Raw genomic sequence first — 135,141 nt, forward strand, 5'->3', positions numbered from 1 at the left:
TTGTCTCCTTCATTCCTTGCGAAAATGAAAAATTTTGAGCCAGAACTGCATTTTTGTGTAAAAAATTACATTTTTTTACACAAAAATGCAGTTCTGGCTCAAAATTTTTCATTTTCGCAAGGAATGAAGGAGACAAAGCACCCCAAAATCTGTGCCCCAATTTCTTCCGAGTATGGCAATGCCTCACATGTGACCAAAAAATACCAGTTGGGTGCATGGCAGGACTCAGAAGGGAAGGAGTGATATTTGGATTTTGCAGCACAGATTCTGGTTGAATGACCCCTGAAGCACCCATACAGTGGAACCCCCCCACAAGTGACCCCATTTTGCAAACTACACCCTTTAGGGAATTCATCTAGGGGTATAGTGTACATTTCAAACCCCCAGGGGTTTCACCAATTTTGATACAACTGAGCTGTGAAAATGAAAAATTAAATTTTTTACACAAAAATGCAGTTCTGGCTCCAAATTTTTCATTTTCACAAGGAATGAAGGAGACAAAGCACCCCAAAATCTGTGCCCCAATTTCTCCCGAGTACGGCAATGCCTCACATGTGACCAAAAAATACCATTTGGGTGCATGGCAGGACTCAGAAGGGAAGGAGTGATTTTTGTATTTTGCAGCTCAGATTCTGGTGGAATTTTGGTGGGTGCTATGTCGCATTAGCAAGACCCCCAAAGCACCAATACAGTGGAAGCCCCCCACAAGTGACCCCATTTTGCAAACTACACCCCTCAGGGAATTCATCTAGGGGTATAGTGTACATTTCAAACCCCCAGGGGTTTCACCAATTTTGATACAACTGAGCTGTGAAAATGAAAAATTAAATTTTTTACACAAAAATGCAGTTCTGGCTCCAAATTTTTCATTTTCACAAGGAATGAAGGAGACAAAGCACCCCAAAATCTGTGCCCCAATTTCTCCCGAGTACGGCAATGCCTCACATGTGACCAAAAAATACCATTTGGGTGCATGGCAGGACTCAGAAGGGAAGGAGTGATTTTTGGATTTTGCAGCACAGATTCTGGTTGAATGACCCCTGAAGCACCCATACAGTGGAACCCCCCCACAAGTGACCCCATTTTGCAAACTACACCCTTTAGGGAATTCATCTAGGGGTATAGTGTACATTTCAAACCCCAGGGGTTTCACCAATTTTGATACAACTGAGCTGTGAAAATGAAAAATTAAATTTTTTACACAAAAATGCAGTTCTGGCTCCAAATTTTTCATTTTCACAAGGAATGAAGGAGACAAAGCACCCCAAAATCTGTGCCCCAATTTCTCCCGAGTACGGCAATGCCTCACATGTGACCAAAAAATACCATTTGGGTGCATGGCAGGACTCAGAAGGGAAGGAGTGATTTTTGTATTTTGCAGCTCAGATTCTGGTGGAATTTTGGTGGGTGCTATGTCGCATTAGCAAGACCCCCAAAGCACCAATACAGTGGAAGCCCCCCACAAGTGACCCCATTTTGCAAACTACACCCCTCAGGGAATTCATCTAGGGGTATAGTGTACATTTCAAACCCCCAGGGGTTTCACCAATTTTGATACAACTGAGCTGTGAAAATGAAAAATTAAATTTTTTACACAAAAATGCAGTTCTGGCTCCAAATTTTTCATTTTCACAAGGAATGAAGGAGACAAAGCACCCCAAAATCTGTGCCCCAATTTCTCCCGAGTACGGCAATGCCTCACATGTGACCAAAAAATACCATTTGGGTGCATGGCAGGACTCAGAAGGGAAGGAGTGATTTTTGGATTTTGCAGCACAGATTCTGGTTGAATGACCCCTGAAGCACCCATACAGTGGAACCCCCCCACAAGTGACCCCATTTTGCAAACTACACCCTTTAGGGAATTCATCTAGGGGTATAGTGTACATTTCAAACCCCCAGGGGTTTCACCAATTTTGATACAACTGAGCTGTGAAAATGAAAAATTAATTTTTTTCATTTTCACAGCCCAGTTGTATCAAAATTGGTGAAACCCCTGGGGGTTTGAAATGTACACTATACCCCTAGATGAATTCCCTGAAGGGTGTAGTTTGCAAAATGGGGTCACTTGTGGGGGAGGTTCCTAACTTTTAGCATCTTATGGTGCCTAGAAACCTACATGGTGCCTAAAAAATAATCTCATAAAAAGGAGGCTCCAAAATCAAGTAGGTGCTCCTTCTATTATGAAGCCTGTGGTTTGGTCAACGTGCACACTAGGGCCACATATAGGATATTTATGAAAACAAAAGAATTGGGGGAATCAATTTTTAGTCACATTACTCTAGTAAAATGTACTGTGTTCCTTAGAAAAATGTATTAAAATTGCAAATCTGCAAAAAAAATGAAATTTTGAAATTTCACCTACACTTTGTTTTAATTCCTGTGAAACACCTAAAGGGTTAACAAACTTCCAAAATGCTGTTTTGAATACTGTGAGGGGTGCAGTTTTTGAAATGGCATCATTTATGGGGGTGTCTCACATACAAGTCCCTCAAAGTCACATCAGAACTGAACTGGTCCCTAAAAAAATCAGTGTTTGAAATTTTCTTGAAAATTTGCTATTCATATTGTAAGCCTCCTAGTGTCCAAAAAAATTAAAAGGAAGTTGAAATAATGATGGAAACATAAAGTAGACATATGGTCTATGTTAGTTATTAACTATTTTGAGTGGTATGATTATTTGTCTCACAAGCAGAAAATTTAACATTTTGCAAATTGCTAAATTTTCCATTTTTTTCCGACATTTTGGTATTTTTCACAAAAAAACACAGACTGTATCGACGAAAATTTACCACTAACTTGAAGTACAATGTGTCACGAAAAAACAATCTCAAAATCACTGGGATAAGTAAAAGCAAAAAAAAGTTATCCCCACTTAAGTGATACATGTCAGATTTGAAAAAAAGGGCTCTGTCAGGAAGGCAAAAACATGCTGTGTCAGGAAGGGGTTAAGTATCAACTAGGAATTAATTGATTACATTTAAAAATAAACAATTTATTATGAGGTTGGCTAATTGCATAAGTGTGTCATGTTGCAGAAGCATGAGTTCCGAATAGAGTAGTGAGGTTTGCGGAAATACACCAACTCGGTGCGTGCGGCCAGCTTCCCATTCGTTCGGACGCTGTAAGACCGTGCAGAATCTTTGTGTTCCCACCGCACACGCACGTTTGGATGTAGTCCGAAGACACTCCCTCTTCTTAGAGAGTCCGTCCGAACGGATGCGGACGACCTGTGGGCGTGTGTTCTTAGAATGTCCGCACAGCGTGGCGTTCAGTCATTTACGAAAGAATTCGGAACGGACCACACCAAGCAGAATAAGGCCCTTAATATGGTCCTGCTGAGATGGGAAGACTGGAACATTTCCTCTTGCACAGGAGTCAGGCGTACCCTGTACTTGTTGTCTAACAATGTGCAGTTTGCTAGCCTCACAACAGGAATGCACATTACATAAATGACTGCATTTGTGATAATAGGATTAAATAGATGTGTCAGCAGTCAGTTATTTCATCTAAATCTGTTTTAACACTTTGCTTCAAGGATCTTTGACAGAAAAACATCACTCTGACAATAATGGCATTAATTGCCAACCATCAGTAAATGTATTGTCAGTAAGGTGACCAACCGTTCTCCATTAGGGAGGACAGTCCGTCTTTTGTAAGTTCTGTCCTCCCCCGGAAAGTGTAATTTATGTCCTCCTTTATTGACCTTAATAACATTGCTGGGGCGGTGACTTCTCTGAACGCGCAGTGCTGCTCCTTTCTCGGGCTCAAACAGTAGCTTCTGCACTGTACGCGGTCATAATATAATAGCCATGTAGGGGCTGCTGTGCACACCCGCCCACCCGCAGTAGCACCCTGCAGTTCTGAGTCCAGACTCCAGCTAGCTGCGCAGCAAGCCCAGGCTCTGTCTCAGAGGAGGAGGGTAAGAGACAGCTCAGGTACACAGTGTAAACATATTGGAGATGGGGGCAGCAGAGAATGGGGAAGGTGGGGGGGGGGGGGGGGGGAGATGTCAGTGGTCATATGTGTAAAAATGTTTTAAATGGTGATGTACAAAATGGGGTTGGCTTTTACTTTTCACTGACTGGGTTTGTAGGCCACGACCGCTTACTGCCAGGCCATGCCCCCAAATTGAAGTCCCTCCAACCATGGATTAGAAGTTGGGAGGTATGGGTTGCTAAGGGCACAAAGCATATGACGCATGTCATAGCCGTTGCAATATCCTTCTGTGTGCTGTTAATTCTTATTTTTCTATTTTTATTTGGTTCTGTTTTTTAACTTGACAAAACTCAATAAAAAAATACTCAATTAAAAAACTAAAAAAAAAAAAACAGAGCATCAGGAAGTCTGTAATATGTGCTACTCTGCACACAGCAGCCATTGTGTTCCCATGTCTATCCCATTGTGTTCCCATGTCTATTTAGTAACATGCAGGGAGTATGATCTAGTACCAGGGTGTAGGCGCATAACCTTATATGGTTATCGCAGGGATGCCTACCCTCCCGGATTGGCCGGGAGGGTCCCGGAAATCGGGTCCCCCTCCCTACTCCCTGGAAGGTGGGCAAACCTCCCAAATTCCACCAGGCTCACCTACTGGCCCTCGTCCTGATGTTTAAATACTGTGATGCGGTGTTTTAAATACCACGGTTTGCAGCTTTTCGGGAGGGGCGGGGCTAAAATGTCAACAACGAGACCTGCAAATCCCGGTATTTGCCGGACAGGGGGCGGGGCTTGATGACACCGATATCAGGCCCCACCCCCGCAGTTCTGCTGACAGTCTGCTATCCGGAGACTGTAAAAGGAGGCAACTCAGAGTTATCTGTTCGGCAATATACTGTAAACAACTTATAACTTAATTTCTCATGCTGCTTTCCCACTGCCAAGCCGTTTAAAGAACCGGTATTTTGAAACGGTATTTAAAACGGTATTAGCTTTCACATTGCAGTAGATTACAATTTTTAATACCATTTAAGTACCATTCACATCACAGTGAAACCGTTTAATCCCCTCCTGGTACCTGTCCTGCCCCCCCCTCCCCCCGTACCTGCCAGCTGGTACCCTCGCTCCCCCCCCCCTGGTACCCCCCTCCCTCCCCTGCCACCTTCCTCCCCCCCCCCCCCCCCTGCCTCCCCTGGTACCTGGCAGCAATCCATCTGGGCAGCGGAGCAGTGCAGTAGGCAGTGGCATGCCAGGGCTCCTAGTCAGCAGGTCCCCCACTGATGCAGGAGCATGATTCAGGCGGAGGCTGCAGCTGGTGCACAGACAGCGGGTGCACTGGGGATCCTGGCAGGTCCGTGCTCAGGAGGACGAAGCAGAGGAAGGTCCATTAGGAGATTGTAATTTCATCGGCGGGGGTCCCTGCCGCGAATGGGAAATAGCGGGCCCGAAAAATACATATGCGCATATCTAATGAGCCGCTAATTAAATATGCACATTTTTAATGAACGGCTCCGCTATACCCCCGCCGATGAAATGACAATCTCCTAATGGACCGTCCCTCGCTTCCTCCTCCTGAGCACGGACTGCGCTGCCCGGATCCCCAGTGCCCCCGCTGTCTGTGCACCAGCTGCAGCCTCCTCCTGCATGATGCTTTCATGCATCAGTCTGGGACCTGCCGACTAGGAGCCCTGGAATGCCCGCTGCCTACCCTGCCTACCATGCTGCCCGGATGCAAGGTACCAGCTGCAAGGTACCAGGGGGGGGGGGGGCAGGACAGGTACCAGGGGAGGGGGAAAACTAGTGTGGCATCTTAAATACCGTTTCAGAGCCATTCTCACTGCATAGAAAACGGCTCTGAAACGAGTAGGACTCTGCTTTGGAAACGTGTTGAAATACCGGTTAACTTTAACCGGTAAATCAACTCTGGCGCTTTCCCACTGCAGCCTTAAACGTTTAGAAAGGGGAAAAAAAAACGGCAATATACCGTTTAAGACCTGCAGTGGGAAAGGGGCATCAGTCACCTGATCTGCCTATGGATTGGATCTGCAGCCAGCAAACTACAGGAAATGGCAGGAGAGATAAACAATGTATGTGCTCTGCATGATTACAGGAAGCCATGAGCAAAGTCTGTAGAACTGTTGACGGAATATTTACCTCATGCCTCTCATTTCACTGTGCAGAAGACTAGCTCAGATAAGACAAACATTGTGCCAATATGGGGGTGGGGGATCTTGAAATGCACACCCTATTAATACACATTTATCATGAGGTGCTATCTCGCTGGGACTTGTTGTTCTACAAAGAAAGACATACAGTGCCGATGCACAATCCACAATATTAAGCTCTGTTATCTAATGTTGAGCAATAATCAAAGTTCTTGGTATATTTATTGGCCGAGAAACATTAACCCACCAACCGCGTCTAGGTGACCTCGTATATCTGGCAGCTGATATCCTCCATATGTTAATAAGATATTTCCATCAGTGCTGCATAACTTTTGGCCTTGAATTCGTAGCGCCCATCTCCATTGAAATCCCGCCTTTCAAATGCATGTGATCGCAGTGCGAATGGATTTGTACGGGTGCAAATATGTCCAAAATCCTTCATCACAGGCTCAGCATCAAATTGTTACACCGGCCACAAGTCATTGCAGGGACAGAGTAGCCGGAGACGCTCAGCGGTGCAATGAATACAAGCATATCTGGCCTGGAGAGGATTATTATGATTATCCTTTATTTATATGGCGCCACAAGGGTTCCGCAGCGCCCAGTTACAGAGCACACATAATCAAACTGGAAAACAGTAACTTACAGTTGAAGTCAATACAGGACAAATACACAGTAAATAATTATAGGAACATCAGCCGATTGCTGCAACATAAGTATAAAGGTGGCAGCAAACAGCGTGGTTTGGTGCAGTCGAAGACTACTGAAGTAACAAAGGATAAGCACATGAGGTAAGAGGTCACACACCCTCCCCTAAAATGCACAGACAGGCCTGACACTCCTAGCTTCTTTTTCCCCTGACACTCCTAGTGTCTTTTACTTATCATTTATTAACAGTTTCTTATATAGCGCACACATATTCCGCAGCGCTGTACAGAGTATAGTTGGACATTCACATCAGTCCCTGCCCCAGTGGATATTACAATCTATATTCCCTACCACATGTACACGCACACATTGTAGGGTTAATTTTTTTGTTGGAAGCCAATTGACCTACCAGTATATTTTTGGATTGTGGGAGGAAATGTACCTTTAGTACAGTAGCTCACGCATAGGGAGGCCAATCCCGGGCCATTTTTTTCAGAATTCCTGGGATTGCACCCCCCGATGCGTCGCAGCACTGGGAACGGCTTAGAAGCAGTCTTTCAGCGGGTGGGTGGAGATGGGCAGAGAGGGCAGGCTCGGTGGATGCGGCGGCGAGTGTAAGAGGAGGCCGGTGGAAGCGGCAGATAGGGTGGGGGACAGCGGATACAATGGAGGCGGAGGGTGGGGAACAGCAGGGGCGGTGGTGGGGAGCTGCTCGCTGCGCAGTATGACCTCTAAAATCACATTATGCAGCCGCACAACTTGTTTTCCAGGCAGTGCCCGATCTGAGCGTTGCTGGTGCTCAGTGCTGCCTGGCAGAAAGCGATGAAAAGTTAATGCAAATTTAAATCTCGAAATCCCGTCAAAAATTGGCCTAAATCCTGGGATTCCACTGATCCCAATCCTGATTGGTATCTCTACTCACGCACAGGATAATGACATAACAGAGCTCTGCACTGCCACCTGGTGGTCCAAGCTAGACATCAGCATTCATTCTCATTCCCTAGCACCAGCATCAGTGTCCTGTGAACGTCAAATAAAATATATACTGTAATGTGCACTTTTCTAGAAGCCCAACGGCTGCAGAACTAACGTAGGGTCACCCTCCCTACTGCAATGAATACTACTAAAGAAAAATATAGGAGACCAAACAGTGCTGTGCCTAACTTAACGGTTTATTTAGTCCAGAGAATGAATCCAATATGCAGCCTTGTGAGTCCACCAAACGCTGCCTGCCGCCGGCACGTTCCACCCTCGCACACCGCAATCCCCCGCAGGCATGCAAATGGGTGTTTTGCATAAACATCCATTTACAGCTTGCTTGGGGGGGGGAAATCATTCACTGAGTGCTTGCGGCTGGCAAATAATCAATTCGCCGTGGCCACTCACACCAAGCGGCTGCAAATGCGCATAACGATTTACAGCAGGGGAGCGAATGGACCAGAATAAGGTCCTATGTACAAGGTAAATGTGTCTGCAAAAGGTATCTTATCATAAGGCAGAACTGGAATTTGGTGAAAGGTCTCCTGGACGCTGGGTGATCCGGCCCCCTGTACGCCCCTGCCCACCCCCTCTGAAGCAAACGGCTGGGCAATTCAGGAATTTGCTCCCAAAATCTGGAAATGGACAAAATCTGTCAGTCAGACAAGGCACTGTACTATAATCTGTTTGTTTTATACAATTTGACTGAAAGTTTTTGTCCATTTTTCTGGGTTTGTGAGCAAATTGCTGATTGTCATTTGCTCCCAACCAGTACTAGATTTCCAGTCCAATCAACCAACTAATTGGATGAAAGTTGGTCTAGTGCAAAGTTGGTCTCTCCTCTTGTGCCTTTCTTAGAATATATAAACCTCTGCCACCCTGATAATTGCTTCAGTGTCCTGTCCCCTGGTGCAACTATCCGTATTAACCATGTACTTGTCCTAAACTGTCTTGTGCTGTAATTCGTTATGTGTTTTTGCTAATAACTATGCTCTGTAAAGCGCTGCAGAATATGTATGCGCTATATAAGAAACTGTTAATAAATAAATAATGGTCAACATAAGCAATATTTTAAATGCTATGGCTCATTTTGGCCCTTGTGAGCGATATTTTCTGTAATATCGCTAATTGTGTACACTCAATATCAGCTGCTAGGGTGGCCAATCCCGGGATCTGCGGGATCCCGGGATTTGGCCCCTAAAACCCTGGGATTTCAATCCAGGGATTGGAGTTTCCAATCCCGGGATTTCGGGATTAGACTGCGCATGCGCAGTCTAATGCCGGGCAGCGTCTGAGCTAGTGCTCAGACGCTGCCCGGCTTCTCCCGTCCCGGGCAGCGCGGCTCTGCACAGCGTGACGGCGTCAGAGGTCACGCTGCGCAGGCCACACAAACAGCCGCCTCATCCGTGCGCACCACGCTGACCTCCAGCCGCCTTGATGATACCGCCTACCCACCCACCCAGGCTGCCTGCACTGGCCTCTTACTGGACCCCGAATCATCGCCCGACGAACCAGCCAGTCACCCACCCAGGCTGCATCCTCCTCCATGCCCAGCTCCATCGCCCACCGGCCCGGCCGCACCGCAATTGTAAGTAAATATGCTGGCGGCCGGGGCGGGATTTTGTATAGGAAGCCGATTCCGGGAATCCCGGGATTGGGCATTTTTCAATCCCGAATCCCGGGATTGAAAAAATGCCCCGGGATTGGCTTCCCTATCAGCTGCGCACCTACCTGTGAGTAGGAGGTGGCTGCCAGGTCTGCGCCAGTCTCTGGTGCTCCATGCAATGTCTCTGCTGGTCTCCGGTCAGTTGTCAGGCACCAGGTACAGCGCATGCGCAACACCAGTGGCGATAATCTGTTGGCTGCAGCCTATAGAAGCCATCTAGGGCTGCACTGTGGGACAGAGAAACCTAACTCTCTGCCTATTGCAGCCTGGACTATCAGTCCCGGAGGGAACACCTACCAATGGGACTGCCTGTTGCTTGGATGACCGGAAGGTAGGACTGCCAGTCACAGTGAAGCCACTGGCTTCACGAACGCTGAGGAGATAGCGAATTCTACTGGGGCCCACAGGTAAAAATGACCACTGCTCAATACTGTTAATAATATGAACTCTTTCGGTTGTTAACAATGTCCTCCATCGTCTGCACATGCAGATATTTTGTCAAGACTGTATGCGAGGAGGGGGGACCCGATGACGACACTGAACGATATCATTAACTATATAGTTCAGTGTTTATGCATAGTATAATTTGCGGGGAGTATATGGGACAAAGTTTACATATTGCTTAAGGAGCGAATCGTTTAGTGCTTACCCTGCTTAATACCCTGTTTTCACTGCTAGGCAAATTCCCGGGTCTAGCATGTCGACCCGGTAATTTGCCTTTTAACACAGGTTTTTTTCAGTGTGAACAGGTCAACCCATGTCAAAATTTCCGGGTCTCCAACCCTGCTTTTTACCTGTGTTTGAGATCCGGGTATGCAGACACGGGTCGACCCGTTCACACTGCAAAATAAAAAAGTGTTAAAACGCAAATTACCAGGTAGAACTGCTTCACCCGGGAATTTGCCTTACCAGTGAGAACGGGAGTCCATCGCTGCAGTCCCCGGCATTAAAATGGCGGGTAAAAGCAGTGTTGTTCACACTCGCAGTGTGAACACGGCATTAGTTGTTACTTTATCTCCGTTCTCTACTTTACCTCTCTCCAACGCGTAAAGTGCAAAGATCCCTTTGTTCCTTACTTTTTCACGCAAACATGATATGGGATACGTCGCATTAAGCAACTAGCCCTGCTTTACGCTGATTGCACCATAGGAGGCTGCAAGCAGAATCCCACGATAAATACTGCCATGGTGGTGCTCCCAGTTACCTCAGATGGGAGTTGAAATCCCACAAATCCCCCCCCCCCCCCATAAAGTTGATGGGTAACAGCATCAATACAATAAAAAATTATCAACAGCGCAACGTTAGCATTAGCAGTTAAGTAATCACTATAACATAACAATATTCCCTCTAAGAAATTAAGTCAATTTCACAGGTGGAAAACAAAAAAGATTTGTGCAGTTCCAACTCCATCCTCCTCCCTAACCTACATAGATATTTAAAGCAAAAATATATACGCACTCAGCTTCCCTAGTTGCCTATAAGGCACATTGATGTGTTAGGAATAAGGGCTGAATAATGGCAGTATTACACAGTTATATAAATGACAGAAGAGTTACCAAGTAGTTCCCTCTGTGCTCCGCAGCAACGTGTGTGCTCTCCCAGCCACTGAGTGCTGTGTGCATAGTCAGTGCAGCAGAAACACTGACCTATGGACTCATAAACACTGTCATCACCAGGAACTACCACTGCCTATGATGCTCTATGATCAGGAGCATCGATTCCCGAGGTGGAGGAACTGGTTAACCCTGTAATACACTATCACACAGACACAGATAACAATCAGCCACGCCCCTCCCCAATGCTACTACGTTGAAAACACGCCTACTCCGCATAGGACACGCCCATTTCATTCAACTCGTCCAACACGCCCCTTCTTTTTCGCGTTGTCGGCGTCGCGCAGCCCGGCTGTTTCCGTGTGACGTCATCCCGCATAGCGTCGCGGCTGTGCAGTTCACCAATCAGCGGGCGGGTCGTGCTGTCTAGCGTTTGTTGTGACGTGTAGGAGCCAGTCACTGATTCACTGTCATTCAGTCATCATGGCCGGGGTTCTGTGTGTGTGCTCCCTGCTGAGGTGAGCATGTCTCTGCTATCGTTATAACTATTACTATTCCGGCCCCGGGGTGCGCTGCGTATCCAGCCTGCGCCCGCTGGTGGTGTGGATTACAGGCTGGTTGGTAAGGCATGCTGCGACTTGTAATGTCACACTAGTTAGCGATTCACATATACCAGTGGTTCCCAAACTGTGTGCCGTGGCTCCCTGGGGTGCCTCGGGACACTTGCAGGGGTGCCACGAGTTGGTGGTTCAGGACCAATTCAAATTATTTATGGACAAAACCAGTTCTGGTGGCTGCCAATCATAAAATGTGTACAAACAGAAGCAATTCCTGTCCTTTAACACATAACTGAACATAATAGGCACATATAAACACAATCTACTTAATATTACATATATTTTTGGGGGCCTAGGGGTGCCGTGGTAAAATTATGATACTCAAGGGTGCTGTGACTTGAAAAAGATTGGGAACCCCTGACATATACTATGATGATGAGGATAGGGGAAATACGCTGTACGGTGATTTGGGGGATATTTATTTTATTTAGAAATACAGAAGTAATTCCTGTAGCAACATTTTTCACACTATACCTTTCATCCCCTGCGCAATGTGCCCCCATTATTCCATCGCTGATAGCGTGTGCTCCGGTTTCCTCATACTTGCCTACCTGACCCTCTCCATGCGGGAGAAAATGCTCTGTTCCTGGGCTTCCCTGGTAATGTATGATTGCCATCACCTGTGGGGAGCTGGGTAAAGGTGTCTCACCACAGGTGATGGCAATCATACATTACCAGCGAAGCCCAGGAACAGAGCATTTTCTCCCGCATGGAGAGGGTCAGGTAGGCAAGTATGGGTTTCCTTCCACAATCCAAAAATATACTGGTAGGTTATTTGGCTTCTAACAAAATTAACCCTAGAATGAATGTCTGTGTGCATGTACATGTGGTAGGAAATATAGATTGTGAGCTCCACTGTGACTTTAGGTGGTTGTGAAGAACCCAGGCACCAAACAGTTAAAGCTTTATGGTTTCAGAAGAAGTCCCCTCACCTATAACCCATCCCCAGGCCACCAAGTTTTGTTGTGGTGCTGTCAGCACCTTGTTTACAGGTGACTGCTGTTGCTTGCAGCCACAAGCTTTTTTTTTTTTTTCTATATCAGAGCTGACAACACTGGTAGCAAAGTCAACCGTGCTGCAGCTTCATCACTCCCGCAGGTGCTGCAACACTGGTGACTAGGTCCAGTGTCTCATCCGGGGCTGGTAAAGCATATGCTAGATATAGCTTTTCTGGGTAAGGTTACATTTATCTCCAATAGGGTCTCTCACTGTCATCCAAATACAATACAGCTACTGTGGCGTCACCCACAATGTCCAAAAAGGGAGATCCAATTATAGAAAGTCACCAGAAGTGGCACTCCCCAGATAGCCTGAAGGAGCCCATACACGCTCCGATCCCGGCGGTGCGATGTGTGCTTTGAGGTGTGCGCTCCTGCGGCACCTCATCGCACAGTACAAAAAGTATGTGCTGCACGTACTTTTTGTACTTTCTTTGCATCGAATCTCATTGCATGCACAAGGCATGCAATGCGATGTGATGGATGCTATTTTAGCCCAGAATGCACGCCGGGATCGGAGCGTGTATGGGCTCCTTAACATTTAAAAACACATACCTCCCAACATGACCCTCTCCAGGAGGGACAGAATGCTCTGCTCCTGAACTTCCCTCCTTATCTATGATTGCCATCACTTGTTTTGAACAGGTTCATTGAAAAGAAAGGTGGTTTAACACACAGGTGATTGTAATCACAGATTAAGAAAGAAGTCCAGGAATAGAGTATTTTGTCCCTCCTGGAGAGGGTCATGTTGGGAGGTATGAAAACAGCTTGTTTATTATGTTTTCAGAACATCACCACATAACAACGTTTTGGTCCTAGTCAGGACCATGTTTAAGTAAATCAGCCAAACATCAAAGCGATGAACCACAAAGATCAGCTGCCTGGTTCCAACAGCATTGAATTGTCAAAAACGGCCACTAATTGACGACAATTTAGCATCCGATAGTCTGATAGTCAAATCTGATAAGCTACGAAAGGTGCGAGTTGCTGTTGCCACCATTTTAAAATGCCAGCAATTGCACCGCATCTCGCACCCCTTGTGGCCTGCTCATAGTCTGAATTAGCTCACTGTTACCTTGCTAACCTCGTTACCTTGATAATTCGCAGCTGCAATGTATTTGTGGCTAACTGGCTTGGCTCCTAACACTACATTTTAGGCACGTTGTATTCGCAACAGTGTATCTGTTCATATAGTTATTGTTACCACAATTAATCAAACTAGTTTAATGTATAATAATACATTTAGGTGTTTTATTGAAACGTACTTAACTAGATTGTAAGCTCCTCAGAGCAGGGCCCTGTTCCCTCCTGTTGTCAAAACCCTCCAATCTTCACATTTCACTCACAGCTCTCCTATACTCAAACACTCAGCGACCATCTTCTTCCACATACTCATCTCCATCTTTGGCTACCAGCCCCTAGTAGTATGTTGATCAAGTCCTCACTATTTATATTTAAGCTGTAATGTGTATTGAACTGTGGCGCTCTTTTTACCTGTACTCAGTTTTACCGGTGCTAAGTTTTGTCTCCCTGTACTGTTCCTTTGTGCATTGCTGCAAAACACTTGCGGTGCCTTTATAAATAAAATTATAATAATAAAATAATTATAAAAAAAATACTGCATATAGATGGACTTTTTATTTCTTATTAAACATTGTTACACTTCAAAACTTCTTATAAAAGAAAATATAAAACACAGGTTCTCAAACTCTGTCCTCAGGACCCCACACAGTTCATGTTTCCTAGGTCATGTGTTGATTTTCAAAATGATTTATTAACCGTTTCTTTATATAGTGCAGTATGTGCAGTTGGTGCTACACAGTGCACCTGCCGAGGGACCTGAGGGCCGAGTATGATCACTGTATCATGCTATATAATTGATTAATCTTATTATAGCCCCCTAGTACACAAATACCTTGGTCTGTGTTGCAGGTGCGTTCTAAGTAGAGCTGCATTTAACACTGGTCGTCTTGCTGTAGGTATTACCAGTGTGTCTTCACTACATTGTGCTGTTGGTAGACACCACACCTTCTACTCTCTGGCTTCCCACCTGACTCTCCCCACATAGTGACTCCGCCCTCTTTCCACTTACACAGTCACAAGAGGACAGTTCACTGCCCCTCCCTAGATCAATACACTTACCCCATGAAATACCATGTGTTGCTGCGAGCGTTCTTATTGGCTACAATTTACTTCGGTCTTCCTACTTCAGAACTGGTTACACACGTGTGACTGGGAGATGAAGAATGATAATGATAACAACAAAGTCTAATGCATTTTTTTAAGAATGTTAGGTAACAAGACATCCCTGCCATTCTAAATCTCTGGTAGTTTTTGTTCTCGTACAGAGATTTCCTCATTATGCTGTATGCCCCATAATCCAAAGTTTGTAACTTATGTTAGAATGTAAATTAATATGTATTTTTTTTTTTCTGCTTAGGTTGCTGATGTCACTCTTTATTCCTGCGCTTGTCACCAGTGTCACCCTAACCCTACTTTTGGGTGTACTTCTCTGCTGCCTCCGATTGTGGATTTTGCAGAAAAAGAAGTCGTCCGTGCAATTAAGCAAAGATGGCAAGGCACAAAAAGTCGTGGCGTTTTTCCACCCGTACTGCAACGCAGGTGGCGGTGGGGAGAGAGTGCTGTGGTGTGCACTGCGAGCTCTGCAGAACAGGTATGTCATTTGTTTGTGTGTGTGTGTGTATGTGTGTATATATATATATATATATATATACCAAAAAAGACACACTCTCCAGACTGTTTGATGCAAAATAAAAAGCTGTGTATTTGTATTCACATAGACATCAATGTAAAAAGAAGGGTACTCAACGTTAGCGTTTCAGTCCATAAAGGACCTTCCTCAGGAGTTAGGCAACAAGGGCATCCATTTGGGGTGAAGCACAGCGTGGACCACACAGCAGGTTCCTACAGCCAAGGAACCTGCTGTGTGGTCCACGCTGTGCTTCACCCCAAATGGATGCCCTTGTTGCCTAACTCCTGAGGAAGGTCCTTTATGGACTGAAACGCTAACGTTGAGTACCCTTCTTTTTACATTGATGTCTATGTGAATACAAATACACAGCTTTTTATTTTGCATCAAACAGTCTGGAGAGTGTGTCTTTTTGGTCTTTATATACATGGACTTTGTTTCTTGTAAGGAAAGTTCTGGACGTCACCCCAGCGGTTGCATATTTTTTGTATGGAGTGCGATCTTATTGCATATATATATATATATATATGTCCTATTGTGTCTGGCGAATCAGCTTCAATAAGCAGGCGGCACTCCAACGGCAGAAGGTTACAAAAGTGCAATTTTTTATTTTCAAATAGCCATTGCCTACATTTCAAGACCTAAGTCTTTTCATCAGGGCGTGTAGCTGGAAAAAAGTGCAAAAAAAGTGCACTGCATATTAGTGCACAGTTCCATTGAACCCTATATTATTAAAGTTTTGGAGTCTTTAAGGATTATTTTATATTTACTGTGTATTTGCTTTTTGGTTTATTATAGTAGTTCCCAAACACAGTGCTCAGGGCACCCCAACAGTCAATTCTTTTAGGGACATCCATACTACACTAGTACCTAGAACACATTGTTTTGCCCTAATTCAGCATGGAGGAACAATCCTTTAGTCACTACCTGCTTGCTTTGCAGTGTGTGGAACATATAGGCCAACAAACAGACAATGGGCCTGATTCAGACCTGTTCGCTAGGCTGCATATATTCGGAGCCTAGCGAGCCGGTTAAAGCCACCCTGGCGAATGCACGCCCCCACTTCCAGCCGCTCGAATCCCCTCAATACGCCGCAAGTGGTTGTTTACGCTTACACATCCGCTCGCACGTGCCATCAAATGATTTTTCCTCTATTGGCTTCTGACAGTAAGCCAGTACTTTTCAGATGGATGTTCTTCGGCAAATTGAGGCCGGCCACTGACGTCATGTGACGTCATCCACCCGCCATGGGCATTCCTATGGGCACACCCACCATGTTTGTGGGCACGTCCATGAAACTCCAGGTGCCCACCCCGGAAAGTCAATCAGGCAGTGAGTGCTGCCCCGGCGAACTAAATCTCGTCTAAGGTGTTCGCTGCAGGGGGTCAGCACATGTGCATTGGTGCCTATGTACATGCGCAGTCCCCCACCATCGGGGAGGGGGCCAAATTCGGACCTGTGCGAACAGATCTGAATCGTCCCCGATGTTGGTGTCCCAGGGCAGAGTCTGTATGGTAGTTCTATTTTGTCCCCGATGTTGGTGTCCCAGGGCAGAGTCTGTATGGTAGTTCTATTACTAGTTAACAAGTTTTGATTTTGAATTATAGGAGGAAAACCTTAGGTCAGGCATGTTCAAACTATGGCCCTCAGGCTGTTGTGAAACTACGCATCCCAGCATGCCTTGCCACAGTTTTAGGGAATGCTAAAAGTTTGGCAAGGCATGCTGGGATGTGTAGTTTCATAACAGCTGGAGGACCACAGTTTGGACAGGTCTGCCTTAGGCTATATTCACACCTCCACTAGCTGTGAGCAGAACTAAGTTGTTCTACTCGGCTAACCAGCATTGTACTAGAGCCAGAACCTGGCAGCCACAGTAACTGATCGCCTGTCCCCTCCCCTTCCAGTATCTGTGCATATGATTGCTGAGCTACAGTCCAGGCTTATTCCAATAAATATAATGTGATTTTTATTTTTTTCCTAGGTACAAAGATGCTGCCTATGTAGTGTACACCGGGGACACAGATGTATCTGGAGAAGAGATTCTGAATGGGGCAGTTAGCAGATTTAACATCAAGTTATTGTACCCTGTTAAGTTTGTTTTCCTGGACAAGCGTAACCTAGTAGAAGATAGATTCTACCCTCATTTCACCCTGCTGGGACAGAGTTTGGGCTCCATCGTTCTCGGGTGGGAAGCGCTGACAAAATGTGTGCCTGATGTTTATATCGATTCCATGGGCTATGCCTTTACATTACCGCTGTTTAAGTATTTGGGGGGCTGCCGTGTGGGATGCTACGTGCACTACCCAACTATCAGTACAGACATGCTGTCCGTGGTTCGGGACCATCGGCCTAGGTTCAACAACTCAGCATTTATCTCCAACAACCCAGTCCTGAGCAGGCTAAAGCTGATTTACTACTATTTATTTGCACTGATTTATGGATGGGTTGGGTCTTGTAGCGATCTGGTCATGGTCAACTCCACGTGGACTTTCAACCACATCATGGACTTGTGGAAATGTAGCGGTTACATCAGCATTGTTTATCCACCTTGCGATGTGCAGACATTCTTAGATATCAGTCTGAACCAGGAGCATGAGACGAAGGGACACTCTGTTGTGTCTGTCGGTCAGTTCCGTCCGGAGAAGGACCACTGGCTGCAGATCCGCGCTTTTGGTACCCTGCTTGCAAAAAAGACTGCAGAAGAAAAAGAAAATCTGAAACTCATCCTCATTGGTGGATGCCGAAACAGACAAGACGAACTCCGCGTGTCGGATCTGAAGAAGTTCAGTGCAGAATTAGGAGTTCCTGTCGAGTTTAAAGTAAATATTCCCTTTGGAGAGCTGAAGAAACTTCTCAGCGAAGCCACCATTGGGTTACATACTATGTGGAATGAGCACTTTGGAATTGGTAAGAACCTCTTGGAGTTCCCTTTGGTATATGTGTGAAATGGATGAGCAGCTGAGCGATTTCCAGGGGTCGTAGGCTAAATGCTCATTTATACAAGCCACCATCGGCAGCAGATCTGAGTGAAGCTTTGATTCGCTTACAGACTGTACTGCTGATTGTCAGGCGGAAGATAAATCTAGGTGTGGAGCATAAGAAAGACCGGGCCCGATTCGGACCTGATCGCTAAGCAGCATAGCTGAGCGAAGAATCCTCCCACTAGCATGTGAGCGGATGTGTACGCTTTCACATCCGCTCGCATGCGGTCTATACATTTCAGATGGCCGCTTTCCCGCTAAATTGGGGGCAGGCGCTGACATGGGGCCTGGCATGCTTTTCTATGGGCGGACCACAGCGACCGCCCCCTTCCTACCCACCATTGAGTGAATGCTGAAGGCGTTCACTCCGGAGGTTTGCACATGCGCAGGTCTGAATCACCCCCACAGTGTCTAGGTCAACAGTTAATAGGTCCACACCAAAAGGTCAACATACACTAAGTCGACATTTCACAGCAGGTTAAAACAAGCAAACAATCAACCTGAAGGGTCATAATGCGTTCTGGTTTCCATGACGACACTTGAGCACGTGGACCCCTAATGAGTGTAGTGCGTACCGTCACATGGGTCACCATACTCCGGCTCAGGTGCTTCGCTCCCCTGCTGCTGTGCTCGGCTGCCCACATGGATGTTAAAGTATAACAACGTCCCCCAAAAATTAGTAAATTAGGAAAAGCTCATGTTGACATTTTGTGTTGACCTATCATACGGATCTAAGGAAATAACCATTTAACGGGACTACCACTGAATAGCCAGTTATAGTGAAATATATTTTAACTAAATATATCATCTGTATATATGTCTAGTGTCCGTGAGTCTCCGAAACACTGCCATCTGCTGGCAGAGAGTGAAACAACATCTCTGTCTCACACATGTGCAAACACAGAAGGTAGCAACTACCTTTCGAAGCTTTTGCTTCGCACAAACTTACTAGTAAATAAATAGCTGTAAATGAAAGGTTCCTCAGGTCTCAGAATTAGACCAGGTACACATCAGAATGATGCCAAAACAACCAGACTGTCATTCCACATCTCCCTTCATCCCAGAACAAGCGCTTCTGAGCATAAAACTGTGCAATCCTTCACGCGACAGAGTGGTTTAATGTGGTGTTCTAAGCTTTATTGTGGCTCCTGTACTCCTTATTACAACCATCTTTAAGAGATGACATGTTCAGAGGTCATACCAGAACAACATATTGCCTGATCTGCTGTGCCGCTACACCAGGCCTGGCAATCCTTTGGCTCTCCACCTGTTAAGGAGATGTGCTACCACAGTTTTAGCATTTCCTAATAGCAAAACTTAGCAGGGCATGCTGGGACTTGTAGCTTCATGAAAGCTGGAGAGACATAGGTTGGCCAGGTCTGCACTACACAAAAAGCAGTGCATCGTTCACTATACTGTATCTTCTGATTGACCTGCGTGTTGCAGGCCAACCAGAAGACTTTTTTGTTGTTGTTTGTTTACAGCACATGTAGTGAATTATAAGCTAGCTGTGTAACCGCATGAAACAGATTGGAAATCCCTTTATAAAACCTCCTTTTTACTTGCATGTCCCAGCAGAGAGCGCACACAATACCAGTGAGGTGGCATCAAGGGGGTGATTCAGTTTGGTTTGCTAATGGACAAAACCTTGTGCACTGCATGTGTGGCAAATGTAACGCACAGAGAGAGTTAGATTTGGGTGTTAGTTTGTTTCTGTGCAGGGTAAATACTGGCTGCTTTATTTTTATACTGCAATATAAATACCAGTTTGCTGTACACACCCCACCCAGTGCACATGGTTTTGTCCATTAGCAAACCAAATTTGTTTTGCAAACTAACCTGAATCACCCCCAAGTGTTTCAGTTTATTATAAGTGGCTCTTCATAAATACCTCATTCTGCAGCCAATTGTAATCGATTTTGCAATGTGGCTTTGTAAGGGCTGTTTACACATGTACAGAACTGCAGGCTTGCAGTGCAAATGCTATATAGCGATCACGGTTCCTTTTTGGCAGATGTGAATGATTATATGCATCAGAGTTTGCACACGGAAGGGCTTCGCTTGTGGCCTTATGGAATGTATGCTGCTCGGGTTTAAGGAGCTGCGCTTATCAGGGGTTCTTCCAACTAAATGTAGGCTCCTTTCTACCCACATGTAAAAATAATATGACGGGGGCTATTTAATTAGATGCAGTCAATTATTCTAATTGATTAGCCGGGTGTTGTTCAGTTAGCCCCCATACCCAGAATTTATCGAGGATTATGCTTTGGATGCCTCATGCAGGCAAAACTTAATTCCAAATAAGCAGCCCTCAGAGCTGCAACAACGCATGGGATTCGGATAATGATCCCGTGTGTTAACCTAAAGTAAAACCGGCTTTAATTGGCTAGACCGATAATGACCATCGGTCATAAAGATAAGCAGAGCGATTTTAGCAGGCAGTTTCATAATCTGGAATAAAGGTCTGATGTCGCTGTACTCTCCAACACATCTGTTTTTGTTTTTCTGCACAGGTGTGGTTGAATGTATGGCAGCTGGGACAATAATTCTGGCGCACAACTCTGGAGGCCCCAAACTGGACATTGTAGTCCCCTATGAGGGACATGAAACGGGCTTCCTGGCTGACAGTGAGGACGGCTATGCTGCTGCTATGGACCGTATACTCTCCATGTCAGAAAAGAACAGGCTGCAAATCAGGCAGAACGCACGAAGTTCCGTCTCTAGGTTCTCGGACCAGGAGTTTGAAGCAAATTTTCTCTCGGCTACAGAGATACTGTTTAAATAATGAGCTCTCTTGGAGTTTTTTCATGGGACCAGCGTGGAAAAAATTATTTTATTTAATGTATATATTGATCTGCTGTAAATTAAATGTCATTCCTCCAAAAGTGAGGTGTGGTTTTTATTAATTCCATCTAGTGTAAAGGTTACAGGTTTTACGTTGCTTATGATACTTTATTTCCTTCAGGGAATCTATTAGGTTCAAACTGATTTTCAATCTTGTTTCAACTTCTGCTATTTTCTTTATAATCCTAGTTACATAGTTGATGAGGTTGAAAAATAGACACCAGTCCATCAAGTTCAACCTATACTGGATCTCCTGCAGTTCTTATCTTATATTTGTAAATGATCCAGATGAAGAAACCACCATTCTGTTTCAATCCATAAATCCCTCATGACCCAAAGCTGGCAGTCCTCTCTCTGGGTCCACTACTAAACATTTTAATTAACGGATGTCACCCTTGATACCCTTTTCTGCTACAGGTCACCAAGGCCATTAATATATTAAAAAGAGGTGGCCCCAGCACAGAACCTTGAGGTACACCATGTAAAACGTTTGACCAATTTGAAAACTGTTCCATTCTCCACAACTCTGGTTCCTATACCCAAGTACAAATATTGTTTTCTAGACCAGCCTCATGTGTGGCACGTTATCAGAGGCCTTTGCAAAATCTAAGTAGATGGCATCTACTGTGCTGCCATGGTCTAAGTTTTCACTAACTTCCTTATAGAATCGATTTAGATTAGTTTGACAAACTATCCCTTACAAATCCATGCTGATCTCCAATAATCTTATTGCATACCAAGTACTCCTGAATGCTATCCCTTAATATTACACTCACTCACTCGCATACATACATACATACATACATACATACATACATACATACATACACTATTGATATCAGGCTTACATGCCTATAATTCCCTAGTTGTGATTTACTTCCCTTTTTAAACCGTGGCACCACATCTGCTATTTGACAGATTCATTAACTAGAACGGTCCAGCTATTTCAGCATTTTTAGCTCTATAAAAACTCTGGTGTATGTCATGTCATCTGAAACTGGAGCTTTATTTATCTTAATTTTGTTTCGTCACTTTTGGACTTCTTCTGTCAACCAAGTTCTAAATAACGGTATGTTGGCATTTTGTTGTCTCTCTCTATCCATCTCACTCCCCAGCTTTTTTTTCCACCACCTCCTGTGATCTCTTACTCGGTTATGGTATAAATGGTTTTCAAACAAAAGGCTGACCCTAAATGGTTGACCTGGACCAAACGTTGACATGAGGGTTTCTTGGTGTCAGTTTGTAGATTTAAACTCATGGACCCTTAATTAGTGTACAGCATCCCATCGTATGGCTCGCTTCACTTTTCATGCCTTGGGCAAGGTGCTTCACTCTGCACACTTTGCCATTCCCAAGCAGAGTCTACGTGGATGGATGGTAAAGTATGAAAAAGTGTGTGTGTGTAGGGGAACGTAGGTTGATATTTTCATGTGTTGACCATTGCCATATATGGTGTCACACTATTGTTCCTTTTTTTTTTTTTTTTAACGCTCAGCTATTGCTGGTTTTTCTTTAATTCTCCTGTTCCTCTCTCTCTCTCTAGCCAGCCCTATTTTTCACTATTCTGCCCTCTCTTTTTGTGTCTTATTTTCTTCTTTAAACTGTTATTTCTATTATATATAGCCATCTCAAACCAAGGCTGCACTGTCAGCAAACTGCAGTCAGGTGGGTGCATGCTGCCTTTACTCATTCACAATGCATGCTGGGAGATGCAATCTATCCAGAGGGAAGGTCAACAAGCATTCATATTGTCTTCTCAATAATTAAGTGCACTTTTAGGCTGTTTGCTAATGTTTGAGAGGTATAACCAGAAGAGGGGGCATTCGTATTTTATTTTTTATTTTTTATAGCTCTACTGCTCATCTACATTAATTCAATTACCTTATTTAAATCGTCAGCCAATTTTATATTATCCTCCACCATACTTTGTTTGGCAAACAGGTTCTCGACCCAGCTACATAAAGTTGGATTATGAAGTATATGTGGCTTTATCTTTTTATTTATAGTTTTTGCTATGTTATTGTCCGGGTATGATACATGTGAATAGTAGACTTTCTACTTAAGTAGATTAACTCTATTTTATCTAAAATGAACCTTTCATTGCAGTTACCCGATCTGCATGTGAAAGGTGTATGTAATTCTCTGCATAAGCAAGTTTCAAACACAGTGGGGCAGATTCGAGAAGATGGCCATTATGCCTAATAAATTATGAAAACGGACTGAAATCTTTAATATTAAAATATTCATCTGGGTCACCTTAGTGTGGGCTTCGGATCACGTACTCCATTGTGTGGAGACATTTCTATCGCACGCTGAAGAGAAATAGATGCTAGAGTGCAGTACAGCAGAGCAGTACAGGTATTTTCAAGATGGCCCCTTCTTTCCCAGTGTCCCATGCAGGGTACCTGAAGGAAAATTCTACCACCAAGCACTGCTAGATCTGCTTCACCTGCTTCTTCCCAGGACATAAGAGCTATTCAAGAAAAACAAACTCTCATGCTCCAGGATTAGGTTAGAGGGTCACCCTTCCCAGCTCACCCAGCTTGGGCAGGGTGAGGCCTGTAGTCAATTGATCAAAGAGGGTCGTAAATTCCCTCTTCTCTGCCCAGCTAGACAAGGTCTTTTTGAGGGGCATTCCTTCAAAGATTTCAATTTGCCTGAAGATGCTAGCCATGACCTCCGTGAAGCCGTGTAGGCTAGTTGATGGGTTTTGTGACTGTTCTTTTTACATTTACATCCACTACTATTATATGGCTGGAAATATTTAACCCTTTGCAGTCTAAATTATTATTTTTTGGCAATTCAAACTGTCTGGTTTAAATTAATGTAATTTTTTTAAATGAAAAAAAAACGGTCTACATTTAATGTTAAACGATGTTAATATTCTTATTTTAAAGTGGCTCACCACTGGATCTGCTACTAGTGCTAGAGCTGTTGAGCCTGACTAGATGTTGGACCTGTAAGGTGTGTACACACTTATACAATTTAGACTATATTACAATTTAGACTATATAGTGCAGATCTGCACTATATAGTCTATGCAGCCAAGACTTTCGGGCTGCGATACGGGAGCGCGCATCGGGATCGCAAGGGTTAAAACCTGTGCGATCTGCATGCGATCCAGATGAGATCCAGATGAGATTTTGAAGGGTTAAACATGTTCAATATGGGAACATTGTTTGCTTTTAATATTGATGTTGCGGTTTTGCTTGTTGAATGCTTAAACCTGTCTTGTGTTCTACTTGGGGGCCTCACATCCGTTTCATGCTCATGTTAGATGACCAACACTAGACCTTTTATCTAGGGACTGTTTGCCCGATACTCTGGGCACCTCATAAATTGTTGTGTGCATTTCATTGTTTTACTTCTAAAACAGAAGTTACTAGTGTTAGCCTATTCATGCTGTGAATCTCTTTTTCCAATGTTTGTTCCTTTTTTGCTTGTATACTGTAGGTTCCTCTTCCTTCTTTTTTTTTATTCACTATTATGATTTTTATGCATCATTGTGGGGAGGAGATGTAGGTCTCAGTGCAGTAACTGTACCATACTCGTTATAAGTATGTTTCCTTGGCTAAAGGTGTTGTTTTGGAATGTGGGTGGGGTTAAATCCCCCATTAAATGCACAAAGCTTCTTTTATATTTAAATAAATAGCATGGGCATATGGCATTGTTGCAGGGAACTCCTCTTACTGACCTTCATAATGCTAAACTTGGCATCCTGAGTCAGGGCCGGTGCTAGGGTGTCCGGCGCCCTCCTGCAAACCATACATTTTGCGCCCTTTCACATTGCCATTGCAGCAAGCTGCACTCCCGATTGTGGGAGTGTATGCAACATGCAATCCTATGGAGGATCTCATGTGCATGTGCATGTACATGTACTGTACATTTTGCATACACCATCTCCGTGCTGTGTCCGCAAAATGTTGCAGGTACTAAAGGTGCCCATACACGCTGCAAGAATTGCATACGTTATGGGCTAGATCGCATCGCACGGCATGCATGCAATGTGTGTGCGATGCGATCCGAAAGCATCACTCGTGACTGAGGGGGAAAGGAGGGAAGAGAAGGAGGAGATGGAAGAAGAGGGGGCGGAGTGTTGAGGACTGCAAGTGGCACAGCACAGAGAAGAGGAAAGGAAGGGGAGGCGGCGCTGCTGCCTGTTCGTCATTTAATTGACAGCTGACAGGCGCATGGAGCAATGGGTAGGGGGCGGATCCGGACATGCCATGTCATCCAGGCATTCACAGACAGCGCTACATGCCTCAGCGCAAGTGTTCGTGAGGAAGAGGGGGCAGGTCGCGGGAGGAGGACAGTGTGTGCGCGGTGCAGGGAGCTGCTCAGCCTCTCCATACTGCCACCCGCTGTCAGACAGGCGCTGTGGGCGGCGTGCAGGAGGCAGTGACAGTGAGGGCTGAGGCAGCTTTAGCAGAGCAGGGAGGGAGACAGCACCTTTTCAGCATGGCGCCTCCCTGCTTTGCAGGAGCTGCTGAGTGGGTAGCGCCGGCCCTGTCCTGAGTTATACTATAGCTGCCTCTGCCTCAAATTCTTCTAACGCTAGCGTGGTTGTGATTTTGGTAAGGAAATCTTTAATGCCATAGATATTACCTATTGATTTAGACCTTGAGGGGTGCTTTTGGGTGTATTCAATGCTTTCTGCGAGCTGTAACAGCGAACAGTGCTGCCTGTTTGCTGTCCCAGCTTGCAGAGTCAGTATTCAACTGACCTCTGCACACGCTGTTTCCTCCTGGCTAGGTTTTTAGAGCGAGGGGGAACGGCGCGTGCGGCCACTAAAACAGCGAGACTCTCGGCTAAATGCAGCAGGCTCCCTGCATTAGCCACAAGCCTTGCTGTTTGGGGGAATCCTCGCCATCCTCTGACAATGAGGATTCCTCCGGAACGTTGAATATGGTGAGCAGCCAGCGCGGGGGTTAAACAGCTATCCCCACGTTTAACACCCCTTTGTTATAGTGGAAATTGCTGTTGGACATACAGCTTATGATGCATTTCAATTTTACAGACATAGTAATAATACTAGACAATGGATATCTAATTTTTTTTTTTAAGTGATACGAGGTCTCCCGCTACGGTAGCTTACCTTAAAACTGGCACTGGGAGGGGGGTGCATAGATCAGATATACAGTGCACAAAAACTAAAACTGTGACCACCTTGCAATTGCAGTTTAAGTTCTGATGGGGTGAAGTGGTATTTTTGCAGGGGCGTGGCATAGCGGTATCTGAGAATGGCCTGGAAACCGTAGGAATGTCTGGCAAGCTCTGGGGGCAGGCCACGGTGGCTGTGGGATGTCGCTCCGAGCTGCTGTGAGCCTAAACATGGCCGGCCTAAACCTGGCTTTGCTGTGTAGCGAAACGCTCGCACTTTAGTGATGTCTTTTTGGAGAGGGATCTGGATCTATGAAATTATTTTAATTAAATTACCATATATACTCGAGTATAAGCCTACTTTTTTAGAACTTCTTTTTATGCTGAAAAAGCCCCCTCGGCTTATACTCGAGTGAGGGTCCCACTTGAGTCAATAAGTTTTCCCAGTTTTTTGTTGTAAAATTAGGTGCCTCGGCTTATATTCGGGTCAACTTATACTCGAGTATATACGGTATTTAATAAAGTTGATTTTCCTTCCCTTGTTTGTGGAGGGATGAGTGCATCCTGATAAACTGGTTTTCTTTATTATCTAGATTTTAAACTTTGATCATTCTCTACCAGCCTGCAGCCAAATAGTTCATGGCTGTAAGTATGCTAATTGCTGGATGGCTGATAGTAGATGGAGAGACACCATGTGAAGTAGGGTTTAATTAACCTAAAGGCCCCAGTGCATTGCTTTGCCTAGTGCCCACAGTGCCATTAAGTCGGCCCTGCCACCATGTCTGAGGTTGTGCAGGGAGTATAATGAAACCTGACCCTTCCCTCTTACAGGGTACATTTTCTACTGAACCTGGTGGGAAATGGCTGGTGTGGGCGGTCGAGAGTTGTTTTGGCCCAATGTGGGGAGAGAGAAAGAGCGAAGGGGGAGATGAGGGGAGGCAGGAACATGTGAAGTGAAAGGTGTGAAGTGCACAAGACTGGAGTGATTAGCAGAGTGAGGGAGGGCTGTGCAGATGGAGAAGGTGCAGCTGGAAAGGGTGTAACCGACACTGCCAGTGGTAACCCTAGATCAGGGCTGGGCAACACCGGCCCTCCAGATGTTGATGAACTACACATCCCAGGATGCTTTGCATTAACTTTGCTATGTGGCCATGCTGAAACTGATGCAAGGCATGCTGGGATGTGTAGTTCATCAACATCTGGAGGGCCGCTGTTGCCTAGCCCTGCCCTGCCCTAGATGGTGCCTCGTGACTTACTACATTGAGTTGTGCCTCTTAAATGAATGGGGAGGAGGGGCGCCTCCTTCTTTCCAACACCTATTGGTGAGCTAATACTAGAACGCTGCAACAATACAAACACAACAAAAACATTTGTTGATAATCACATAATGTTATTTGAACATATTACAAAAATAATTGTACAGCATTACATCAAATAAACCAACCTCACATTATAATTTGATATTGGTATTCAGCAAAATGACAGTTTTATTCAAGCAATCTTATTAAGGTAATTGTCACTTCCAGTAGTGTATACACAGACCATGTATCATATCTACTCCGACCTGATCCAGCAAGTCTCCTACAGTGTTCATCTATTCTGATACCTGGCCTGGGCATTTCAGTGGAACAGAGGCAACTCAGATTGTGCAATGACAACATGTAATACATACAACCCACATCAGGAACATTACCTGGAGCTTTCCCTAATTCTATTGCACATTCAATGTATATGTTCCACAGAATGTGGACGGCAGGTTCCTTGTCACCTACACAGAGAGAAGGCAGCCATTTTGTAGACTGAATGCAGTCATGAATTCAGCCTATCAATAGCTTTATTGGTAAAATTGCAAATGGTATTGAAGGAAAGGTATGCAGCAGGATAGACACATCGGGAGGGGCAAAACAAATGGTGGATGATCTCGGTAGGCTAGAGGAATGGCCAATAGCATGGCAAATACAGTTTAATGCCAAAAAATGCAAAATCATGCACTTGGGTCTCAAATATCCAAAGACTAAATATAGTATAAATGGCACTATAATGGAAACTACTGAGGAAGAGAGGGATCTTGGTGTCACTATTTGAGGTGACATAAAGGCAGGTAGGCAATGTAACAAAACAATGAATAAGGCAAGTCAGATGCTTGGTTGCATAGGGAGAGGAATAAGCAGTAGAAAGAAAAGTAATAATGCCACTGTATAGGTCATTGGTACGACCTCATCTAGAGTACTGAGGCCAGATCTCTAGAAGGATATAAATACATTAGAGCCTGTACACAGGAGGGCAACTAAAATTGCACATTGCGGGGGGCATTCCGGGTTGGACCCCCAGTGTTTCATGGGTGTGCCCACAAAAACAGACGCAACAACAGAAACGCTGTGTAGACCCATCGGACCACAACCATTCCCCTGCTTGCTTGGGGTGGGCGCATGACATTGGTGCTTACCCCAATTTTGCATATTTACATGCAGCTGCCACAAGATTCCTGGATCATGGCGGCTGTGAGCACCGGAGAGAGGAGGAGAATCCTTCGATAATAAGTAACCATTGAAGGATTTCTCTTCTGTAGGGGCGCTAGCGAACATCCATTCAAAGCCCTGCACACACGGTCTGAATTGGCCCTTTAGACATGAAAATGTATTACACCTTCTAGGTACAATTTATCAAGAGCACTCTATAAAATGAGAGCTAGAAGTGGATTGGTTGCTTTGGGCAACTTAACCACTCTTGAAGGGTTGTTTTGACTCTTGCATAAAGTTTAACCCTGAAGACCGAAGGTAGTGCAAAATAGCTATTATACTGATTCAAATACTGAGTGATACTGCACGGAACAACCCTACAAATGCACCGCCATATATATAGTTGCAATATTCATGATCCACAAAAGGAAATGTAGTTTTTGCACTGCCCTTCAAAAATGTTGTACCTACTCTGTAGGTTAGGACCCCCTCATTTCTCCCTCAGCCTACAGATACGTCCTCCTACATCTATCCTTAATATGCCATGCAGCGGGAAGTGCCTGGCGTGACTAAGCCGCCAGGTCTCATGCAACTCTGCTAAAGTCAGGCGCCTGTGCCAAAAATGTGTATATTGTGTATGACTGAGTCTGAACAGACTGAGGAAAACAGAACTTGTAATGGAAAAAAAAAAAGCTGTGGCTGCTACATTGTAACCCTACGTCTAAAGATTCAAAGACTAAGTCGCACACAGATATACAAGTTTCATATACAGTATCAAATGAATCAGCAAGCGACCTGTCATGCCAAGAGGGGCTCATTGGCACAACTGCATCAAAGATGAATGAGGACACATTTCTATATATGTAACGGAGAGCATTATCAGCCCTAATGTATGAGCCATACATATTAGGTCATCCAGCTACATGGCTGCCTCCTCTCTGTGTAGGCCACTGGTATACCTTGCTATAGGACTTATCTAGTCATGTCTTTTTTGTTAAAACAAAATTAAACCCAAATACGTCAAGTTTCTCTTTCACTATTGTTTCCTTGGATTCTATTGGAGAAAGAATGCTATATAAATAAAATAATAATACTTATTGTCTACAGCTATGAAGCACATCTCTCATTGGACAGAACTAACCACTTAATATCTGCCCATTGCTGTATTTACTCTAGAGAACAAATGGGAGACTGGGCATTGTTTTTAGACTCAGGATGTGAAGCGGTAGAGACGCTGCCAGCAGAGCGTTGAGATGCCACCTCATCCGTTTCCCTCTCCTCCGCACATTGGTCTGAGGCAGCTGGGGCCTTCTGGGCTGTTGGCTGGCCCTGCAGATTCTCTTTACATATTGCTTCCTCCACAGTAGAGTTGTCTGCACTGGCTGCATCTATTTCATTTGGATAGTGCACATTTACATTGGTGCTTTCCACAGGAGAATCCTCATTAATGACCTGTTTTTCTGTTTTATCTTCATTAACATCCGACTCATCATCTCTGGGGGTTAAAACCTTCTCCATCATCTCCATGACTTCTAGTTCATCCTCTGATTCTTCAAAAGTGCTATTAAAAAAATAAAAATAAAACATAACAATTGCACATACATCAAACCATACCGAATGAGATCCTTCCAATCTCAATTACCTGGAGTGACTAACCACATCATAGCCGAGTTCGCTAGAACTTGCAGAACTTCCATTCATTGTATAAACAAAGTACTTATATTTATAATGTGCATATCCCAAATCTGACCAAGCAGCAGTGCCGGATTAACCACGAGGTGACAGGGGAGCTTGCCACAGGGCCCCCACACCAGCACTGCTGCGGTGGCAGGCAGCGGGGTCAGGCAGGGGGTTCCTGCGGCAGATGGGAAGTCAGCGGCAGGGTCCATGCGGTGGATGGGAACTAGTAGCGCTACTAGTTCCCATCCGCCGCAGGGACCCCGCTGCCTCCCCAACGCTGCATGGACCCCGCTGCGGCACTGCCCATCCCAGGTACCACCTACCTCCATCCGGGGGGGCTACCACATCTTTGTTGTCCAGGGCCCCCACAGACCTTAACCCAGCCCTGCCCAGCAGTCTCCAACTCTAGCCACATATTTGATGTTGGTTGCAGCAAATGGCATGGAATCAACAAGTGTATGGATTACAATGATTTTATTAATCCAATCTATATTAGATAATGAATCCCATCATTAACTATAAGTGAGGTTATGAACCTCATTCATAACAGAAGAGTCATTGGGGGGAAATTTACTAAGATGGGAGTTGTATTTCACATAAGATGTTGCTATGGGCAACCAATCAGATACTATCTATTATCTTCTAGAACAGTGGTTCCCAACCCTGGTCCTCAAGTACCTCCAACAGTGCATGTTTTGCAGGTCTCCACACAGAATCACAAGTGCTATAATTAGCTCCACCTTAGGATCTTTTCAAATGTGCCTATGCCTGAATAATGAGTGCACCTGCTGGGTGACCTGGAAAACATGCACTGTTGGGGGTACTTGAGGACCAGGGTTGGGAACCACTGTTCTAGAAGGTGCTGAATAAATAAGTAGTTTCTGATTGGTTGCCCATAGCAACATCCCATGGGAAATACAACTCCCATCTTAGTAAATTTCCCCCATTGTATGCTTATGTATTCGTGCTGAAGCCTTCCCTTTTTCGACTTCCCTATGTTTATTATTCGACAATTACAGATAACAGCACTTCTTGGAGAGTGCATTATTATATATTTTAGAATAAAGTCAGATCACAGACTTTTTAACTATTGGTTCTTACGTGTCCTCATCATCAGATCTTGGCTCAAACCGCTCTTCATCCAAATCTTCATCCGTCTCCTCCAGTACCTTCTGCTCTACAGGCCATTCTTGGAGTTTTCCATCTAAACAAGAAATAACATACAAATGACATGCATTAATATGACAACACTGCACCACCCATGGTATCCTCCGATCTGATGTAATGTACAGCTTAAGGGTTGACTCTCCTGTTGAAAGTTGCAGGAGAAATTCTGAACCTATGTTCCACTGACGTGTCCAGGGCACGGATTGGTCAGTGATCTCCACGTACAACAAGCCAAACTTGTCAAGGAGTAAACAATAAATAACACACTGGGATGGTGATTATCTCCCATATTAAAGTGGTCCCAGGCAGTGTTCCCTCTAAACTGTGCGCGCGCACACAACTCGACGAGCGTGCGCACAGACATTACAACAGAGCGCACAAAGCAGCAGTGGTCCCTTTTTGCAGTTGTGGACTCAATTAATGTGTGTTTCACCCATTAACTACATTGTGTGCTGTGTTTTGAATGTTTAAAATCATTTTGAAGTAAAGGTAACACAAATGCTGAACGTCATTTTCCAGTTATATATAAGTGGCGCACAAAAATTAAATTTTTTTTCCAAAGTTGCACAGCCAAAATCTTTTGCCATACACAGCCTTCGTAAAATTAGAGGGAACATTGGTCCCAGGCATAAACCCCAGCCAGTGGTGTAACTTGAAATTGGGCCCCCTCTCCCTCACCTCCTCTGGCGCCGCCCGGTCCATTGCTGCCCGCTGGAACCAGCAGATCCTCCTGTCTGCGGTCCCGGCGCTCCTCCTGAATGTCACTTCCAAAATGGCCACCGCCTTAAAGCAGACCGTTATTTAGGATGCAAGAGGAGGTCGTCGCCTCCTCTAGCATCCTTAATAAACGTCTGCTGTGTGGGGGTGGCCATTTTAAAAGTGACATTTTGATAGGAGGAAGATCTGCTGTTCCCGGCAGGCAGCAGTCACAGTGGACTGGGCGTCAGCGGTGAGGACTCGGAGGGGAGGAGAAGGAGCGGGGGGGGGGGGGAGGTCGCCCGGCCAGCAGCAAAATATTCGTCAGCGGCTGCGGGGGGGCATTAACCCCCAGCAATAGCCCCGCAGAACCCGCGGCGCCTGATCTTACCTAGCGCCTCCAAGCCACTGCGGGTTCTGCGGAGCCATTGTTGCGCCACTGACCCCAGCGCTGTTCAGAACATCTGAGGGTAATTTACTTTAATGGTACACCTCAGAGACCAGATTTAACAATTAAATTTGTATTATTTATCATAAAGATTAACAGAGTAATCTCCACCCTTAAGAACTATCAATGTAGTATCTTGTATGGCTGTTTTTATTTGGTTGAATATCCGATTTAATATTGCGAGTTCTACGAAATTGATACAATATAATCAAAACATAAATAAAAATGAATGCAGTCATTGCTTTGCAATATCTGTATGTATATTGCTTTGCAATGTGTAAGGTTGAAGGACATATGTTACCAAGTGAATCTCCTGCTGGGATAATGGAATCATCCATGTCTGCCTCCCCCAAGGCCCTCATCAGCGTTCCAGGTGTATTACGTCCCCACTGCTTCCTGTTTCCTGCTGTCTCATTTTCATCATCACCATCTTCTTAATGGAAATAAAGAAGTTCATAAGAGTTAGATAGACTGATGTACAGGGCGTTGGTAAGCCCTTCTAATAAAAAGATACAAATAAGATGCATACAAGCTTATACATATTAACAACGGTCTTAATTTTGGGGGTCTGCAAGGGGTACAGCTTAGCTACTTTGGGTCCTAGCATTTACAGATATGGGTTTATCCGGTCTTGACTCGGGGCATATCTGCCAGGGTGATTTGGTTTTGCTCTAAGTCAGAGGTTGGAATAGGTACGCTTGCTGTGTTCAACACAAATCAATAAAACTGACACACAGGAAACAAGATGTCAACTGACAACCCACACTGACATTTATACCTTTTTTAAATCAAAATACTGGTTCCCATCCTGAATTTTAAACATGGTTCCAACCCAGATGTGACCAAGCTAAGACAACTTGGTACTTGTGTAGTTTCACGGCGCCGCCGGGCGCACAGTCTGTTACAGAAACTTGGCAGCCTGCCAGAGGCTCTGTTTAACTGTGCGCGTGCCGCTCTAGCTCTGTCTGACTGTGCTCGTGCCGCTGTAGCTGTAAGCTACGTATTGACAGCTACGTTAACAGCGTAGCGGCCGGGCAGCAGCAGCGCGCTGCCCAGGCGCTGACAGGTCACTGTGGTACTTGTAGTTCCACAGTGAAACAGGCAGCGCCTAGGCACCCCTGACAACGGGGGCAAGTGGAGACACCACGGGCACAACGCTGACATGCCGGGGCTTCTAAACTACACACCCGGCACACCGCTGTGTCCCCCATGTACATGCTAAATTCAGACACAAAAGCGTCTGAATCCAGCCTTACCTGCAAGCCGCTAAGAAGGCTTGCAGTCTGGATCTAGGCGATAAAGCGCCTGGATTCACACTCCCTGCAAGCCCGTAAGAAGGAGGGGGGCGTCTGGATTCAGACGCAAAAGCGTCTGAATCCAGGCGGCCCCCTGCTGGCCGCTAAGAAGCCGGGGAGTCTGGATTTAGACACTTAAGCGTCTGAATCTAGGCTCCCTGCAAGCCGTTAAGGTGTCTGGATTTAGTTGGGTGTAGGGGTACATCTAAATTTAGACGCAAAAGCATCTAAATTTAGCTGGGTCTAGGGGTACACTATTAAAAGCCGCCCACAGTGCCACTAGTCGACGCAGCAGCTGTCGACCTTGTAAATCCCACTATCCACGCCAACCCGAAGCGCGGCGGTACGCGTCCTACGACCTTTTCATTCCCCCACTATCCATGTTGGCGTGGAGTTGAGAATAGAGCGCAGCGAGCCACCGAGCCCGAAGCGTGGCGAGCGCAGCGAGCCCCGCAAGGGGACGCGGATACCTTCACAGGTATCCACGTCCCCTTGCGGGCTTCACAGGTGTCCGCGTGCGCTCGCCACGCTTCGGACTCGGTGGCATGCTGCGCTCGCCACGCTTTCTATTCTCAACTCCACGCCGACGTGGATAGTGGGGGTATGAAAAGGTCGTAGGACGCGTACCGCCGCCGCTCGACACACTTCGGGTTGACGTGGATAGTGGGATTTACAAGGTCGACAGCTGCTGCGTCGACTAGTGGCACTGTGGGCGGCTTTTAATAGTGTACTGGATTCAGCTGCTGCCCGGCCGCTACGCTGTTAACGTAGCTGTCAATACGTAGCTTACAGCTAGAGTGGCACGAGCACAGTCAGGCAGAGGTAGAGCGGCACGTGCACAGTTAAACAGAGCCTCTGGCAGGCTGCCAAGTTTCTGTAACAGACTGTGCGCGGGGCGGCGCCGTGAAACTACAAAAGGACCGACAACTTTCACGCAAGGGACCACCTGGAATATCCTGGGTCCAGCTGTTCACACTATACCCTCAACTACCATGACCTGGGTCTATCCAGCTTTACAGTGGCTGCTTGGAGAGGATATCAGCTCCAAATGAGCCGAGTCATCGCGACCCGGGTGAACTGTTCACCCTGGCCACTACCCAAGTTGGATTGCCAGGTCACTAGACCCAAGTTATTTTTTCTGGTCCCTTTCAGAATGAGGTGCAACCATGTTCGAACCGGCAACAACCCCAGTTGTTGCAGCAACCTCAAAGGAGTATTACGGAAACTCAGGACACCTTACAGTTACTAAAACACAGTGATTTACTGACAGACAGGACACCTGTCAGTTATTGGCACATAGAACACCTGTCAGTTATTGACACACAGGTCGCCCCATCACATCACTACCCACGTTAGGGCATTCCCAATTACCAAAGCAACACTAATTTCACCCCACATCCCCACCACAAAGTATTGCTCATTGCCTCCCTCCCTGCCTGACATTCAGGGGTAGATTTATTAGGCTCGGTGAAGTGATAAAGTGTCTGGTTTTTATCACCGGCCAATCAGCTCCTACCTGTTATTTTTCAAACCAAGCCTGTAACTTCACATGCAGGAGCTGATTGGCTGGTGATAAAAAACAGACACTTTATCACTTCACCGAGCTTAATAAATCTGTCCCCCAGTGTTGAGACAGGAGGAGGGAGCCAGGCTTTGTTAAAAATAACACCCTCCCCCCCCCCCCCAAACACACACACAAAAAAAAACTTATGCTGACTCTATTAACCATGCCGACCACTTGCATGTCAACCATATAGGGTCAACTTATGACTGTCAAACTAATACTGGTGAACCCAATGACCCAAACCAGTCTATCAATCCTCACCGTGGACTGTGTCTGCAAACGTATTATACACTGAATTGATGTCAGCAGCCATCAGATTACCAAGAAGGGTCTGAGGCTCTCTTGGTGTCCATTGCTTTCTGCTTCTCAATGGCCTCTGGGCCGGACTCCCATCATCTACAAGACAACAACATTAGTGATATATTAGAATGCAAAAGGGAGTTTGAGTCCTGCTGGAGAAAAGCTCTATATAAATAAAATTATTATTATTATTATTACAGTAGATAAGGACTTATAATGGGCACATTTTGGTTTGTTTCATATATTTGAAACAATTTTGAGACCTCAGAAGCAAACATTCCTATGACTCCCCTCCATGCATTGGAATTGGATAGCAGAACATCTGTCTGTATGATCCTGACAGAGAGGGTGAGATTTAATAGGATGAGAGATTCAGAAAGTAAGAGATTTGGTGAGAAATCACACTGGTTTTGCAGTGTAAATGATTGCAGCTTTAAAAAAAAATGGAAATCTCTCACTTTCTGATTCTCTCATCCTATTAAATCTCACCCAGTGCATCTATTGTGTGTTTTATGCTGTCAGAGGTTTTATATACACAGCACATAATGTTTACATAGTATTTTATGTATTTTTCCCATCAATATACTTTTGAGGCATAGGGGGGGGGGGGGGGGGGGGCCTAGTCACGGTGGCAGCACAAGAAATACTATCTGACAGGTGAGAGAAAATTCTTATTGTTTAGGTCAGTGGTCCCCAAACCGTGTGCTGTGGCACCCTGGGGTGCCTTGGGGGACTTGCAGGGGTGCCCTGGATTGGTGCTCCATGACCAATTTAAATAATTTATTACCAATGTCATAGGCAAATAGTGGACAAACAGAAGTGATTCCTGTCCATTATCACGTAACCGACACTGAGGGTGAGATATAAACACAATTGACTTTTTTCCTGATTTTATCATTGAGAAACTTTTGCCCTAGGGATGCCGTAAAAAAAAAGTTCTGATACTCAGGGGTGCACTGGGAGCCACTGGTTCAGGAGACAGAGTTTGGGTTAGATGTAATTACCACAGCACTTATGGGGGGAGATTTGTCATTAGAGATAGGGGACTGAATGGGACCTGCTAAAATGTAATGGCACCTGAGGAAGGCCTGGATAAAAGTGCCACTGCCGCTACAATGAGTGACTGCCAGACACGCTGCACCCAATGGCTAATTTGGAGATATTTGGAGAAGTCTGAGGCAGAAGTCAAACACAAACGGAAGCATGAAAGGAAAATAAATCTATTAGGCAATGTGTTCATCTAAGGCAGCTATCAGCAATATTCAAGGAACAAGTCTAGACAAAGCATTGGGTTATTTGTACTAGATAAATAGCCCAAACCATATAAACATTCCCCCACAGGTAAAAGCTAACATTTTCATAGATCTAATGACATAATACTGATTATTGACAGCTATCCTTGTCTTGTACCTGGCTGTCCATGATCCTCAGGTATCCTGTGCCACTTGTTACCCTCTAGTTTGCTTCCATGATCAAAAGTTAAGGTGTCATTGAGCGGATCTGTCCCCTGTAAGAAACCATTGTTAATAATGGTGGTGTACAGTTACTGAGAAGTATGGAATTCATAACATATTGCTGCTCAGTTGTGGCTGGTTTATATGCATGTGATGGTGTGACCTGAGACTCCAACCATAGCCCCAAGCTACATTGCTGGTATGTTATTACAGGCATCTGTCCTTTTTTTATTTGCACTGCTTTGTCTTATTATACAGTTTAAGGGTAATGTGGCCCCTTTGGAACCATGTGGCTCAGCCATCAGGTTGCATATATTGCTGCTACATCTCGCAGCAGTGTTCGGACACACGATACCCTGCAAGCCGCCGGGACCTTCCCGGCAGCAGGGACGCACGCGATTACTTGTGATGGATCGCATGCGTCCCTGCTTCTCGCCCGCCTCGCCGCCTGGAGGGAGGTCCCAGAATGGATGGGCGGCCAGCCGGTCCGACCACCTGGTCAGGTCCGATGCGCACGGGACCGCGCAAAGGACCCGACTGCATGTCAGGGAGAGGCGATTAGGTCCGATTTAACGGCCCGATTGGTCGCAATCGGTCGAAATAGGACCAAATCGCCCAGTGGCGTAGCTTTGTTTGGGGCACCCCCCCCCCCCCGCCGTTAATGGGGGGGCGCCCCCCCCCCTCCCCGTCCGTCCGCCCCCCCCCCCCATTGCCGCATGCTTACCTGTCCGTGCGTCCCGGCTCCCCTCCTGGCTTCAATAAATTCTATGCAGACGGACCACGGTAAAATGGCCGCCCCCATACCGCAGACAGTTTCAGAGAACAGTCTGCTTTATGGGGCGGCCATTTTATCGTGGTCCGTCTCCATAGCATTGATTAAAGCCAGGAGGGGAGCCGGGACGCGCGGACAGGTAAGCATGCAGGGGATGGGGGGCGGGGGGATTACTATAGCACCGCAGCCCACCCGGCGCCCCCATAGGCACAGCGCCCCCCGCGACTGCGGGGGCTGCGGTGCTATAGTTACGCCACTGAAATCGCCTCTGTGTATGGGCACCTTAAATCTCCAGTGCCATGGCTGAGGATCATTTCCTATATACTGCAACCTTTATCCAAAGGCCACAGTAACTGAAGATGTCACAGGGGAAGTCGGGGAGAGGTGTAAGTGTCTCTATTATGTAAAGAAGTACTTTACTTATGTACAAACTATTGGGAAGATAGAACATTTAGACTATATGTAAACTTTACTATTTAACAAAGCTTTAGTGGAAATTTACCTTGAAAATATCAATTTATGATGGCTGTACCTTTAAACTAAACATCAGAATCAGCTTTATTGGCCAGGTATACTTGCCTATACTAGGAATTTGTTTTCGGTTTGCAGCAGCCAGGTGGGTAACAAGTAAACAGCATACAGTATAAACATCATATATTATTTGTAGAAGGTGATTTTTGGTGATGATCCCTTTTTCTCCCTTCCAAAACCAAAATCGATAAATGAGGTACCATTTTAAAAGATTAAGTTCTCCACTTGATGAATGTTATTGATTTACAATTGCACATTGTATTGTTTGTTTAATAATCGAGGTTAAAAATTTACTTTTGGTGATAGAGTTATTTTCCTGGATGCGTCGATACGGTGCGGCTAATGGGGCCTACACACAGGGGGATCTCACTAAATCGCTTCGAAAATGCCCCTACATCCCTACGTGTGTAGAGGCCATAGCGGTGCGCGGCCCTGCGCGTCACTATCACCCGGCGATGAATATCCAGCATGCTGGATATTAATCGGTCAGGGCCAGTGTTCTCAGCTGAGAAACAGGCAGATAGTTGGGATTCCGATGGTCAGTATACTGACATCGGAATCCCAACTGTCTGCCTGCTATATCACACTCATACCTACCTACTAGCTCCTTCTTGTACAAAATAAATTGGTTGGGTTCCGTGGAATAGAGGCTGGAAAAGGTTTGTAACAATATCTAAATCAGTGGTTGGAAATAAATGAACTTTTCAAATTTTTAGGGAACTCCATATACTTTATACTTGCTCGCCTGCCGTGACCCAGTCCCGTTCTCGGTCAGCTCGACCGAGAACATGCAGGCGGGATTCAATGTCCCGCCTGCAGCGGGACGAGAAGGGGGCGTGGCCGCGAGTTGCGGCTGGGAAGTGACGAGATGCAGCCGGCAGCTCGTCACTTCCCGGCTGTTCTCGGCAGAATGAGCCCGACAGCTAGAGATGTCGGGCTCGTTCTGCCAGGAAACCCTGTTCAATGCTGTCGGGGAAGACAGCATTGAATAGGGCCCGTCGAGCATCTCCCCCACGGGAGATGCTCGACGGCGATTGAATATCCCCCTATATTGGAGAACAAGAGCAGTTTAGTGGTGATAATAGGGTGACCATAACTTTCATCTCCAAGCCCTGGAGGCCCTAACTTCAGGTCCATCAGGTACTTAGCTAAAACCAGTAATGCCAGTGGTACTCTTGCGGGCTCGCTCCACTCGCCACAGGTTCTATTCTCCTGCTATGGTGTTCATGGACCCCCACAAGGGAGGATAGCCCCTGTAAGTCGGGATCCCGACTATCGAGCATTTAACAGTTGGGGATCGGATGTCAGAATCCCGACTGCCAGGAGGTCATCCGGCACCCAGTGGGCATAGTTTAGGGCAGAAAGTACAGCTGTCTCATTAATCCAACCCTGTAAATGGAACACATTTAAATATAAATCATAACATTTGAGGTTTTACGAATCAGGCTGCTCCCACCTCATCATCTTCTCTGTTATAGTCCTCTACAACAAATCCATCCTCTTCTGTGATAGCGTCATTTATTTCAAATTTAATTCCACCCTTCAAAACAAAAAGTATAAGTGTTGTACAAAAGAATTCATTTTCATGTACAAACTGTTGGTGAAGTTGTTGGGAGGAACTCAGTGACTTACACACTTATAATCTACTGATAGTGAGATGTGATATTGTTCAGTCTCATGATATGGATTACCTATAACCTATACAGGTTGAGTATCCCTTATCCAAAATGCTGGGGACCAGGAAAATTTTGGATAATGGATTATTCCGTATTTCAGAATATTTGTATTTCAATGAGGTATCTTGAGGTATCCTTGCATTTATGTTGTATAAACACATCAAACACATGAAATACACACAAATATATTTTATTTGTGCATGAAACAAGGTTTCAAAACATGAAACAAAGTTTGTGTCCTATCTCAGGCACTGAGGGCCAGATTCTCTAAGCTTCAACAGTGATTAAATGGAGAGTGTTAAACAGCCAGCCAATCAGCTCCTTCCTGACATTTTTCAAACACAGTCTGTGACATGGGCATGGCAGGTAGGAGCTGATTGGCTGGCTCTTTATCACTCTCCATTTTATCACTTTTGAAGCTTAGAGAATCTGTCCCTATATTTGAATGCCAAGCAATCACTTTCTTGCACATATTTAGTGCCAGTTACATATCATGTCCTCATTAGTGCTGTCACAAATGTCCCCAGTAGGTTTTTAGCAGAAAACATTTTTTTATTTCACTTTCTGGAATGTATGGTTTTCGGAATAAATTGGATAACGAATAATTTGGATAAGTGATACACAACCTGTATTTTAAATTGCAAATAGAGAATTTGGGGATGATATATCAAGCAGTAAAAAAAAGTGGAGCAGTGGACCAATGGAGAAATTGCTATTAGCCACCAATCAGCCAATTTATATTTTTAAAACCTAACCTTAAATCTGATTGGTAGCTATAAGCGACTTCTTCTTCGATCCACGTCTTCCGTTTTTCACTGCTTGTGCTACTTTGAGTTTGAGTGGGGCGGTACATCTGTCAAACCGTAACGTAGGTGTCCTAACGCGAGCTCAGGGAGGACAGAAACGTGGAGCAGAAGGGCAAAAGCGGGTTTCTGTCCTCCCTGAGCTCATCTTAGGACACCTGCGGTACAATTTGATAGGTGTACCGCCCCAGTCAAATTCCCCACCTGCCACTGTCCCCAGAGCGGGTCCCATAAAGTAACCAAATCTTGATGAGTCCAAACATCCCACAGACCTCAGCATGCAGTAGTCATGTTGAGTTATCATCAGGTCACATCTTAAAATACTTTCATTTGATTGAGTACTCAATATATCAGGCTATAAAGACCTAGGGCCAGCTGAACTGACGTCCGAGTTTGGTTGCTATCTGGGATGCCGGGAAAATCGGCCATTTTATTAAATAGGCAATCATTTACAAGGCAAAACCATACCTTGTAAACAATTGAAGAAAAAAAAAACCAATTAGATTAGGCACTGATCCCTTCTAATGTTAATGAAGTGGAATAAAAAGTATTTTTATGAAGAGAATTTGCCCAGAATGCTGCTTTCAAAGAGAAGTGATTGCACCTTCCCATTAATAGAACTAAAACACAAAAAGCCTCATACCTTCAACATTTCACAACTATGGGAATACTACACTAAAATCGATCCAGTGGCATGAATTCTTGTGCAGATCATTACATTTTCCTAGTACATTTTACAGTGTATGTGCATTGTATGTGATTTATAGTTGTCATTTTTATTTTCTATTCATTTATTTTATTTTAATAATTTTTCTGCATTTGTGTATTTTAGATTGTATATGATCAAGATTAATTATAAAATAAACATTGTACTGTATGTTTAATTATTAAATCCACTTGATTTAAATTATTTGGCTGGACAGCGCTTTCTAAAGGGATTTCTTATTTAGTCCGTAAGGTCCGTTTAAGAATAATTCTCTTTATGTTTTTTAGTTCTTGTAAATAATTGCCCCTTAAAAGAAAACATCGGAGTTCGGCCGGCATTCCACACGGACCTCATTATATCCAGCCCATAAAATTTACTCTGGATCCATCAAGCATATATCTTTTATAAGAAATGTAATAGTTGTCAATAGTTGTACAACATACCTTCACTTTATACTTTTCTTCCAATGCTTTTCTTTCTTGTCGGTTCTGCTTTATGATGTTATTTATTTGTTGTTGTTGCATTTCCTTAAGAGTTGATGGGACGTAAGACCAGAATAAGTGTTATTTGCATTTCATCTTTATATAATGATTGTGTAAAAAAAAGTAATTGCTGGTGGGCCAAGAATACAACAAGCAACCTAAGTAGTCCTAAGGCATGGGGCCGTTACTAGCAAGTGGCTGTGACAAGACACCGTCTGCATGAAGCAGGTACACCCCATCTAATGTGGTCAGCTTCCTGTGTATGACACAAGTGACAGTTAGGGGGGTATTCAATGTCAGGGGCACGGCTGTTGAGCTAGCGCGACAGCCGTGCCCCTGTCCCATTCTCGGTCAGCTCGCCTGGAGCTCGGCAGTCGGGATTCAATGTCCCGGCCGCCGAGCGGCGAGAAGGGGGCGTGGCCGCGAGTTGATGACGGAAATAGACGAGCTCCACCCGGGAGCTCGCCTATTTCCGGCTTTACTCGGCAGAACGAGCCCGACAGCTTGTGATGTCGGGCTCGTTCTGCACAAAACCCCTGTTCAATGCTGTCGGGGAAGACAGCATTGAATAGGGCCCCGCAGCCATCTCCCCCGTCGGGAGATGGCTGCGGGACGTCGAATGACAATAGTCTCCAAGGTCTCCATATACAGCCGTTTTCTTATGATCTTTTGGGACTCGTCAGTAGAAGGTGCTGAGGCCCACCCAAGTCCCACACATGATTGTTCTTACTTAATCATCCATGTCGGCTCAAAGGGAGAATATAATAGTGTTGTGAGCGTGGCGAGGCACCGAGCCTGAAGCATGGTGAGCGTCGCGAGCCATGCGTCACACTAACTGAGGGTCCAAGTCAACATAGGCACAAAAATATGTGAAAAGCTCATGTCGACCTATTTTGACCCTAATAACCTTTGATCCTTTCGACCTTTTGGGGTAGACCTACTGATTGTCTATCTAGACACTGTCTACCTAATAATGCACACCCACTCAAGTACTACTAAAAAACTGCTCAATCGGATCATCCACGAAGTAAGGTAGATTCCCGCCTGTACCCTGTGGAGTATGAGGAGCTCGCATTGGTGTCCAATATGGTCTTCAATTGTGGTTTTTCTCTTATTCTTACAAATGGTGGGGGTGGAAGGGGGCACAAAGCAGCATCTTGATTAGAGCATTATAAGAACATAGCAGACTCTCAAAACACATAACTAGATCAATCTGACCACCCCCCACAAAAAAGAGAGATCTAGCCCATTTTGATATGCAGATCTAATCATGTGTATGATAAGTACATGTTGTGCAGAAAGTATTCTGTATATTTGTCATATTTCACCTTGTTCAGAGGTGGGCGGAGTTGCTGCACATAGCGCACAGTACTGGTGTTTAGTACTTTGTGCATGCCCCAGACCTGTAATGTACATGTGCAGTAAGGGTCTGCAGCATAGGACACAATACAACAGACTGTCAGTTATTGATAGCCTGCTGCCATTTGGGGGTCATGCAGACGGCTGATGGTGTTGCAGATGATCTGATGTTGCATCCTAAGACACAGCTCAGGTCACTAATGCATGCAGGAGGTATTTCCATATGCTGTATTATCATATTACTTCTGTCGCTGCTGCTTCCACATCTGAATCAGGCCCCTGGTGCATATACCACCCCCAAATCACCAACTCAGAGCCACTGGGACAGTTGTGTCTATGTTCCTACCTCAGTGGGTTCTTTACCATCAGTCTGTTCTTTGGGAGATGGGCCTCCATTATTTCCTGGTCTTACAAGATATGTTCCATCGGTTCCCTTAGGAGTCCCCTGTGCAAGAACCATATAATCCATTGTAATCTTTGCTATAGCTTTATGGTGCTTTGTAAACAATGGTGATAATAAATGCATTTCCTAAACCTACAAGCATAACACATAGTCTTATGGGGCCTAAACACTAGATTACTTAGAAAATGCCCCTACATCGATACCTGCGTAGGAGCATAGCGATAGCGATGCAGGGCCCTGTGCTTCACTATCGCCTGGTGATTAATATCCAGCATGCTGGATATTAATCTCTTAATCGGCGGCCAGGGCCAGTGTTCTCACCTGACAGATCCCTTAGCACACAGCGCAGACACATCTTAGTGTGCTGAGCGATCCTGCTGAGCATACTGAGCCACCTAGCATCACTCAGAATGCTCAGCAACTCGCTATGTGTGTAGGCCCTTTTAGGGTTATATGTCTGTGATGTTTAATCTATTTTATCGGCCCTGTCAGACCAATGTCTATTACTATGCTCCCATCATCACAGGGTGTAAAACTATTATTATCCATGTGAGCTAAGAAAGAACGGTTATGTATGAAAGTAAAATAAATGATTGTGACAAGAACTAGTACTAGGAAAAGTTGATAAACCATTCTGCTATTTATATGATTTCACCTATTCACCCATACACAATGGCATTCATCGTATGAGCTTTATCTTTAATGCAATTAAGTATGTAGGGTAGATGTTCTACACAACCGGGCGCATGAAGCATTCATTATTTTTCTTCCTTAAGTCCTCTCTCTAGACCAGTGGTTCCCAAACTGGGTGTGTCCGGCACCCAGGACCAACAAAATTATTTATGGTCACTGTAATAGACAAAACCAGGGCTTGTGGCTTCCAAATGTACAATATGTGGACAAACAGAACAAAACCTGTCGAACATCACATTACTGAACCTATGGCATATTTTTACAATTTACTTATTCTCTTTCTGAATTTCTCAATAAGACACATTTGGCCCAAGGGTGGCGTGAAAACAATTCTGGCACTCTAGGCTCCAAATAAAGTTTGGGAACCACTGCTCTAAACTATAATTATAGATAGCCGACATAAGGTCAGAACTGCCATTGGTTTGTTTGCGTTCCACTAGGAGAGGTCTGGTTATGTAAAAGCTATATATATGAGGGTATGGCCATAGCCATATAAACATCCAGTGGCGTAAGTTCATCTCAGTTGCCTTATATCAATATATGTATGTATATATTTATGTTATGTATATTATGTTTAAAATAAAGAGAGTGTGACATCTATGGTCCTGCTAGGAGGAGGAGTCAGCCATAGAAGCGATATTGACAGTTTTCAATTAACTGATTCAACCTTACAGGGTAGGAGAGGTGCCCTCCTGGAAGCAGGAGCCCGGTGGCAGATGACTCCGTTGCCTCCTAGAGTTACGCCTCTGTAAGCATCTAAACCAGGTGGAATATGGGGTATGCCATCCAATGGTTGTAAAAACAAATATAGAGATTACATCTGAACCTAAATATGTTCCATAATTTATTGCTACGTGCCATCCAAAAGAGTCTTGTTCTAAAGGTCCCTAGTAGGAACATGTTTGCCCTATAAGGAAGACATTAATGTATAACGGTACAATAGAATGATCTCCAAACTGGAAAGTACATTTTTTTGCATGGGAGTAGGGATAATAATGGAGGGCCATTGTCATTAATTTCTAACCATAAAATCATGATGCATACATTGTGTTGGGACACCCAGCAAGTGGTTACTAGAAATAAGAGACTATCCTCTACTTAGATGAATTAGTCACTTACCAGGTTTGCTCCAACTTTAACTCTTATTTCCCTGACGTCATTGTGATATTGCTGGCGGATTAGTTCAAGTTGCTTAAGATGATCCTGTCAAGCAAATATTAAACATTATTTTGCATAATCTAATCATTATTTTACATACTGAGTAGTTACTACCAGATATATGTAATACTGCACATTATCTAATGTTACATGCTAGACATTATAATGGAAGCAAGAACCATGGCATAGTATATGTTGTAGCACAATATTGGAAACAAGCAGTCTAAACCTACAGATGGTGGCTCATACGATTGCTTGTCCGTTTTACTAAATGTTATAGAATTGCCACATATGCTCATCTGGTTTATTTCTTTCTACTTGTATTTTACCATTGCGTTACCCCACTGGCTTCTACTACTGCACGGTGCACCCCAATGCTACATGGAATAAAAGAACGGAGGATTGTACTGTATGCTGGCAAAGTAATGCTGGGTACACACCAAAACGATTTTGGCACAATCCCATCAATCTGGATCCAATTCAGACTGATTGGATGCAGATTGGATGCAGATTTGGTCAAAATCGTTTGGTTGGATCTGAATTGGATCTGAATCCGATCCTACCTGCTGCAGGTAGGATCTGTAAAAGATCCATTCATCTGAATACAGAGGGCATCGGATTGTATGCAAATCGTATGCAAATCGTATGTAAATTGTATGCAAATCGTACGATCCGATTTACATACGATTTGCATACGATTTGCATCCAATCCAAATCGTTTTGGTGTGTACCCAGCATAAGATTAGAATTGTTTTAGACTAACCAACCTTTTTTGCAGTCCAAGGGGCAAATGGGGTGGGCACAATCCACATGAATCATATCATCAAGCCCTTGCCTCCCTTACTGGGGAAGAGGGCATTTATGGAAAGATGGTCTACTCTCCCAGAATCCGTAGAACTCAATGATATTTAGGAGTTTCCGGACATGTTGGGAAAGTCCCACTAAACCATGAGACTGACGTTCCGCACATATTCCATATTATTTGACATTCATCCAGTCACTGAAGCACAGTCACATCATTGTAAGAGTTCTACTGGGATCTAGTAATGGTTGAGTTTATAACCAAACTTACTGTAAAGCACTTATCAGTAACTGCATGCCTGTCTCTAATATGGCAGCCTGCTCCAGCGGCGTGGCACGGAGTGTATAGGACACAGGCAAGTGCCCCATTTAGTTTCACTTCTTCTTTAAATAACGGATTTATATCATAGCTGCCTACTCTCCTGCAATCTGCAGGAGACTCCCTGAAAGAGCAGCAATCTCCCTCTCTCCGTCATTAGTCTAGCAATCTCCCTCATGTCACCTAGCCCACATTACACTGTTACATTTTTGGGGAAAAAAGGAATGAGAGACGGATACATTTACATTGAATCATCAGCACCATTTCCCAGCACTTTACCAAGTATAGTATCTATTACTTACTGCTTTGGGGCTCATCTACATTTGGATATAAGTCATTTCAAAAGATTCCTCTCAAATGTAGCAGTACACACCCACGCTTCTAGGTGCCACGTTCACAATCTCATTTCCCAATAACTGCTTATATGGAACTAGACACGCCCTCTGGGAGGAGCATGACACGCCCCCTCAATGGGACACTTTGCAAAATTCTATTAACAACTATAATCTCCGTGAAACTAGTTTTTAAAAGTAGGCAAGTGTGATTTATATTTTCTGTCACCTGTTCTCTAACACACGTGTTAAAGAGTCCATGTTACGTTATCACAGCAGTTTTACTGTGGTCACAGATCATAATTCACTCAATGTCACAAGTCATTTGTCTACCAGCAATATAAATGTAGAAGTACCTCATTATTTCTGACATACTGTTTCTGTTTGTTTATTGCCGGATCAGCCCACATTTCTGCTCTTTGTTTACCTAAGTAATCAGCAGAGGATGGACGCAGCCCCTTTGTACAAAAAAACAAATATATTATATAGATATCATGTTTTTATGTAAAGCACTCTATGAATAAAATGACAGAAAAGAGGAAGTGGAGAAGGGAGGAACTGTAGGAAGGGAAAACTACGAAATTGTTTAAATACATTTTGTTTCTTAACATTATTTAAGAAAATAATTGTAGCCAAGACAAGGGTCTCCTAAATACCCTTATCAGCACCTTTTTTAGGAAGCGGGGGTTGTAGGCAGTGATTTGCGTGCAGGAGATGCAGAAGGTGTTACGCTACCAGGTTAAGTGGTGTCCGCTGGGAGGTTTAGACCATGGAGTGGAGGCTGAGCTGGCATTAAGTCTATGCAGATCCACCTGTAACTGTCACTGGTCACAGGCTGGGAGCAGATATGAAAGGGTAGGAGGGGGGGGGGGGATATTGTGCCCAGCCACGAGCAGCCTGACCCCTAAATTTGCCTCTGATACTTGATGATATATGCTAAGAAGCATGTCAGTGTACGGGTATAGGAAAAAGCAGATGAAGAGAAGGTTTAGATAGGGACTTTATCCTAATCAAAAATTGTCTTAGAAACACATAATATGTCAAATTAGCCTTGGTACCCAGAGGAAATCAATAGTGGCAGTTATGTGGAGCCACCTGACTGGCACGATATTGGTCTGGAAGAAAGGAGCCAAAACCTTACATCTGACCCGCAAAGCTTGAAATGAAAATGGGTTTTTAACAGATGGAATCAAAATTTGACACGAGACTCAGACCCAGTCTGTGCCATAAAGTAAAGGGGTAGGATGCCCTGCCATCTGGGAAAGAGGTATGATATTAGGGTGAAATAAATGGGTGTGGTATAGGGTTCCGACAGTCGGGATCCCGACAATCATTAGCCCGACGTCGGGATCCCGACTGCCCGGACTCAGACCTCATGGTGAGCGCAACAAAGCCCCTTGCGGGCTCGCTGCGCTAGCCACGCTGCAGGCACGGTGGCTCTCTACCCTTGCCACCTATTCTATTCTCCCTCTATGGGGGTCGTGGACCCCGAGGAGGGAAAATAGCGGGTGGCCGTCGGGCACCCGTCTGTCTGCGTTTTGACAGTCGGGATCCCGACGTCGGGTAAATGAATGTCGGGACCGCGTCCGACACCCAAAGAAATTCACTGCATGAATTGCTCCGTCTGGCGCTATCGAATAGCCACAGGCATGCACAACACTTGAATTCCCCCCACAGAGCAGCGGATCATCATTTGCCTTTTATTATATAGGATGATAAAAGCTACGGTACTTGTTTCCTATCTGGGCGCCCAGGTTTTCAACGTACGGCACCGTAATGAAATCGGATCGCATCGCATCGGATTCGGCACTCGATGATGTACGATTGCATACGATGCTATCCGATCCGATCCGATTTAATTTTAAATCGGATCGCATCGCATGCGGTGACGCGATCAACCCCGATTTTTACATTGGAATCAATGTTAAATGGTCCCTGAGACCCGATTTTACATTGATTTCAATGTAATAACCCCGCAAACCCACGATTTGTATAGGAAACCCCCCCCTGATGGTTTAAAATGCGCCTCCATTGTTAACGCCACCCCAGTATTGACGTCAACCCGAAGCGTGGCGAGCGGCGGCGATACGCGTCCTCCGACTTTTTCATACCCCCACTATCCACGTCGGCGTGGAGTTGAGAATAGAATAGTGTGGCGAGCGCAGCGAGCCACCGTGCCCGAAGCGTGGCGAGCGCAGCGAGCCCCGCGAGGGGACGCGGATACCTGCGAAGCCCGCGAGGGGACACGGATACCTGTGAAGTATCCGCGTCCCCTCGCCACGCTTCGGGCTCGGTGGCTCGCTGCGCTCGCCACACTTTCTATTCTCAACTCCACGCCGACGTGGATAGTGGGGGTATGAAAAAGTCGGAGGACGCGTACCGCCGCCGCTCGCCACGCTTCGGGTTGACGTCAATACTGGGGTGGCGTTAACAATGGAGGCGCATTTTAAACCATCAGGGGGGGTTTCCTATATATCCTATGGGCCAACCATAAAATCAGGAACGAAATCGGATCGCATCGCATCGCATCGTTCAATATCGTGTATGTGCATTTGTGGTATCCGATGCGATGCGATCCGATTTTTATACGGAGAATAGCATGGTGCGCTATTAACGTAGCGGGCGCCCAGATAGGAAACAAGTACCAAAGCTACATCCCATGTTTTATTCCAATTATACAAATATTCCATTTACTTACCATCTGCTTTTCAACCTGTAACTTGATCCGCTCAGCCTCCTGTTTTCTTTGTAAATAATCATTCCTGGAACAATAGTGTTAAATAGTCACACATTGTAGCAGTGACTAGTATACTCAAAAAGCATTATATCAAAAATGTGACGGGAATACGATAATAGGAATGCAAGCAGATATCTTATTATGTTTTTTTTTGGTGCTCTAAAGTTGAAAGCACATAGTGTATTATTATTATTCTTTACAAATGAAGCACATATAGAAGTGTTTAAAAAGCAAAGACCTTTTCTTCCTCCTCAACAAATGACAAACCACAGGGTTCCAATGCCCAGGAATACTGAAATACCAGAGAAACCTAAATATGCCTCTGTCCCTTGAGATCTAGGGGTTTATTTACTAAGATGGGAGTTATATTGAAGATGGGATGTTGCTATAGGCAACCAATCAGATTCTATCACAGATGGAGCCATACTTGTTGTTACCGCCAGGGCGCCAGACACTCACATCTGGCGGCTAACGCGGTGGCGCATGTGCTTGTGCGTCCATTGCCGGGAATGGGGTGTTGGAGGCGCATGTGCGCCATTGGAGATGCATGCACGCCGGAGTCCCCCGGCGGGCCGTGGCTATTGGCACACCGGCGACACACCGGTGAGCGTGGCTCCAACTGTATCTTCTAGAAGGTTCGAAATAAATAAGAAGTGATTTTGATTTGTTGCTATGGGCAACATCCCTCTTTTAATAGAACTCTGATCCTAATAAATAAACCACCTAGTCCAGTGGTTCACAAACTGTGTCCATGGCACCCTGGGGTACCTTGGGGGACTTGCAGGGTTACCCTGGTTTGGTGGTCCATGACCAATTCAGAATGTCTATGACTAATGTAATAGGCAAATTGTGGGCAACCAGAAGTGAATCCTGCTCATTACCACATAATTGACACTAAGGGCCAGATGTATCAAGCTTCAAAAAGTGATAAACTGGAGAGTGATAAACAACCAGCCAATCAGCTACTACCTGCCTTATTACAGACTGTGGGAAAGATGTATTAAGCCTTAATAATAGATAAATGCAAGGGTGATAAAGAGAGATAAACGTCCAGCCAATCAGCTCCTCACTGACTTTTTTCAAACACAGGCTGTAACATGGCAGGATGTGATTGATTGGACATTTATCTCTCTTTATCACCCTTGCATTTATCTCTTGTTAAGGCTTAATACATCTTCCCCACAGTCTGTAATAAGGCAGGTAGTAGCTGATTGGCTGGTTGTTTATCACTCTCCATTTTATCACTTTTGAAGCTTGATACATCTGGCCCTAAAGGGGCATACACACGTAAAGATCTGTGCTAAGCAATTTTGCTGGTGTCAAGATCTCCCATGGAGAGCACATACACACACAGAGATTTGTGCTAAGCTATTTTGCCAAGCAATTTTGCTTAAGCAAAAAAAGGCTGGGCAGTTGTTCAGAATGAGAGATTACGATCAGTATCTCTAATTTTGTAGACACAGAGAGATTTGCAGTCATTTGCTAAGCAAAGAAAGAATCTGATTGGTTGTTAAAATCAACATCGACTCATTTTTAGATGCTTTAGTAAATTTACCCCTGAGTACAAATACAAATAAATACAATGAACACTGAGCTGGTAATAGTGAAGGAAGCGGGAAGCGAAACGCGAGCTGGCCATACCAGCTGTATTCTATTACCAGCCATTCACTATTACATACCTCCCAACTGTCACGATTTTAGAGGGACAGTCCCGATTTTCGGGTCCTGTCCCGCTGTCCCACCCGCGGCAGGCATTTTCCCGCTGGGGGGGGGGGTGGCAGTTGGGAGACCCCCAATCTAGTAGAATAGACGCTGTGCTAATTAGCATAAGCCGCGCCCTCATTTGCATACGCCCCGCCCCCTTTTCACCGCGCGAGTGTCCCTATTTCATACGGACAGAAGTTGGGAGGTATGCTATTACCAGCTCAGCGCTCATTGTATTTAGCCATTGTAAGGGCTGTAATGTGTTAATGTTTTGAAATGCTGTATGTCTGTTCCCTGCAGCGGTGTCAGTGTCCACGCTGAATTCTCAGCAGCCATCGGCATGTTTCACGGTGCACCAATTTATTTGATCTAAGATTGCCGTAATTATTACTGCATTGCAGTGGTAGTGGTCAAACTATATTTGCATTGAAGAGGTACTTTTTACCTATGTGACTTACACATGACCTCTTGTAATAATAATAAATTCTTTACTAAAGCGGCATTATATTTAGTTCAAAGCAAACCTATGATTCCAAAGTATCATCATTTAAACAATTATTGTTCAACTCAGGGACAATATACTAGAGTATCATTCCTCCTTTATTCCACAGTAAGGGCCTTATTTTGGTTCATTCTTTCTGACAAAATCCTTCTTAGATGGGCAAAACCATGTGCACTGCAGGTGGGGCAGGTGTTACTTGTGCAGAGAGAATTAGATTTGGGTGGGGTTTCACTTCAAAGTGAGATCTATATTGCAGTGTAAAAATAAAGCAGTCAGTATTTTCCCTGCACAGAAACAAAATTACTCACCCAAATCTAATTCTCTCTGCACATGTTACATCTGCCCCCCCTGCAGTGCACATGGTTTTGTCCATCTAAAAAGGATTTTGTCAGAAAGAATGAACCAAAATAAGGCCCTAATAGACATTTGGCAGGGACTGAAGTTTCAATCAGTCTGCCAATCATTGTGAATACTGCATGATGGCTCTCCCTTTTTGCTATGCACGGTCTTAGCATACAAGTGCTCTATGCTAGCTTCTAGCCTAAATACAAAACAGCGCTGCACCGGTATTGGGATGCAAAACAGAGGAAACTAATATAACTTACTGTATCAATATAAACTTATAACCAGCCTCAATAAACAACACCTGTGTGCATATATATAAATAAAACCTGTCACAGTCACCCCAGTACAATTGGAGACTTCATATATATATATATCTATAGTGCACGAATGAATAGGGCTATTCAAGCTATACGGAATTTAGGACACTGATAATACATGGTGTAAAATGCAATAATTAAACAACATTGTTCCATTTTAAATAAGCTTTGATATGAGGCAATATTGGACAAGGAAGCGGTTACCTTTAAACAATGTTACTACATAAGGTTTTTTTTATATTTCGCAGTTTTAAACAAAGAACTAATAAAGGTTACATTTTATTGTGATTTATTTCTCTTTAGGTGCGCCATGCCGTGACACATTCATTCTGTCTTTGCTATTATTTCAATGGCTCACATACCTACCAAGAGCTAGCATACTAAGCATGCAGCCCATCCCTGTAACTGCTACAGGGATCCCATACTCTTATGGATACGCCATGATAAAGAGACCACAGCCTAGAGACTATTATACATAACAGAACTCACTGCTTGAGGCTATTGTACATGTGGCAGGTGGCTGGTGACTAAAGCCCAGAACCCATTTCCCAGCGCACAATGGCGTACCTTCTTTTTGACCAATGTACAAATTGAAGCCTATTCCTGTGCCAAAGTATTAAGTTAGTGGAAGCCCTCAGGCAGCCCCAGTTCTAGATTGTGAATCTGCTATGAGCCCATTAGATGACAGCAGCTCCATGTCCTCTCCCCTCCAGCAGTTTTCATGGTTGCCAGTAGGACCACTCTGCATGGGGTAGATGCCTTGGGGATACATGTCCTTTTGTACACTTGTACTGTATAATGTAGACATCCCTTGTGATTTATATTGAAGCATTCCTTACCACTGATCCGGGGAGTTGACTCTTTGGTTTATCTGCGGACCATAGTGGGGCTGATGGGGTTGCGGCTGTACGTTGTTCAGCCTGGCGTAATAATGGTCATATTTGCCTTGTAGTCTTCCAGCTGCTGCTCTTTCTAGAACCTCCTCCCTAGGCCTCCAATTCTGTCCATGCACCTAATGAAATCAGCAATAAGCACAAACACATTTATTTCTCAAGGAGGAAGTCCTACTTGCAGATCAGCGTCACGCTCCTTCCCCTAGGAAAGGCCTCATGCAATACTACTGGAGGCAAACTGGTCACCTTGGCTGGATTGTTGTGCTGCACATGGGAAGGTGGTTTCCACTCGTTCCTGTGAGGGTATTCCACTCGCTTTGTTGGGGTCACCACCTTACGCCTTGGAGGATGGACATCCTGAACTCTGACTTTGTCTCCCCTTGGAACTTAAGGAAGATACAAATAAAGAAAATGTGCATAGGAATGGGAAATACAGGCCAAGAATGTGCTGCCAGCCTTCGGTGCAGTAAACACATAAGAGTGTGGGCTTTAATGAGCAGGAATATTGTTGATCCCCTTGAACTGCTTAGGAGCTTCCTGGGCAGCAGGATCACATGCGATATATCGCATGCTGTACTTTTGTATGTGATATATCGCATGCAATCCAGCGTGCTGCTGGAGGCTGTCCGATCCAACAGATCCTAAGTGCAGCACTTGCGATCTAGGGGCTGCGTTGCGCATGGGACTGCGCATCAGTTCGTATCCACAACACATGCGATTTGCCCGATTCCTCGGCCTGAATCATCGAGCTTTAGTCGGTTTATGCAGGTTATGTATGTGTATCCAACTGAACATAAAACAGTACCTAGATAGTTTGTGGTCACTGTTCCCACACTAAGATCTATGAGGATTGATACTACTAACACCAAAATGTTTATTCAACATAACTACATTATTTTAGGACATCATAAATAGTCAAACAATATATCACCAAAAAGTACGTAAAATTCTGTACAACATGCCTTTCTACAACGACACAGTCCTAATATAGAATACCAATGTATGCTCAGGTTAAACTGTGCCTATTGCCGATCCACTGGAGGCAGCCATCTTGTAGGCCAAACCAATATTACAAGAATGAAGCTTATGAATTTAGTTGGGACAATGGAATGGGTCACAAAGGGCTTCCCTCACAACTGCCATGTTGTAAAATGACAACATTCCTCAAGAATTTGTAATTTATTTATAGATTGGATTGTCAAGGATATGGATTTGTCTCACAAAATGGCTGCCTCCAATATGTGTGGGCCAAGGGCATGCAATATGTGTGGGCCAAGGGCATGCATTTTCCTGCATAATAAAAACAGCATTCTCTACATATACATTACTGGTTAAGAGAACTGTAACCTTAAATAACAACTAGGTAAAGTTTTATTTTTACATCAGACAAGTACATGTAAAAAAAAATACATTTATATAACTGTATTACCTGGTGAGGGCTTAGGTGTGACAGGCTCCCGCGGCTGTCTCACTGGCGCTGGCTGTTTCCTGTGCAGTACTGTGTGGCTGAACTCCTCCTTCATTAGCTAGACAGCCAGCAGATGACAGCCATAGTTACTTATACATTGCTCTATACCCAGAGTAAGTCAGACCAGTGCATTGCACTTTTTCTATACAAAGCCCGGATGGCACATTCCTTACCTCTGGACTCAAAAAACTGTTTATCCGCTTCTCTAGAAAAGGCTTCTTCAGTATGGAGTTAATGGATGGTCTGTCCCGTGTGGATATTTTAAAGAGTTGAGAGATTAGGATCCTAAGGTCGTAGGAATACCTTGTAGAAACTGGTTCATAGTGCCCGCGGCAAATCTTCAGCACCAGTTGTTTTAAGTTGCCAGCTTCAAACTTAATTAAACAAATGCACAATATTTAGTAAATGAAAAAGAAAAACCTCTAAAATCTATAAAATCACAAACAAAATAATGACTACCTGCCACCTCCATATACTGGAGACAGCCAGCCTCATAGCTGATGCCTGACTAACATCTATACAGGGCTTACATAGGCCCTTATTCTGGTTGGTGCGGTAATAGCCGCGTGCGTTCGTGCCGCAGATGTTTTGTGTCTGCGCATGTGCAGAGGCGTCTCTGCGCATGTGCGAGCGGGGCGTACGGCCAAATCCCGCATGAAATGTGAACACTCCGAACAGGGGGTGGAGAGGGGCGTGAAGGGCTATTTGGGTTCATTACCATATGGGGCGTTCCCATGCAAACGCTGGGCGTACGTATGGTAATGCGGCCGTGACGCACGTGTAGGGGGCGGACACAGGGCCGGTGCTAGGGTATTGGGCGCCCTCCTGCAAACCATAATTTTGCGCCCTCCCTTCCATACCTTATAATAGAGACCCTGCATGCTTGAGGCACGCACAGTAAAAAAGGGGGTATGTTCTCACAAGGAGTGTTTTTAAATTACAGCACACAGCAGCATAATCTTATACATATTACACTGCATGTAGTGTTACTTATTTACATTACACCACACACTAGTGTCTCTTATTCATGTTACAACACACAGTACAGCACTTAATGTTACTTCAGACAGCAGTACCCCTTATACACATTATGCCACACAGTAGTGCCCCTTATATATAATGCCAACAGTAATAGTTCCTTTTACATATGATGCCCACAGTAAATGCCGCTTACACATTATGACCAGAGTAGTGCAAGTTACACATAATGTCCACCAGTGGTCAAAGTGGAATTTTTAAAGTGGGGTATGGAAAAGTCAATGTTGTTGCTCGCGCTCTGGAAAAAGGGGTGTGTTCTTGAGTGTAGTGTGCCACGCCATATACCTCTAATACACATTATGCAACACAATAGTAGACCCCATAATACTTGCCCTTTAAACATTATGCGACACACAATGACCCAAAATTCAAATGGAATTAGCCAAAAATCACGTTATACCACACGGATGGAGCAAAACTTCACGTTAAGGTGCTCATACATGTAGCGATGTGCTCCGTGCATTTTTAACTAGATCGTGTTGCATCTGGTTAAAAACATCTGCGATATGCTAAAGCAGCGTCGGTTTGAAATAGATGTGATGCGATCTAGTTCATAAAGAAGCACATACTTTTTGTGCTTTGCGATGTGGGGGACTGCCCGTCACCATGCAAAACAGGATTGCTCTGTGTATAGGCACCTTTATGCCAAAATGAAAGTGCAAAAATTCACGTCATGCCACCCAGATTTAGCCCAAATTCACAGCATGTCACCCAGACTGAGCCAAAATTCACATTATGCAACATATATTGAGACAAAATTCACGTTATGTCACCCAGATTGAGCTAAAATTCACATCATGCCACCCAGATTAAGCTAAAATTCACATCATGCCATCTGGACTGAGCCAAAATTCACATCATGCCACCCAGATTGAGCTAAAATTCACATCACGCCACCAGATTGAGCTAAAATTCACATCATGCCACCCGGACTGAGCCAAAATTCACATCATGCCACCCGGACTGAGCCAAAATTCACATCATGCCACCCGGACTGAGCCAAAATTCACATCATGCCACCCGGACTGAGCCAAAATTCACATCATGCCACCCGGACTGAGCTAAAAATCACATCATGCCACCCGGACTGAGCCAAAATTCACATCATGCCACCCGGACTGAGACAAAATTCACATTATGCAACACGTTTTGAGACAAAATTCATGTCATGCCATCCGGATTGAGCCAAAACTCACATCTTGCCACCCAGGTTGAGATAAAATTTATGTTATGCTACATGGATTTAAAGAAAAAAAAATTCACATTTTGCCACACGGATTGAGCCAAACTTGACATATAATTTGGGGAGGCAGGGACCAGGGAAGAGGGGACAGGGACCAGGAATGACACAGTGATAGGGACAGGAGGGACCAGGGAACGATGCAAGGACAGGGACTGGGGGATGATGCAGGGACAGGGATCGGGGGATGATGCAGGGGCATTGACCGGGGGGGGGGGGGGGTGCAAGGACTGGGGGACACAGGGACTGGGGGGACAAAGGGACAGGGTAGGACACAGGGACAGGGACCAGGGGGGATGCAGTAACAGAGACCTACCAGGGGTCCAACAGTGATGCCTGGCAGATCTCCAAGGGTGGGGAGGATGATAGCCGGGTGCCCCCTTCTAGTACAGCACATGCACTGTCACTGGCAACCTCATGCACAGCTGAGCACACTCACTCTTTCTCCCGGCGGCTCCTCAGTCAGGCTGCACGCACACTGCACAGTGCAGCCTGCAGAGCGCCGAGCATAGGACACAGAGGGGGAGCTCCATGCTGATCGGCGCTCCCTCTCTCTGTCCTAGGCACGGTGTCCTGTAGGCTGCACTGATCAGTGTGCAGCGTGCCTGATTGAGGAGCCGCCGGGAGAAACAGTGAGTGTGCAAGCACAAGCAGGAAGGACACGCTGTATCGCTCTCAATGTATGTGGAGGACGGAGAGCAGCAGCGCTGCATCGGATTCTAGTTTTAAAACATTTGGGAGACAATGAGTGAGACAGTGAATGAGCTGTGACACTCGACAGGAGTAGTGTTAATGGAGGGGAGAGCGCCTCTCAGGTCCGGCGCCTACCTGCTTTGCAGGCTCTGCTGAGCGGGTAGCGCCGGCCCTGGGCGGACATATGACATCGCCGGATGTCAGCTGCCCGCCCAGATCCCTGCTTTTGCACTGAAAAATGTCCGTGTGGTCTGAGGTTGCGGGAGCTGGTGGAGCACTCGGTCCTGCATTCGATGGTCTGCGACCATCGAATGATGGGGGAGGTTCCCTGAGATGGAGGAGGCGTATTCCGTGAAAAATACACGTGCGGTCCGTTCGGCCAGCTTCTTACCGCGCACGGACGGAGTTGGCGATCCGTATGGAAGGCGGGGTTTCGCACGCACGGTCCTGGCCGCATAATCGGATCCGGCCGCACCGATCAGAATAAGGGCCATAGTCTGAGAATGCAAAAGGACATCACATCCATGCCTCAAAATCAATGTGCCGCACAAAACACTTGTTTTGTTACCATGCCATTCGTCCTATGAGCATCATGGTGCACACCCACTTTCCACTGTAGCGGGGCACCACATCAGGGTGAGTCCTGATTGAGAACGGCACAGATGGTGCAAACATGAGGCTTCTGATGATGAGGAAATGGCCCTGTGGCCGAACTCATAGCATGGATAAGCAATCATAGAAATGGACCCTTAACCCTTTGAGTGCCAACATCTGTGTGAGAGATGAAAAATGATTGGCTAAAAAAGCCAGCGCCGCTCATATTTGCTATATATAAATTCAAATGAAAAAAAATAAAAAAGATTATGGGGGAAATTTACTAAGATGTGTATTCTGCTTCACATGTGATGTTGCTATGGGCAACCAATCAGAATCTACTTCTTATTTACTTAGCACCCTCTAGAAGATAGGAGACTGTATAAAAGGTAAACTTTATAGGTCACTATGATGAATAAATATGTTTGCTTGGCAATTTTAACAACAATTTTGACAAATTCACTTGTCACTCAAAGGGTTAAACACATCCTCTCTTATTTTAATAATTTAAACTGAAGTCATTGTTCTTCAATGGTGCATATGTAGCAACAGTTGCCCCCCACAGGCCAAGTAACTTACATTATCTATGTATGAATGGCTATAGAGACTGTTGATTTAAAGTGAATAAGACTATACACTCCTCAGAATGCAATATGCACTTGTTTGTATCCTCAACAATACATTCTGCCAGGGCCGGCGCTACCCAATCAGCAGCTCCTGCAAAGCAGGGAGGAGCCATGCTGGAAAGGCGCTGTTTCCCTCCCTGCTCTGCTAAAGCTGCCTCAGCCCTCACTGTCACTGCCTCCTGCACGCCGCCCAGGGGCGGGCGGCAGTATAAAGATTTACTCCCTGCACCGCGAGTGCACACAGCCTGCATGCCGCTCGCAGTGCATGTCTGACAGCGGGCGGCTGTATGGAGAGGCTGAGCAGCTCACTGCACCGCGCACACACTGTCCTCCTCCTGCGACCTGCCCCCTCTTCCTCACGGACACTTGCGCTGAGGCATGTAGCGCTGTCTGTGAATGCCTGGATGACATGTCATGTCCGGATCCACCCCCTACCCATTGCTCCCTGCGCCACTCAACTGTCAATCAAATGACGAACAGGCAGCAGCGCCGCCTCCCCTTCCTTCCCTCTTCTCAGTGTGCTGTGCCAGTGCCGCTGCCAGTCCTCAACACTCCGCCCCCTCTATCTCCTCCCCTCTTCTTCCATCTCCTCCATCTTTCCCCTCCTTTCCCCCTCAGTCACGAGTACTGCTTTCGGATCGCATTGCACACACATTGCATGCATGTCGTGCGATGCGATCTAGCCCATAACGTATGCGATTCTCGCAGCGCGTATGGGCACCTTTAGTGCCAGCAACATTTTGTGGACACAGCACTGAGATGGTGTATGCATACATGTACCCGAGATCCTCCATAGAATTACGCTCCCACAATCGGGCTGCAGCTTGTTGCAATGGCAATGTGAAAGGGCGCAAAATGTATGGTTTGCAGGAGGGCGCCGGACACCCTAGCACCGACCCTGCATTCTGCCTACTGTATCATTGGCGTTTTGTAAGGCCTGTACTGGCTTTGTACCGACTTTCTGGGTCTCGACTACAACTGTCCAGTATAGGAAAAGGGGTGTGATCACACCCCCTTTACGCATGCTCACGCCCCCTGTTCAGAAGTTGTACCGAGGAGGGTATGCTGTATATCATAGAGAATATTGCTCACCGGGTGTTTCAGTGTACACAGTTCATACAGCACACATCCTAATGACCAAACATCCCTGAAACACAGACAGAAAATAAGAGGAAAAGGTTTAGCTACAGCCTGGATACTGACAGGGATGACACCCCCTACCCCCACCCCATTATGTGTATTGTGAACAAGGTGGAATGCAAGAAAGCAATACCAGTGGCGTAACTACAGTAAGGCAGCCCCGGCTGCCGCTTGGGGGAGCGAGCGGCAGAGGGTTTTGAGTGGGCGCTGGCGGCCAGCGCACGCAGCACTTACATGCCTGCCGCCCCGCTGGCTGAGGCTGAGCGCCGGAGTCAGCCGTGGCGCAGGCGCGGCCATGAAACCCAATGACTGTCTCTCAGGTACTGTACACAGAGCCGGCTATTGGCTTCTGTGTACAATATAGGCGGGCGTGTGGGCGGCGGCAGCCTGGGACGTCAGAGGGGGAAGCAGCAGTGTCTTCTGGGCTCTCTGCCTCTCTCCTGCTGCTTACCCGTTATGGGTGTGATGTCACATGCTGATGAGGAGCTGGGAAGCCTGCAGGGCCGGTGCAAGGCACCGGAGCGCCCCAGGCGAGTCGGGGTGGGGGCGCCCCGGTGCCGGGGGGGGGGGGAGGGTACCTGTCCTGCGGCGCTGTGTATTTAAATCTGGCGGCGGAGGCAGCGGGGGTCCCCGCAGTCCATTAGAAATCACGAGCGCTATCCGCCGGGCTATGCGGAAGCGCTTCTAGTGTGAAAACACTGGCAGCACGCTGATTGGCTGAGATCAGCGTGCGCCGTGCTGCCAGAGTAGATAGACAGCCCCACCGCCCACCCAGTCCAGTCCTCACAATTATTATTATTATCATAGAGGTGCATTTTTTTATACAAAAATAAAGAAATACATTTAAAATATATGTATGTATGTATGTATGTATGTATGTATGTATGTATGTATGGGCACCACAAACTTTTTGCCAGGTGGGGAGCAAAATTTAAAGTTTACCCCCAGGTAAAATCTACCACTGTCTCTGCCTAAAGTGAAGCCAGATGCAGTCTGTGAGACTGCTCTGACTTCAATGTGACTGGAAGTGACTTCCTATTGGAAGTCCGACCTGCCAGTCACTCAAGGCAGTCCCATTGGGAGGTGTTCCCTCCCTCAGGGATGCCTCTCTCTGCACATATGCGCTGCAGCCCCCAAAACAGGTTATGCACATGCGCAGTACCGCAGACAATACTGCGCATGTGCCATACCCGGGAACTGGATTAATGCTGGGTACACACCAGGACGACTAGGGCCCGATCAGCACAATCTAGATCCGATTCCGATCAATTGGATGCAGATTGTGTGCTGATTGGGCCCTTTTCTGAGCTGGTGTGGAGCGATTCCGATCCGATGCGCGGTCCCGCGGGTCGGTCGGTCGTTATTGAGATCCTACCTGCTGCAGGTAGGATCTCAATGACGACCATACAACCGGGTGCGGGTCGCCATCGGATCGGACCCGCTCACGGTGCACATCGTGAGCGGGTCGTGCCCTCCCGCGTCATCGTGAGCGGGTCGGACGAGACACTGACGACCCGCTCACGATGTGCATCGTGAGCAGGTCGTCCTGGTGTGTACCCCACATAAGCCTCCGGGGGCTGCTGCAAAGGCAGCCCATGGAGTCTTGAGCCAGTGCATGCACTGTATGTATGAAGTTACTGCGCATGCGCAGGCCCTGTGCAGAGGTCTGGCGGCCGGGACGGCATGGGGATCATGGCATCAGCAGCGGAGGGGGTGGGGGCCACATTGCGTCAGCCCCCCTCCTCCTAAATGGTAAGAGTCGACACTGAGAAGATTCCAATGTCAACCAATCAGCTGCTACATATAATTGTATAGACTGAACATGCTAAATATTATCTCAGAGCTATTTGGTTGCCATTGGAGTGTGGTGTGTAAAATTCTATCAATATCAACATTATGAAAGTGTCATAATGCAGTAGTGCATGTCAACACTGTCAATGTTGAAATACTGGCTGCTTACCCCCTACAGGACCTATGGCAGTCTACAGCGTTCATATAATTATAGTAGCATGAAACATCAAATGAATATCTTCTGTGGAGATAGGACCTCTTGTTCTCTAGTAAGGACTAATGCTGCACCGCTGCCCTATCACTGGTGGAAGCCCCACTGGAGAAGATTCACCAGCTGTCTCTGGGAGCAGCGCTTGGGAGGCCTATTCCTCAGTATCTTGCCATCACTATTGCTTCACCATCTTAAGATGTAGAAGGAGGAAATAATAATAATATTAACTTACGTTTTGTTGTTATAAGGTCGGTTTTCACAGATCTCTGGCGATAGGTAATAAGGTGTCCCCACGCATGTGCGTGCCAGCTCCATCGTGCTTTAGTGGAAATATCAAAGAGCAAAACACATTTGTATTACTATTATCAGCTTAGCAAATATAGAGGGTCATTTACAATGCTCCAGAAATGCAGGCACAGAATATGGTGGCTGGCTTGGGACATACATTTTTGCATGAACCATTTGTAGTATATCAGATGAGCTATGATGGCGAGCAGTGCCTATTGCTCGCCGTCATAGCCCTCTCTCAGTATTCAACTGAATTCTGCACATATACAAATCAAACTGACAAAGTACAAATTTGGCACATGCAATAAGTGAGAGTACATTGGACTTAAAAATGAATTATTACATTTTTCATTATACTAGCCCATGAGCCAACAAATGGTTGTCAATGTGTGCTCCATGGGCTGGCATTTCGGTACTTGTTTAGTTTCACGGTGGCAGCATGGCCGCACGTCTAAGTCCCCTTGCGGGGCTCGCTGCGCTCGCCCATGCTGCGCTCGCCCACGCTACGGGCTCGGTGGCTTGCTACATTCGCCACACTATCTAAAATCAACTCCATGCCAACGTGGATAGTGGGGGTATGAACTATCCACGTTGGCATGGAGTTTATTTAGTTTCTTTTAGAAAGTTTGGCGAGCGCTGAACCGGAAGTAGCGCGCAGCCATGCTGCCGCCGTGAAACTAAACAAGTACCGGCATTTCTTGCAGATTTATCAATGACTAATTGTCAGTAATTAATCTAATTAGCATATATATTATTTACCCCTATGCGGTATATAAACAAAACATAATAAATGTATAAAAACATACTTGTTCAGCATTCTTGCTATGCCGAAGTCCCCCAGTTTGGCCATCGTCCCGTTTCTGGTGAGGAATATATTCTGCAAGGCAAGGTAGAGGATATGAGGATATGATGAGAGTGTCCTATGGAAGATCATCAGCTCATCTACCTCCAACATGTTATCATAGAACTTGTACCTGTGCCTTAATGTCTCTGTGGAGGACTTTGCGATCATGTATGTGCTTCAGACCCAAAGAGATCTGCACAAACCAGCTGAGGATCTGTAATGAAAATCCACATTTACTCTTAATGATGCAATAATGTCCACTGCGGACAATAAAGTCCAATAATGTCCACTGCGGTACTTTAATAGTGACATAGACACTCCTAACAGAGTTCGATTTTACTATATCTTTAATAGAATTGAGTTTAGAGCAATGATCTTTATCACTGGTGTTCCAATACACCAATATTATTATTATTATTATTATTCTCCTTCCGTTATAGATTGTAAGCTTGCAGCAGGGCCGTCCTACCTTCATGTCTGTCTGTTGTTACCCAGTTTGTTCTATCACTATCTACAACTGTAAAGCGCAACTGAATCTGCTGCGCTATATAAGAAATTGTAAATAAATAAAATAAACAGCATGGGTTTACTGGGGGGGGGGGGGGGGAGATCATGTCAAACAAATATTTACTTTTTTGACTGGGTGACTAAACTTTAGTAAGGCTTTTGACACTGTCCCATATCGCGGACTGTTAAATAAACTTGAAAGCTTGGGATTGGATTCTAAGATGGTTGAATGGATAAGATCTTGGTTGCAGGACAGAAAACAGAGAGTTGTAGTAAACGGAGTGCAGTCAAAGGAGGGAAAGGTTACCAGTGGAGTACCTCAGGGGTCTGTACTTGGACCAGTGCTTTTTCATATCTTTATTGGTGACATTGCAAATGGAATTGAGGGTACAATGTGCCTTTTTGCAGATGACACAAAGGTATGCAACAGGGTAGACACCAGGAGGGGTAAAACAAATGATTGAGGATCTAGGTAGATTAGAGGAATGGTCAAGAGAATGGCAGCTACAGTTTAATGCCAAAAAATGCAAAATCATGCACTTGGGTCTCAGAAATCCAAAGACTCAATATAGTATAAATGGCACTATAATGGAAACTACTGAGGAAGAGAGGGATCTGGGTGCCACTATTTCAGGGGACTTAAAGGCAATGTAACAAAGCAATGAAGAAGGCAAGTCAGATGCTTGGTTGCATAGGGAGAGGAATTAGCAGTAGAAAGAAAGAAGTAATAATGCCACTGTATAGGTCATGGGTCTTCAAACTGCGGCCCTCCAGATGTTGTGAAACTACAAATCCCAGCATGCCTTGCCACAGTTTTGCTATAAGGGAGTGTTAAAACTGTGGCAAGGCATGCTGGGATTTGTAGTTTCACAACATCTGGAGGGCCGCCGTTTGAAGACCCATGGTATAGGTCATTGGTACGACCTCATCTAGAGTACTGTGTTCAGTTCTGGAGGCCATATCTTCAACATTCAAATACAGTAGAGCAATTTAAACATGATTGGGATAGGCAAATTTGTAAGGACATAGACTAAGAGGTAGGAGGAGTCAAAAATGGTAAGGGAGAGAGAGTGAGAGAGAGAATACCAACTTATCAAATTTTTAACTGCCATGTTGCAGGCTGTGTTTGAAAAATGTCAGGAGCTGATTGGTTGGCACTTTATCTCTCACCCAGGCTTAGTATATAGACATCTACACCTCTCCACTGTATCTCTCTACAATCTTTTGATAAATCTCCTCCTAGGTAATACAATTCAGGGCTTCATCATTCAGCAGACATCGCTGCCATAAGAGGTGATGTAGGATATTTCTTAGGCCTATTTCACATGCTCTGGCTTCTGCTGGGCGGCGAAACCCTGCACGGCCAAGAAGCCATCCTGCACTCAGAAGTTTACAATGGTGGGGATGGCCACAGCCCGACAGCCATCCTTTCCAGTGGTGGGTTCCGGCTGCAACCGGGCGGCCGGGCCGTGGCCGTCCCGTGTGAATGGACACAATAGTGTCCATTATTAACTACGCCCAGCAGGAGCCGGAGAGTGTGAAAAGGGCCTTAGGGCTGGGAAATAACATATAAGTACATTGATCCTTTACTCTTTTACAACTGACTGTAATAATCAGGGATATTTAACAAACCTAAAAAGGAAAAGTGGAAGATTCTAACTACTACTTTATAGAATGTACTAAATTCATTACTCCTAGAATGTGCTTTGTTTTTATGAGCAACTTCTACACACGTCGGCTTTAGAAGGTTTAATAAATCTCTACTTCATTCCTGGACGGCAACCATATTCTACCAGTTCCAGGCAAGCCACCTCCCAGTATGATCAAGGTAACCAGCCAAAGCTGTGCTTAGCATAAGGAATCATTCAACTAAATATGAATATTTCAGCAGAAGCAGTGTCTACCTGGTCTTCATCAAAGAGAATGCCTCGCTGCTTGCTGATCCTGTTCATCAGATCCCCACAATCACAATACTCCATCACAATGTACAGATTGTTCTTCTCTGGAATGAAAAAAGCTTTTATTTTTAAAAAGGCACTTGGCAATTACACATTCTGATTGGTTGCTATGGGCTGTCGCTCATTTCCTGTGAGCCGTTTTTTGTTGTATATGTCCCCCATTGATTGTCCTTGAAGGGCAGCCATTTTGAATACTTACATTTGCCTCTCTCAGCTGAGAGACTTTGCATAAATGTAGAATATTCGGGATAAACATATTTCTATACTAATAATAGGTATCACTATTATCATCTTAGTTGGAATTACAGTAAATAGGTCAACAGATGAATAACAGAGTAAATAGTTCAACATCTGATGAACACATGTGTAATCTAATTCCATTACTTGTATATTGTATTTACCACTGTTTTAATATGCCATTTATGTCACTGTATTTTACACTCTTATATTTTCTTCCGGTTTCCCCACTGTATGTTATTCCTCTACTAGATTTGCCCATTCTCTCTACCTGCTGCCTCATGTCCTGCCCATCCCTGCCATGCTCACTTCTTGCCTTCAGGTCTCCTTACCTGCACCTCATGTCACCTGTCTGTCTCCCCTTCCTTCTAGATTGTAAGCTCCTTAGAGCAGGACCCTCTTCCTTCCTGTTCTCACAGCACTCTACTTGCATTTCAATTACAGCTCTCTTACCTACAATCTATACAATCTATTCTCATTCACTTCCCTATATCTCAGCTGTATTGTGTACTAAGAATTGTTCTTTAAATTGTGTTATGTCTAGTTCTGTGTACCCTGAACTTTTCTCATGTGTTCTATATATACGGCGCTGCGTACCACTTGTGGCGCCTTATAAAAAGATAATATAATAATAATAACAGATGTATATTGGTCATATACTCTATTCCTATGTTTGCTTCCAGTTAGAATATTTGATGCAAATGTAAATGTAAAATTTATATTTATTGTTTTTTATTTTTATTTTTACATCTCTGCATAATCATTCACTTCTACCGCTTCCCATCAGGAAGTGTTTAAAGTAACTTATATCAAACCGCGACAAACCTTCTACTGATGCAAAAAATGTCACGATATTTGGGTGTTTCATCTTAGACAAAAGGGTAACCTCTTTGTAAGACGCCTCTTTCTCCTTCCGGGGCATCTGTAGAAAGAAGCCAAAAAAGGAACCGATGTTATGTCTCCAAAATGTTTTCCTAAAATATTCGATTTCTGATATGTCTGTTATTGATTAATTGTAAATTTGTTTTTTTTTTCACATTTGAAAACTTTTGAAAATAAAGAATTTATAAAAAAAATAAAAAAATGATTTGGGATGGAAGGGGTTCCGACCTATTCAATGCTGGCTGCTTTTTTCCAACAGGAAATCAGGTGGATTGGCGGAATAGCCATGAATCCACCTGCTTTTGATGGAAATGCGGCCAAAACTGACAGGTTTTGGCCCCGTCTCCGGCAATCTCAGTCCGAATTGAAAAGATGTCTTATTGAGGTAGGGAGGATGGTGTCGGGTGAGCAGCAGCAGCTCACCCAGTGCCGTCCTCTTGTCTGCCTCCCGCTGCGCTCACCCAGAGCCGGCCCAGCTCTCACCACTTCCCGGCCACCTCCTGCCCGCCTCACGCTGTCCGACCCAACGCGGGCCGGGTGAGCAGCAATCAGCGGACAAATCCTACATTTGGATTTGACCGCTGATTTGAATAGGTAGTGTCATATCCATTCCGACAAACAAATGTCGGAATGGATCCGACACTAATTGAATATATATATATATATATATATATATATATGTACACAGGGCCGGCGCCACCACTAGGCAGTGCTAGGCATTTGCCTAGGGCGCCGGCCACTGTAGGGCGGTAGTTGGGAGCAGGGTCCCCCAGAAGGCTGTTGGGAGCAGCCTTCCTTCCCCCCTGGATCAGCGCGCCGGCCGGGCGGCACATGTTAATGCTGGGCAGCGCTGAGCACTTGCTCACCCTCAGACGCTGCCCAGCTGTACGCGGAAGATGTCTGCGTCTGTCTGCACCGGGACTGAATACACAGCACAGTGAGCCCTGCGCCCTCCTGCCCGGTAAGTGAGACCTCCTCACTCCCGCCTGCTGAGCCAGCTCGCCCCGCCCGCTGAGCTAGCCAGCTCGCCCGCACGCTGCGCCCCCTCCCCCCAAAGCAGCACAGCGGCCGCATTAACCCTCCACCCACCCGTGGAGCGGGTGAGTGCCGGGGCGCCCCCCTGCCTGGGGCTCTCCGGTGCCTGGCACCGGCACTGTGTATATATATATATATATGTATATAATGTCCCGAACTCTGGTGCTGAAGTGAACAGCTCGTCCGGTGCTGGCAATCCAAAGAGGAATAATATATAGCAGTGCAGCAAGCACTCGGACCCATTAGCAACAAATGTATCACATGAAGAAAGACACAACTAATAGTGTGTGGATATCGACGTTTCGGACCTTAGTCCTTTATCAAGACATAAAGAACACTGACAGATGTACTTACATATATAGCAGAGTGATCAAACACCGCCGTGATATCTCCCCCACCTGCACGCTGCCAGCCGGGAGCCTGGTGACGTCACCTAGTGCGCCGTGGCGCTGTCGGTACCGAGCTACCCGGGGGGCATGTTGAACCCTAGTGCACCCGTAACCATGGTGACATATACAAATATATAAAAACAAGAGAACACGGTCAAAAGGTCTGGATAAACAAATGCAATATGAACCATGGCATGCGACAATCAGTATCTACAACAACGGCAGGTCACTCAAAGGCTGTGAAGACGTGTCATAACACTGTAAACCGTGTGTGAACGGGACCGTTGTCACTGAATCGAAGTCAATGTGGAACATCATGTAGCCAAACTAAATATAGGATGAGCAAGAATAAACAGAGATGTGGGGGTGGAATTACAGAAAACATGTCAGGGAAAGTTGCTCGTTGAGTCCTAGAGGACTGATGGTTTGCAGGCGGTGTATCCACCTTGCTTCAAGTTGCAATAAAGCTTTACCCCTGTCGCCACCTCTCCTGCTGGGGGGGATGCAGTCGATCATTTTATATCGCAGGGTGGGTAATGAGTGTCTGTGTGCTTTAAAGTGACGGGCGACCGGTTGGTCAGAGCCCTTGCCTTCTTATGCCGCTCGAATGCTGCAACGGTGCATAGCTATTCTTTCCTTAAACTGGCGTATCGTTTTGCCTATGTATAAAAGCCCGCAGGGGCATTTTATATAATAGATAACGAATTTGCTCGTGCATGTGAGGGAATGTTTGATGAGAATTTTGTCGCCAGTCCGAGGGTGAAAGAAATGGTCGCCCGTCTCAAGGTTGGCACAAGTAGTGCAACCCAGGCATTTAAAATTGCCCTTTTTGCGTGAGAGGAAGTGAGTTGGGGCAGGTGGCACAAAATCGGATATATCATTATGAACGACCAGGTCTTTAATATTTCTCCCTCGTCGGTACGAAGGGAGAATGCTATTGTTCTTTAGGGCCGGTAAATTGTGATCAGAAGTGACAAGTGGCCACATCTGCTTAGCGGATCTCATAAGCGATTCACTGGTGGTTCGTGAATTTTTGCGTCCAGACTATTTTGTTTGAGCTGTCCTTGGTATTGGACTGCTTGAGTACTGTCATTCTATCAAGGGCAAGGACTTTCTTCATGACAACTTGCAACACATCTGACCCCAACATAAAATTCACTTATGACTGCAGTTTCTCAGAAATACATTTTTTAGACGTACAAGTACATCTCTCGGAGTTAGGTGTAATTTCCACCACTTTATTTAAAAAGCCCACGGATAGAAATACTATCCTGCATGGATCCAGTCATCACCCATCTACACTTAAATGGGGATTACCACACTCCCAATATCTCAGGGCCCTGAGAATCTGTAGTGAAAAAACAGACACTGAATTGGAGATACAGCGCATGCTCAATGACTTTTTAGTCAGAGGGTACCCACGTAAGCTATTACAAAACACCATGAAGAAAGTCCTTGCCCTTGATAGAATGACAGTACTCAAGCAGTCCAATACCAAGGACAGCTCAAACAAAATAGTCTGGACGCCAAAATTCACGACCACCAGTGAATCGCTTATGAGATCCGCTAAGCAGATGTGGCCACCTGTCACTTCTGATCACAATTTACCGGCCCTAAAGAACAATAGCATTCTCCCTTCATACCGACGAGGGAGAAATATTAAAGACCTGGTCGTTCATAATGATATATCCGATTTTGTGCCACCTGCCCCAACTCACTTCCTCTCACGCAAAAAGGGCAATTTTAAATGCCTGGGTTGCACTACTTGTGCCAACCTTGAGACGGGCGACCATTTCTTTCACCCTCGGACTGGCGACAAAATTCTCATCAAACATTCCCTCACATGCACGAGCAAATTCGTTATCTATTATATAAAATGCCCCTGCGGGCTTTTATACATAGGCAAACCGTCAGTCCTCTAGGACTCAACGAGCAACTTTCCCTGACATGTTTTCTGTAATTCCACCCCCACATCTCTGTTTATTCTTGCTCATCCTATATTTAGGACTTCGATTCAGTGACAACGGTCCCGTTCACACACGGTTTACAGTGTTATGACACGTCCTCACAGCCTTTGAGTGACCTGCCGTTGTTGTAGCTACTGATTGTCGCATGCCATGGTTCATTTTGCATTTGTTTATCCAGACCTTTTGACCGTGTTCTCTTGTTTTTATATATTTGTATATGTCACCATGGTTACGGGTGCACTAGGGTTCAACACGCCCCCCGGGTAGCTCGGTACCGACAGCGCCACGGCGCACTAGGTGACGTCACCATGCTCCCGGCTGGCAGCGTGCAGGTGGGGGGGATGTCACGGCGGTGTTTGATCACTCTGCTATATATGTAAGTACATCTGTCAGTGTTCTTTATGTTTTGATAAAGGACTAAGGTCCGAAACGTCGATATCCACACACTATTAGTTGTGTCTTTCTTCATGTGATACATTTGTTGCTAATGGGTCCGAGTGCTTGCTGCACTGCTACATATATATATATATATATATATATATATACATACACATACACACACACACACACAACATAGTCATGAAAGCAAAATAAAAGATTTAACTTTACATAATGCACAATAAAATGCTAGCACAGAGTGACCTATGTGGCTTGGGCACTACCGATCCCAGAAGCCGCAAGGCAGAGAGGTAATAATATATCGGGGAAAATTTACTCATTTATTTTAGATGTGATGTTGCTATATGCAACCAAGCAGATACTATCTATTATCTTCTAGAAGGTGCAAAATAAACCGATTCTCATCGGTTGCCCATAGCAACATCCCATGTGAAATAGAAATCTCATCTTCAGGTGCCCATACATGGAGCAATATGCTTTACTTTTTTTTTCAAAACTTTATTCATCGAAGCAGCAGAGTATAAGTCATGATAATGAAAGTGTGTACGTAACATATAAAATGTACAATGTATCCTCAAAATAAAAAGGTACAGTACAATATCGTTCCAGTGTATCATTATCTCTCATTGCTCTGTGCTTTTTATACTAGATTGCATCGTATCTAGTACAAAAGCATGCAATGTGCTACAGCAGATACTGCACATACTTTTTGTTCTGTGCGATGTGATGTGTGCAGGAGCGCGCATCGCACAGGTAAAACGCACTGTGTATGGGCACCGTTAGTAAATTTCCCCTATCATCTCTTATCTGCTAACTTGTGGAATAGTATGTTTGGTATCTTTAATGAGCAAGCACTCTTCTATCTTCTGGTGCATTATTGTTTTTTTTATAAATGCTTTATAAATATTTGTATTACTGATACATTAAGGGAATAGATTACCAAAAACTAGAGACGTGCAGATCCAAATTTACCCGGATCTCCAAACAGGATCTTATTGGCTATCAGCTGTCACATGTTTTGGCTCTGTTTTGAGATCTGGATAAATCCAGATCTGCACATCTCTACCAAAAACCCTCTCACCTGTGATGTTCACTCCCCTCTCCCTTTCTCACCTGTGATAGCTTAATCTCTTTGATTACACATTGTATGTTGTCTTTTTTTCCTTTCGCAAGAAATGCTTTTCCAAATGCTCCTTCACCGATCATCCGAATTATTTCATAGTTATTCATTATTTCTGTCAGATTATGCCTTAAAAGAGAGACAAAATACAGAATTACTAAAGTAATATGAGAATAGAAACAACAGATTGCAATGCATTCTACAGCTGCTGGGACCAAGAGAACATAATCCCACCCTATATACAAAGTGTAGACACCCACGTATCGGACAGAGGCTTGTCCATTCACGCAAATTGGTGACATCACTGAGCAGGAATGATTTAAATACCACTGTATCAGCACTTCAATCACTATTAGAGCAGAGTTTTATATACCCAGTTATACCTTGTTCAGACATACAGATGGAGCAGGTCTCATTCAGCTGTCAGCTGGTGATAGAATCGCCAACTGCCAGCCCTCGCTATTCGCTGGAAGGGGGCGCAAGCGCACAAAATGCTTGCACGACACGTTCCGACACCGCCCTCCGCCGCCTCCCTGCTGGTCCCCGCCGCCGCCAGAGTGTTTGGAGCCCGAGGTGGTGCTCCAAACACCCTGTGCAGTGACCTAAATCATGCAATGGGGGCGTACATACGTATGGACCCTCTCCCAAAGGAGAAGGGCCCTGTTACTCCCCTAACCCTTCTCAGCCAAAAGGCCAAGAAGGGAAAATAGGGATCGGGGGGTCAATGTGAAATGCACCCCCACGCCACCCCCCCCCCCCCACTATAAACGTGAACCCGAAGCGTGGCGAGCGCAGAGAGCCCGCGAGGGGCGGCGGTACGCGTCCTCCGACCTTTTCATACCCCCACTATCCACGTCGGCGTGGAGTTGAGAATAGAAAGTGTGGCGAGCGCAGCGAGCCACCGAGCTCGAAGCGTGGCGAGCGCAGCGAGCCCCGCGCAGGGACGCGGATACCTTCACAGGTATCGGAGTCCCCTCGCGGGCTTTACAGGTATCCGCGGCCCAACGCGGGGCGTGCTGCGCTCGCCACGCTTCGGGCTCGGTGGCTCGCTGCGCTCGCCACACTTTCTATTCTCAACTCCACGCCGACGTGGATAGTGGGGGTATGAAAAGGTCGGAGGACGCGTACCGCCGCCCCTCGCGGGCTCGCTGCGCTCGCCACGCTTCGGGTTCACGTTTATAGGGGGGGGTGCATTTCACATTGTAACCACCCATTAGGGTGCTTATACAATGTTTTATCGCGTCGCATCGCATTGTATGCAATGTACAATGTCATACAATTTGACATATGCCTTATGGTATGCGATGCGATGGGCGCCGCCAAAATACACAAGTACCAAATATTCTTTGGGTACTTGTGTATTTTGGCAGCGCCCCCGATGTCCGTCGTACGACGATCAGATCGCATCGCATCGCATGCCATGCACCCGATGGCATACGATGCGATGCGACGCGATTTTGACCCCCTATACGACCAAGAATCGTATAAGCACCCTAAAGGGTGCTTTTGAGCACCCAAATGGGTGCTTACAATGTTAAATGCACCCCCATGCCACCCCCCCACTATAAACGTGAACCCGAAGCGTGGCGAGCGCTGCGAGCCCGCGAGGGGCGGCGGTACGCGTCCTACGACCTTTTCATACCCCCACTATCCACGTCGGCGTGGAGTCGAGAATAGAATAGTGTGGCGAGCGCAGCGAGCCACCGAGCCCGAAGCGTGGCGAGCGCGGCGAGCCCCGCGAGGGGACGCGGATACCTTCACAGGTAAACGCGTCCCTTCGCGGGCTTCACAGGTATCCGCGTCCCCTCGCGGGGCTCGCTGCGCTCGCCACGCTTCGGGCTCGGTGGCTCGCTGCGCTCGCCACACTATTCTATTCTCAACTCCACGCCGACGTGGATAGTGGGGGTATGAAAAGGTCGTAGGACGCGTACCGCCGCCCCTCGCGGGCTCGCTGCGCTCGCCACGCTTCGGGTTCACGTTTATAGTGGGGGGGTGGCGTGGGGGTGCATTTATCATTGTAAGCACCCATTTGGGTGCTTAACATTGTATAAGCACCCATTAGGGTGCTTATACAATGTTTAATCGCATCGCATCGCATGGCATTGTATGCCATGTACAATGGCATACAATTTAAAAATTGTATGCCATCGTGCACTATCGTACGATATTGCGTCGCATCGCATACCATCGTATGCGTTATGGTATGCGATGCGATGGGCGGCGCCAAAATACACAAGTACCATTCTTTGTATGTTTGACATTACAGGTTGAGTATCCCGTATACGAAAATCCATTATCCAAATTATTCCGAAAACCATACTTTCCAGAAAGTGAAAAAAAAAATTTTTTTTTGCTAAAAACTCACTGGGGACATTTGTAACAGCACTACTGAGGACATGATATGTAACTATCACTATATATGTACAAGAAAATGACTGCTTGGCATTCAAATTCAATATCTGAGATAGTACACAAATTTTGTTTCATGTTTTGAAACCTTGTTTTTTGAACAAATAAAATATATATGTGTGTATTTTATGTGGTAATAAAATATATTTGTGTTTATTTTATGTGTTTATACAGCATAAATGCAAGAAACTTCAAAATACATAATTGAAATATTAAAATATTCCGAAATACGGAATAATCCGTTATCCAAAATTCTCCTGGTCCCGAGCATTTTGGATACGGGATACTCAACCTGTATTTATAAATTCAAAACTCTGGCATATACCCGAGTATCACAGGAAAGGCTGTGCCTCACCTGCTTCACCCCACCGCACGCCACTGCTACCTAGGGCACTTTCCAACCCCTGGCATGGGACTGGATACTCCACTGGGCTTTTCCATTGACTCCCTTAAGAGTAGAGACCCCCTCGGTAGAGTAATCTACACAGTCCCAGTGCTTCTCGCATCCCAAGGTTAAAGTACTAAGCTGGGCTTTTTGCTGACTCCTCATCAGAGGCGATGAATCTCTGGAACAGGAGCAATCTACTCAGTCCAAGCGTTTCCCCGCTCCTTGGGAACGGATACTAGACTGGGCTTTTCGCTAACTCATCCTTCAGGGGCTACAAACCCCATCAAGAAAGCCACCTGCTGAGCCCAGTGTTTCTCCCCTCCCCTATCAGTGGAATTATGGAAACAACACCTCCCACCATCTGGCAAGGGTAAAGGTACTCAGCCAGACTTTTCCCTGCCCCAAGCATGAGGGGTCCCATACCCTCCGCCCATTGGAGCAGTTACTCAGTCCAGCCTTTCTCTATTCTTCTGCCAGGGGCCGGTCCGCACCTACTGATAAGAACAGATACTACATTTGATCTTAGCCATAAGGGAGTGCTGCAGGTAGCCTACTACACCTGCTGTACAGACTTGTGGATTTAGAAAAAGTAATTTAAATAACACAATGTTAATGATATTGTGGCCACTTCTGATGATAATGAGATTATTATCAGCAATAACTATGGCACAGGCCTGTTCTGTGCTTTGTGCCTGCTGTCCCATTAATATCAATAGTTTATAATGAAATCTAATATTGGGTATGATACAAATATGGCCGCTATTTGCCGCTGTTTCTTTTTATGCAAAATATGCGAAAATATGCTAATGCCACAGGAGGAGTCTGTAGAAAATAAATATGCCTAATGTTGGCATCACAGATCCAAGCAGTGCATTCAAAGCATCCATAGAACCGTGGCGTATCCAGCGTGTTTCCCCAGCATGTGACGTGATGACATCACACAATGCTGCTTCCTTTGGCTCCAACGCATCCCAGTCCACCCTAGCATGCCCATCCTCCCGCCCGTCTTGTACACAGTAGCCAATAGCCGGCTCTGTGTACAGTCAATTGAATCAGTGGGAGGATTTGTCGTCTTTGGCCATGGCCGCACCCGCGCTGCGGCTGACTCGCCTCCGGTGCTCAGCCAGTGGGCAGCGGTAGGCAGCAGCATGTCAGTGCGTCGAGAGGGCGGCGCCCACACAGACCCCCCTGCCGCTTGCTCCCCCAAGCGGCAGCTGGGGCTGCCTTACAGTAGTTACGCCACTGCATAGCAACTACCGGCCATCTGACTAAGTCTAAACTTATTAAGAATAACTGCCTCAGCACGCTGACAAAATGGGGTGACATACCCGTTTTGTAAACGGTACCCATTTCCACCCCTACAGCAACAGGGTAAGGGCACTGCCTGCGACCTTGCATACCTCGATGTGCACATGTGCAGATCTCTCAACATCGGAGCTGTACGCACACACTCGGGTTAGCTTCCATGCTGAATCAAACGCATTGTTTATATTACATTGAAAGTGAGTGGATCTGGGTGGCTAACCAGAGACAGTTTTGCGGGGAGGGGAGAACATTTTCTTGTTACGCCACTGCCTGGGACATCTTCCCTTAAATTCTGAGGTTTCCCGGACATATAATTAAAATAAAATTTGCATGGGTGCAGAGATGGGAATTTTTGTTATTTGTACCTGCAAACCATATACACACCCCCAAGGCAGAATAAAACTGGTTCATCTGGTCTGTCTAACCTTTGTTTTTGATTAGAAAAGCAAGGTGTGGAGTATATTAATTAAAAAATCACAACTTATATATCTGTACTTTCATTTTCCAAACTGTATAAGCAGTGGTAGATTTTACTTAGTTTACTTAGGCCACACCACCCAACCCCCAACCCCAGAGCCCCCCCCCCTCCCCCCAAATACAATCTGCCACCTGCAAGGCATACTTTTGAAAACTAGTTTCAGGGAGATTATGGTTGGTATTAGAATTTTGCACAGCGCCCCATTGCACAACACCCCATGTCATGCTCCACCCAAAGGGCGTGTCTAGTTCCATATATGGAGAGATTGTTAAAAGAGATTGTGAATGTGGCACCTAGAAGTGTGGGTGTGCACTGCTACATCTGAGAGGAATATTTCAAAATTACTTATGTCCAAATGTAGATGAGCGACCAAGGCAGTTAGTAAGAGCTACTATACTTGGTAAAGTGCTGGGAAATGGTGCTGATGATTCAGAGTAAATGTATCTATCATTTCTTTTTTCCCCAAAAAATGTACCAGTGTAATGTGGGCTAGGTGACATGAGGGAGATTGCTAGACTAATGAGAGAGAGAGAGAGGGAGACTGCTGCTATTTCAGGGAGTCTCCTGCAGAATGCAGGAGGTTAGGCAACTATGACTTCCAGTTCTTACCCTCTATCCTTGGGGATAGGGCAGATACAGAATCTCCTCCTCCCTAAACCAGTGGCGTAAGTTCGTCCAAGTTGCCCGGAGGCAAGACAAATATTGGTGCCCCCCCAATAGCTCAATCATTAAGGTGTCTCCAGTAAGACAGGTCATGGGCTCTTCGGGAGTCAGCCACAGAAGTGAAATTGAAAGCTTTCAATTAACTGATTCAAACTTGCAGGGAAGGAGAGGTGCCCCCTTGGGAGCAGGAGCCCGGCGGCAAATGCCTCCATTGCCTCCCAGAGTTACGCCTCTGCCCTGAGCTGCCTACTAGGAGTCTACAGATACAAATGTGAGAAAAAAAAAGCAATGAAACTATGCAAGATATGGGTATGGATTATTGTGTCAACCTGATTTTTGTCGACAGGCATTGGGTCAACCACTAAAGCTCGACAGGCCTTAGGTTGACACCTGAAATAGGTCAACAAGGCTAACGTCGACAGGGTCAGAAGGTCGACCCAAGCATTAGGTCGACAATTGGAAGGGCAACCGTTGAAAGGCCGACATGAGTTTTTCATGTTTTTTGTCCCTGAATGTCAACATAGTTGACATGGACACCGTGTAATTGCACTGTGCCCCCTTTCTGCGTTCAACATGCTTCAGGCACTATTTATTCTCCCACCACGCCATAGTGGATGGTAGGGCATGAAATACCGCCTGTCGGCACATGTCGGCTTTTACATTTTATTGGGAAAAACTCATGTCGACATTTGACTGCAATGGGCTTTCCCATTGTTGTCCTAAGGCTTGTATTGACCTTCCGACCCTGTCAACCTTCTGACCCTGTCGACCTATTTCAGGTGTCGACCAAATGCCTGTTGACCTTCAGTGGTCAACCCAATGCATGTCGAACTTAATAGGGTCGGCCTTATGACCGTATCCCCAAGATATCAAAATGAGCAGCTAATGGGATGGTGTTAGAGTCTCCTCAATCTATCTCGTACATTTACAAGCTTACATTTTAAATTGTTCCATTTAAGACAAGATTCCATATGAAAAGTTCAGGCCATATACAGTATATTCAATCCAGAATTACAGATTAAATATAGACAGCCTGAACTTATATCTGGAATCTTTATCTTAAACAGGAAGGAGTCTATGGATGACAAAGAGGAAACAAACCATACAGTAAATGATGTAAGTCAGTTTTCCCCAATGGAAAAAAACCCTTATGGAGAGGGATCTTCTGATCCCCCTCAATGGTCTGGACTCTCTGGAGCATCACTCAACATTTTTCTGCAGTTTTTTTTTTTACTATGGACATGCATTACCTGATGGCAGTTCATGGGCATGGGAAAGATGGGTATATACTATTTCTATACTGAAAACTTACCGGATGTGCTGTCCCAGCAAAAGTCTCTTGCTGTATAATCATATTAAATACCAGTGATAAGAGGTGATATTTATTGGCGCAAAAATGCATTTTGTTCTTATATATACTTCCAGAAATACCATCCAACAATTGCGGAGCTGGGGTCGGAAAGGATGTGGCTACGGTAGGGGGCATAACTGCCTTCAATATTAAATGGCCTCACTTATCAGTACCATATAATTGCTATATGTGGTGGAGGCATCTGGGAGAATACCCTAGAAAAAGATTCCTGATTGCAGGACCCCTCCATACAATCGGGACTATCACACCAAAATCAGAGGTAGGTCCAAGGTTTGGGCTTTCACCAGTCACAGTGGGTGAGCCTACATTTTTGGGACCCTAAAGCCTGAACTGTTATGGGTTTCCTTTCACAAGCAGCAACAACAACAGGGCAACATCCAACAAGGTACCAAGAGATTTTTGATGTAAAAATGCGCAGGTGAGATGAGTGATGTTAATATATCACTAAAACAACTTAATTTTATCGACACACATTAAAAAAAAAAAAAAAGTAAATTTTTTATGACAACAATAGTAATGGTATATAATATGCCCAGTTGTTGCAGCTTCTTCAAACAACTTTGCTGTGTGTGTATTTGTTGGAGTCCGCAATCAGTGCACTGGACCAAAGAGCAGCTACCAGTTTGTTTTTTGTTTTTTTGTTTGCTATGTACGGCGCTGCGGACACTTTGCGGCGCCTTATAAATAAACGTACTACTACTACCAGGAAGAAGAGACAGGAGCCTTATGATGACGTGGGATAATATGTGCTTAGAAAGTACAATATTGCTGCTATTATGTTTGTTTTTGTGTAGTTTCACAACAGCTGGAGAGCCATAGTTTGGACATGCCTGGCCTAGACCATCTATAGTGTTAGATATTAATACTGTATTCCATACAGGATCCAGTGTATAAAAAGTCCAATGTGTACAATAATGTACAGGGTCGTTATTAGGTTCTTCTCCTGCTCCCCCAAACTCCGGCACTTGCACCAATGTTCTGTGGAGATTGTGGACTGCATTTGGAAACCCCATGCACTTGCCACTGTAAGGGATGCTGCAGCTTAAGCTTCATTAGGTGCACAGAAGCTCTGCACTGACCAGTGACCTATTACACCTCCCTCTTTCTGCTACTAATGCCAATTCCTAATACAGGTTGAGTATCCCTTATCCAAAAGGGCGTGGTATATGGTCCCGACAGTCGGGGTCCCGACAGTCATTAGCCCGACGTCGGGATCCCGACTGGCCGGACTCAGACAGCGGGGCAAGCGCAACAAAGCCCCTTGTGGGCTCGCCACGCTGCAGGCACGGTGGTTTGCTACACTCCCCACCTATTCTATTCTCCCTCTAGGGGGGTCGTGGACCCCCATGAGGGAGAATAGCCGGTGGCCGTCGGGTCCCCGAGTGTCGGGGTTTTGACTGTCGGGATCCCGACGTCGGGGTAATGAGTGTCGGGATCATTATAAAACATAAACACAAGATACCTCATTGAAATATAAAAATATTCCAATATTTTTTGGGGGTGATTAATCATTAATAGCAAAATACACAACTTCCAAAGATAAGAATGATACGTATCTGACCAGCTCAGAGTTGCACTCACCACTGTTGTGTTTACAGCTATCAGTGGACATACAGTAGGTGTAACACTGATCAAGGTTCGATTTATCAATATAAGAAGTTTTAGCTATGAACTAATCACATTAAGGGTCCTTGCACCATAAAATTGGCCTCTGTCATCTGTTAGGAAACAATCTATTGTGGAATAGCCCCTTTCCAAAGACATAGCCATAGCCATGAAGGTTTTATTCAATTTGCGTGAAAATAAAAATGTTCACATTGCAAATTTTGGCAAGAAATATCTCATCTGCAATACAAATGCAGACCCTTATATATAAACGCTTAGTACACATATACAGAAAATGTAACTTATAGTTTGTTATATTAAGAAGTCAGGGAAAACAAAATCCTATGTCATTGACATATATACAAAATAAAAAAATAAAACACACACACACACAACATACAGACACAAAAAAAAATTAAAATAAATCCAAACATATTAATCCCAGGTACAAGAAGATTGTGATCGCAAACAGTTTCTAGGAATTAAGTTATGGATACTAGTGACATATATGAGGAAGCCAACAGCCGAAACGGCAGTCAGACTAAAGGTGCCCATTCACGGTACATTTGATGGGTGCGATGAGATGCGCGCTCCGGTCACACATCTCATCGCACAGCTCAAAAAGTATGTGCTGCACGTACTTATTGTACTTGATCTCATCTCATCGCAAAACCTATGAGATGCGATATTGTATACAATAATTGTACCGTGTATAGGCACCTTAAGAACTGCTGCTGTGAGCTGCAGAGCTCTACCACCCTGAAGCTCTACAATCACTGATACTGCTGCATGGTTAGAAGGTACTCTACGATCACTGATACTGCTGCATGGTTATAAGGTACTCTACGATCACTGATACTGCTGCATGGGTATAAGGTACTCTACGATCACCGATACTGCTGCATGGGTATAAGGTACTCTACGATCACCGATACTGCTGCATGGGTATAAGATACTCTACGATCACCGATACTGCTGCATGGTTATAAGGTACTCTACGATCACTGATACTGCTGCATGGGTATAAGGTACTCTACGATCACCGATACTGCTGCATGGGTATAAGGTACTTCCCTTCCTCTCTCCCTGGCTTCAAGGCTTATCCACCTAGTCCTAGACGATTATTTGCAACTATTGCAAATAAGTGACAAGCTCATCATATACCAGTGCAATAGGTATACCTAGCCTCCAAATAAGTGTCGGGGAGAAGTAGCAGCCATACCTGCCTAGATACTTTTCCTCAGTGGCCAGTATAAGCTTACAGGGTCTAAATCTAAAGTGTATCACACATGTTTGTGTTACTCTTGGACCTTTTCCCTGATATATGTTATATCAATATAAGATGGGCACTTCACCTTATTTGCATATTTAGCTGGCTTTTCCATAAGGATTTACTAGCCTTATAAGTACATATATTGATTAAAGTGCCTCAAATGAATTATTGTTATTATTGCTTACCTTAAACCTTTGTGAATCAACCTGATTAATATTAGCATTAATCAATATATCCGGAATGGATTCCGATCCTGTCTCACATATTTTGTGTTCAGACTATTGGTGTGTAATTTTGTGTTGTTATATACTGCAGCATCATACAATTATTGTTTTTTGATTGTTTCATATATTTTGTGTTCAGGCTATTAGTGTGTAATTTTGTGTTGTTTTATTGCACCATACGTCTTTAAATTAATCGAGAATTTTCTTCCTGACACAAATCGCAATATTATTTTAACAGTTGTGTACTGCTGGATATACATTTCACTAGTATCAAAACTTAATTCCTGGAAACTGTTTGTGATCACTTGCTTATTGTACCTCAGAATAATATGTTTGGATTATTTCGATTTTTTTGCAAATAATTGCTCTAATTTTTGTGTCTGTGTGTGTGTGTGTGTGTTTTTTTGTGTTGTTGTTTATATAGGTCAATGACATGGGATTTTGTTTTCCTTTCTTCTTAATGTAACTAATTGAAAAGTTACATTTAATATATACTAAGCCCCCAACAAAAAGTGAGTGCCACTCTGTTCTACGTTATTGACTCTCAGGGGAGCACCTTCAATTTGCGGGTCCACCAGGAACATGCTGTCCTTGACGATATAGTCATTATTTTACGGCATGAAGGTCTCGCTAACGATCCACGAAAGCTTGCATTGTTAATTATATAGGGCGTACACACTAGACCAGTGATGGCTAACCTTGACACTCCAGCTGTTGTTGAACTACACATCCCAGCATGCCCTGCTACAGTTTTACTATTTGGCCATGCTAAAACTGATGCAGGGCATGCTGGGATGTGTAGTTCAACAACAGCTGGAGAGTCAAGGTTAACCATCACTGCACTAGATGATATACACAAAAATATTGTTAGCAATATCTTCTAGCGTGTACACACTTAATGAACCATTCAGGGAGCAAAATCTGTTTAATTCCAATGAAAACAAAAATGTTTACGCCTTGGTGAGTCACATCTACTGTATTTTTGAGTCCTGGGTCCCACGTGGCTTTTCGATGTGCTTCTCTGCCTTTTGGCTAAGATCAAGTGTAGTATCTGTTCTTATCACTGGGTATGGACCGGCCCCTGGCAGAAGAATAGAGAAAGGCTGGACTGAGTAACTGCTCTAATGGGCGGAGGGTATGGGGCCCCTCATGCCTGGGAGCAGGGAAAAGTCTGGGCTGAGTACCTTCACCTCTGCCAGATGGTGGGACAGTTCTAGCGCCATAATTCCACTGGTAAGGGAAGGGGAGAAACACTGGGCCCACTAGGTGGCTCTCTTGATGAGGTTTGTAGCCCCTGAAGGATGAGACAGCGAAAGGCTCAGTTTAGTATCCGTTCCCAAGGAGCGAAGAAACACTGAGACTGAGTAGATTGCTCCTATTCCAGAGGTTCATAGCCTCTGAGGGAGAGTCAGCGAAAAGCCCAGCTTAGTACCTTAACCTTGGGATGCGAGAAACACTGGGACTGAGTAGATTGCTCTTCTGAGGGGGCTTCAACCCTCAAGGGAGTCACTCGAAAAGCCCAGTGGAGTATCCATTCCCATGCCAAGGGATAGAAAATGCCCTAGGTAGGAACGGAGAATTGATAATACAATATACATTACATACTTAATAACATCTATCAATAAAAGAAAATAGTCTGGGCTTATATTCAAGGAACAGATGCATTCTGAATTGTTCTTCCCATTTAGTTAACCCATATATCATGTGGTGTGTTACTTGTATATCCTATATTAGTGTTTGTGGGTAGAAATAATAAATAGTAGAGAAAGAAGTTGTATATTTATGTGCATATTTCGTGTGTACATTTCATTTTCAATATAATGTATATATATTGTATTATCAATTCTAATATATGTACTTTTGAAAAAAAATTCAATAAAAAAACTACTGAATTGAGGTAGGACCTGAGAAACACTTGGTTGGACGCTGACTGGCTCGCTGCCTGGAGCCCGAGGCTCCACTGTGCCCCCGGGGAAACTCGGGGGTGCCTGAACACTGCACAGGTGATCCAGCTCACCATGCCTTTTGGCTGGGGTAGGACAAGATTCGGTACTCTTTACTTAGTTGGGCGCCCATCGCGGGGATCGCGGGCATCGCGGCCAGTACATTAACGGCCGCGACGCGATGCCCGCGATCCCCGCGATTTCCCATAGGGTTCAATGTTAAATTTAGTGCTGCCCGCGATTTTACATTCAATGCTTCAATGGCCGCGATTTGGCCATAGGAATCAATGTTAAATGTGCCACAGCGCCCAAATGTGGCACAATTAACACTTAAATGTCCACCAAATTTGTAACGCCACCCCACGATCCACGCCAACCCGAAGCGTGGCGAGTGCAGCGAGCCCGCGAGGGGCGGCGGTACGCGTCCTCCGACCTTTTCATACCCCCACTATCCACGTCGGCGTGGAGTTGAGAATAGAATAGTGTGGCGAGCGCAGCGAGCCACCGAGCCCGAAGCGTGGCGAGCGCAGCGAGCCCCACGAGGGGACGCGGATACCTCTGAAGCCCGCGTAGGGCCACGTTTACCTGTGAAGGTATCCGCGTCCCCTCGCGGGGCTCGCTGCGCTCGCCACGCTTCGGGCTCGGTGGCTCGCTGCGCTTGCCACACTATTCTATTCTCAACTCCACGCCGACGTGGATAGTGGGGGTATGAAAAGGTCGGAGGACGCGTACCGCCGCCCCTCGCAGGCTCGCTGCGCTCGCCACACTTCGGGTTGGCGTGGATCGTGGGGTGGCGTTACAAATTTTGGGGGACATTTAAGTGTTAATTGTGCCTATTTGGGCTCTGTGGCCCATTTAACATTGATTCCTATGGCCAAATCGCGGCCATTGAAGCATTGAATGTAAAATCGCGGGCAGCACTAAATTTAACATTGAACCCTATGGGAAATCGCGGGGATCGTGTCGCGGCCGTTAATGTACTGGCCACGATGCCCGCGATCCCCGCGATTTCTTTACCCGCGACCCCGCGATGGAGATCGTGGGCGCCATGATAGGTAAAGAGTACCCAATTTTCAGACCCCCACCCCAGCCTTCTGGCTGGGGTCTCCTTATTTTTTTTTTCTCTTCCTTCTTCACGTTCGTCACTTTTCATGTTTTCTGTTTACTGTAGTGTGTCACTTCTTTTTGGGCTGTGTGTATGATCCTTATGGGCTATCCACTCCCCGATGTACCAAAGCTCTCATCCTTTTGGGGAGATCTGCGGTCCCCCGAGGGCAACCCGAGCCGCAAGGCGGAGGGAAGCCAACTGAGGGTCTTTCCAAACTTCGGCGCAGAGGACCCACCATCCTAACCCTTCCAGGGGTTGAGGAAAGAGGGTCTCTTTGAGCTACGGCGAAGATGACCCACCGATCCCTATTTTCCCCTCCTTTGGCCTTCTGGCTGAGAGGGGTTAGGGGAGTAACGGGCCCTTCTCCTTTGGGGAAACGGTCATCTGTCAGACAACACTTAGGTCGACTGGCCCGAATGTCGACAGGGTTAAAGGTCGACATGGGTCAAGGTCGACATGACTTAAGGTCGACATGGGCCAAGGTCGACATGGGTTTAGGTCGACAGTCATTATTCACTGATTTTTTGAGCCGACAGGCGGTATTTCATGCCCTACCATCCACTAGGGCGTGGTGGGAGAATAAAACAGTGTGCCGAGCGTAGCAAGGCACCGTGCCCAAAGCATCGCGAGCGAAGCGAGCGATGCGAGGGGCTGCGGTTCAACTCCAACTGTGTCCATGTCGACTGAAAAACTCATGTCGACCTAATGACTGTCAACCTAAACCCATGTCGTCCTTAAGTCATGTCGAACTTGACCCATGTCAACCTTTAACCCTGTCGACCTTGGGGCCAGTCGATCTTCCGGGATCGACCTAATGACTGTAGACCTAAGTCTGGTCTGACAGATGTACCGATTCCCTCCTTTGGGAGAGGGTCCATAAGTACGTATGGCCCCCTATGCATGATTTAGGTCACTGCACTGGGTGTTGGGAGTACACCTCGGGCTCCCTGAGTTTCTTTAAACTCAGGGGTATAATACCCTGTTCTCACTGCCGCAAAAAACAGGGTTTTTTCCGGGGCATGCGGAAAATTCCCGTGTCGCGTCTTAGTGTGAAAGTGTCTTTTCGAAATTTCCGGGTGTTATGCCCCGGGAATTGGACACGGGTTTTTTGCAGGGTTTTTCCAGGGTAATACACGGGTGTACGCAGTGTGAACGGCACAGACCCGTGTTTTTCTCACATGATGCCAAAAACAAAGCTCATTGGGGGATGTAATCATGTGATATGTGACGCCCATGTGACGTCCATTAAATGCTACGCAGAGGAGGGGAGAAATGGCGCACTGGAGGGATGAGAAAGTGTTGGAGCTGCTGGCTGTGAGAGGAGAAGAGGAGATTAAGAAGCAAGTGACCGGCACAATGAAGGACTCCACAGTGTATTACAATATCGTGAAAATCCTGTCTGCCCGTGGCATCATCAAAACGCAGCAGCAGTTAGTGAACAAACTGAAAGCCCTGCGGAAGCAGTACAGTAAGGTCCATGACCGAAATAGGAGGAAGAGTGGTGGGGCCCGCATTGACTGGGCATTTTATGACCAGTGCAATGTCATATTTGGGAACTCTGCACTGGCAAACCCCATATCACTGTCCTCCTCCAGCACTTTTGCTGCCAGTGCTGCAAGTGAGTGTGAAGATAATGATGTAGAAGCAGCACCAGCAGCAGCAACACCTATTGATATGAAGGCCATAGATAGTGAAATGGATGCCTGCTCAGTCCATTTCCACACTGGCTGAAGCTTCATCAACACCGTGTGGCCAGCTACCACCATTACCATCCCCATCTGTGTCCGGAACAGGGCATTGTGTTGAAGGGAGTAGTGCTGGCCGTGAATCAACGCAGCAAACCGATAATACACGTCCGCAGTTACGCAGTAACAGTAAGTTTTTGTATTACATTTCCACATACCTATATAACACAATCCGCAGTTTAAAAACATAGGAAAAATTGCTCCATGTAGCTATTGTGCAGGAGGGAAATATAGGCCTCAAGCACGTATGGGACCACACTGCTTTGTGATTGATGTATTTTGTAAAAATGAACACAAACATGATCAGCTTGTGTATATTAGGGTTCAGAATCATCCCTGTCAGCAACATTGCTAACAGCTATGAATGTGAATTGTGCCACAGACCCCCCCCCCTTACCATCCTCAACACGGTATGCAGTCCTTATGGTGGGTTCCTAGTGTATGGCCACCTACAATGTAATTGTGTAAGTTTTTGAAACATCAACTTTGTAGGCTACTGTACTAATGTATTGTGTTTGTTCTTCCCATTGTTTACAATGTTCCACAACGGAGGAAGCGGGCCACCAAAATGGAGCAAGCCACAAAGGCCATGACTGCCGTAATGATGGATCATCTGAAGGAAATGGATGTATCAATGCAAGCGCACGAAGATGCTCGCCTTCAGCGATTTATGGACAATGAGCGTGATCTACAGAACACTTTCATTTCCGCAATTGTTGGTATGCATGAGCGTATAAATCGTGAAAATCGCGAAACTCAATTGCAGTTCCTTAATAGCCTTTTCTGTAGAACACAAGGCTATGCACAGCCCCCAATTTTTACACCCCAGCCCAAGGAAGCATGGCGGCACACAGTGTGTCACAGCAACCACCATTGCCACATCATTTTCAAGTGTATTCGGCTGAAACACAACACCATCCACCAATTCCTCCGCATGCCCCTGAGTATCCTGCTGTTATAGCACGCCCACCATCCAATCCTCGCCAGGCTCCTGAGTATCCTGCTGTTACAGCACGCCCACCATCCAATCCTTGCCAGGCTCCTGAGTATCCTGCTGGTACAGCTCATCCAGCCAATCCTCCCCATGCCCCTGAGTATCCTGCTGGTACAGCTCATCCAGCCAATCCTCACCATGCCCCTGAGTATCCTGCTGTTACAGAATGCCCACCATCCAATCCTCGCCAGGCCCCTGAGTATCCTGCTGGTACAGCTCATCCAGCCAATCCTCACCATGCCCCTGAGTATTCTGCTGGTACAGCTCATCCAGCCAATCCTCGCCAGGCCCCTGAGTATCCTGCTGGTACAGCTCATCCAGCCAATCCTCACCATGCCCCTGAGTATTCTGCTGGTACAGCTCATCCAGCCAATCCTCTCCATGCCCCTGAGTATTCTGCTGGTACACATACTGAACAGCAGCCTGCATCTGGCCAAAGCCTATACTACCCCTATTACCAAGAGTTGTAAAACTGTTTAAGCTGGTTACAGATTTTTCTTTATATATGTTTGTTTAGCTGGTCTGTTTAGATTTAGGCATTATTGAAATGTCATAAAGTATTTTATTATTTACATATAGTTTGACATACCAATTGTTTATTTATGTACAAGAACGTATATAGTCAAAATAGTTTTTATTCATATTTTAAAAAATATTATAATAGCCATGATAAAATGTATGCAGTGTGCTGGTGAAAAAAGTCCTATTTAAAATCACATCATCTTTAGCCAGCAAATTATAGCATTTTAAAAAACAGCCAATCACAGCAATTTGTACAAATGCCCCAACAGCCAATCAAAGCTGCTATTACATTCCACACACTTGTTGGAAGGCAGAGCATGGAAAGCAGTGTGCAGTGTGAATGGGGTCTTTTGAGCTGAGAAGATCAATGCCCCCCCAAAAATCTGGCAAGAAAAACCTGGGATTTTGCAGGGGCGGCAATGAGAACATGGTATAATATTCCTAAATGTGCCGTAATAATGTTTATATTATACAAAATGTACAATCAACATGTAATGCCAGTGTTATGTTATGCTAACAGAGACTACTGTGTTTATACATGTACAGTAAATGATTCACACTGCACTTAGCATTGAAAATAATTATATGACTTAAAAAGTGAAATGGAAACTGCACTATGTAAATAAAGGCGCGGTCAGACAGACAGACAGACAGACAGACAGACAGACACAATGTTATCAGCTAACAAGTCATGGTACTTGTTTCCTAGAACGGCCACAGTCGTTACTACTCGTGTACCTTAAGTTAAGGTACACGAGTAACGCGATGGACCCGATTTCCTTTGAAATCTGGTACATTTTGCCGGCAAAGGCAAAATCGCGTTAATCGCGTCGGTCGCGTGCATTAACATGGCACGCGACCGACGAGATTAACGCGATTTTGCCATAGGGTTCAATGTTAAAATATTTTTAACATTGCAATCGCGTTGATCGCGTCGGTCTTGTGCCATTATAATGGCACAAGATGCGATGGACGCGATTAACTACATTTTACATAGGAAACAATGGGAAAAGGCCCAATATGGGCCATTTCTCATTTTATATGCCCCCGTCATGGGTATTAATTAATGCCCCCCCATTGTGAACGGCACCCCACGATTGACGCCAACCCGAAGCATGGCGAGCGTAGCGAGCCCGCGAGGGGCGGCGGTACGCGTCCTCCGAGCTTTTCATACCCCTACTATCCACGTCGGCGTGGAGAATATAAAGTTTGGCGAGCGCAGCGAGGGGACGCGTATACCTGTGAAGTTATGCGCGTCCGCTCGCCACGCTTCGGGCTAGGTGGCTCTCTGCGCTCGCCACACTTTATATTCTCAACTCCACGCCGACGTGGATAGTAGGGGTCGGAGGTCCGAAAAGGTCGGAGGACGCGTACCGCCGCCCCTCGCGGGCTCGCTACGCTCGACACTCTTCGGGTTGGCGTCAATCGTGGGGTGCCGTTCACAATGGGGCATTTGAGCCATCAGGGGGGTTTAAAATTGGGGTCTGGGGACAATTTTACATTGAATCCAATGTGAAATAGGGTCCCAGGGACCCTATTCACATGTGAAACAATGTAAAAATCGGGTCCATCGCGTCGGTCGCATCGCATGCGATTTAGTCGCATGCGATGCGATCAACGCGATTTTTCCGACCCGATCAAAATCGGTGTGGCCATGCTAGGAAACAAGTACCCAAGTCATTTTATATAGAGACTTTTAAAAGTTCACATTGTACAGTTTTATTGAGGATTGCTACATTTAGGGGTCTATGTACTAATGGTGTCCACACACGCTGCGATTATCGTGTGCAATTTGATATCTTTAGTTCAAGTCGCACCGTGTTGCGATGCAATGTGCGCTCACATGTAGTCAATATCGAAAGGCAAAATAGTATGTGCACTCATGTATTTCTGTACTACATCACATGCTACTGTACTACATGCTATTAAAGTGTAGCCAAAATCTGGTGTAGTTCAAATGGCACAGTGTGTACAGTCCAAACTGCATAGCACACATTGTATAGACACAAATTACATCAAGCACACATCTCCCCATGTGTGGACACCATTGGACAGAGATGAAGTAGTTAGGACAGTCAACAAGTTCTAAACTGTCATTTTTCAAACACAGCTGTAAAAAAAACTACTGGCTGGCTGGTACTACTCTATCCAAAGCTTAGCAAATAGAACCTTTGTCTAGAACTGAAAGTGATGTATATCTAGTCCAGGTTACTGTACACAAGAATTACTCAGCACTTCTGTCATCATAGTGTACATAAGGGGTATTCCTGGAAGCCCCTCCTCCTGGTTACTATGGATAGTAAATGCAAACATCAAGGGAGAAGAACTCTTCCAAATGTCTCTATCACTCCCCAGTATATAATCCTTACATCCCCACTGCACCAATCAGTCCACCTACAATACCCGGGCAGATAATAAGCTACTGTACCACAACAAGAAGGATCATACTCACAGAGAGGGCTGCTGGCAGCCTGTCTCCCACTGCTTCTAGGTAATCTGAGCAGTGAGCACAAGCGCAACCTGTCTGGGTGCAGAACACAACATGCTCTGACCTGCTGCCTTATGGGAAATGTAGTCCAGCTACTCCAATACTCAGGGACAATACTCACCTGCATCTCTTCTCCTTGCCTCAAGAAAGAAGGGGTCATTTTTATATCAGGCATGAATTCATCTAACATATAACATGAATTTAATAGATATTAAAATAACAATTAATAGCACTTTAGTGTAGACACTGTTAAATGAAAAATGTAGCAAATCTGCTAATATGTTGTGTCCCCTCCACGTGCACCATGCCATATATAATACCATTTATGTTCTTATTTAATACTTCTGATCCCGGCTGTTCTGAATCTATAGGTGGGACGACAGTGCCAATTTGCAGAAAATGGGGCTGATTCAAAGAAAGCAGGCCGTGGCAGCTAGATATATATCATATAGTACCTATGCATATAGCAGCACCAAATATTGGTATATTTTTTTTACCATTCATAATGTCGACACGAGAATGCTGACAGCTTTAATTTAGCTGTTCATGATAATTTATCAGGTCAGCACAGATGAAATGCAGACATGATTATGAATGAAACAAAACAAAACAGTGCAGCGCTGACTTACCTACTATTAGCTTTCACACAGCCCCGGCAGTGTCCTCGTGGTAACGTGGTTGTAGGATAAGGCTGATTCTGCAGACAAATTGGAGAATTTTGCAGTCTATATGGCTGATAACCACAGAAACTGCTCAGTGGCGCAGCTGTGCTCAATCATGCAAATACCAAATGGGGTATATGAATATATGAAAATTTATTAAAACATAATAATAGACAAAAATTCATATTCTCAAAGTGCACTTTGTATTAACACACAGACAAACAAGACTCACAACATGTAACAATTAAAAGTCACTGGCTTCAAATGGCTAAGGCTATGAGGCTAGAAATGGCTCATATTCCTTAGGGCATAGATGTGCAAATTTGTTGAGGTATAAAGCACCTTATAGTTACCAGTCCCGCTCTTGGTGGATACTCCTTGGCACTATTTATAATCCTTTAGATGGAAAGGTATTTGCCAGGTTTGCAGTTTCCCTGCCTTTACCAGAGTTGCGCTCCGGATAGTTGTAATTTGGGAGGTACTCCTGCACCAATCAGAGTCCAGCAAGCCACACTTGGGTATTGTAATAGCGGTATTCTGGGCACAGATACAGTTCAAAACGCGTTTCTCCGCCTATGTAGAACACATAAGCGGCTTCCTCAGTTGATTCTGCAGACGTTGATGAGAAAATGTCGGCATATCAACAATGTCAACATAACTGTCAACATTGTGCTGTATCCCAATGTATCGCCCACTCGCCTGGGGGGGGCGGACATTACTCACCAAGCTTCAGGTCCGCTCGCTGGTGACGTCATCCAACAGCGGCCGCAGCCTGGTCACAAAGTGCAGCATAGCCAGTGGCGTCACAAGGGGGGTCCAGGGGCTGCAGGTTGTTCCCAGATGTCACCCAGATGCAGATTTATTAAGCTCAGTGAAGTTATAAAGTCCCTGGTTTTTATCACCAGCCAATCAGCTCTTAACTGTGTAGTTACAGTCATGGTTTGAAAAATGACAGTTAGGAGCTAATTGGCTGGTGATAAAAACCAGACACTTTATCACTTCACCGAGCTTAATAAATCTGCCCCTGACTTCTCTGCAGTGACATGAGCATCCCTCTCAACTTTTACAGATATGAAAGCAGGACTCCTGTGCACTGCTTGCCCCACGTTCTCGAAAAGGGGGTGTCGTTATGGCAAATCGGGGCATCGATTTGCAGCAATGCCGCAATCGCGAACCGTGCCTCTGTTTTTCATTACTATGGGGGCATGGTCAACACTCTGTGAGCTCCTAGCATGCCCTCAGTCCCTCTGTCTGCTGTGAATAGACGCTGAGTGCATGCAAACAGCATCTATTCACCGCTGCAGCAAGTCGCAGAGGGTCTCCCAACTGCACCCCGCCACCACCACGGGACACTGCTACCCACAGGTGGGATGGCAGGACAGTCCCAAAAAAAGGGACAATCCTGTGAAAATCAGAACAGTTGGGAGGTATGGACCAGAGCCAGGTGCTGCAGTGTGACATTATCTTGCAGCACTTGTCTCCTGTCACTGAAAACGAGCCAACAGGGCTGGTATAGTCTAAGTACTAAGCTTCAAAAAGTGATAAGGTGGAAAGTGATACTGTATCAGCCAATCAGCTCCCAACTGCTAGGGTTGAAAAATGAGTTATGAGCTGATTGGCTGGTAGTTTAGCACTCTCCACTTTATCTCTTATTGAAGCTTAGCACATCTGACGCTTAGTGGGCAGCCTGCATGCCCTCGGAGTGAATTAATCAGGGGGGCATCTCCAGCAAATCCACACCCCTGTAGTGATGTCATCGGGGCACCTGAAAGGCCCCCTTTTAAGAAGTCATGTCTCCTTTTAAGACGCACCTGCCGTTAGTGCACGCAGGGGCTCCCAAATGTTACCAACCCTGGTGCTGCCACTGATGCAAGGAATCATTCTAAAAACTGAATCTGTTTGCCATATGCACGCTTCAGAATAGCATGGAATGATGGTTATATGCCTACTACTGTGACTCTCCCACAAAACAGTTCTCTTGCATGCATCTGCAAAGTAGCCATCCAGCTGAAACGCAGAGAACCGTCCCAATTCATACTGTAGCCTTCATCAAAGTGTATCTGCACTGTACTCTGCAAGCAATTGCTATCCGCGACTGCTTTCTCACTAACCACTAACTCAGAATCAACACCAGTATTCATCAAGGGTGTGGTATATTAGGTCGAGTCCATGTGGATGGTATGAATATTCAGAAAATGTTTTTAAAAAAATCCCATGTAAACATTTTCATGTGTCAACCATTGCAATGTGAACCATTTGACTATGTGGACCATTTTGACCATGGGTCTTCAAACTGTGGCCCTCCAGATGTTGTGAAACTACAAATCCCAGCATGCCTTGCCACAGTTTTAACACACCCTTATAGCAAAACTGTGGCAAGGCATGCTGGGATTTGTAGTTTCACAAAATCTGGAGGGCCACAGTTTTTTGAAGACCCATGATTTTGACTGTTTGGGCCATATGCACATCAACCTAATGACTGTCAGCCTATGATCTGGATCCCATACATCAGGTTCTTAGACATTAAGGGTGAAATAGGATGAGAGATTCAGAAAGTGAGAGATTTGGTAAGAAATCTCCAGGTTGTTTAAAGCGGCAATCATTTACGCTTCCAAATCAAATGGTTTTGCAGTGTAAGTGATTGCCGCTTTAAAAAAAGTGGAGATTTCTTACCAAATAGAGTTTCCCCCTTACTGTATGTAATGCCCCCATGATATATTAATATGGGATATGTTCATCTCCTCCTGCTGTGTGTGGCATGATGCTGTCATACATGGCTTGGGTGATGCAATTTACGCTGTCATGTTACATAGATAATCATTAACTCTATGCCTAAGGATAGAAGAAACCTGTAATTCATGGTGCTCGTGGGACATGTATTTATATGTGTTGATTAAAGAATATTAATGGCATCACAAGCACTATAAATAAGTATAATGTAATGCTGCATAGAACGTCAAGCAGAAGTTTGACAGATAAAATGGGCATAGGGTGGCATTGGCATTTGAATGCCCTGCATTTCCTGGGTGTACCCACAAAAACGGTGGGTGCGCGACACCGCAATTCTAAGTCAGTCCAAACTGACCATCGAATGATTTTGCCCCTGTACGGTACCCTGCGGGTGGATGTTTATGCAAAACATTAATTCGCAAAGCGATTGTGATGTTTGGAGAGCGGCAGGGTGCGTGCGTTCGCATGCCCAGTGGCTTTTGCTGGAATTTTGCTGCTTAGCGAGTCAATCAGAATGACCCCCTATAAGCGGCACTGCAAATGTGGTCATTATGTGTATAAGCCACACTGCAACTATGGCTATTATGAGGCACTACAGTATGATGTAATGTGAATATGGGTTACTGCTATGAGGTATAATGAGAATGCAATTGTGCTACTGTGGGCACAATATGAATTGAGGGGTGACCATGGGGGAGATTCTCTAAGAATCGCCGCCCCCCCTTCGCCGGCCATCGCATTTATAATTATCGCATATGTTCTAACATATGCAATAATTATAGCAAAGGACAGCTCTTGCGTTAAGAGCTGTCCTTTGCGGTGAGAGTCGCCGGGTCCCAGCTGGTCCCGGCGGCTCCCCCCTCCCTCCCTCCCTCACACACCCGGCGCTGCTGCTGCTGCGCCGGGCTCTCCTCCTCCCTGCACCCGGAAGAGGATCAGTGCAGGGAGGAGGTCACAGGTCCGGGCAGCACAGCTCTGTGCTGCCCAGACACAGGTGAGGGGGCGATGCGGGGTGGCGGGGGTCCGTGTGGGGCGGCGGGGGGTCGTTGCGGGGCGGCGGTGGGATGCGGTAGAAGCCCATTGGCTTCTATGGGGCATCGCCAGATTTTTCTGGCGATGCCCCCGCCGCGTTAACCCGGCGGGGGATGCTTACAGCATCCCAAAATGCGGTAAAAACCCCCGATAACAGGGTTTTTACCGCATTTCTTGTTTAGAGAATCCCCCCCCCCCCCCATGCCCCTTCGTTGTAAGTCCCCCCACCCTTTTGCCTTCGGCACACATTTGGGGTTATTCTGGTTCACTCTCTCTGACAAAATTCTTCTTAGATGGACAAAACCATGTGCACTGCAGGTGGGGCAGATGTTACTTGAGCAGAGAGAATTAGATTTGGGTGGGGTTTTACGTCAAAGTGAGATCTATATTGCAGCGTCAAAATAAAGCAGTCAGTATTTTCCCTGCACAGAATCAAAATAACTCACCCAAATCTAATTCTCTCTGCACATTTTACATCTGCCCCACCTGCAGTGCACATGGTTTTATCCATCTAAGAAGGATTTTGTCAGAAAGAGTGAACCAAAATAACCCCCATTGTTCCACCATCTCTCAAGTACCACTTTAAGCACTTGGTTTCATTTTGGTTCACTCACAAAGGCAAATTCCTTCTCAAATGTACAAAACCATGTGCACTGCAGGTGGGGCAGATGTAACATGTGCAGAGAGATTTAGATTTGAGTGTTATTTTGTTTCTGTGCAGGGAAAATACTGATCGCTTTATTTTTACACTGCAATATAGATCTCACTTTGAAGAAAAACCCCACCCAAATCTTATTCTCTCTGCACAAGTTACATCTGCCCCACCTGCAGTCCATTTGAGAAGGAATTTGCCTTTGCAAGTGAATCAGAATAAGGGCCAATATGCATTTCTATTTTCCACACAAATATATGCAATGCTTGGAGAGAACTTAACTGAAAGCACAGGTCAGTGTGATGACTGTGAACATGTTAAATACGAACTATGCCAAATCAGCTGCTGACACAGTCCTGCTATATAATAGCTCAGGGATGGAAAACCTTCAGCCCTCCAGCTGTTGTTGAACTACATATCCCAGCATGCCGTGCAACAGTTTTAGCATGGCCAAATAGCAAAACTGTAGCAGGGCATCCTGGGTTGTGTAGTTCAACAACAGCTAGAGGGCCGAAGGTTCCCCATCCCTGTAATAGCTGATGCTCAGCGTAATCTAGGGTTACCACCTAGTCCCTTTAATTCCGGACACATATTAATTACACAGGTTCTGTGGCTGGCTGACTTCAAGACTCCACTTCACCTGATTTTAAACTGCCACAGAACCTGTGTAATTAACATGTGTCCGGAATTTAAGGGACTAGGTGGTAACCCTAGCGTAATCACTGCTGCAGCGGCAGGAGGCTGTATGTCTACAAGGGTTCCTGGTGTGAAGCCTGCAGATTCCTGTAGTCAAGAGTTGGAGAGAGTCCAGGTGAAAATGACATTATCTATGAAGACTAATTTTTCTTACTGTGTTTCCCCGATAATAAGACACTGTCTTTTTTTTTGGTCCAAAAAACACCAAAGGGCTTATTTTTGGGGTACAGTAGGTCTTATTTTAATAAACATTGACTGCAATTTCAGTGTGACCAAAAAAATTCTACCTTTATTCAACAACTCTTTTTCTGTACTCTCCTCCGCGGCTCTGCTGTAAATGACGCTAGCAAGCAAGCCAGCATCATTCACAGAAAATAAGGCGAGGGTGCGCGCTCACTGTGAAAGAGAGAGAGACACTGCAGCTGTGATTGGATGCCGCTGTTAAATCTTTAACAGCAGCATCCATTTCATGCAGGGGAGCCTAGCTGGGAGCATTGTAGTGTAGTGCAGGGACCGGGCAAGATGGGGATTTGGCTAGGTCTTATTTTCGGGGCGGGGCTTATTTTGGACCAGCAGAGGTAAGGGTAGGTCTTATTATCAGGGAAATACGATATGTCTTAGCATTCAAGATGGTAGCACACTCGGTTCAACTAAAAGGAAATCTGTCATTCCATGGAAACTGAATCTATCAATTTTCTAGATGTAGTTGACTTGAAGTGAAATAATTCACTTTTGCACACGTTACAGTACATATTTTTTTATTTATACAATAGTCACCAAGAATACTAAAAAGATCAGTAAAATACAGCTGACAGTTATGTACACAAACAAGTGTAAACAATATTTTGTGAATGTGAAAAAGTCACAATTTCTGTAAAAGTATAAAAGTGTACAGTATTTACTGTATGTAGCTTTTTCTCTTCGTAGCATGAAGGGAAATTGTGTAATTTGGATATACTGTAAGGTCAAGTGTAATTTAAATTACTAAACAGTCCATTTCACCTTAGTGTTCTTTTCAACATTTTAAGTATGAAAAACATGAAAGTGAAAAAGTTCTGTCTCCCCATAAATATATTATATTGTAAGACTCCTTCACGCGGGGTCGTAGTGTTTGTCATGTAAGGGGGCTGTAGAATAAATCCCAAGTCTTCTTCATAGCGGAGTGTTTGTCACCTTTCTTAGCTCAGACACCCAGTCCGGATCCATATCCTCTTCCTCAAAGTCCCTGCAGATAGGAAACAAAAATAAATATATTTAAAACACAGAGTACCGGCACACACTGATTAGAAGTACTTCATGTTTATAGTTCTGGAATGCACCGATTACACTACATGTGGCTTGTTATATTTCAGGGTATAACATTGCCTGGGATGCAGTCAGGATCCATACCGACAGTGGGATCCCGATGGTCAGAATCTCAACGAACCCCGCTGGTAAGTATGGGGGGGGGTTAGGTTTAGACTGCAGGGTGGGGGGGTGTATCGGTTCGAGTTAGGCTGTGGGAGGGAATGGTTAGGGTTAGGCTGCGGGGTAGGGGGGTGTATCAGTTAAAGTTAGGCTGTGGGAGGGGACATCTAGGGTTAGGCTGTGGGGTAGGGGTGTATCAGTTACAGTTAGGCTGTGGAAGGGGATGGTTAGGGTTAGGCTGTGGGGTAGGGGGTGTATCAGTTACAGTTAGGCTGTGGAAGGGGATGGCTAGGGTTAGGCTGCAGGGTAGGGGGGTGTATCGGTTAGAGTTAGGTTGCGGGAGGGAATGGTTAGGCTGCGGGGTAGGGGGGAGTATCAGTTAGAGTTAGGCTGTGGGAGGGGACGTCTAGGGTTAGGCTGTGGGGTAGGGGGTGTATCAGTTACAGTTAGGCTGTGGAAGGGGATCGATAGGGTTAGGCTGCGGGGTAGGGGAGTATCGTTAGAGTTAATGGGGAAGATGTATGAAGGCTTAACAAGAGATAAATACAAAGGTGATAAAGAGAGATAAATGTCCAGCCAATCAGCTCCTTACTGACTTTTTTCAAACACAGCCTGTAGCATGGCAGTTAGGATGTGATTGGCTGGACGTTTATCTCTCTTTATCACCCTCGCATTTATCTCTTAATACATCTGACCCAGTTAGAGTTAGGCTGCGGAAGGGGGCGGTTAGGGTTAGGCTGCAGGGTAGGGGGTGTATCGGTTAAAGTTAGGTTGCGGGAGGGAATGGTTAGGGTAAGGCTGCGGGGTAGGAGGTGTATCAGTTAGAGTTAGGCTGTAGGAGGGGACGTCTAGGGTTAGGCTGTGGGGTAGGGGGGGTGTATCAGTTACAGTTAGGCTGTGGAAGGGGATGGATAGGGTTAGGCTGCGGGGTAGGGGGGAGTATCAGTTAGAGTTAGGCTGTGGGAGGGGACGTCTAGGGTTAGGCTGTGGGGTAGGGGGTGTATCAATTACAGTTAGGCTGTGGAAGGGGATGGATAGGGTTAGGCTGCAGGGTAGGGGAGTATCGTTAGAGTTAGTTAGAGTTAGGCTGCAGAAGGGGGCGGTTAGGGTTAGGCTGCAGGGTAGGTGGTGTATCGGTTAAAGTTAGGTTGCGGGAGGGAATGGTTAGGGTTAGGCTGCGGGGCAGGAGGTGTATCAGTTAGAGTTAGGCTGTGGGAGGGGACGTCTAGGGTTAGGCTGTGGGGTAGGGGGTGTATCAGTTACAGTTAGGCTGTGGAAGGGGATGGATAGGGTTAGGCTGCAGGGTAGGGGAGTATCGTTAGAGTTAGTTAGAGTTAGGCTGCAGAAGGGGGCGGTTAGATTTAAGCTGGCCATACATCTACAGATCGATTGTCAGTTTGGGCTGGTTGGAACAATAGCCTGGTAGTGGATGAGAGCAGATGACAGTTGACCATTTGCTTTGAAATGCTGAAAAACTGCCAAAAACAGACATTCAGATATTACCAGGTTTTTGTTCCAACCAGCCCAATCTGACAATCGATCTGTAGATGTATGACCACACTTAGGCTGCAGGGTAGGAGGTGTATTGGTTAGAGATAGGCTATGGGAGGGGATGGCTAGGTTTAGGCTGCGGGTTAGGGGGTGTATCAGTAAGAGTTAGGCTGCGGAAGGGGATGGGTAGGGTTAGGCAGCAGGGTAGGGGGCTGTATCATTTAGAGTTAGGCTGCGGAAGGGGATGGTTAGGGTTAGGCTGCGGGGTAGGGGGATGTATCGGTTAGAGTTAGGCTGCGGAAGGGGATGGTTAGGGTTAGGCTGCGGGGTAGGGGGATGTATCGGATAGAGTTAGGCTGTGGAAGGGGATGGTTAGGGTTAGGCTGCGGGGTAGGGGGATGTATCGGTTAGAGTTAGGCTGCGGAAGGGGATGGTTAGGGTTAGGCTGCAGGGTACGGGATGTATCAGAGTTAGGCTGAGGAAGAGGATGGTTAGTGTTAGGCTGCAGGGTAGGGGGTATCAGATAGAGTTAGGCTGTGGAAGGGAATGGTTAGGGTTAGGCTGCGGGGTAGGGGGGTATCGGATAGAATTAGGCTGAGGAAGGGGATGGTTAGGGTTAGGCTGCGGGGTAGGGGTATGTATCGGATAGAGTTAGGCTGCGGAAGGAGATGGTTAGGGTTAGGCTGTGGAAGGAGATGGTTAGGGTTAGGCTGCAGGGTAGGGGGGTGTATCGGTTAGAGTAAGGCTGAGGAAGGGGATGGTTAGGGTTAGGCTGCAGGGTAGAGGGGTGTATCGGTTAGAGTTAGGCTGAGGAAGGGGATGGTTAGGGTTAGGCTGCAGGGTAGGGGGGTGTATCGGATAGAGTTAGGCTGAGGAAGGGGATGGTTAGGGTTAGGCTGCAGGGTAGGGGGTGCATCAGAGTTAGGCTGCGGAAGGAGATGGTTAGGGTTAGGCTGCGGGGTAGGGGGATATCGGATAGAGTTAGGCTGCGGAAGGGGATAGTTACGGTTAGGCTGCGGGGTAGGGGGATATCGGATAGAGCTAGGCTGTGGAAGGGGATGGTTAGGGTTAGGCTGCAGGGTAGAGGGGTGTATCGGATAGAGTTAGGCTGAGGAAGGGGATGGTTAGGGTTAGGCTGCAGGGTAGAGGGGTGTATCGGATAGAGTTAGGCTGAGGAAGGGGATGGTTAGGGTTAGGCTGCAGGGTAGGGGGTGCATCAGAGTTAGGCTGCGGAAGGAGATGGTTAGGCTGCGGGGTAGGGGGTGTATCAGTTAGAGTTAGGCTGCGGAAGGGGATGGTTACGGTTAGACTGCGGGGTAGGGGGATGTATCGGATAGAGTTAGGCTGCGGAAGGAGATGGTTAGGATTACGCTACATTGTTTCAAATTAATAAACAACTTACGTGTCTTCATCATCAGATCTATGCTCAAATCTCTCAGGATCTACATCAGGTTCTGCCTCTCTGCTGTCTGTAGCGTCGGGAGCTTGGATGTGGATGAATAGTGGCCCTCTGAGACAATCTTCTGGAGCTTCTATAGTATAAAGGTAGAAGGGAATTATCAGAGACCATAATATGCTTCAGTAAATAAACTAGACTATAAGGGGTAAATTTACTAACATGGGAGTCTATTTCAGATGGGATGTTGCTATGGGCAACCAATCAGAATCTACTTCTTATTAACTTTAGCACCTTCTAGAACATCCCACCTGAAATAGAAATCCCATCTTAGGAACCCTAAACCCTAAGACTACAAGCTCATTGTTAAAGTTGGCCACGCAATACATATCGTATATCAGCAGTGATATTGGATAATTGGTTGGGTGTTTGACCAAAATCATTATCTAGCATACTGGTAAATAGGGATGTACAGTGGCATCTATCTGCCCAGCAGAACAGGTAAGGGATGATTGCTTGGCCTGTGGGCCTTTCGGCTATAACCCAATTTGGGCAACTATGAATTTGTTCACGGAGACGTCTACACAGAGACAGCTACATCCAATCAGGCCTGAGCTCAGCCCTAATTGGTTGAGGGTAGTCCCAGTGACTGACATCACTCGGACTTCCCTCAGTATCGGGGAAGAGCCGCATCTGAGTACACACACATGCTGCACTTCAAGTCCTCGTAGCTCTTTTGTTTTTTTTCAACCCCTTGGATACCCTATTGGACAAGAGGACCAACCTGCGGGGGACCAGGGAGAGGTGAAAATATCTATGTTTGTGTGTGTAATGCGTGTATGCATGTATGATATTAAAGCTGTTCTGGATGTCATTGTGTTTTTATTTTAATATTGGTCATGCTGTGGAACTACAAGTCTCAGCGGGCCCATTAATGCCGTGCATGCTGGAACTTATAGTTCTCCAAGTCCCTGCATGTGGGGGAGGCTTGCTGTGACTTGTAGTTCCACAGAACAACCCAATGTTTATTACTTTTTTTTTAAATTGTTTACATAAAACAATCACCAGGACCATCTCGAAGAGCCCATGGTTATGCTCAGGGTGGGGAAAACATCACGGCATTTTTTTTCATTTTACCAAAAAACCGCACACTCCCATTACTAAAAAAAAACAAATGGAACCTTTACTAAAAAATTGCACATTCCCGTTATTAAAAATATCACCAGAAAGCGCAAATAATTTCTGGCTTGGTCTAAAAATTTGCATCCTATTACATATTACATTTCACCCAATACATAGTAACTGATTGGTTGCCCATAGAAACATCCTATCTGGAATAGAACACCCATTTTAGTAAATTTCCCCCGATGTTTGTATATAATGTTAATATTACACTGGATTAGACATGTTTGCATATAATGTTACTATTATCCTGAACAACGCGTTTGTATATAAAGTATAAACTATTATGGTGAATTAGACATTTCATATAATGACACTATTATGGTGAATTAGACATTTGCATATAATGTCACTATTATGGTGAATTAGACATTTGCATATAATGACACTATTATGCTGGATTAGACATTTGCATATAATGGGCAGTATTCAATGAGGATAATTCGCCCTGTTTCAAGGCAAATTTGTGCTATTTTCGCGTTGGAAGGTGATTTTTTGGGTCATAAAGCGAATCACCCTATTCAACGTGCACTTTTCGCCATCTTTCAAAGTGATTTTCGCCATGTGTCGCCGTGTAGCAAATTGCCATCTTTTCATGGAGAAGTGGAAAGTGAACTTTTAAAATAAAGTTGTTGTTGTTTTACATTTGGTGTAAAAAAATCAGGAATATTATTCTGGGGCATGCTATTTTTTATTCATGTGCTTATAGCACATGAATATATATTTAATTTTAAAAAATATATATATTTTTTTTACACATAGCAGCCAGCAGGGGGCCGGGAGCAGAGAGCCGCTCATTACATATTCATATATTCACTGCTCCCGATCATTACATATGCACGATCGGGAGCAGTGCATATTTGGTCCCTTGCTGGCTCTCCCGGGGGGGGGGCAGCTTGTGCTGCCTGGCTCCCGGGGAGCCCACCTCCCCCCCACATCCATTCTGGGGCTGGCAGGGAGACTTCCATCTCCCTGCCTGCCACTGTCCTCTGGCTCCCTGCGGCGTCAGGGGCAGCGAGCTCCTGCCTCATTGAATATGGGGATAGCAGGGGGACAGCGAGGCTCCGGAACACGGCGACAGTGCAGCGAATCCTAAACAGGATTCGCTGCATGCCGCGATTCTGTACATTGAATACTGCCCAATGTCACTATTATGCTGGATTAGACATTTGCATATAATGACACTATTTTACTGGATTACATGTTAGCATATAATGACACTATTATGCTGGATTGGACATGTCTGCATATAATGTTACTATTATGTTGAATTACACGTTTATAATGTTACTATTATGCTGCATTAAAGATGTCCATTTTGTGTTTTCTTTAATAAACCAACATACAGTATGTTGCCCTAAATGCAGATATTTGGAAACAGGCTCACACACCAGAACACACTCCCGGTCTACCACCACTATGCACTATACTGTATAATATATTCGTGGCTTGTGGACACAAGTCTAATAATATCACAGTGTATCACCCAGACTAAAACATAACTGTAAATTAATGAAAGTGCAGGAAGACCTACAGCAGTATGTACAGTAAGTAGCAGCGCACAGTATACAGTAGGTACTTACTGGATCTATAGATGGTGTAAGTTGTAAATGCGGAGCTGAGGTCGGCGTTATTTAGGATGTCCAGTAGCGCATCTGGTGCCTTCTTATGCCATTTCCTCCTTTGCTCTTTCAGGTGGTACTTTGTGACGTGTCCACCTGTACACAGGATCAGAGCGCAGGACACAAGGAGAGAGGAATGAATGTGGAAAGGTACTTACTGCATGCAGTCTATAGAAGCTACAGATAACGTGCAGCAGGCATGAGGGGAAGATACACACCGGGTCCCTGGAGCATTTACAGTATATGCTGTGTACCGTTATTGTCTACTGACACCACCAGCACTATGCGCAGACGTTCTTACACAGAATGCAGACATTATACAAATATAGTGAGAAGGGCTTTGTGCCATATAATGTGCAGCCTATGATGGAACGATAGGAAGTTGATGGTACATTTTAAAATGAGATATAGACGTATACCTACTATTGGAGTAAAAGGCGCTATATGAGTACAGTGGTGTATAATACGTAGACACATCAGACAGTCCTTTGCTGTTACCGGACTCACCATCACTTCTGCCGCCTCCTATACTTGATGTGAGGATTGACGCATTTTCGAAAACATTTACAACTGTGCCTGTAGGTTCTTTCTCCCAATGCCGCCTTCCGGGTACTGTGGAAACGGACCGATGCACTGTGCAGGACAGACGTATAACTGTAAATCATGTACTATAGCACTAAGGGGGTTATTCTGGTTCACTCTCAAAGGCACAATCACTCTCTAATGGACAAAACCATGTTCACTGCAGGTGGGGCTGATGTAACATGTGCAGAGAGAGTTAGATTTGGGTGTTTCTGTGCAGGGTAAATACTGGTTGCTTTATTTTTACACTTTAAAATAGATATCAGTTTGAAGTACAAACCCCACCCAAATCTAACTCTCTCTGCACATGTTACATCAGCCCCACCTGCAGTGCATATGGTTTTTCCATTAGAGAGTAATTGTACCTTGCGAGTGAACTAGAATAACCCCCTATGTCCTATGTTTAATATGGATCAATGTCCAAGAAAATCTGATCAGAATCAGCTTTATATTGGAATATATGCAGAAGCTGCAGGCATGACAATGTTCCATGATAGATAAACTGTGTGGAAACACTGGGCAGTATTAATGGCTGCCATATTAAGCCATACAAGCACCTAATCTTCTGTTAATCTATGAATATGAACGGAAACGGACTGATGTGAATGTTCAAATATGCTCTCTGTAAAGCGCTGCGGAATATGTGTGCGCTATACAAAAAACTGTTAATAAATAAATAAAAAATACAGCTTTAAAGCACCATCTTCAGATGGTGTCAGGACAGCGCCATCTAGTGTGTGATTGGTATAAATAAAGATGAATCAATTTGGGTAATTATGCCTTATACCAGGCATTCCCAACCACGGTCCTCAAGGCACACCAGCAGTGCAGGTTTTGTAGATATCCAGACTTGAGCACAGGTGACTTAATCAGTATCTGAGGGATTCTGATTAAACCATCTGTGCTGAAGCCTGGATATCACTAAAACCTGCACTGTTGGTGTGCCTTGAGGACCGTGGTTGGGAATGCCTGCATTATACAGTATAAGTGGTTTCCAAACTTTCTTAAATCACGACCTAGACGAGTAACAGCTTTTTTTTTTTACTACGTCAACCCTGAGATAAGTTTTTTATTTATATATTTGGAAAAAGATATTAAATTAAGTAAATTGTGCCTACCTGTCAATGTTAGGGTCACTTATGTGGTTGTTTACAGTTGTGCTCCTGATTTTCCACATGTGTTATGATTGGCGGCACAAGCACTGGTTTTGCTTATCACTTTGATTACTTGATTTGGCCCTGGAGTAGCGACCCGTGGTACCCCTGCAAAAGCCTTGCGTCACCCTAGGGTGCCTAGGCACACAGTTTGGGAACCACTGCCTTATATAATAAAGTCTCTACATTTTACTTAACAAATACTGACTACATTTTCTTCTATTATAGCTGATTGTTTAGTCACAGGCTGGTGTAACGTACAAAGGAATATGAACAATGAAGAGTAAGTGTATTCTCATCAAATACATACATTTCAACATATTTAGTGTTAAAGCACACGTCATGAACAAAGATCCATGTCTCATATTATACCATCAGAAGAAGCATTCTGCTGTTTATTGATTGGCTGGATGATGGATGCAGATCCATCCTTTAGGTTTCCAGATAGGTCGTCGTTACGCTATTTAAAATAAGGACATAAGCTTAATTAAATTTCATGTGTTAGTTAAAAAAGTATACATACCAGTGCACACAAACAGATATATACAGGTTGAGTATCCCTTATTTTAAATGCTTTTGGGATAATGGATTATTCTGGATTTAGGAATATTTTTGGTTTTTGTTTAACATACTCACATGGTCCCCTGGCGTCCTCCAATGGTCCCCTGATGTCCACAGCAGCCATCGGATTCCTCTTTAGCGGCACCCTCTACTAAAGAATGCACTGCGCGGAAGCATGGGTAACGTCACCGGCGCACCCGCACAATGCATATTTGGGCTCGGGGATGCCGCTATAGAGTAGTCCGACGGCCGCCGTTGATAACGGGTTAGAGGTGAGTATAAATAAAGGTGGTCTGGGGAACCCCCAAAAAAACAGATATTCTGAAAAGTTGCGGTTTTGGAATATCCGGATAAGGAATACCCAACCTGTATTATTATTACTATCATTTATTTATATGGCGCCACAAGGCTTCCGCAACACCTAACAATACTAATGGAAATAGTAAATAAAACTTGCACTATAAGGTATATAAGTGTAGGACAGGTGCCCATCTATATGTTTGCATTCATGAGGTTGTTATATTATGTATACATATCAGTGTCCTAATGTCTAATGTACTATAGGAGTTACTCAGACCTGGGGCCAGATGTACTAAGCTTGAAAAGTGATAACATGGAGAGTGACGAAGTACCAGCCAATCAGCTGCTAACTGCCAGGTTACAGGCTGTGTTTGAAAAATGACAGGTAAGAATTGATTGGTTGGTGGTTTATCACTCTCCATTTGATCACTTTTCAAGGCTTAGTACAACTCGCCCTCAATCAAACGGCTGCAAATTTGACAGTAATATGATTGGTGACCCCCTTAATAACTGCATAAAGACAGGTGGATCTGATAACAACTGTAGTGTTTGCATATGAAGGGACAATACTGATAAGCATGGGCTTATTACCTGTGTGGACACACATGATTTCACCACTTTGAGCAGTGGTCTTTTGTTGAGAATGGTGTTGATTGAAGGCCGCTGCTGGGGGTCTTTGCGGAACATCTGTTTAATAAGACTCCGCAACTCGTAGGAAAATTGAGAGGGCAGCGGACTGTATGACCCTTGGCAAATCTTCAGGATGAGATTTTTCCAGCTTCCTGCCTGGAACTAGAAAGTGAATGGGAAAAAAAAATACATATTGCAGACTTGTTGACAAGTTGCTAAGTAGCGATAGAAGAGTTCTGGCAGCACCGGAATCAAACTGGCCCCTTAAGTCTGTTGCCATTACCATAGACCACAGGTTCTCATAGTCGTTCCTCAGGACCCCACTCAGTGAATATTTTGCAGGTCTCCTCACAGAATCAAGTGAAATAATTAGCTCCACCTGTGGATCTTTTAAAATGTGTCAGTCAGTAATGAGTGCACCTGCCGGGTGACCTGGAAAATGTGAATTGTGTGGGGTCCTGAGGACCGACTTTGAGAACCACTGATATAGACAGTTGAAGACCCAAATGAGACACCTGCGGATATTGGTCAAACTATTCAAATCGATTTGGAGCCACAGCAGAGCTGAGTAAAGGGACCACACCCAATAAAAACGTGAGCACCATGGCCAATTATAAAATATTATAAAATGTAAAGAATTATTTGGATTATATTTTAATAACGTTTGTACATAAAGAAACAAATACTTGTTTACTTGTAACCAGTTTTAAATAAAGTTTGTTTTGGCTGCTGAAGTGTTATGGATTGAAAATATTCAAGAGTACGCTATTTAACTATTGACTGAGAATGGTGATATTTCAGTTTCTGAGGAGCTTCAGTGATGTCATAACTCATACAAAATGGCCACCCCACTATCTCCAAAATATTTATCAGAAAACCTAAACTTTTCGCTTCTGAGCTGCCAAACAATGCTGCACTCATTATTCAGCTGTAATTTATACAATAAAGCAATACTGTAGTCATGTTTTAAATAATGACGGACGTAGATTTATGGCGTAACAGAGTTGCTAAAAAAAAAAAAAATCTGTATACTCACTGGGTGTTTTAAGGTGCAAAGTTCATATAACACACATCCCAATGACCAAATGTCACTGAAAGAGAGAACACCATTACTTTTACATATATATGTATATTTACAATGTTAGAACAATTTTCATATATTACACAGGGAATATTTGTCAAAGCTTGGAAAGAGCAATAAAATACCAAACCATCAGTCCCTCTCATTTTTCAAACACAGTCTGTAAAATGACAGAAGGTGATTGAATCGTATTTTATCTCTCTCTAAGCTTTAATACAAATACCCTGCAGTGTTTACTATACATATTCACATTCATTACTATGGGCAAGCTGGTTGTATAAGGAGTATATGAAACATAAATGAATTTCATGTATGTACACAAACTTTGTTGCATTCAGTAAATTATTAAAATTATTGTATAAAATGACCTTTAAGCTGTATGCATAAGGGACCTAATTCTGATCCACATTCCACATGCAATGCTGCGCAGAGATTTGGGAAGAAATCTCCAATTTTTTTAAAGCGGCAATCATTTACACTGCAAAACCAGTGTGATTTTTCAGTGTAAATGATTGCCGCTTTAAAAAAGTTGGAGATTTCTTCCCAAATTTCTCACTTTCTGAATCTCTCATCCTATTAAATCTCACCCCCGGTCTCAAGCATTTGTTATGTATGTGATGCAACCTATACACAGGTTCAGTGTGAGTGGATAAGGGATAGGTCAGGACACTTTTTCAGGGTTATTAGCACCTTGGACCTTTCTAAAAGTAGGATATTCAGATAATGCCTTGAATTTTGTAGTCTCTTCAGTATTTTACTGGAGGTACCAATAAACCACTTACCATTTGTTATTGTATGGCAAGTTCTCCCAGATCTCAGGGGGAACATAATAAGGCGTTCCAACATACGAGCACGCGTAAGCCAATGGACTAGGGAATAGAAGACAGAATGCCGTTATTGCTGTATAGGCGGTGCTCTTTAAGGGATAGATTTATCATAGCCCTGAGATAGCAACCAATCAGCTCCTGTTATTTTTCAAAAATAGCCTATAACATGACAGCAAGACACTGATTGGTTGGTACTTTATCTCTCTCCATGTTTTGGTCAACCTAGCCCTTAAAATGTAGTATATATCTGTTACTAATAATTTTATCAAATAACCTGGGATTCCACACTATTGAACATGGATAAGAGCAGAGATATGCAGCTTTGGTTTTACCCAGATTAAAGCCCCCCATACACGGTCCGTTAATCGGATCCGTTGTGTGCTTAAACAGCACACATCGGATCGGATCGCATCCCTTGTGCATGCTTTGTGCATGCACTGCGATCCGATCCGATGTATAGCTAGTACAAAAAGTATGTGCAGCACATACTTTTTGTACCGTACTATGTGATGCGCGGGAGCGCGCATCGCATAGTACAAAACGGAGCCATACACAACGGACCGTGTATGGGCTCCTTTACTCAGATCTCAAAGTGTGATCTTATTGGCTATCCAAAACATGTGACAGCTAATAGCCAATCGAAAAAATCCGAACTTTCTCTAATTTTGACGCTAATAACCGAGTAAATCCGAACCGCTCATCTCTAGATGAAAGTGTAATAAAGGAAGGGTGACCAAATCAAGGACAAACCTGGAACCTCTGTTTATCATCTACATTTGTGGAAGGATTTATCTAATGATTTTGTGCTGATTTCATGTAATAAATACCTGGTGAGAATACGGGCGGATCCGAAGTCTCCCAACTTTATTATCTGTTGCTGAGTAATAAAAACATTCTAGAAGAAAGAAAAACAGGTAGGTCAACAAATATATCTCAATGGAACTATACATGTTTAGATTTACAGAACCCTTCTAGCAACCAATAAGGAGAAAGATTAGTATTCCTAAAACTGGGAGTACTACATCTGAAGTATTGGTGCGGGGTGCCAGGCCCTGCAATGCAACATGTCTCCAGTACTGTGCATATATCATATTAACACCAATGTTTCATATTATACCTAATATCCAAAGATCGGGAGCCAGTGGCTGCCGAATGCTATAGAACTCACCTTAGACTTAATGTCTCTGTGCAACACACGTTTGTCATGAATATGCTGTACTGCCAGACACATCTGTAGAAACCACTGGAGAATCTGGAAGAGATAATAATATGGGAAATAGATATAGTCTCAATAATGAGACTATAGGATACTATAGGAGGATACTGTGCCCTTCTAATCCACAAGAGGTTTCCAACATCACAGTTTAGTATTCATTATACCCGACAACATTCACACTGAGATCCTGCTTGTGACACATGAATGTATCATTTGGGTAATTACGCTTCTGTTTGAGATGTAGAATTGCTATGTTGTGTTAGCAGTCTGAAGACACAAATCAAAGACAAAAGGTAAAGACCAGGCTGCTTGTCTGAGCTTTGCCACAGTGATTTATGTATTAAGTAGCTGAGGTACCTAGTGTTGCTCGGATTTGGTTGTGCAATTAGCATTACTTGAACTTCATCCTTCTCTTGTTTTAAGCTTGACAGATCTTCCAACAGACCCAGTGGATAGCTGCCTGGTGTCATCAGAAATTGTCATCCAAATCCATCCAGCAGAACATAGTCCCCATGCCCATGGTCTGCCCGGCTTAATCCACTCTGTGGGCGGCTCCTGGATCTGACCACATTTTTTTTCTTGAACCCCATGTCCTCTACCCCCTCTATGTTATGCAACTTTGCCATATCTTGATTCCCTGAGACACTTTGTGTAGTGGCCGGACTCCTTATTAGGCCGCGGGACCCCCATGGGGTCGGGATTGGGGGTTTTAGTGGCCATGAACCTAATCTGGACCCAATCAAGCCACCACGTGTTGATTTTGTCCAAATCGGTCCAACAGTGTCCGACTGCATACTGGACAAACAAACAAATAAAGGACCAAACATTTTTTAGATATTAAAATACATTTTTTTCCCTTCATCTACAGGGTAAAATTTCTAAAGGTTCTAAAACTGAAAAAGATGCGATGTTGCCCATATCAGGTCAGACCAACCAATCAGATTCTATCATTTTCTAGGATGAAAATAGACAGAATCTGATTGGTTACACTGGGCAACATCACCTTCATTTTTTGAACCTTTAGTAAAATGACCCCTTCAAGTCTCACACCTGTTTGTATTCTTCTGCTTAATAAGAGGGAGTTCCAAGTCAGCAGATGTAACAGGTCTATATGTATAATGCATACCCCCCAACTGTCCGGTTTTTTGGGACATTCCTGCGTCCCGCCTGGGGTCGGCAGTGTCCCGCGGCGAGGGGGGGCAGTTGGGAGTCCCCCCTGTCATCTGTGAATAGACGTTGTGTCTATTCTTGCAGCCAGAGGGGATGGGGCATGGCTAGCAGCTCACGGAACAGTGCGAGTATAGGCCACGCCCCAAATGCCGGACGCCCAAAGTGTCCCTCTTTGCCTCTCTTCAATGTTGGGAGGTATGATAATGGTCAACACTCACTGTCTGTTCAGGAAACAGTTTTCCTCTCTGAAGTTTGATGGTCTCCAGCAGGTCTCCTCCATCGCAGTATTCCATCACTATGTACAAATGGTCATCCGCTGTCCGCAAATACACAGAGGGCAATTCCTTACTTTACAGACCCACATACAGACAATAACTGGTGTACTGACTGGCATACGGTACTTTATCAGTGCTTTCTGTAGTAGTACAGCAGTTCACAGTTCCAGCACTGTTTCTCATAACTAGTTAAAAAATAATAATAATAATAAGCTGAAATCATTTCAGATCCATGCTAATAAAACTTTCCTTCCGTGCATTTTGTATGATTGTATTATAAGAGCTGATGTGTGGAGAGTATAATAGAGGCTTCTACAGAATTTATGTTCATAGAAAAGTAAGGATATGTTTATATATATATATATATGTATATATATATATATATATATATATATATATATATGTATAGTTGGACACATTTCCGTACCCTGTATGTAAGCAAGGCCTGATTAAAGGTTCCAGGTGCCCTAGGCTACTACACATGTAGCTCCCCTTGTAATGCTGCTATACACACGTGTATGGGTGCTCAGGGCCGGTCATACTGCGAATGTAAGGAAGGTTATACACCAGGCATGTATGATCTAATGGTTGGGGTGTGGGCAGGAGACTTTGGCTTTGGGCTGCCCAGCTGGCGCTGTAGCACAATGTACATAATGTTCCATCAGTAAGTTATATTGGCACAGCCATCTGGCAGTCACCTTAAGACATTTACTGCCCACCGTACATCAGGACCGGTTGATAGCTAAGGAGCATGGAATATATTAGGCCTTCATTTTTAATTTTATTGTTCAGCTGTCAACTGCAAGGTCCCCCCCCCAACAGTCCTGGCACCCGAGACTGCAGCTGTATTAGAACACTAAACCATTATGGGAAAAATATATAAAAAACAAGGATAAAGAAAGACACATTTGTTGTTTTATAATTTTACAGATAATGTTTGGTTATGGGCCTGATTCAGAGGTAGATGCTGCTGGCCCTCTCTTGCATCTGTTGGTGGAGTCATGGGAGAGAATGCAAATGCTTATATCAGCCTCTCTGCATCTCTCCATGTTGTAACACTGCAGTTATTCCTGACACACCACCATCAGGGAGCCATTTCCCCCTGCACCTCTATGGAAGCGGCTATGTGTGTCAGGATGTAGACACTTTCACAGAAACTCCCATAATTCACCCAATTCTGCCTCTCTAAACATAAAGTCTAAAACAAGCTAAAATCTATATATGGACATATTTTGCTGTGCAATGTGAAAATGTAAATACTTAATCCCCACTATTGGATGTACAACACACTCTATATAAATGACCCATAGTGATCAGAGATTGCAAATATACAGTAAGACACACCTGGGTCACATGTTCAGAAAGTTGGAGAAGAGCACTCTGCATTTTTCCTCTTCTATCTGGGCACTAGGGGCCTCATTCTACTTCACTCTTTCTGACAAAATCCTTCTTAGATGGACAAAACCATGTGCACTGCAGGGGAGCAGCTGTGAAATGTGCAGAGAGAATTAGATTTTGGTGAGTTATTTTGTTTCTGTGCAGGGTAAATACTGGCTGCTTTATTTTTACACTGCAATATAGATTTCACTTTGAAGTAAAACCCCACCCAAATCTAATTCTCTCTGCACAAGTTACATCTGCCCCACCTGCAGTGCACATGGTTTTGTCCATCTATGAAGGATTTTGTCAGAAAGAGTGAACTAGAATAAGGCCCAAGGGCCCTGACACCGCCAGAGGTGTGACCTCCAACCTGACCAGGTGTGCTACTGTGTGTGCACGGTTCTCTTTGTGTATTCTCTCCTCCATTCTGTGAAGTGAAGGACGTGCTCCTCAGTGTGTGCCTCACCATGGAAACTGTATATATTATATACTAAAGCTATGAGCCACTGTGTCACTACCACTATATATATATTACATACTCCCCAGCCAGCACTCAGTATATGCATATAAGGGTGTGTACTACATCATCCGGTACTAACCCTGGCTGCACCTGCAGATGCTGCATTGTGTACCTGCTGCATTCTAGGTAACCCGCTGTTATTCTACAACTGCTTCCCATTGGTTAATAAACCAATCCCTGGTTATTGTAACTGCCATGAGGATGAACCTTCGGAACACACCCCTGACACCTATTCGGTTATAGTATGCTAGGTCGACATTCATTAGGTCGACACCCTATGGTCGACAGCCAGTGAAAAACTTGTGTCGACCTTTTGACTGTCAACCATCCCATTGCCAACCTAATGCTTGTGTCAACCTTTATACCATGTCGACTATGAATATGTCGATAATAGGGTGTTGACCTAATGAATGTGGACCTAGAGATGGTCGACCTAGGGTCCGGATAGCCACCTACTCGCATCACAGGATCTGCAATACAAATGGCATACCTTCAAATGACTCTATGAATGTCACAATATTTGGATGCTTCATCTTAGCCAGCAGAATCACTTCCTGTCTGGAATCCCGAATCGCACTTGAGGACTGAAAAGACCAAATTGAAGCATGTACAGTATATGAGCAAATCCAGGCCACATATTTGCATTATAGGAGAAAGGTCGCTGTATAAATAAAATTATTATAACACTTAACTTGCTCTGTCAAGCGCCATCTAGTGGCCGCGGTGAGCGAAACACTTGAATTCCTCCCATAGAGATGTGGAGTAGTATTAGCCTTTTATTATATCTGTCCATTCTTCCGTTCTGGCTTCACTAGGAGCCAACATGAACCAATGCCTCAGTCATACTAGTTCCGCCCAGCAAACATGCTGCAAACTGGTACAATATGTGTAGGCAACAGACCCATATAAAAACCCTAGCCCATGAGCCCTATATTTCTGTTCGCTTTAGTACCACTAGCCACCCTTTCACAATTCATAAGGAGAAGGGACAATGGCCCTTATTCAGATCTGATCGCAGTACAAATTTGTTCTCAAAATGGGCAAAAACCATGTGCACTGCAGGTGGGGCAGATGTAACATGTGCAGAGAGAGCTAGATTTGTGTGAGTTATTTTGTTTCTGTGCAGGGTAAATACTGGCTGCATTATTTTTACACTGCAATTTATATTTCAGTTTCAACACACCCCACCCAAATTAAACTCTCTCTGCCCATGCTACATCTGCCCCACCAGCAGTGCACATGGTTTTGCCCATTTTGAGAACAAATTTGTACTGTGATCAGATCTGAATAAGGGCCAGTGTCTATTCATATTGATTATAATGGATCACGTAATGTCATGTCTGAATGTTGCACATCACTACGATTCTGCCTGACACTACACATACTGAGTGGGTCTGGCAGCTCATTGCGGGGGGGTGGGGGGGGATAAATAAATAAATAAATGATCACACGTGAAACGTAACGTATTCTGTGGACTACTAATGATATACGGGAGGTTCAGTTACCAGCACTGCCACAGAGGGCTGATTTCAGCTTGCAGCCTATAGGTGTTTGGCCTCCCTTAGGGGAATATTTACTAAGCCTTGGAGAGAGATACAGTGGTGAGAGAAAAAGTACCAGCCAATCAGCTTCTAACTGCCTCGTTACAGGCTGTGTTTGAAAAATAACAGCAGCTGGTTGGCTGGTACTTTATCTCTCTTACATAATTTGTGCTGCAACCTGAATAATAAAAATGAGTTTGAGATATATTATTGTGATCAGTAACACTCTCCATCTTCCTTACCTGTGGAAGTCTTATTTCCTTCATTACATATTTCTCACCCGTATCTTGGTGACGCACTAACAGTGCTTTACCAAATGACCCCTCACCAATTACGTCCAGCACTCTGTAGTGATCCATTGTGCCTTGGAAAGGAAATACATGTTACTTATCATGGCAGTTTACTGTGATGTCATTCATTCATACAGATACAGACGTCCTCATCTAGCCCTTCAATAGGATTAAGTGAGCGAGAGCTGTCAGATTTACAGTAATCCTTTGCTAATCCCCTACTGTATTGTTCTATGCATTGTATTGCAGCTGAGAACAGTAAATGATAATAAGCCTTGGTGAGCCATGGCTCTCCAGGGAAGGCTAGTTGAAGAAGGCTCCATCTGTACACTGTGATTGGATGTAAAAAAATGTATGTAGATGATCCGTAAACTGCTGGGGTCTTACATCAGTTCGCTTTGAGGAGAAGACTAGTGCATCTCATGTTGCATGCTTACTCTAGACCAGGCATATCCAACCTGCGGCCCTCCAGCTGTTGCGAAACTACACATCCCAGCATGCCTTGCCATAGTTTTAGCATTCCCTAATATCAAAACTGTGGCAAGGCCTTCTGGGATGTGTAGTTTCACAACAGCTGGAGGGCCGCAGGTTGGACATGCCTGCTCTAGACTATGATGTTGGAGACTGGAGGCTAGACATGTGCACAGGATTACAGGGAGGCGGAGCACTCAGAATATGATCATTGTTTGACCTCCTTCAATTGTAATAATCTCTTTCATGAAACAACTACCGGTATTTTCTGCTTTTAGGACTTTGGGGGGGATGGATCAGTCCTTGAAATCCTGGGGTGGTTGTCCATAGCAACCAGCTTCTAGTTTGCATATATTAATTACATTCTATAAAATTATAGGTAGGAGATCATAGGTTGCGATGGGAAGTGGTGAATTTCCCATTAGGCACTGGTTGCTTGGCTGCACCTGACTGCTTGTTTCAGTATCGTCAGCCTAAAATGTGCCAATAACTATGGAATATTACACTCTATAATACCATACACCAGCTACAATGGCGTGTATGTGGGTAGCACATGCTCAGGCTGTCTCTGTAAACTGTTCATCTTAGTAAATATGTATACATAAAGTAAAATTAAATGTTATAATTCATAGCTTTTTTTTTATTATCACCAGATCTTCTAACCAAACAATGCAAATAATAAAACTGGGCAGAAGGGTCGACCATTACTGTTGTGCCTAAGGGTGACCCAATTCCTAAATTCATCCCTGGCCATGGGCAACTTGTAGACACAGCATGGTCTGTTTTCTATTATATATTTTGGGCAAGTGCCTAGAATGAGCTTTTCTGCCATATCGGAAATTGTTCCCCAATCTCTGTCAGGCCAGAGCCTGTTCAAAAGCTGGCCATACATTGGGGCAACTTCTCAAGTTGTCCATGATCATACCTCCCAACTGTTCCATTTTTCGCGTGACCATCCTGGTATGTTGGGGCAATCCCGCCCCCCGCCCAGGGCCGCCAGTGTCCCACGGCGGCGGGGGGCAGATGGAAGTCCCTCCAGCCTGAACGGAATAGACAGGGTCTATTCAGCATTGAAGAAGGGCAGAAAACGGGGGCATGGCCTGAGGATGCATCATCCCACGAGACCACGCCCCCTTTTAATATGCCACGCCCCCTTTTCTCGCCACACGTGTGTCCCATTTTAAACTTCACAAAAGTTGGGAGGTATGCATGATCTCTCCTTGAGCAGCCTGGGAATCTCCCGGGCAGCAGGACCACATGCGATACACCGTATGCAGCCCTTTTGCATACGCTGCATTGTATGCAATCCCAGCCAAGCCTGCCTGGCTGCAAAGCTGGTTTAAAGTTTCACCTACAGTGTCTGCTTACAAAAGTCACCACTGGCTCCCAGCTGTAATTTAATTAGCCCTTCTAAAATTTTGCTAATTGGCCATGCTAAAATTGTTGCAGGGCATGCTGGGATGTGTAGTTCAACAACAGCTGGGAGAAAAATGTTTCCCATCCCTGCACAAGGGGGCGGGTTACAATTAGGCTGTGGCAGGGAAGGCTCGGGGTCAGGCAGTAGAGCAGGGATGGGGAACCTTCGGCCCTCTAGCTGTTGTTAAACTACAAATCCCAGCATGCCCTGCAACAGTTTTATGGTGCATACACACAGTGAGATTTATTTTCTATTAGAACACTATTAGATCTGGGTCTGGATCTGTGTCTGGATCTGGATAGTCTTGCCTGCCAAGACTATTTTTCTATTAGATTTCTAGGTACTCTTTACCTAGCACGGCGCCCACGATGTCCATCGCGGTCATGGGGTGTAAAAAATCGCGGGCATCGCATGCACTACAGTAACGGGTGCGACGCGACCGACGCGATGCCCGCGATTTCCCATAGGGATCAATGTTAAATTTTTCAATGGACGCGATTTTTCAGTTCAATGCCTCAATGCCCGCGATTTTGCCATAGGAATCAATGTTAAATGGGCCACAGAGCCCAAATAGGCACCCTGAGCACTGAAATGTCCCCCACAATTGTTAACGACACCCCACGATCCATGCGAACCCGAAGCGTGGCGAGCGCAGCGAGCCCGCGAGGGGCGGCGGTACGCGTCCTCCGACCTTTTCATACCTCCACTATCCACGTCGGCGTGGAGTTCAGAATAGAATAGTGTGGCGAGCGCAGCGAGCCACCGAGCCCGAAGCGTGGCGAGCACAGCGAGCCCCGCGAGGGGACGCGGATACCTTCACAGATAAACGCGGCCCTTCGCGGGCTTCACAGGTATCCGCGTCCGCTCGCCACGCTTCGGGCTCGGTGGCTCGCTGCGCTCGCCACACTATTCTATTCTCAACTCCACGCCGACGTGGATAGTGGGGGTATGAAAAGGTCGGAGGACATTTCACTGCTAAGGGTGCCTATTTGGGCTCTGTGGCCCATTTAACATTGTTTCCTATGGCAAAATCGCGGGCATTGAGGCACTGAACTGAAAAATCGCGTCCATTGAAAAATTTAACATTGATCCCTATGGGAAATCGCGGGCATCGCGTCGGTCGCGTCGTACCCGTTACTTTAGTGCATGCGATGGCCGCGATGCCCGCGATGGGCGCCGTGCTAGGTAAAGAGTACCGATTTCTATTAAATTTTGCTTGTATAAGCAAAATCGAATAGAAAAATAGTGCATATCTCACTGTGTGTACTCTCAGATCCAGACCCAGATCTAATAGTGTTCTAATAGAAAGTAATATCTCACCGTGTGTATGCACCATTAGTATGGCCTATGGCCAAATAGCAAAACTGTAGCAGGGCATGCTGGGATGTGCAGTTCAACAACAGCTGGAGGGCCGAAGGTCCCCATATCCCTGCAGTAGAGGGAGGGTTAGGCTGTGGGAGGTACGGGTTAGGGTTAGACCAGAGGTGGGCAACTGGCAGCATCCGGCCCGCGAGACACTCAGGTCTGGCCCGCCACACTTACCTCTGTCACTATGACAAGCGGCCCGACTAGCTGAGCCGCTTGTCATTTAACCGGCAGCCGCAGGGCTAAAAGAAGTGTAGTACCGCAGCCGCTGCAAGACTGTGCTCGCCGCGCACAGCATTACTGGGAGTGTGGGAGGGGACGCGGTGACACGGCAGCCACCTCCCTGCCGTGACCACGTCCCCTCCCACACTCCCAGAAATGCTTTCGAGGCTGGCGCAGTCAGGTTTTGCCGGGTTCTTCTGTATGAGGCGGCTAATGGTTGGCTGCGCAGGCAAGTCCACTCTGTCCAGTGACGCTCCCCACTCTCAGCACCACAGCCCTGACAAATAATAATAAAAGTAAGGACGTGACAGCAAATTATTTCATGTGCACATGTGCACATGTAATATATATATATATATATATATATACTTCTGCAGTAGAGCTGGCACTCTTCCAATAACGATAACTTGGCCCCGGTGCCTACAGACCACAGCAGCGCTGCGACCAAATATACAATACCAACACAAGTGGCACTCGGGTATATCCAATAATGACAACACACAGCGGTGTTTAACGACGTTTCATTTCTCTAAACGGAACCTGATGAAATTTCCGTTTAGAGAAATGAAACGTCGTTAAACACCGCTGTGTGTTGTCATTATTGGATATACCCGAGTGCCACTTGTGTTGGTATTGTATATATATATATATATATATATATATATACACATACATACACACACAAACACACACTGTGTGTGTGTGTGTGTGTGTGTGTGTGTATATATAGATATATATATTATATAAAAACACACACACATACATACATTTATATATATATATAGATGTGTGTGTGTGTGTGTGTGTGTATATATATATATATATATATATATATATAAGTTGCGTATAGGGAACGCACACCGCTCCTTTAACAAAGGTGAGTGCCAGGTCGTGGTATAATACACACTTGTTTACATATGCAGCAAATAAATATCCACCGCAGATGGAAGGACCAGCACATCCAGCATATATAATGCAAAAACCGAAGGTGTTTAATAAGAAAAGATCATGATACTCATCATAACATGGGTAGACAGCAGCCTTATCAAGTCCACATCAATACAGTGGCAGCAGCACAATAAAGGTCCACTCCATTAGGACACCTGCCATGGAGTGGACCTTTATTGTGCTGCTGCCACTGTATTGATGTGGACTTGATAAGGCTGCTGTCTACCCATGTTATGATGAGTATCATGATCTTTTCTTATTAAACACCTTCGGTTTTTGCATTATATATGCTGGATGTGCTGGTCCTTCCATCTGCGGTGGATATTTATTTGCTGCATATGTAAACAAGTGTGTATATATATATATATATATATATATATATATATACATACACGTGTATGTATATATATATATATATATATATATATATATAAAATTGTAGTGAATGAAGGAGGCACTCAGATGATTGGTTGATGGTTATATATTGTGTTTAGAGAAATGTGTCTGTTGAATATAACCAGTTGAAAAATCCTTCATTCACTACACATATTTAATATCTTAGGTCCCCTTACTTCATGACCCTTATGTGTGTGTGTGTGTGTGTATGTGTATATATATATACACACACACACACACACACACACAAACATACACATGGTTGTGTAGGTATGGGCCCCACTGCGCCTCTTTGCGTCTATGCTTTTGCGGCCCTCGAATATTTGCTGAAAGTGTTTAGCGGCCCCCCAGCCCAAATAGTTGCCCACCCCTGGGTTAGACACTAGGGGGAGGGTTATAATTAGACTGCAGGAGGGTAGGGTCACACATAGCGATTGCGGCCACTGGGGACCAGAAGTAGTGACGGCATAGGCAAGCACACAAGATTGGCGGCGTGTGTGTGTAACGGGGGCTACCTCATCTGTACATGCATAGACGATAGAGGGAAATGCAATATAATGAACAATATCGCTCATCATATCCTCCAGTGTGTACAGGGCTTTAGGCACTGGGGGAGGGTTTTAGCATATCCAGTCCTACAAATGACAACGTGATGAATGTTTCCAAAACAACCCAACCCCGTTATGTGATATAAATCATGAAGATGTAGATAAACAATAGATGAACTTCCATGGCTTTATCAGCTACTAGTCTGACAATATACAGTATATGTAGCAGGGTAATTACATAAGAAATATAACCAGCATTTGTAATAGCAGCTCCTTTGCTACATACAAATCTAATAGGCCATACACTGCATGCAATCAGTGTACAGTATAATGAACTGCACGGTGATACTTAACTCAATATGATATAAGTACAAGCAGACACCAGGGGTGATAATACAGAATATGACTTACCAACAGTAATCAGAGCCTGACAGCTGCTATTGCCGTGTCATGCTGAGCATTGTGATGTGTACACAGGCAGAGCACATAGTACTACAGAACACACTATGTACAGTGCTATATGGTTGGTTATGGTTACTGTGCCGGGTGCCAGCAGCAGCAGCTGCCCAGCAATAGATGGTAGGCAGTACACAGAGCTTCCTGGGTGTGCTCAGCCAATGAGATCTCTTCCTGTGGGGCCATCTCCTCCCACTGAGTCTGCTGTGTGGACTGTGGAAGCATCATGTTACGCCTTTGTTTCCTGTGATGTGTGTGACTGTGCGATGGGAACGCTATCTCCAGCAGATCACATACTACACATGCAGATATGTAGCAGGGCTGTAATGTGAATACACACCATAAAGTACACCAGGACTGATTACAAGAGCAAAGCTCGTTAAGAAGAATACAGGTGGATGTGATAGTTTATAGTTAGCTATTAAGTCTATACCCTCACAGTATACATCTAGTATATTATAAAAATATACCATAAAGAATAAAGGCAATTGAATACATTCAGATATGTACTCGCTGCAAACAACATTTTTAATAGATTATTAATATTCATTTTTGCAGCATACAATGCATAAATCATAACAACTACAATGCAGACAAAGGAAGTGGTAAAAAAAGACAAGTCAGTGATAATAATAATAATACTCCAAATTAATCACATAATGTCCTTAGAATACACAATATAGGGACTATGGGTATAAAGAGATGTGGAAACTTTGCTTTAACTTGTCGTTAAGACTATTCTCTGTACTCTGTGTTGTAAAACGTTACATAAGTTTTTACTATCGTTACTAATAAAAAATATGACATGTTCAAAATGCAAATCAGGGCTGGCTAATTGGGCCTTTGAGATCTACCAACAGTCCCCATCGCAAAAATACCTTGGCGTGTGCGCAGACACCAATAATCATCAGTTGTATTAACATCGGCATTGCGTGCAAATTTGATTAAAATGATAAAGTGGTCCGTGATAATGATTCAGCCAATCGGCTCCTAACTGCCATGTTACATGCTGGGTTTGAAAAATGGCAGTTAGGAACTGATTTGCTGCTGCATGATCACCAGCCACTTTATCACTTCACCATTTCACAAATTCCTTATTCAATTGTTTTTTTAAATAAGGAATTTGTGAAATTAGTCGAACAGGAAGTCTTGACGTCCGCACTTCCAAGAGGAGGAGTTTGGAGACATTTAAAAAAAATATATATATAGCACACACAGGGACTGCAGTCTACAGCTTTGTGGAAGAGCTTGTTGGCACAACTGCAGATTCACATTGGACCAGGGACCTTCCCAGCCTCAGCTTTTGTGGAGCCTAGCAGGGTGCATGCTAATTCCAGAGGCACTCTGCAAATATTCCACCTGTGGCACCATCTCTAGGCTTGGGTAAGGGACACCCCTGTATTTTAATACATTCTGATTCCACTGTCAGTTCATTGGATAATCTTTTGATTTTTTTGTCTCTGTTTTATTATATGAAATAAATTGTTTTTATACATGTGAGTAGCCAGAGCACCTGTAGTCCTTACACCATCCACTTGTTTACAAAGACTCAGCTCAGCATCTTCTCCCCTGAGTGGATAATAGTTACTCTCTACCTATATGACCGCCATTCAATAAGTACAGCTCAGAGGATCAGAGTGACTATAGAATACGGAAAGCATTAGTGACTGCCCTACAATATTTAAAGCATCAGTTACCATTATATAATTCAGAAGAGTGACTGCTATACAAAACTGAGTATTGTTTATTGTAGGGGTGGACATGACATCAAAATGGTTCTCAACCATGGATGTTTTTGTTCTGATGGTAGTATTTTTACAATTCGATGGCAGCACTTTGATGTTTGTCCCCATTCGATGGTAAACATTTGGGTGAGTTATTTTGTTTCTGTGCAGGGAAAATACTGACTGCTTTATTTTTACACTGCAATATAGATCTCACTTGAAGTAAAACCCCACCCAAATCTAATTCTCTCTGCACAAGTTACATCTGCCCCCCTGCAGTGCACATGGTTTTGTCCATCTAAGAAGGAACTTGTCAGAAAGAGTGAACCAAAATAACCCCCCATAGTACTAAAAGCAAATCAGTTTTGCGAAAATCCTTTACTCTACATAGATGTGCAGAGCGCAAACTACATCCAATTTCTTCAACTTGTCCCTATTTCTGGCCTCCTCTGAAACAAATTAAGGTAGAAACTTAGGTACTGTTCTAAGCACAGCCCTGTCATCATGAAAAACAAGAAACGGAAACTTGCAGGACAAGGCCCCCAATTCTGAAAGTAGCCTAGCCGAGGCTATGGCTAACAGAAAAGTACGTTTCCAAGAAAGATATTTAAGATCAGCTGACTTTAAAAGCTCAAACAGAGGTTTTTGTAGAACCAACAATACCAGAGACAGGTCCCAAGGTGCCACCAGCTGCCTATATGGGGGTTTAACTATCATAACTCCCTGTAAAAATGTCTTTACTTCTGGCAACAGAGCCACTCTTTTCTGAAAGAATATGGATAAGGCAGACAGCTGTACCTTTAAAGACTGCAGGCTAAGCCCTGATGAAAACCCATCCTGGAGGAACTCTAGTGACCTTGAACCTAGAGGTGTGTACCTTCTGACGTTCACACCACCTGATAAAAAAATTTCCAAACTCGATGGTAATTAGCTGCCGACACGGGGGGGGGTATGAACAAGTAATGAATCGCATCACACATCGAATCGCATGCAATTTACTGGTGCCGTGAAACTACACAAGTACCCTTCTTCCTTAATAAGGAGGTTTCAAAAGCCAGGCCATCAAATTGATACGTGGTGTAGAAACGGTCCTTGTTTGAGTAAGTCTGGACGAAGAGGAAGACGCCAGGAGTCCGTCGACAACCTCACTATGTCTGAATACCACAACCTCCTGGGCCAGTCCAGAGCAATCAGTATGACTTGCACCACCTGTGTCCTAACTCTCTTGAGGACCCGAGCAATCATAGGAAACAGAGGGAACACATAGGCGAGGGTGAAACACCATTGAACAGTCATGGCATCCACTGCTCACACGGTCGGATCCCTGGTCCAAGAGCAGAACCTGGGGACCTGACAGTTGTGTCTGGACGCCATTAAGTCTATCTCTGGGAGCCCCCAAAGAGTTACTATTTCCTGAAAGATTTCTTGATTCAATGCCCACTCTTCTTCCTGCAGCTCTGCCCTGCTGAGGAAGTCCGCTTCCACATTCCAGATCCCCGGAATGAACACAGCTGACAGAGTTGGAATGTTCATTTCTGCCCACTGAAATATCCGCAAGACTTCCTGCATAGCCATCCTGCTGCGAGTACCGCCCTGATAGTTTAAGTAAGCCCCAGCCGTGGCATTGTCTGACTGTATGCGTATGGGTGACCCCTTCAGGAGATCCTCCACCTGTAGAAGCGTTTACCAAACTGCCCGGAGCTCCAGAATGTTGATCGGCAGTTTGGATTCCTTTTTGGACCACAGACCTTGCAATCTGAGGTGCAGGACCACTGCACCCCAGCCCCTGAGACTGGCATCGGTCGGGACGACCAGCCAATCCCACGAGCGAAGGGAACGCCCCATTTGCAGAGACTCCCAATCCGTCCACCAGATCAATGAGTTCCTTGTCTCCTGAGACAGCAACAGTGTTTCCTGTTTCATGGTTTTCAGGTTTCCTGACCAACAGGCCAGAATGTTCCACTGAAAGGGCCTTGAGTGAAACCTTGCTGGAGAGTCTCGAGAGTTGCTACCATCTTGCCCAGCAGTTTCAAACTCTGCCAAATTGTTGGATTTGGCGATTGGAGAATCGACAGCACCAACCGGCGAATGTCTATTGCCTTGGACTCTGGAAGGAACACACAATGTAGATGTGTATCCAAGATCACACCCAAAAACTGAAGTTTCTGAGTGGGTGTTAGATGAGATTTCAGGAGATTCAACATCCACCCGTGGTCTCTGACAAACTGCGTTGCCATCATCAGATGTTCCTGCAACTTTACTGCCGATTCGGCCTTGAACAAAAGGTATTCCAAGTATGGAATAATTACAATCCCTTTTAACCTGAGAGCACCTGCCATGACAGCCATCACTTTTGTGAAAACTCTCAGAGCTGTGGCTAGCCCGAAAGGTAGAGCCTAAAACTGCAGATGAGTTTCTCCTATTGCGAAACGCAGTAAAGATTGATGTTCTCTGTTTATAGGCACATGTGTCACGCGCCGCCGCGGCGGTACACGGCGGGTCCTGTACTCACCCGTCCGTGTCCGCAGTCGGCTGGCGTGTGTCGGCCTCCATGTCAGGTGAGGCGGCAGGCAGAGGTCCGGCAGTGTTGGAGGGCAGCATGGAAGTCTGCGGCGTGGTCTCGCTCTAGGCTATGGGTGCCGTGAGACCAGCGCCGCCATCTTGCTTAAGGGCAAACAGGGGATTGGGCCAGGTCAGAGCTGCACACCTGTTTCACTGTGATAGCCAATGGCAGCCGCCTTCTATGCATATAGAGGATCTGCCCAGGTAACTCAGTGTCAGTGCAAAGAGTCTTCTGTGCCGTGCACTTCCTGGAAGGCTCCTGACTCATTGTGTCCTTGTTATCCCAGCTGTGTCCGTCAGCTCGCTTTGGCTTCAGATCCAGTGCTCCTTTCCAGTCACGCTGGTCGCCAGCTTCTCTCTGGTACCCTTGGGTGCTTCCTCCTGGATTTCCCAAAGACCTCCTCTTCAGCTACCTCCAGCCGCAGTCACCTCCCATCTTCTTCCAGTTCCGGATCCTCTATTTGCCACCATCTTTTCATCTCTTCATCAGGATTTTCTTCATCATTGTTACCTGGATAAATTCATCATCATTGTCTTCTGGACATTCATCCTCATTGTCTTCTGGACATTTATCCCCATTGTCTTCTGGACATTTATCATTTGCCATTTACTTTGATTCCTCTTACAGTTGTTCTCAAAGAAGTATTTGAGTCCTGTATGACATCCTTTATTAAACCTGCTCGTTTTAACCCTACTACTGCCTCCTCCTCAGTCCCTGAGCACCACACGACCTCATCAGAATCTTCGGCCGTGACAGTTTGCACTGACCCGATGGAGTCGGGTGAAAATCAGGGATCTCTGGCAAACGTATTGCAAGGCATTATGGGCCGCCTGGAAAAAGTGGAGTCTTCACAGCGGCAAGTGGCGCAATTTTTACAATCACTGACTTCCTCACAAACCGCCCCTCCAGCGGCTACAGCAACATCTTCAGTATCCTCGGGAGGAGTTTCCGCCACGCCACCAGTCGGGTCCATTATTCCCCCTCAGTTACATTTGCCGACCCCCAGCAAGTACGATGGGTCTCCTAAAGGATGTCGCGGGTTTTTGAATCAGTGCGATGTGCACTTCACTCTCCAAGCCTCCAACTTTCCAACTGACAAGGCGCGTGTAGCCTACATTGTCTCCCTCCTCTCGGGATCTGCCCTAGAGTGGGTTTCGCCTCTGTGGGAGAGAGCAGATCCTCTACTAAACAACTACGATGATTTCATTGCCTCCTTCCGACGAATCTTTGACGAACCAGGTCGAGTGTCATCAGCCGCTGCAGAGATTCTGAGAATTCGACAAGGTAGCAGATCGGTGGGCCAATATGTGGTGCAGTTCCAGACACTAGCATCGGAGTTGGAGTGGAATGAAGAGGCTCTCGTCGCCGCGTTCTGGAATGGTCTTTCCAGCCGTCTCAAGGACGAACTAGCTACCCGTGACACCCCTTCCACTCTGACAGCGCTAATCTCCTTGTGCAATAAAGTTGATCTGCGGCTTCACGAGCGACAACTGGAAAGGACTTGTTCTGAACGTTTTCGACCTCGTTCTTCTTCTGTGGTTACTTCTCCTGTAAAGATTGGATCATCTACTCCTTCTGCCACAGAAGAACCAATGCAAATAAATCGGTCCCGTCTCTCTCCCGAAGAAAAGAACCGACGTCGCAGAGATAATCTCTGTATGTACTGCGCTTCATCTTCTCATCTTCTGATCTCTTGTCCTCTTCGTCCGGGAAACGACCGCTCCTGATCTCCACGAGGGAGGCTAGATTAGGAGTGTTATCGCCTGCTCCCTCCACCATAGACTCTACCATCTCAGTCACCCTGAGTACTCCTCGGGGACAAACGTCCATGCAAGCTCTACTGGACTCAGGTGCGGCTGGGAACTTCATCTCGGCCGACATGGCCGCACAACTCTCCATACCTCTCCAACCACTGGAACAACCTCTGGTCCTGACAGCCGTCGATGGCATCCACATCTCCAGTGGCCATGTCACCTCACAGACGGTACCGATCCATCTTCAAGTTGGAGCACTGCACCAAGAGAAGTTAGAGTTTTTGGTCCTCCCTCAGTCCTCTCACCCTGTAGTCCTAGGGATGCCGTGGCTTACCAAGCATAACCCCCATGTCGACTGGCTAACTATGGAGATTAAGGCCTGGATTAAGGACTGCTTTTCTTCTTGCTTATCTCCTGTTATTCCTATTCTTCTGAGCAAACCTCAAGCATTTTCTCCCCAGCTTCCTGCCTCCACCATACCCGCACCATACTCGTCTTTTTCAGATGTCTTTAGTAAAGGAGGTGCCGATACATTGCCGCCCCACCGGCCATGGGATTGTCCCATTGATCTCATTCCAGGCAAGACACCACCACGGGGAAGAACGTACCCTTTATCGTTGCCTGAGACAGAGGCCATGTCGGCATACATCCAGGAGAATCTGGAGAAGGGATTTATCCGGCCGTCCACCTCTCCGGCAGGAGCGGGCTTCTTCTTCGTCAAGAAGAAAGATGGCAGCCTGAGACCGTGTATCGATTATCGGGGGTTGAATGACATCACCGTTAAAAATCGCTATCCGCTGCCCCTCATCACTGAATTGTTCGACCGAGTTAAGGGGGCCACAGTCTTCACCAAACTAGACTTGAGGGGAGCATACAACCTGATCCGTATCCGCCAGGGGGACGAATGGAAAACGGCCTTCAATACCCGAGATGGACATTATGAATACCTCGTTATGCCGTTTGGTCTGTGTAATGCTCCAGCCGTTTTCCAGCAATTCGTGAATGACATCTTTCGGGACTTGTTATATATTTCCATTGTTGTCTATTTAGATGACATCCTCATCTTCTCGTCCAATCTCAGCACTCACCGGCACACCGTTCGGGAGGTGTTAAGCCGTCTTCGCCAGAACCAGCTTTTCTGTAAGCTCGAAAAGTGTGTCTTCGAAGTCTCTTCAATTCCCGTCCTGGGTCATATTCTTTCAAGTACTGGGCTGGAGATGGATCCTGAAAAAGTCTGCGCTATTCAAGATTGGACACCCCCAACCACTCTCAAAGGATTGCAAAGATTCCTCGGCTTTTCCAACTATTACCGCCGCTTCATCCACAATTTCTCCACCATAGCAGCACCTCTGACGGCTCTTACCCAAAAAGGGGCCAATCCTGCCCAATGGCCGTCCGCAGCTACCAAGGCTTTCCAACTACTGAAACAGGCGTTTATCACCGCTCCAATTCTTCTTCAACCTGATGTGAACCGACCCTTCATCCTGGAGGTTGACGCCTCTTCTGACGGAGTAGGAGCAGTTCTTTCGCAAAAAGGAGAGGATGCAGAGCTTCACCCTTGCGCATACTTTTCCAAGAAATTTCTCCCGGCAGAAAAGAACTACCCTATTGGAGAACAGGAGCTGCTCGCTGTTAAGTTAGCCTTCGAGGAGTGGCGGTATCTGTTAGAGGGGGCTCGTCACCAGATCACAGTTTTTTCCGACCACAAAAATCTTTCTTTCTTAAGACAAGCACAATGTCTCACTTCACGCCAGGCTCGCTGGGCTATGTTCTTCGAACGCTTCAATTTCCAAATCAAGTATCGTCCAGGTGTTTTAAACAATAAAGCTGATGCCTTGTCTCGGTCCTTCAATCCCAGCTCGGATTCTGAACCACTTAAACAGTCCATCCTGAACCCTGTCGTCTTTGCTCATGTCTCTCCTCACCCTACACCACCTGCAGGCAAGTCCTTTGTGCCGCCCAATTTACGCAAGAAGCTGTTGACGTGGGGCCACGCCTCCCGCTTTGCTGGACATTCCGGGGTACAAAAAACTTTACAATTCCTCCTACGATCATATTGGTGGCCAACCATTCGACAGGATGTAAAACACTTTGTATCTTCATGTGTCAAGTGCGCCCAACACAAGACGTCTCGGACTCCCCCAGCTGGGGCTTTGCTACCACTGTCCATCCCAACGGAACCATGGACTCATCTGTCGATGGACTTCATTTCTGAATTACCCTCCTCTAGCGGTTACACTGTTATCTGGGTGATAGTTGACCGATTTTCCAAGATGGCCCACTTCGTGCCCCTAAAATCATTACCTTCGGCTCCAGTACTAGCCCAACTCTTCATATCCACCATCTTCAGGCTTCATGGGTTGCCCAAAGAGATCATATCCGATAGGGGTGTGCAGTTCGTCGCCAAGTTCTGGAGAGCTCTGTGTACTGCCGTGCAGGTGAAATTAAAATTCTCCACCGCCTTCCATTCTCAGACTAACGGGCAAACCGAACGTGTCAACCAAGACCTAGAGACATTTATTCGACTTTTTGTGTCCTCCTCTCAAGATGAATGGAAGGATCTATTGCCCTGGGCGGAGTATGCACACAACAACTCTTACCACTCCTCTTCAGGTACTACACCCTTCTTCTCAGTCTACGGCAAACATCCACGGTCCCCTGATTTCTCAAGTTTGCCTTCTCCGGAGGTTCTGGCAGCTTCCATGTCTTTTCATCGTTTCAAAAAGATATGGGCTGAAGTTCACAAAGCTCTTCTTCAAGCTTCTGCCAGATATAAGAAAGCAGCTGATAAGCGAAGAAAGGCGGTTCCACCATTTAAAGTAGGGGATCGAGTGTGGCTGTCTACCCGCAATCTTCGTCTTCGTGTACCCTCGATGAAGCTTGCCCCTCGTTTTATTGGTCCATTCCCCATCACCCAAGTCATCAACCCGGTGTCCTACAGATTGCAGCTTCCATCTTCTATGAAGGTATCTAATTATTTTCATATATCTCTTCTCAAACCATTGAAATTAAGCATCTTCCAAAAGAAAGTACCCCGACCCTCATAGGTCAATACCGAGAAGGATGCTGAGTTTGAGGTCAGACGAATCATAGACTCTCGTTATCGCAACTCTCGACATCAATTTCTGGTGGAGTGGGCTGGTTTCGGACCGGAGGAGAACTCCTGGGTGGATCAAGCTGATTTACATGCCCCAAGTCTCGTTAAGCGCTTCTTTCAGAAGAATCCTCACAAGAAGCGCAAATGTCCTGAGGTTACCCGAAAAGGGGGGGGTACTGTCACGCGCCGCCGCGGCGGTACACGGCGGGTCCTGTACTCACCCGTCCGTGTCCGCAGTCGGCTGGCGTGTGTCGGCCTCCATGTCAGGTGAGGCGGCAGGCAGAGGTCCGGCAGTGTTGGAGGGCAGCATGGAAGTCTGCGGCGTGGTCTTGCTCTAGGCTATGGGTGCCGTGAGACCAGCACCGCCATCTTGCTTAAGGGCAAACAGGGGATTGGGCCAGGTCAGAGCTGCACACCTGTTTCACTGTGATAGCCAATGGCAGCCGCCTTCTATGCATATAGAGGATCTGCCCAGGTAACTCAGTGTCAGTGCAAAGAGTCTTCTGTGCCGTGCACTTCCTGGAAGGCTCCTGACTCATTGTGTCCTTGTTATCCCAGCTGTGTCCGTCAGCTCGCTTTGGCTTCAGATCCAGTGCTCCTTTCCAGTCACGCTGGTCGCCAGCTTCTCTCTGGTACCCTTGGGTGCTTCCTTCTGGATTTCCCAAAGACCTCCTCTTCAGCTACCTCCAGCCGCAGTCACCTCCCATCTTCTTCCAGTTCCGGATTTTCTATTTGCCACCATCTTTTCATCTCTTCATCAGGATTTTCTTCATCATTGTTACCTGGATAAATTCATCATCATTGTCTTCTGGACATTCATCCTCATTGTCTTCTGGACATTTATCCCCATTGTCTTCTGGACATTTATCGTTTGCCATTTACTTTGATTCCTCTTACAGTTGTTCTCAAAGAAGTATTTGAGTCCTGTATGACATCCTTTATTAAACCTGCTCGTTTTAACCCTACTACTGCCTCCTCCTCAGTCCCTGAGCACCACACGACCTCATCAGAATCTTCGGCCGTGACACACATGTAAATATGCGTCCTGGATGTCCACTGATGCTAGAAATTCTCCAGGTTCTATGCTTAAAAGCACTGACCTCAGAGATTCCATCCTGAAGTGATCCACCCACAGATGTAGGTTTGAAGACTTCAGAAATAGAATGGGTCTGAAGGAGAAGTCCTGTTTGGGGACTAAGAAAATAATGGAATAGAATACCTTCTTTATTTCCTCCTGAGGCACCGGGATCACCACACCCTTCTCGAGAAGCGATGTTGCCACCCCCAAGAGGGCTTTTTTGCAAACGAACTTCCCACGGTAGGGGTATAGGAAGAAACCTCTTTGGGGGAACACCCCGGAGATTGATCCGGTATCTCTGGGAAATTATGGAAAGAACCCAAGGGTCCGAGGTGGAGTGATTCCACATATCCCGAAACTGCAGAAGGCGACCCCCCACTTCCAGAACGGGGAGTCTCCGCCCCGTCATGCTGAGGACTTATCCTCACTTTTGGAAGGGTGCTTCTTGGTAAAGGCCCCGAAGCGGGATCTGTGCGCCCTTCCTTTGCCAGAAGGAAACTTTCCTCTGCCTGCTCTTCCTCTATTGACCGCACCCCCTCAAAAGGAGGAGCGAAAGGACGGCCTAAAAGCACTAACCTAGACGTTGATTGTTTAGAGGTGGTAGGAAGGAAAGTACTCTTTCCCCCCGTGGCTTACTTGATAATGGAATCCAGTTCTGCCCCAAAAAGGAGCTCTCCTTTGAAAGCTAATGCCTCTAGGGACTTTTTGGATTCAGTCAGCTTCCCAAGCTTTAAGCCAAAGAGCTTTCCTAGCTGTCACAGATGTGGCAGACACTTTTGACCTCGCAAGCCTCACAAATGTACATTGCAGCACACCTCAGCTTTTCCACCAAAGCAAAGGCTTCTGTATCAGCCTGAAGCGGATTACACGAGGCATCAGCCCGCTTCATCATGGCCTTTGATACCCAGACGCAATAACAGGGTGTAAGGTAAAGCCCGCCCCTTCAAACACAGCCTTAAGACAGCCTTCAATCTTTTTGTCCACAGGGTCCTTGAAATCAGCACCCCCTTGTATAGGCAAGGCAGGAGATTTAGAGAACCTGGCAACAGGTGCATCCACAAGAGTGATCTTTTCCCACAATTTCACATGCTCCTCCGGCATGGGATACACGTTTGCAAACCTTTTGGGCATAAGAAGCCTTTTATCAGGCGTCTTCCACGCTTCCCCAAGCAATGCTATCATACCCTCATCCGAAGGAAAAGTAACTGTGTCCTTGCACAGTTTCTTGAAAACACTCTCAGCTGGCACTTTATCATCATCGTAGAGATTCAAACCCTGTTTAACAGCTAGACTCAAATCCTCAATACCAGGGACAGAAGATTCATATTCTTCCCTCTGGTCCCAAAAAGTATCATCTGTACATTCCCCTTCATCTTCAGAATCTAAAGTCAGCAGGGGAGGAGTAGATAGAGGGTGCCTGGGGGAAGTTACTGCAGGAGCCTTGGTAAGCTGCGCCATAAAAGTATTTATTTTATGGACACTGAGTTGTGTCCTGCATCACCTGCAGTAAACCAGGGTCCCCCTGAGATGGTGAAATAGAGCCCACAGAGGGTTGAGGGGAGGAAAAAGCTCTAGGAGATTTTACAAGCTCATCTCTCAACATGCACATGGATAGTGGACATTCTAACGGCAAGGGAACAGGTGGTCAAAGCCGGCGCCTTCTCAACCAGCACATGAACAATCAGTACTGAAGCCCCCCAAGGATGCATCCTCTCCCCTCTGCTCTTCTCTCTCTACACGAATGACTGCACCTCAGCTGAGCAGTCAGTGAAAATCATCAAATTTGCAGACGACACCACTATCATCGGCCTAATCAAGGATGGTGACGAGACCGCCTACAGGCGTGTAGTGGAGAAGCTGACACAGTGGTGCAGCAGCAACAACCTTGATCTAAACCCAACCAAAACAGTTGAGATGGTGGTCGACTACATAAAAAAAAACAAATGCACTGGTCCCGATAACAATAGCCAACACAGTGGTGTTGCAGGTTAAATCTTTTAAATTCCTAGGAACAACCATGTCCAGCGACCTAAAATGGGGATTAAGCATAACCACAAATATCAAAAAGGCCCAACAGCGCCTGTTCTTCCTGAGCCAACTCAGGAAATTTAACATCCCACAGGAGCTGCCGTGTGTATTCTACACTGCCATCGTGGAGTCTGTCTTATGTTCCTCGATCACAATCTGGTACGGTGGCACAAGCGAGAATGATAAACAAAAACTGCAGAGGGTAGTGAAGACTGCGGAAAGGATCATAGGGACCAACCTCCCCCCGATCAGGGATCTGTTCTCATCCAGGTTAAGGAAATGCGCTGAGAAGATTGCGAAGGACAAGCTGCATCCAAGTCACAACCTGTTCAACATCCTACCGTACGGCACACGGTTCAGGTCTGTCCCCACCAATGCATCCAGATCCGCAAGAAGCTTCTTTCAGTTAGCCGTCCATCACCTGAATAATCCAATCAAAGCGAATGCAATCACAATATCAACAGCCAAACAACGTGACCCTACTTGGCAACGGGATACAGTTAGAATCCCGACCGCCGAAATCCCAACACTTTCTCCCTCCACGCAGCGAGCCCGCAAGGGGGAGCAATCCACAGCCCCCCTTTGTTGGGATTTTGATGGTTTGAATTACGGCGTCAGGATTTTGAACGCCGGGATTTTGTACCAATCCCTTGGCGACCTATCCACCATAGTCGTAGCTAGAAATGGAATGCATGTAATGTCTTAATGTAATATATGTAATGTCTCCCCCCCTTCATCCCTGCTGATGCTGCACTGTAATCTACCAAAAATTCCTAGTGTGCGCAAGCATACAAGGCCAATAAAGTTGATTCTATTCTATTTAAAGCCTGTACCAAGGCATTCATAGATCTCCCCGTCCACGCAGGTTTAGACTGCTCAGACCTCTGGGCTTGAGCCCCACTGGGCACAGACGCACATGAAGGGCACAAATCCCCCTGATCCATCTGTTCAATTGTTAATTAAACACCACAAAAGCTGCAGTTGATTAAATGGCAGGTGCTCCCTCCCAAAGAGCAGCAGCACTACACCTTTTAGTCATAACACACAGTGCACAATGTCAGGCGTTTGTACAGAATAATGTAACAGTGTATATATCTGTCTGCACTGCTGCAATGGCCCCTCAGTGGTCACCAGGGAAAGCACTGCCCAGCAGAAGCTTTCCCTCTGATCTGCAGTGTAAATCCTCCTTCAGCTCCGCAGTGTGGAGAGAAAAGGCGCCAGAACAGAGTGTAGGAAGAGACCAAGTCTGCTTCAGCGGGGAGGGAGGCCTTTTGGTGCCTTTCCCCCCTTCAGCCGCTCCTACCAAGTTCTTGTCCTCACCTCCAGTGTCTCCCCTCAGACCAGGACCAATTGAAAGCGTCCAGCTGTGCTGGACTCCTGTAATAGGCATCAACTCCATCTCTGGATTTCTGCCTATAAGCCCGGGAAAATGGCGGTGCCATAGCAGGGGGTCCGTCCCCCAAGTTCCCTCCCTAAGCAGGGAGCCGGTTCAGGACTCAACCCAGGGCACCTCCTTTCCTGGGGATAAAAGCGCTGTGCTAACCTACATCCCATGGCTAGATGTGTCACCAGGATGGATGACCGATAGATATATACACACACACACACACACACACACACAAAATTCCATCACAGGCAGCAACTGGGAAGAGCTTAAGGCCATCCACGAGTGGGACCACCTTTTATGCAATTCCGATGCATTGCATCACATAAAAAGTGACATATTGCATGCCATTGACGTGTGATTGAGAGGCCAGGTGCGCTCCTGTGCACCTCGCATCACAGACCTGAATATTGGTCACAGCCCGTAGCCCCTGCTAGGATTGGATGCGATCGCTGGGTGAGATGAGGGAGTTCCACATGCAATACCTCACCCGAGTGGATTCCCATGGAACAGAATTTTGGCTCATACTGTGTGTCATTTTTGTCTCATTCTGT

General features: G+C 45.4%; 4 protein-coding genes and 1 pseudogene across 6 annotated transcripts in view; 2 read left to right on the plus strand and 3 right to left on the minus strand.

Annotated features, from left to right (window-relative positions):
• Nucleotides 1-11,121, minus strand: part of ATP7B (ATPase copper transporting beta) — an 88,276-nt gene extending 77,155 nt beyond the window's left edge. Inside the window, exon 1 of the mRNA XM_083169711.1 lies at nucleotides 10,953-11,121. The gene's annotated coding sequence lies outside the window, so the exon portion shown is untranslated. The remainder of the gene's footprint in view (nucleotides 1-10,952) is intronic.
• A 156-nt stretch (nucleotides 11,122-11,277) lies between these two features.
• Nucleotides 11,278-21,153, plus strand: ALG11 (ALG11 alpha-1,2-mannosyltransferase). The gene is made up of 4 exons (XM_083169712.1): nucleotides 11,278-11,467; nucleotides 15,005-15,238; nucleotides 17,256-18,181; nucleotides 20,769-21,153. The coding sequence occupies exons 1-4, from the start codon at nucleotides 11,433-11,435 to the stop codon at nucleotides 21,038-21,040; spliced, it is 1,467 nt and encodes a 488-aa protein (XP_083025838.1). The 5' UTR covers nucleotides 11,278-11,432; the 3' UTR covers nucleotides 21,041-21,153.
• A 6,444-nt stretch (nucleotides 21,154-27,597) lies between these two features.
• LOC146057900 (serine/threonine-protein kinase Nek5-like) lies at nucleotides 27,598-90,777 on the minus strand. Of its 2 annotated transcripts, none has more exons than XM_083169714.1 (23): nucleotides 90,704-90,777; nucleotides 72,216-72,351; nucleotides 67,256-67,352; nucleotides 66,140-66,237; nucleotides 63,859-63,942; nucleotides 63,691-63,761; nucleotides 62,829-62,915; nucleotides 60,547-60,601; nucleotides 55,437-55,637; nucleotides 55,225-55,321; nucleotides 54,042-54,181; nucleotides 53,742-53,914; nucleotides 49,996-50,059; nucleotides 47,654-47,755; nucleotides 45,807-45,890; nucleotides 43,938-44,036; nucleotides 42,194-42,277; nucleotides 40,022-40,105; nucleotides 37,219-37,315; nucleotides 35,770-35,904; nucleotides 32,951-33,079; nucleotides 31,440-31,542; nucleotides 27,598-30,219 (listed from the first exon to the last, which is right to left on the minus strand). In XM_083169714.1, the coding sequence occupies exons 2-23, from the start codon at nucleotides 72,330-72,332 to the stop codon at nucleotides 29,826-29,828; spliced, it is 2,595 nt and encodes an 864-aa protein (XP_083025840.1). In that variant the 5' UTR covers nucleotides 72,333-72,351; nucleotides 90,704-90,777; the 3' UTR covers nucleotides 27,598-29,825. The 2 variants fall into 2 exon arrangements, with proteins under 2 accessions (XP_083025840.1, XP_083025839.1); XM_083169713.1 differs by having other exon boundaries at nucleotides 32,951-33,082.
• LOC146060908 (U2 spliceosomal RNA) lies at nucleotides 82,952-83,088 on the plus strand (annotated as a pseudogene).
• A 6,506-nt stretch (nucleotides 90,778-97,283) lies between the features above and the next one.
• On the minus strand, nucleotides 97,284-121,077 carry LOC146057902 (serine/threonine-protein kinase Nek3-like). Of its 2 annotated transcripts, none has more exons than XM_083169716.1 (14): nucleotides 120,915-121,077; nucleotides 115,089-115,210; nucleotides 113,796-113,889; nucleotides 111,349-111,446; nucleotides 109,913-109,996; nucleotides 109,572-109,639; nucleotides 108,700-108,786; nucleotides 107,873-107,927; nucleotides 106,798-106,998; nucleotides 105,718-105,805; nucleotides 104,117-104,242; nucleotides 103,571-103,705; nucleotides 100,812-100,941; nucleotides 97,284-97,736 (listed from the first exon to the last, which is right to left on the minus strand). In XM_083169716.1, the coding sequence occupies exons 2-14, from the start codon at nucleotides 115,203-115,205 to the stop codon at nucleotides 97,664-97,666; spliced, it is 1,356 nt and encodes a 451-aa protein (XP_083025842.1). In that variant the 5' UTR covers nucleotides 115,206-115,210; nucleotides 120,915-121,077; the 3' UTR covers nucleotides 97,284-97,663. The 2 variants fall into 2 exon arrangements, with proteins under 2 accessions (XP_083025842.1, XP_083025841.1); XM_083169715.1 differs by lacking the exon at nucleotides 120,915-121,077 and adding an exon at nucleotides 118,567-118,670.
• Nucleotides 121,078-135,141: the final 14,064 nt, after the last annotated feature.

Source organism: Crinia signifera, chromosome 2 (assembly GCF_055691185.1).
Source record: "Crinia signifera chromosome 2, ASM5569118v1, whole genome shotgun sequence".
In the NCBI taxonomy this organism is placed as follows: domain Eukaryota; kingdom Metazoa; phylum Chordata; class Amphibia; order Anura; family Myobatrachidae; genus Crinia; species Crinia signifera.

Excerpts from the sequence above, each read along its gene's own strand:
- ALG11 (XM_083169712.1), top strand. The coding sequence starts at position 11,433 with ATGGCCGGGGTTCTGTGTGTGTGCTCCCTGCTGAG. Across the intron at positions 11,468-15,004 it reads TGTGTGTGCTCCCTGCTGAG|GTTGCTGATGTCACTCTTTA; the intron begins GTGAGCATGTCT and ends TTTTCTGCTTAG. Across the intron at positions 18,182-20,768 it reads GAATGAGCACTTTGGAATTG|GTGTGGTTGAATGTATGGCA; the intron begins GTAAGAACCTCT and ends TTTTCTGCACAG.
- LOC146057900 (XM_083169713.1), bottom strand. The coding sequence starts at position 72,332 with ATGAATAACTATGAAATAATTCGGATGATCGGTGAAGGAGCATTTGGA. Across the intron at positions 62,916-63,690 it reads ATAGCAAGAATGCTGAACAA|CACGATGGAGCTGGCACGCA; the intron begins GTATGTTTTTAT and ends TTTCCACTAAAG. Across the intron at positions 35,905-37,218 it reads TGAGGATCATGGACAGCCAG|ATGATGGGAGTCCGGCCCAG; the intron begins GTACAAGACAAG and ends GTTGTCTTGTAG.
- LOC146057902 (XM_083169715.1), bottom strand. The coding sequence starts at position 118,612 with ATGACAAGCGGCTCAGCTAGTCGGGCCGCTTGTCATAGTGACAGAG. Across the intron at positions 104,243-105,717 it reads GCAGAATGCTTCTTCTGATG|TGCATCGGTCCGTTTCCACA; the intron begins GTATAATATGAG and ends TGTCCTGCACAG. Across the intron at positions 103,706-104,116 it reads AGGAGGCGGCAGAAGTGATG|GTGGACACGTCACAAAGTAC; the intron begins GTGAGTCCGGTA and ends TCCTGTGTACAG.